We start from the raw sequence: 144179 nt of genomic DNA, 5'->3' as shown, positions 1-144179 counted from the left end.
ACTAGTACTCCATCCGTCAATTTATAAGTTGTGCTGCCAGTGTTTGGGGCCGGCGCACGTTCACGCACGTTTGTGTGCATGCGGTTGCGCCGGGCTCGACGCGATGATGCAGTTACCCGCTGCAAAAACTGCCATGCGGGGGACGTGGCATTGACCATTGGGCGGCAACAGTCGGTCATCCTGGTGCCCAATAAAGGATGCAAAGAGGGATCCTACAGCAGCAAGGATCAACTTCTCTACCGATAGCTCATCTAGCAGAACTCCCAAGTTAAGTGTGCTGAGGCTGGAGTAGTCATCAGATGGGTGACCAGATGGGAAGTGGCCTCGATGTTAAATTAACTGATGTGATGGGTCAATGTAAACATTTAATTGTGTTGAATGTATATAGTGCTCCATAATATTAGTTGAATTAACCTCGAGGTCCTTGTTTTGTAATTTTTTACATTTTTTTGTTTTTTGTACACATGTTGATTGGCTTGAACAAGGTCTATCTCTTTACTTTTTGATAATTTTTGTTTTTTGAACACATGTTGATTGGCTTGAATGAAGGTCTATCCCGTTACTTTACGACATGTTTCCAAAACATGGACCTCGAGGTTAATTCAACTAATAGGACGGAGCACTATATACATTCAACGCAATTAAATGCTTTCCAAAAAAGTGATATCATTTCTGTGAAACTTATAAGTCATGTATGTCAAATTAACCTATGTGTACTTGTTCTCGAATTAACCTCCGGGCCTTTTTGCCGTGTATCACACACATCTTCTTAAGTTGAACCGTTTATCTTCTCTTCCCTAATCGAAAATAGTTCATTCGACTGAACCGTATGCCGTATATCACACAGACCTTGATCTGGCTGACCGTTTCTGTTGCTTTCCCTAATAGCAAACAGTTCATCAGAGCGAACTGTATGCCGTATATCGCACACACATTGATATGGCTGCCTGTATCTGTTGTTCTATCTAATCGCAAACAGTTCGTCTGGATCAACCGTATGCCCTGCATCGCACACGCAACTAAAATCTGAACCGTGTTTGATGGCTCCGCCATCGCAAATGTTTTGCACCTTTTTGACAGGTTTTTTACACCACCGTTTGCGATTATTGCATCGCACACAGTTTCGTCGAAGGGTCTCTGATCGTAGTGTCGCGTTAGCAGCAACCTGCAGTAGTGAAAGTCCACACTTTGTTCTCATACATGGATCCTATCTCAGATTTCATGGCCTCAAGCCATTTACCGGAATCTGGGCTCATCATCGCTTCTTCATAGTTCGTAGGTTCGTCATGGTCTAGTAACATGACTTCCAGAACAGGATTACCGTACCACTCTAGTGCGGAACGTGCTCTGGTTGACCTACGAGGTTCGGTAGTAACTTGATCTGAAGTTCCATGATCATCATCATTAACTTCCTCTCTAGTTGGTGTAGGCATCACGGGAATGGTTTTCTGTGATGAGCTACTTTCCAATTCGAGAGAATGTACAGTTACCTCATCAAGTTCTACTTTCCTCCCACTCACTTCTTTCGAGAGAAACTCCTTCTCTAGAAAGTTTCCATTCTTGGAAACAAATATCTTGCCTTCGGATTTGTGGTAGAAGGTGTACCCAATTGTTTCCTTAGGGTATCCTATGAAGACACACTTCTCCGATTTGGGTTCAAGCTTATCAGGCTGAAGCTTTTTCACATAAGCATCGCAACCCCAAACTTTAAGAAACGACAGCTTAGGTTTCTTGCCAAGCCACAGTTCATACGGTGTCATCTCAACGGATTTAGACAGTGCCCTATTTAACGTGAATGCAGCTGTCTATAATGCATAATTCCAAAACGATAGTGGTAAATCGGTAAGAGACATCATAGATCGCACCATATCTAATAATGTACGGTTACGATGTTCGGACACACCATTATGTTGTGGTATTCCACGTGGCGTGAGTTGTGAAACTATTCCACATTGTTTTAAATGAAGGCCAAACTCGTAACTCAAATATTCGCCTCCGCGGTTAGATCGTAGAAACTTTATTTTCTTGTTACGATGATTCTCCACTTCACTCTGAAATTCTTTGAGCTTTTCAAATGTTTCCGATTTGTGTTTTATCAAGTAGATATACCCATATCTGCTTAAACCATCTGTGAAGGTTAGAAAATAACAATGCCCGTCGCGAGCTTCAACACTCATTAGACTGCATACATTGGTATGTATTATTTCCAATAAGTCATTAGCTTGCTCCATTGTTTTGGAGAACGGAGTTTTAGTCATCTTGCCCATGAGGCATGGTTCGCAAGTATCAAATGATTCATAATCTAGTGATTCCGAAAGTCCATCTGCATGGAGTTCCTTCATGCGTTTTACACCAATATGACTTAAACGGCAGTGCCACAAATATGCTGCACTATCATTATCAACTTTGCATCTTTTGGCATCAATATTATGAATATGTGTATCACCACAATCGAGATTCAACAAAAATAGACCACTCTTCAAGGGTGCATGACCATAAAAGATATTATTCATATAAATAGAACAACCATTATTCTCTGATTTAAATGAATAACCGTCTCTCAAACAAGATCCAGATAGAATGTTCATGCTCAAAGCTGGCACCAACTAACAATTATTCGGGTCTAAAACTAATCCCGAAGGTAGATGTAGAGGTAGCGTGCCGATGGCGATCACATCGACCTTGGAACCATTCCCGATGCGCATTGTCACCTTGTCCTTAGTCAATCTTCGTTTAAACCGTAGCCCCTGTTTTGAGTTACAGATATGAGCAACCGAACCAGTATCAAATACCCAGGCGCTACTACGAGCATTAGTAAGGTACACATCAATAACATTTATATCCAATATACCTTTGTTCACTTTGCCATGCTTCTTATCCGCCAAATACTTGGGGTAGTTCCGCTTCCAGCGACCAATCCCTTTGCAGTAGAAGCACTCCGTTTCAGGCTTAGGTCCAGATTTGGGCTTCTTCCTTGGAGTGGCAACTTGCTTGCCATTCTTCTTGAAGTTCCCCTTCTTTCCTTTGCCCTTTTTATGGAAACAAGTGGTCTTGTTAACCATCAACACTTGATGCTCCTTCTTGATTTCTACCTCCGCAGCTTTGAGCATTGCGAAGAGCTTGGGAATTGTCTTTTCCATCCCTTGCATATTATAGTTCATCACGAATCCTTTGTAGCTCGGTGGCAGTGATTGGAGAACTCTATCAATAACACTATCATCTGGAAGATTAACTCCCAGCTGAGTCAAGTGATTACCATACCCAGACATTTTGAGTATGTGTTCACTGACAAAGCTATTCTCCTCCATCTTGCAGCTATAGGACTTGTTGGAGACTTCATATCTCTCAACTCAGGCATTTGCTTGAAATATTAACTTCAATTCCTGGAACATCTCATATGGTCCATGATGTTCAAAACATCTTTGAAGTCCTGATTCTAAGTCGTAACGCATGGCACACTGAACTATTGAGTAGTCAACAGATCGAGCTTGCCAGACGTTCAAAAAATCAGCATCTGCTCCTGCAGTAGGCCTTTCACCTAGCGGTGCATCAAGGACACAATTCTTCTGTGCAGCAATGAGGATAATCCTCAAGTTACGGACCCAGTCCGTGTACTTGCTACCATCATCTTTCAACTTAGCTTTCTCTAGGAACGCATTAAAATTCAAGGGAACGGTAGCACGGGCAATTGATCTATAACATAGATATGCAAAAACTATCAGGACCAAGTTCATGATAAATTAAGTTCAATTAATCATATTACTTAAGAACTCCCACTTAGATTGACATACCTCAAGTCATCTAAATGATACGTGACCCAAATCAACTAAACCATGTCCGATCATCACGTGAGATGGAGTAGTCATCAATGGTGAACATCTCTATGTTGATCATATCTACTATATGATACACGTTCGACCTTTTGGTCTCCAGTGTTCCGAGGCCATGTATGTACATGCCAGGCTCGTCAAGTTTAACTCGAGTATTCCGCATGTGCAAAACTGTCTTGCATCCGTTGAATTTGAACATAGAGTCTATCACACCCGATCATCACGTGGTGTCTCAACACGACGAACTGTCGCAACGGTGCCTACTCAGGGAGAACAATTATACCTTGAAATTTTAGTTAAGGGATCATTTTATAATCCTATCGCCGTACTAAGAAAAATAAGATGTAAATAAGAATAAAAGTAACGCGCCTTACCTGTTAGTAACGTAAGGCCTTCCAGAGCCTATCTAACACAGACATACACGCGGATGAGGACACAGAAATAAATGGACGTCGATCCGGTACTGAAATTGCATAGCAAAACATGCAATATGTTCATACTTGATGAAACGCACATCATCCAATTCATGATTTAAGAACAAGAGAACAAGATATTGACTTTTTTTAATCTGTAACTACATTTTCACATTTCTTTTTTGATCTCATGACTTTTTATGCGATCAGAAAAACGTATGAGATCAGAAAGATAGGCGGACGACTTGACCATAAGGTCGGATGTTTCCGTGAGCACTAAGCAGCGGATCTCCCCTTTTGGGGGGAAAGCTGGTTAAACAAAACTAGGGATAGCTAGCAGGTATTTTCTAAAGGTTCAAAAAGAAGGTATTTCAAAAGGCTTTGGCAAAGGAGGTTCACCTTGCTTGCTTTCCTTGTCCTCCGTTCATCGATATCCTATACTGGATACCTTTACCTTTTCCGAGTGGAGGCAGTAGGCTATTCTCTTTCTTAGCTTTATACGCCGAAACATGCCATTGTGTAGGCTCGTAGGCGTAATTCGTATTCGTATTTGTTATTGGCGTACGTAATTTCCTTACTACGTCTATCGCTCGTAGGAATATCTCTAAATAGGAATCATAGTCCTCGTATGTACATCTTTCGTATTGTGATAAAGCACCTATTGAAGGAAATATGCCCTAGAGGCAATAATAAAGTATTATATATTTCCTTATATCATGATAAATGTTTATTATTCATGCTAGAATTGTATTAACCGGAAACATAATACATGTGTGAATACATAGACAAACAGAGTGTCACTAGTATGCCTCTACTTGACTAGCTCGTTAATCAAAGATGGTTATGTTTCCTAGCCATAGACATGAGTTGTCATTTGATTAACGGGATCACCTCATTAGGAGAATGACGTGATTGACATGACCCATTCCGTTAGCTTAGCACCCGATCGTTTAGTATGTTGCTATTGCTTTCTTCATGACTTATACATGTTCCTATGACTATGAGATTATGCAACTCCCGTTTACCGGAGGAACACTTTGTGTGCTACCAAACGACACAACGTAACTGGGTGATTATAAAGGTGCTCTACAGGTGTCTCCAAAGGTACTTGTTGGGTTGGCGTATTTCGAGATTAGGATTTGTCACTCCGATTGTCGGAGAGGTATCTCTGGGCCCACTCGGTAATGCACATCACTGTAAGCCTTGCAAGCATTGTGACTAATGAGTTAGTTGCGGGATGATGTATTACTGAACGAGTAAAGAGACTTGCCGGTAACGAGATTGAACTAGGTATCGAGATACCGACGATCGAATCTCGGGCAAGTAACATACCAATGACAAAGGGAACAACGTATGTTGTTATGCGGTCTGACCGATAAAGATCTTCGTAGAATATGTGGGAGCCAATATGGGCATCCAGGTCCCGCTATTGGTTATTGACCGGAGAGGTGTCTCGGTCATGTCTACATAGTTCTCGAACCCAAAGGGTCCGCACGCTTAAAGTTACGATGACAGTTTTATTATGAGTTTATGTATGTTGATGTACCGAAGGAGTTCGGAGTCCCGGATGAGATCGGGGACATGACGAGGAGTCTCGAAATGGTCGAGACGTAAAGATCGATATATTGGACGACTATATTCGGACTTCGGAAAGGTTCCGAGTGATTCGGGTATTTTTCGGAGTACCGGAGAGTTACGGGAATACGTATTGGGCCTTATTGGGCCATACGGGAAAGAAGGAAAAGGGCCTCAAGGGTGGCCGCACCCTTCCCCTTGGTCTGGTCCGAATTGGACTAGGGAAGGGGGGCGCTCCCTTCCTTCCTTCTCTTTTTCCCTTCCTCTTTTCCTATTCCATATGGGAGGTGGAATCCTACTAGGACTAGGGAGTCCTAGTAGGACTCCACACTTGGTGCGCCCCCTCCTAGGGCCGGCCTCCTCCTCCCTTGCTCCTTTATATACGGGGGCAGGGGGGCACCTCTCTAAACACTTTGATATACGATATTTTAGCCGTGTGCGGTGCCCCCCTCCACCAGATTACACCTCGATAATACCATCGCGGAGCTTAGGCGAAGCCCTGCGTCGGTGGAACATCATCATCGTCACCACGCCGTCGTGCTGACGAAACTCTCCCTCAACACTCGGCTGGATCGGAGTTCGAGGGACGTCATCGAGCTGAACGTGTGTAGAACTTCGGAGGTGCCGTACGTTCGGTACTTGATCGGTCGGATCGTGAAGACGTACGACTACATCAACCGCGTTGTGATAACGCTTCCGCTGTCGGTCTACGAGGGTACGTGGACAACACTCTCCCCTCTCGTTGCTATGCTTCACCATGATCTTGCGTGTGCGTAGGAATTTTTTTGAAATTACTACGTTCCCCAACAGTGGTATCAGAGCCTGGTTTTATGCGTTGATGCTATGCATGAGTAGAACACAAGTGAGTTGTGGGCGATATAAGTCATACTGCTTACCAGCATGTCATACTTTGGTTCAGCGGTATTCTGAGATGAAGCGGCCCGGACCGACATTACGCGTACGCTTACGCGAGACTGGTTTCACCGTTCGGAGCACTCGTTGCTTAAAGGTGACTGGCGGGTGTCTGTCTCTCTCACTTTAGTTGAACCGAGTGTGGCTACGCCCGGTCCTTGCGAAGGTTAAAACAGCACCAACTTGACAAACTATCGTTGTGGTTTTGATGCGTAGGTAAGAACGGTTCTTGCTAAGCCCGTAGCAGCCACGTAAAACTTGCAACAACAAAGTAGAGGACGTCTAACTTGTTTTTGCAGGGCATGTTGTGATGTGATATGGTCAAGACATGATGTGATATAATGTGTTGTATGAGATGATCATGTTTTGTAACCGAGTTATCGGCAACTGGCAGGAGCCATATGGTTGTCGCTTTATTGTATGAGATGCAATCGCCATGTAATAGTTTTACTTTATCACTAAGCGGTAGCGATAGTCGTAAAAGCAATAAGTTGGCGAGACGACAACGATGCTACGATGGAGATCAAGGTGTCGCGCCGGTGACGATGGTGATCATCACGGTGCTTCGGAGATGGAGATCACAAGCACGGTGCTTCGGAGATGGAGATCACAAGCACAAGATGATGATGGCCATATCATATCACTTATATTGATTGCATGTGATGTTAATCCTTTATGCATCTTATCTTGCTTTGATTGACGGTAGCATTATAAGATGATCTCTCACTAAAATTTCAGGATAAAAGTGTTCTCCCTGAGTATGCACCGTTGCAAAAGTTCTTCGTGCTGAGACACCACGTGTTAATCGGGTGTGATAGGCTCTACGTTCAAATACAACGGGTGCAAAACAGTTGCACACGCGGAATACTCAGGTTAAACTTGACGAGCCTAGCATATACAGATATGGCCTCGGAACACAGAGACCGAAAGGTCGAGCGTGAATCATATAGTAGATATGATCAACATAGTGATGTTCACCATTGAAACTACTCCATCTCACGTGTTAATCGGACATGGTTTAGTTGCTTTGGATCACGTAATCACTTAGATGATTAGAGGGATGTCTATCTAAGTGGGAGTTCTTAAGTAATATGATTAATTGAACTTAAATTTATCATGAACTTAGTCCTGATAGTATTTTGCAAATTATGTTGTAGATCAATAGCTCTCGTTGTTGCTTCCCTGTGTTTATTTTTGATATGTTCCTAGAGAAAAATTATGTTGAAAGATGTTAGTAGCAAAGATGCAGATTGGATCCGTGATCTGAGGATTATACTCATTGCTGCACAGAAAAAATTATGTCCTTGATGCACCGCTAGGTGACAGACCTATTGCAGGAGCAGATGCAGACGTTATGAACGTTTGGCTAGCTCAATATGATGACTACTTGATAGTTTAGTGCACCATGCTTAACGGCTTAGAATCGGGACTTCAAAGACGTTTTGAACGTCATGGACCATATAAGATGTTCCAGGAGTTGAAGTTAATATTTCAAGCAAATACCCGAGTTGAGAGATATGAAGTCTCCAACAAGTTCTATAGCTAAAAGATGGAGGAGAATCGCTCAACTAGTGAGCATGTGCTCAGATTGTCTGGGTACTACAATCGCTTGAATCAAGTGGGAGTTAATCTTCCAGATAAAATAGTGATTGACAGAATTCTCTAGTCACCATCACCAAGTTAGTAGAACTTCGTGATGAACTATAGTATGCAAGGGATGACGAAAGTAATTCCCGAGCTCTTCGTGATGCTAAAATCGACGAAGGTAGAAATCAAGAAAAACATCAAGTGTTGATGGTTGACGAGACCACTTCAAGTGTTGATGGTTGACAAGACCACTAGTTTCAAGAAAAGGGCAAAGGGAAGAAGGGGAACTTCAAAAGAACGGCAAGCAAGTTGCTACTCAAGTGAAGAAGCCCAAGTCTGTACCTAAGCCTGAGACTAAGTGCTTCTACTGCAAAGGGACTGGTCACTGGAAGCGGAACTACCCCAACTATTTGGTGGATAAGAAGGATGGCAAAGTGAACAAAGGTATATTGGATATACATGTTATTGATGTGTACTTTACTAGTGTTTATAGCAACCCCTCGGTAATTGATACTGGTTCAGTTGCTAAGAGTAGTAACTCGAAACGGGAGTTGCAGAATAAACAGAGACTAGTAAAAGTGAACAAAGGTATATTTGATATACAGATTATTGATGTGTACTTTACTAGTGTTTATAGCAACCCCTCAGTATTTGATACTGGTTCAGTTGCTAAAGCGTAGTAACTCGAAAACGGGAGTAGCAGAATAAACAGAGACTAGTAAAAGGCGAGGTGACGATGTGTGTTGGAAGTAGTTCCAAGATTGATATGATCATCATCGCACACTGCCTATACTTTTGGGATTAGTGTTGAAACTAAATAAGTGTTATTTGGTGTTTGCGTTGAGCATGAATATGATTTGATCATGTTTATTGCAATACGGTTATTCATTTAAGTTAGAGAACAATTGTTGTTCTGTTTACATGAATAAAAACCTTTTATGGTCACACACACCAACGAAAATGGTTTGTTGGATCTCGATCGTAGTGATACACATATTCATAATATTGAAGCCAAAAGATGCAAAGTTAATAATGATAGTGCAACTTATTTGTGTCACTGCCGTTTAGGTCATATTGGTGTAAAGCGCATGAAGAAACTCCATACTAATGGGATTTTGGAATCACCTGATTATGAATCACTTGATGCTTGCGAACCGTGCCTCATGGGCAAGATGACTGAAACGCCGTTCTCCGGAACTATGGAGAGAGCAACAGATTTGTTGGAAATCATACATACAGATGTATGTGGTCCGATGAATATTGAGGCTCGTAGCAGGTATCATTATTTTCTGAGCTTCACAGCTGATTTGAGCAGATATGGGTATATCTACTTGATGAAACATAAGTCTGAAACATTTGAAAAGTTCAAAGAATTTCAGAGTGAAGTGGAAAATCATCGTGACAAGAAAATAAAGTTTCTATAATCTGATCGTAGAGAAGAGTATTTGAGTTACGAGTTTGGCCTTCAGTTAAAACAATGTGAAATAGTTTCACTACTCACGCCACCTGGAACACCACAGCATAATGGTGTGTCCGAACGTGATAACCGTACTTTATTGGATATAGTGCAATCTATGATGTCTCTTACCAATTTACCACTATCGTTTTGGGGTTATGCATTAGAGACAGCTACATTCACGTTAAATAGGGCACCATCAAAATCCGCTGAGACGACGCCTTATGAACTGTGGTTTGGCAAGAAACCAAAGTTGTCGTTTCTTAAAGTTTGGGGTTGCGATGCTTATGTGAAAAAGTTTCATCCTGATAAGCTCAAACCCAAATCGGAGAAATGTGTCTTCATAGGATACCCAAAGGAGACAGTTGGGTACACCTTCTATCACAGATCCGAAGGCAAGACATTCGTTGCTTAGTATGGATCCTTTCTAGAGAAGGAGTTTCTCTCGAAAGAAGTGAGTGGGAGGAAAGTAGAACTTGATGAGGTAACTGTACCTGCTCCCTTATTGGAAAGTAGTTCATCACAAGAAACGGTTCCTGTGACGTCTATACCAATGAGTGAGGAAGTTAATGATGATGATCATGAAACTTCAGATCAAGTTGTTACTAAACCTTGTAGGTCAACCAGAGTAAGATCCGCACCAGAGTGGTACGGTAATCCTGTTCTGGAGGTTATGTTACTAGACCATGACAAACCTACAAACTATGAAGAAGCGATGGTGAGCCCAGATTCCGCAAAATGGCTTGAGACCATGAAATCTGAGATGAGATCCATGTATGAGAACAAAGTATGGACTTTGGTTGACTTGCCCGATGATCGGCAAGCAATTGAGAATAAATGGATCGTCAAGAGGAAGACGGATGCTGATAGTAGTATCACTATCTACAAAGCTAGAATTGTCGCAAAAAGGTTTTCGACAAGTTCAAGATGTTGACTACGATGAGAGTTTCTCACTCGTATCTATGCTGAAGTCTGTCTGAATCATGTTAGCAATTGCCGCATTTTATGAAATATGGCAAATGGATAAACAAAAATGCATTCCTTAATGGATTTATTAAAGAAGAGTTGTATATGATGCAACCAGGAGGTTTTGTCAATAATAAAGGTGCTAACAAAATATGCAAGCTCCAGCGATCCATCTATGGACTGGTGCAAGCATCTCGGAGTTGGAATATACACTTTGATAAGTTGATCAAAGGATATAGTTTTATACAGACTTGCGGTGAAGCCTGTATTTACAAGAAAGTGAGTGGGAGCACTACAGCGTTTCTGATAAGTATATGTGAATGACATATTGTTGATCGAAAATAATGTAGAATTATTCTGTAAAGCATAAAGGAGTGTTTTGAAATGAGTTTTTCAAAGAAAGACCTCGGTGAAGCTGCTTACATATTGAGCATCAAGATCTATAGAGATAGATGAAGACGCTTGATGAGTTTTTCAATGAGTACATACCTTAACAAGATTTTGAAGTAGTTCAAAATAGAACAGTCAAAGAAAGAGTTCTTGCCTGTGTTACAAGGTGTGAAATTGAGTAAAGACTCAAAGCCCGACCACGGCAAAAGATAGAAAGAGAATGAAAGTCATTCCCTATGCCTTGACCATAGGTTCTATAAAGTATGCCATGCTGTGTACCAGATCTATTGTATACCCTACACTGATTTTGGCAAAGGAGTACAATAGTGATCTAGGAGTAGATCACTTGACAGCGGTCAAAATTGTCCTTAGTGGAATAAGGATATGTTTCTCGATTATGGAAGTGACAAAAGGTTCGTCGTAAAGGGTTACGTCGATGCAAGTTTTGACACTAATCTAGATGACTCTAAGTCTCGGTCTAGATACATATTGGAAGTGGGAGCAATTAGCTAAGAGTAGCTCCGTGCAGAGCATTGTAAACATAGAAATTTCCAAAATACTTACGGATCTGAATGTGACAGACCCGTTGACTAAAATTATCTCACAAACAAAACATGATCACACCTTAGTACTCTTTGGGTGTTAATCACATAGCGATGTGAACTAGATTATTGACTCTAGTAAACCCTTTGAATGTTGGTCACATAGAGATGTGAACTATGGGTGTTAATCACATGGTAATGTGAATTATTGATGTTAAATCACATGGCGATGTGAACTAGATTATTGACTCTAGTGCAAGTGGGAGACTGAAGGAAATATGCCCTAGAGGCAATAATAAAGTATTATATATTTCCTTATATCATGATAAATGTTTATTATTCATGCTAGAATTGTATTAACCGGAAACATAATACATGTGTGAATACATAGACAAACAGAGTGTCACTAGTATGCCTCTACTTGACTAGCTCGTTAATCAAAGATGGTTATGTTTCCTAGCCATAGACATGAGTTGTCATTTGATTAACGGGGTCACCTCATTAGGAGAATGACGTGATTGACATGACCCATTCCGTTAGCTTAGCACCCGATCGTTTAGTATGTTGCTATTGCTTTCTTCATGACTTATACATGTTCCTATGACTATGAGATTATGCAACTCCCGTTTACCGGAGGAACACTTTGTGTGCTACCAAACGTCACAACGTAACTGGGTGATTATAAAGGTGCTCTACAGGTGTCTCCAAAGGTACTTGTTGGGTTGGCGTATTTCGAGATTAGGATTTGTCACTCCGATTGTCGGAGAGGTATCTCTGGGCCCACTCGGTAATGCACATCACTGTAAGCCTTGCAAGCATTGTGACTAATGAGTTAGTTGCGGGATGATGTATTACTGAACGAGTAAAGAGACTTGCCGGTAACGAGATTGAACTAGGTATCGAGATACCGACGATCGAATCTCGGGCAAGTAACATACCGATGACAAAGGGAACAACGTATGTTGTTATGCGGTCTGACCGATAAAGATCTTCGTAGAATATGTGGGAGCCAATATGGGCATCCAGGTCCCGCTATTGGTTATTGACCGGAGAGGTGTCTCGGTCATGTCTACATAGTTCTCGAACCCAAAGGGTCCGCACGCTTAAAGTTACGATGACAGTTTTATTATGAGTTTATGTATGTTGATGTACCGAAGGAGTTCGGAGTCCCGGATGAGATCGGGGACATGACGAGGAGTCTCGAAATGGTCGAGACGTAAAGATCGATATATTGGACGACTATATTCGGACTTCGGAAAGGTTCCGAGTGATTCGGGTATTTTTCGGAGTACCGGAGAGTTACGGGAATACGTATTGGGCCTTATTGGGCCATACGGGAAAGAAGGAAAAGGGCCTCAAGGGTGGCCGCACCCTTCCCCTTGGTCTGGTCCGAATTGGACTAGGGAAGGGGGGCGCTCCCTTCCTTCCTTCTCTTTTTCCCTTCCTCTTTTCCTATTCCATATGGGAGGTGGAATCCTACTAGGACTAGGGAGTCCTAGTAGGACTCCACACTTGGTGCGCCCCCTCCTAGGGCCGGCCTCCTCCTCCCTTGCTCCTTTATATACGGGGGCAGGGGGGCATCTCTCTAAACACTTTGATATACGATATTTTAGCCGTGTGCGGTGCCCCCCTCCACCAGATTACACCTCGATAATACCGTCGCGGAGCTTAGGCGAAGCCCTGCGTCGGTGGAACATCATCATCGTCACCACGCCGTCGTGCTGACGAAACTCTCCCTCAACACTCGGCTGGATCGGAGTTCAAGGGACGTCATCGAGCTGAACGTGTGTAGAACTTCGGAGGTGCCGTACGTTCGGTACTTGATCGGTCGGATCGTGAAGACGTACGACTACATCAACCGCGTTGTGATAACGCTTCCGCTGTCGGTCTACGAGGGTACGTGGACACCACTCTCCCCTCTCGTTGCTATGCTTCACCATGATCTTGCGTGTGCGTAGGATTTTTTTTGAAATTACTACGTTCCCCAACACCTATGCCGCTAGAAATAGTAGCGCCTTAAAGAAGGCGTTCCAGGTACTTTTCCCCTGGTTTGTATCAGAGTTGACCACTGATAATACGAAAAATGAAACATTTGGTGTGTTTTAATTCATTCTCAATATTGTTTCCCCTTGTGCTCCGAGGGAAATAAAGGGGAAATCACTGATTCATTTGGAGCTATTTTCTAACTGACTCATTGACAAGAGAGATTGGATGCGATGCGCCAGTCACTCGTACTACAGCGGACAAAGGTCACCGGCAAACGACTGTTCCACAATGGAACCTGACACTACTGTTTGCCCTAAGGGCTGACCCACCTTTTCAGAGAAACAGACACATGACATCACTATATTACGCATTTTTGAGATAAGAAAGTGGAGAATGCACTCTTCCCTTTTTTTTACATTTTAAACTCATGTCCATGGTCTGTTTTATTCCCAATTGTTGCCCGTGTGAAAAGAAAGAAGAGAAATTGGGCCATGTTTCCCGAGAGAGACTGCCTTCTCTCAGGCCAGTAGTCTTATACTTATAGTCGACTGCTCTATGATGATCTGACCTCTTTCCTGGGCTCTGCTTGCTCGTCTACGCTCCGACCAATTCAGTCAAAATCGAAAAAACGATGTTTCCTTGAAAAAGTCTAAGAAATAGTAGTAGTAGTAGTCAAAAAGTACACTTTTTCCATATATTTCGATTTATAGGTATCCCTATCTTTATCTCTATCCACAGAGATACCTATCTATATAGAGAGAGATTTTTCTTAAAATTGATCTAGACTATCCTCTGTCCGGATAGATATGTCCCTATGAGCGACTAGGCCGATCTTTTTTTATATGTTTTGGCCACGTCCATTTCCGCTCCGAAGAGGAAGGTTTGGATCTTTCAATCTTATGTTGTGAGGGATGTGAGAGGTTGGAAAAAGCGGTAGGCGTAAGCGAGGCGGTTGGCCTTCGCCTAGTGCCTAGGCGGTGCCTAAGCGACCTAGGCGCGGCCTAGGCGGTAATATAGTTTTTACTCATAGTGTATTTGTGATTATTGTATGTGTGTTGATATTAGTTTAGGGCATATAAATAAGTTAATTACCGTATACTACCATTGTTATATAACCAGTTTGGCATATCAATGTAGTATGTGGCATGATTTCTTGTTTGGGTAGGCAATTCCTTGCTTGCCCTGCCTAGACCTCCATTTATGCCCTAGGCGAGGCGTTTGGCCATTGCCTAGTGCCTAGGCGTGCCTAAGCGCCTCCTAGGCACTGCCTTTTCCAATAGAGGATGTGACCTATGTTAGGTCCATAAGATGCCACAGCTTTTAGTGTTCTATGATTCACCTCCGAATAATGAGTAGGTAGTTCGATCCTTTTGATTCTTATCTTCCTAGTAAACGGGGATCCAGAGCAATAGGTCGAATTACTATATAAAGAAGACTTTTCTACAAAAGGACTTATTGTTCGAGTAGGAAGATTTTGGTTTTTCTCCTTCCCTATTTTCAATAAGAAGAAGTATTTGAAATGAAACAAATTCCTCTTCATTCTGTTGTGCTCAGCAAAGAAACTGCCTAAGCATACTTTTGTGGATCCAAACTTCTTTGTTCTTTCAAAGTCTTCTTCTTGCATATAAGAACGCAACTTTTGCAATTCCTTGGATTTAAGTAATAATCAGCAACCCCTCTGAGTTGTGAGTAAGCGGAACCATTCTTTTTTTGTTCTTCTCCAGATTCTGGCCGGTAGGAATTTGCCTCTTCTTTTTCCAACTGATATGGACGATAGGAATTTGCCTATGATTTTTCTAGCTGATATGTCGATATAGAAAGATCTCCTTATTTCAAAACCGCGGGTTCTCGCGTCATTTTGTTTAAAAGATACTGTGGGAAACTTTCAAATGAGTAATGGTTACTAGTCCATTATGCAAACAAACCCTTTGATGACTTATCGGCTGCCTTGCTTGAGGAAGAGTGTCACTAAAATGGAGACGAACCGGAATCACGTCCGATCTTGTTTCTTGATTGAGTAAAAAAGGGATATATGAAGTTCGTTCTCTTCCTCTGTGCATCTCCCTTATGGGTAAATCCCCATAATAAAGAGACAACTTTGGTGTATTTTGTGATTTGATGTTACTGTTTAGATTTTCTCTCTGAGAAAGATTTCTTTTAATGGATCTCCTCTTGTTCCTCAATCTTCGGAGAATACGGCGTTGGATTAGAGAAAGTTCTCTGTTCCGAACATTTCCTGGAAGTAGACGACACGTTTTCAATCTTAATGCTGGCATGGCATATTTCGTTGAATCAGTCTTTTTCGCCACATCGCGTATAAAGGGAATCGAACCCAACTCTTCCACGAACCCCCCACGAATGGCCCTCCCTTAATTCAATGAACTATGAGAATTCCTTTTTTCCTTTTTTTCTTTTCAGTTCTCATAAGTTCTTGATATACTAACAGAAACTCAATACTTGACCGACTGCGTCACAGTGCTCAGGTAAAGTGGCAGTGGTTGAAAGCGAGCGTAAACGTCAGTGTTTTCTGTTTGTTATGATAGTAGTGGTGAAAGAAAATCCAATTCAAATATCTCAATGTAAAAGGAAAATCGTTTCACTTTGAAAGGAAAGTAGCTATATGATATCGAAATCACTATATCTACGATATTCATTGCACCATGATTGAAGGACAATGAGGGGCAGGTTATATTCCCTTTCTTCTGATTGATTGAGGAATCGCTGATAATGACACCACGTCTGGAGCATCTACTGCTATTGCAAGGCCCCACTCAATCTATCTCCCATTCACTTAACAATTTCTCCGGTTCTCGCCGACTATTATTTGTCATTCCCAAATCCATTCTTGTCTAAGCTGCTCATGGTACTACTTTTTTATTTTGCGTTATTTTATTAGGCGGAAGATCAGGAAAGTTAGGTAGTATCTAATATGTCCACGAACTAAGTATAATCTCCCAAACCCACCTTAATCCATTTTATATAGAATCTGTCTCCTTCCGTAATCCATTCCTCCATCCCACACTCTTATTATAGTTATGAGTGAATCTGAATCCTCAAAAAAAATATCGAAGACAAAGAGAAGACATCAGGGAGCGGAGAGAGAAGAGAGCGGTTGTTGGAACAGCAAGCCCTACTTCCTTCACTCTGAATTGGCACCAAACAAAAACAAAACTAGACTGCCCGAACAACAAGTCCTGCCCCTTCCTCCCAGATCTGCATGTTGAACAAACAAATACACTCCCCCTCATCCGATAAAAATGAGTATTATTTCTCAGCTGGCAACAAAGAAACGCCTAGCAGAAGAAAGTAGTTATTCTTGCATCTCTGCTACTAGGAAAGTAAGTCATTGACAAAGGACCCAACCCTTCTGAATTCGCTGAGCGAGACCTAAGACCGGAATGAACAGTAGTCGAAACCCTGATCCCATCGTGTCTGCCAGCTATGCAATGGCTCTACTGGAGATTCTGTAGGGAGAGCAGTCGCTAACCTTTCCTTCGGTCAATCATGAGAAATTTGCGAATCGAATCCGTTGTCATTAGAGTGGTCAACTATATACGCTAATTATTCAAACAGATGCTCTCCGGTGGAAATGAACCACGAGAGACTAAGCCCTGCCGATAGCAGTAGAAGCGTTAGCCACAGAGTGACTTTTTAATTGACACCCACTAATCGTCAGTTTCTACTTCCAAGTTGACTGGAACAGGTACCACATTTACCATAGGATATGCTTATCTGATGAGGTCCCTAGAGTCATCTCTGCCACTTGGAATTGCTTATGAGCTGTTCTTAAATGCTCTTCAAAGTACTCAAGCTTCAAACTCCTTGCTAACCGATAAAAGGAATCAAGCTTAAAGGACTATATGACTAGCTCTTCCACATCCTCGCCACCATTCATAAGGCTTTCAAGGAATATTGAGATATCTACAGAAAAGAGAAACACACATTCTCAGTTGGTCCACTATTAGCGAGGCCTAAAGTCTTCACTTCATCAGTCTAGGAATAACACTAAAGTAGCACCCCTCACTACATTCTTGTTCACTGAACATAGATCTCTAAAGAACAGTGCACTGGTACACGATATGATCTGTCGTCATGACCCATGAACTGAGCTTCTCACTAATCGAAATGGTCCTCTCAGCATGTTTCAAGGGAAGCAAGAGATTGTTTTCTCAGGATATTAGTCACCCAATCTTCCCAATAGTATTCCTTAACTCATGAATTGATACACTTGTTCATTCTCTTTCTATTTCCACTGGTTTCTTTTGTTCACTTGCAATGCGGAATTTGAATCCATTTTACTCCACTTATCTCTCTTTTCTTCCTGATGAGGGTGATGTACTCCGGGTACCTGATCATCATGACTGGAATTCAAGAGGATTCCTTGAGTACTTGTTACTTCGAGGTCAAATGGTGCGATGGTATTCATCCAAAATAGGAAACTGGTAGCGACTTGCATTTTATGGACTCTTCCTTCCTGTAGGAATAGGGGAGAGTGGTAACGTGAGCCACCTTTCCTTTATACATCAGTAATAACACATGCAAGTTCCTAGGGTCTATATAGCTAGTCAAGGATCATAAAACAATTAGCAAATCATCAGTGGACTCCAAATAGCTATTTCATTGAATAGTACACGTGATTAGGCGGGGACATGATTCAAACCTGCAGTCTTCAGGTCATGAGCCTGATGAGTTGACCAATTCCTCTACCCCGCTTTAGTCTAAACCTTTCATTAACATACAGAAAATAGAGTTTGATGCCTGGCGGATACTTGACATGTTCCCCTCGGGATACCTTCTTCTTACATAAGCATCTGTCTATGAGGTTGACATAACAGATCTAGCTAATGATACAGGAACCGTTGGCCAGATGAAAGGAAGCAGGCAAGTCGATTGATCAAGGAGAAAACCTTGATCTTTCCTTTACCCCTAGATTTTGGATTATCCGGAAGGAGCACGAGGAGATTTGGCACATCAGCACGCATTCCTACTACTTGTTAAAACAAACTGCTATCATGGCGAAGCTCTACTAAGCTATATCAATAGGCTCCGCTCCTTTCCTGGACTGGACTGAAACTAATAGGCTGCTTCCTCGTCTGTACTTCAACTAGGAGGTTGTTGATATCACTCTAGATTCTCGAAAGGATATTGGATTGATTTCAAATCAAGGAAACTATCGAAATCGGGTAGTGAACCTATTGTTCCTTATTCTTTTGTCCTCCTCGGCTCTAGTTGAACAATGCACACACCCCTCTTTAGCTGCACATAATAAGGTGATCCGTGAGGCGGCTAGCTATTAGTTAGTGCGATGTGAAGTGAAGTGAGAGATCTCTTTACTCTAGTAGACCAGATGAAATAGCTGCAATGACTAATGTTTGATTGGGAAGACAGAATACATACGTTGACGTGCCCAGTCGAGCTACTGTAAGGTAGTATAGTTAAGGAAAGGAAACCGGCTATTCCCCTCACGCTAAGGGTGTGATTCCTTACTCTCGCCAAGATTCATCTTTCTCCCCAAGATGGGTTTAAGCTTTCTATCTGTCCTTTCAGATCTGAACAATAAATAATATAATAGTAGGGCCATTGATTTATGGGATAACCCGACCAAAGCATAACGATAGGATTCCTAGCAAAAGGCAGGGCAAGTGAGTTCTACACGATATTCGATAATGAAATGAGCCTTCCTCCTTCCTGGAACCTCTCGATCCGAGGCCTCGGCACCCGAGTAAGTTATCAAACCTGTTCTGTTTGCTTGTTTCCCGTAATCCGTAACAGAGGCCTTTGCTGGCACTTCTCATCTCACCTAGCGCGATGCGAAGTTCAGTAGCAGACCAGAAACAAATATCGACTTCTACTCTCCAAAGCAGACCAGAAACTAGTATCGACTTATCCTCGGGGGGAAGAAGTCTTCATTGGGCCCATTGTCAAATAACTCTGAGGAAAAGGCTGCACTGAACTAGAAACCACTAGGTTCGCCATGCCCGGGAGGACTTGATCTTCTTGATTCAGCAAATCAACGCATCCCACTATTTGAAAGAAAAGAAGGAACACAACCTTTCTCTTCTCCAGAACTGGACGGGGAGAGTAGTATCCTACACTAACCAATTAGAAGCAAGAGCTATGGGCATACTTAACTAGAACTCCCTCTTACTTAACTTCACTAACCAGCCCTAACTTAATGGAACTTACCTTAGTACACTATTTCTATTATACAGAGCAAGAGAAAGAAAACGATCATCTTATCTTATCAATCCTAAGCAGGAAAGTCCTGTTAGTGAGTGGTAAAACAATAGATCTGACTAAACTAGTCCTCGTAGATTCAAGTAGTGGATCGGTACAATGGTTGTCTTCTCCTTTTGTCCATAACAGGTCCAAAACTCAAGACTTTGTGCACCCACCATTCACTAAATTAAGGAAGAGAAGCGGGTTGTGAAGCTCCTACTTTGAAGGGGCTATTCTGCCCTGACTTTTTGTCACTCATACATGAAGTCAGTAGTGAAACGGGTTCCCCTACCGTAATCTTTCACTAGCCCCAATGGATACGCACATTCGATAGAATCATAGTTTCCCCTACTTTCAATTGCTAATCGATGATGAAGCTCTTTCCCCTTTCTTCGACCTCCTTCCTGATATCCCTTAACTAATACTTGCCCACCTCCTCTCATTGAGCACTGTCTTCAGCAAAAGCAGGTTTCTAGTTTGTTTTGTTTGCGGACAAGAAGGGAGAAGTGAACTACTGACTAAACCAGAACTCATACTAGCCCATTCCTTCCCAGAACTGCACCGACTACAAGATGTATGAACCTATCGATCCACTTGTAGGGCGGAGATTGTATTTCTCTTTCGAGAGTTCAAAGCTCCAAGTGCTAGAATCAATGGATGCATGCCCAGCTCCACATACAGATGCAAACACTACAAAAAAATACACTTCCGTGTTGATACGTGTTTGTCACAGTAGGTCACGTTTTCTGTCATGCATGTACATCCATGACAATTTTATGACAGAATCAAGATAGTCATACCTGTGCTGTCGTAGAAGTGTTCCATGACATTACCAAAATTATCATCACGGAAGTGTCCACTTCCATGACGATAAATCGCGCGTCACAGAAGTGCTTTCGTCAAGGGTGACCGACACGTGGCATCCACCGTAACGGAACACCGTTAAGCTATCGGGTCCGGTTTTGGATCCGATAACCCGTTAACAGCCTGGACCAATGGGGATTTTCCACGTGTAAAATTCTGATTGGCTGACGGAAACACGTGTCAGCTCCGCGTTGGCATAGGTGTCACTCATCCAATGGGCGAGATGTGCCTATGATATGTTGACACGTGAACCGGCCCAAAAGTGGCCCATAAAGTTTAAATGGGCCGGCCCAACTAAAGGCCCGCAAGATTTTGCGGACCATAATGGGCCGGCCCAGCTAAAGGCCCACGAGATTTTGCGGACCATAATGGGCTGGCCCAGCTAAAGGCCCACAAGATTTGCGGGCCATAATGGGCCGGCCCAGGTAAAGGCCCACAAGATTTTTGCAGGCCATAATGGGCCAGCCCAAGTGAAGGCCCACAAGATTTTTGTGGACCATAATGGGCTGGCCCAGCTAAAGGCCCATGAGATTTTGCCGACATTAATGGGCTGGCGCAGCTGTAGGCCCACAAGATTTTGCCGACATTAATGGGCTGGCCCAGCTGTAGGCCCACAAGATTTTGAGGACCCTAGTAGGCCGGCCCATTAACTGGCTGCCATGTTTTGGGCCAAATGCCGACCCATATTTGATCCGGTCCATTAATGGCCTGCCCCGTTCCGGGCCTAACAATGGCCCATATGAGATCCGACCGTTAAAAGCCTACCACATTCTGGGCCAAATTACGGCCCATATCAGGTCCGGCCCTTTAAGAGGCTTTGGGCTAAATTATCAACTGGACGCTATGCTTTTGGGCCCACTTGCTAAAGGCCCATTTAGTAATTCGGCCTAATATTAGTTTCGGCCTGTTAAGGGCCTGTTTAACATTTAGGCCCTATATTAATTTCGGCCTGTTAAAAGCCCGTCATATAGTTGGGCCTAACTACGGCCCGGTTTGCATCCGGCCTGCTCGCAGCTGATAATCTGATTGGGCCAAACAAGGGCCGAGACAATTTTGGCCTATTAAAAGCCCGTGTTTGATTGGCACAATCATGGGCCGGGGTCCATTTCGGGCTTCTGCCGGCCCGTGAGCTGTTTGGCATGTTTCAGGCCCAACCTACTTCTCAGCCTCCTAAAAGCCCATTGAGTTTTCTTGCGAAAAGAGGGCCGGCGGTTTACTCGTCCTATTAAAGGCCCGACTCTACTAGTGGGCCAGTTTACATTTAGGCCTTCTAACGGACCAAGATGACGGGGCCCATGATGCGGATCATACATTGTGATTGCATGACGGCCCGATTATGTACCATAATTTTACGGTTTGGTCGGTTTACTGCGAAGACAGGATATATATACAGTAAAATAACTGCAGCATCGTGAATAAGAAAAAACCTAGACTATACAATAAAGTAATTACGACATATTACATCCACTGGGCATCAAAGTTCGCCACTATGATAATAAAGCACAAGCAGACAGCAGATTACATACACGGAGCATCAAAGATCGCCACCGGTGCAACTAAACACGCCGACAAAACCGACAGCACTTCAATAGAGTTTAAGAAAGGTTAGCCCTGCTGGGGAGCTGCAGCGCAAGCAGCTGAGCAAGCTGATGAGACTGCGCTTGTTTAACACTTATATCCTCCTCACTCGGAAAGATAAACAAGCAGACAGATGACAGGTTTTGCACATAAAAGTATCAGTGCTGACAATTCATCACATTTCTTACTGACGAATAAAGTGACACAGTTTAAAATTGCATTAACACAATATGGTATTGTTCAGGTCAAGACATGGCAGGAAATGACATTGTGAAGGAGTTGGCAGCTTCACGACACCACTCGATTACAGATCAAGAACTCATAAGTATCAATGGTTAGTGTGCTGTCAATTTATCCCATTTCAGATTGGCAAATAAAGAGACGGTTTAAATAATAGTAGAATGATATGACATTGTTCATAGTTAAGACATTGCAGAATATGACATTGTGCTATAGTGGGTAGGTTCACCACACCACTGGATTACGGATCAAGAACAGAAGCATACATGCAGTGCAAAAGAAGATCACTTGCTCTGTATAGTTTAGTTTACATGGTATGAAGAAGGAACTTGGTTGTACAACTGAAAACTTAAATTGAGAAGGACAAACTTTTGTTTATGAACTACATAATAAAATTTAAACATGCAATTTAATGCAAACACCAAAAATAAACAGCTGTTGCAGTGATGCCTAACCAAATATACACAACAAAGTTTGAAGGCTTGAGAAGGACAAACTTACATTATTGGTGAAGGCAGGCTCTATAAAGCCCTTGTCCATGCTGATGGGGGGGGGGGCTCAAGAAGTTTACCACATAATCTTCTTCATAAGCATTGCCTTTATTCTACATTTTGTTAAGAGTAAATATAGATGTGACAATATAAGAAAAAATGGAGAATATTTAAGATAAGATGAAGAGTGATGCTACATAACCAAGTAGCTATAAATGTAAGTGCAGCGATACAGGCAAAAGGTACAGCCAAGAGCAATGCAGAGCTAAATTTCTTCAGTACCATCGGTGTTATCCAACCTTATGGTAAGAGCAAATATAGATCTTATGTGTAGAAAATGGAGGGCAAAGGAAAATAAGCTGCAGAGTGATGGTAGATGAACAACTACCTGTCAATATAAGTACACTGATAAAGGACAACAGGTACTTACAAGAACAATGCAGAGCTAAAAAAATTCATTGGCATTGGATATATTCTACACTAATGTAACCATTCATACAGATCAGATAATTTGGAGCGAACAATTGATAAGCAAGCTATCATGCATACTACTGTCACATAATGAACCAGGTATGTATGCAAGTACAGTGATTCAAGACAACTGGTACTAACAAGAGCAAAGCAGCGGGCAACATATTTGCGATATCCCGTCGTTCTTTTCAAACCGGAATTCTTTTTCGAGCAGATTTCCTGCAAAAAAGATCCGTAAGGCACATGCGGAAAAGTAGAAGTTCAAATTGTCATGCGATATCATAGACAGTACCTCATCCTCGGAACGAGACCAGTGCATAACAAGGTTTTTCCATTCAATGTCTTCTAAATTTAGCATAGGAGACTTCACCAGAAATTCATTTATAGACTTGCCATCAAAGTGTGATTTCCTCAGATAACACCAATACTGCTGCAATGCTTCCTTGAAAAGCGCAAGCAAGCTTTGCTCGTCATGACTATCCAGATTGACCCTCGCCTACTTACAACAATGTAATGTAAATCATTGATGTGTTCAATTAGCAGAAAACAGGAAAATAATCACCATGAATAATAGCACTTACACGTAAGTGGGACAGGAAGATGTGAAAATGGTGTTTGTCTTCACTATAATCTTCCCATGATGGGAATATATGCACGTAGTCCCTAACAACATTGAAAGCATTGTATTTTAATATGGGAATAACTAGAATGGGGTTCCAATCTGCATGAATTGGCCGTCTCTGCAGTTGGGATAGGTCTTCGGCCGGTGGACTTGCTGTACTTTTTGCTGGAGTGGGATTTTTCTGTGGTACGGCTGGTGCTATGGCAACTGAAATCGGCATACCTTTTGCTGGAGTGCAGGTCCTGTGTGGTGCGGCTAGTGGTGTGGTCAGTGAAGTATGGGTACAGTCTGCTGGAGTCAGTCCTACATTTTGTGTCATTGGTTGTACAGCCAATATAAGTGGGGTGCTGTGTGATTTCTCCGGCACAACCACGTTTTTCAAGGACTTTGCTGGTGCTCCTTCAGGTTCGGCAATCACCCTCTTCCTTTTTGATGTCTGATGCACAAGAACAACATTTGAGTGGAAAAACATGGTATGATGACAAATGGAATATGTATTGATAATGGATGGGCATGGCATCTCGACATATATGATGAGTAAACTAAGCAGATAGCGGTGCAACAAAGTAGAAGAAATGCAAGACAACATATGCAAGATACGCGCAATCAATAAAACCTTGCCAAATTAGAACAGGCACCTTGATGGGTGAACAGGACAGGCCATCTGCCTTTGACTCCTCGAGGTTAGAATAGTCATTAGGATCATATTCTGAACAAGAATCAACAGGTGGGGAGCGTATGAGTTTCATTGCATCTAGAATGGCACTCAATGCCTTGGTGCTAATTTTGTAAGTCATTGCGGTGTTTAGCTTCAAGAGTGGACTGCTGCTAGTGTGACACAAAGCAGCTACACAGGTCATAGTGCAGATATAACGGGAAAACCGTAAGCATCAGAGTAAAATTAGCAAAGTGGAACTTGCTGGAATATATGTGCTAGTATTGCCGGTATGACTAGAAAGGCTTCGGATACTAGCTCTCTTCAACTGAAGGTGCGGTACTGTTAATATCAGTGTAACTCTCAAAGGCGACACAGCTTCCCGCATTTCCTTGCTATTCTTATAGGATTCAAGTGGGCAGGCCACTACAAATCCTATTCCCATGTTTACAAAATCCTACGAATCAAAGAGGCCCGACGAGTTCAAAGTGTCCATACCAACCGACCGTATAAACCTCTACACTGCAAATATCCCTACTCATCTTCACTACAAGGAACATACTGTACTACTATCATACTCCATCCGTTCCAAAATATAAGTCTTGGTAGAGATTTCCACTATGGATCACATACAGATGTATCCAGATACATTTTAGAGTGTATATTCACTCATTTTGCTCCATATGTAGTCCATGGTGGAATCTATACAAAGACTTGTATTTAGGAACAGAGAGAGTACTTATTAAAGAAGAACGGAAGAGGAACATGCTAAAGAAGAGCAAGCAGATTTTGGATTATAAAATGTTCGTTGTGCAGTGCCCACACATGATGAACCAGAGCGCATTAAGAAAGCAACTCACTGCTGTCTCTCTATATGTGGTGCACGTGCTTTTTCGAAAGTAAAGTAGGAACATTAGCTGACCTATTAAATGTTATTTGTTTTAGTAATATCAGCATCATATCAGATTCGTACTTGAGCAACAAGTTTGGAATTATGAGTGGCACGTTGTTTAGCTTGATGGATTCAGGAGCAGTGCTAAGAAGGTAGGATGATGGTACTGAATATAAAGGCATGTCTGCATGCAAGTCGCGTGACTTTTGTCATTTGGGTCAGTCGACCATTTCTAGCGGTTGGATTAAGATCCTACGTCTCCTAACCCTTCTTCTTCCTCGTCTCTGATTCTTCCCATACAGAACACCGCACGGGCCGCCGGCCGGACCATCGGCTCCCACCGCCTATGTTCCTCCGCCACCCCCACCCCCCACCCCGCCCCCACCCGCGTCGAGTTTTCTTCGTTCGGCAAGGCCCCACCACCGCCCCCACAACCAAAGTCCCCACCCGAGCCCCTTCGTTCGCACCAGCGAACTCCGGCGAGCTCTGAAAAATCGACTGACCCAATTTTGAAATTTAGTCTACTATGATTTAACTAGTGTGGAATATAAAAGGCGAAAACCATAAGCATTGGGAGTATAGTGTTGAGCGTGCCATGGAGGATCTGAAGGTGCACGCCGACAAAGGCAACTTTGCAACCAATGTTTGCTTTCAACTAGCAAGTAAGTGATGGACAAGAAATCAGAGTAAAGGAGTGGCGATCTATTTTCTTGCTGCGATAAATAAGTTGAGCAGATACGAAAGAGTACCGCCTCTGGTGCGGCACCGTGTATGCATCTGCTGAGAATTTGACGGTGCTGCGGTAGCGATGGCTGTCAGCGGCGTGGAAGCAGATCTAGGAGGGTAGATGGTGGCGGCGGGGCGCGGTGGACGAGATGGTCATAGGAGTGGCGCCGGCAAGGTGGACGACGGCGGGGATGAAGCGAGAGGACGGGATGCAAGGATCCCGGTCTGAAGCCGTGGATGAGAGAGGTCGATCTCTTGTAATGGACGGCGGCGCCGGGGTATCAGCTCCGGCATGGTGGAGGAGGACGGCGGTGGATGGGGTGGCAGATGGAGGAGGCTGGGGTGGAGAGGGTGTTTTGGCGCCCACGGAGTACGAATGGGGAAATGGAGGTGGAGAGGAAGGGGGAACCATGTCTTCAGGGCGCGCTTGTCTCAAATGCGATGAAATTTACAAACTTAGCCCCCGTTTCAAATTTCCTACATCACAACAATATTAGTCGGTTGGGGATAGGACGGTAATCTCGCATACACCGAATATTTGCCGACAAGAGTTTGTTTTTGGCGCCCACCGTGTATGAATCTGGGTGAGAGGCGGTTATGTCACGTTTGAGTGAAATTACAAACCTACCCCTATCGAAACCTATAGAAATCGAGCAGATAGGCTTTGCGTGGCAGGGATAGGCAGTAGTAATTTCCATCTCGCAGATTTTGGTTTTGGGCGGTTACTGCGACTTTCCCCGCTTCGTTCAAATTTTGCAGAGTGCACGTTTACCGTGCCAACTCAATTCGAATCCCGTTTGTATTCTATTTTTTTCGGGCGGGATCCATTTTTGATTGGAATAAAATTCTATATACATCATTTTTTTATATATACTTTCAAAAGCACAACAAAGAATTCTGCTCCTTTATATGTATAATATGATTTACAAATACAATGATCTCAAAATCATAAGGTTGAATTCAAAAAATTAAACCAAATTATGTTCTACTAAAATGTATGGATCAGTAATATCTACATATTAAATAACATAGATGCGCATGAATTCATATGAGTATGCATGTTTGATAGATCAATTTTGGTTCGAGTATGGATTACATGTATCATCATCTCGAATTCAAATATTTGAATCCCTTTTATGTTCACTCCTTTCATGCCCATCTCTCTCGCATGCATGCTCCTTCATGTAGCTATCACTCTCTTTTCTCTAGCTCACCCGCACACTCACTTCATGTTTCTCCTATCCTCGCAAACATGGTCTCTCGACGTCTCCCTTGAGAAGTGTCACACTCTCCCTATCATTATACATTACACGGTTTTCATTATCTCTCACGTCTCTACCGTTCTCTCGTATCACTAGGTACCTAAGCTTTCTTTTTCACCGCCACATACACAGTCTCCACTCATCTTTCACTTTGTCTTTCTCTCTATGGGATTCTCTCACACACCCTATATGTCTCTAGATATGAATCATACCACTAAAATTACTCTCTCTCTCCTGTAGACACAACATTTGTTGTGGTCTCCTTTTCGTCTCCATCCCAGACTGGCATTATTCATTTGTTTACCGATCAGACAAACTCCCCCTCTCTCTCTCTCACACACACACACAACTCCTGCTTCCACTCCCCTTCCCGACTACCATCTCTCTCTCTCTCTTACACACAAAACTCTCGCTTTCGCACCCCCGACTCGTATTTCTCTCACAAACATTTATCGACTAGCCTCTAGATAGGTTTATACATCCGCACACTCGTGTTTCCACTATCGCATACATGTCCCTCTCCCGCTCCTTGTATCTATGTAGATTTTTCTTCCCTTCTTGAGACACGCCCTCTCGATCGTGCACACACACACTATCGCCTCATTTTAAGCTGATACCTCTCGCACACACACTCTTTGTGTCTTGTCACACATGCACTCCGTCCTCCTCCTCTCTCCCTCTCTCTCTCACACACATGGGTTTTTTGCAACAACTAGCAAGATGCCCATGCGTTGCACGGAACATCAAGATGCATTTGTATGAGTAGTTTATCTTGTGGGAGAAAAGGATGAACAAGGGAAGGCCTTATTTGCAAGTGTGGAGAGGGGTGTGGGTATCTTTTTGCAAAATTGCCATAGTTTCCTTCCTATCCGTCAGATATAGATTGGACGACCTATATTGCAGGATGGCAGGCACACGATCATCAACGACTATGCTTTTTATAAGAGTAGGGATAAAAAACAGAGTTGGTGATGATGGTGGGCCTGCCATCCTGCAATATAGGTCGTCCGATTTATATCTGACGGATAGGAACGAAACTATGGCAATTTACCCGCAATCCTCTCCACATTTGCAGATAAGGCCTTCCCTCGTTCATCCTTTTCTCCCACAAAATCTTGATGTTCCGTGCAATGCACGGGCATCTTGCTAGTAAGAGTAGAAATTAGACATATACCACTTCTCGAATCTTGAAACCAACAACATTCCTCCCTTATCTCATCAAAACCGCCAAAGGAATATATTTTGAGTGAAACATAACAATTTTTAGTGATATACGTATTTCAAAACTAGACTTTTTTTTCTATCAAATCGGTGAATATGTATTAATCTACTCAGATCGTGTGGCAACGCATTGGCACATTGCTAGTAGTTATTATAATATTTTGGACACTAGACAAACGGTGGAGTACATATACGAAGAGAAGAGGCGCATGCACGCAGTCGGTCTCTCGCTGTCTCGCGCACACGAGTGTTATGTAAAGGCAACGTTAACAAATAAACCCTAAAACCCTATGTGCACGATTGCTGCATTCGCGGGTACCGGGTACGTGGTGGAGCGCACCTTTGTAGGAATAGTCAGCTCGCGTGATAATTTGATCCGTAGGAGTTGATGGTCGGGATGACAGGTGAACGACTTGGAGGCGGTGGCTCGCCAGTTGCCACAGATCGAGTAGCCACGTTTAAAATATCATTTTTTAGCGGGGTTAAGAGTTCCGAATTTCAATGGCGCGTTATAAGTACTAAGTAGTTTTTAGAACGATTGGTATGGAGCAAAAATGGAATTCATAGTACTACGTACCTCCTTGGCGTATGGTTGTATGGGTTTATGTTGCGAGATGTTGAACCTGGTAGTTCTAGGGCAAATACTATGTTTAGATTTAGATGTTGGTTTTCAGTAATGAAAATCGGAAGGGGGAAACCCTTCTTTGATTTAAAAAAAACTACTACCTCCGTTCTGGTTTACTAGTCCCCATCGTATTTTGGGTCAAAGTTTGTCCACGAATTTTACTTGTAAAATGTGAATGGAAAACGAGATTTTGTTATACGCAAACAAAAAAGGACTGGAGGGAGTGATTGCTCTAACACGGACGTGACCTCTCATAGCGCAGGCATTGAACTGGCGCGCCGGCCAAGAGGGCCCCACTCGCTGCAGGCCCGACTGAACACGCCTCCTCGCCGCATGCAACCGGCTTCAAACTGCCCCGCCTGCCTTCATTGAATCCGCGCGTGTGCCGGCAACACGTCCTTCCGCGAGCCGGCCGGCATTTTAGAACACAAAAAATGACCAAAATATAATTAATTATGCATGGTCTTGACTTGTTGTGCTTGCACTGGTAGCAGGAACTAGAGGTTTTTCTTTATTCATAACTCTCCTCGATTTTTTTTGGCTTTGAAGTGAATCATGGTTGTGGACATTATGTATGAATGTGGAGATATCTGTGAACATGAGTTTGATGTGGAAGTTGAACTTGGAATGTCGGGCTTGCGCGTGAACTATACCATGTCCAATGCTTCATCTGTTATTGTTTGGAAAGTAATTGTTGTTATTACATGACCCAAAAAATATATTTTGTGCCACATCAGTAGATGCACGGACATCACAACAGGCATGCTGACTGGATAAACATTTGAACCTAGCTACTATGAAGGAAATTTTGTATTGACAACAGTTTTAGATAGCAGGAGATGCCTAGCCTGCTCTGCCTCTGCTAGCTTATTTCTAGCTTCTTCCATCTCTTCTTTGGCATGGGTGAAGAGATCATCTGATTGCTCTTTTCGCTTCTTCAGGAACTCAGCTACATTCTCAAGGGCTGCTGCACGCTTTCTTTCAGTGTTTACTAGAGCCACGAGGACACAAACAGCTGACGACTCCATCTGGCTTGTGTGTAATCCAGCATCATCTGGGAATTTGCACCTTGTGTCTAATCCAGCATCATTAGGGAACCGGAACCTTGTGTGTAATCCAGCCTCATTCTGGAAACATGATCTCGAGGTTGACCATACTTCCCTCCTCGCAGGAACTGCATCCTGACATGAAGTTACTTCTTTTTTAGATAATTACTCAGAGCAACCCAGATCCATTTAGTAGAAGCCAGATAAGCATAACTGGGAGAAGTGAATTCAAAAGGAAAATAAAATAAAAATAGACTACAAGGTGAGAACACCCACTTCCTACATCAAGCTAAAAACAAAAGCATTAGGACGATTAAGACTCTTCTTATGACACATTGAAGAACACGAGGCTTAAGAGAAACAGAAACTACAACATATACACATCGAAGAACACGAGGCTAAACAAAAGTAATTGAAAGGGTGTTACTTACCAAAGCTCGTTTTACAGGTTCGGTGCAGCTCCTCTTTAACTTGCCACGCTCCTTGAAGATGTCCCCAATATCCCGTGTTTGGTCTTCATTGCTCCTCTGCATGTTCGCACTCGTGGTTTTAAAATCTCAACATGGCAAGAAAAATATAATACTAGTAATACTCGCGCATCTTGTGGGCAACATTAAAGCACTCGTCTGCCATGTTAGAGCATCTCCAACAGAATCGCAATGCGCGGTGCTTTAAAAAAGCATTTACAGTGCTGAGATCGAGAAGTAGAGATAGAGAGTAGAGGATAGTTCTCAGCATAGATAGATAAAAAATAGATTATTCAACTACTCCTCGTCGTCCGACTCCTCCTCGGTGATGTCCTCCTCCGACGTCTGACTGTAGGCCTGAAGATACCGATCGTCATCGGATTCCCAGGGCGACGCTGCTCCTAGGCTCATGTTGAATTGAGCGTACGCTTTTCCCCTACGCTTGTCCTCGCGATAGGAGGCTTGCTCCGCCCTCCTCTTATCCCTCTCCGCCCTCCTTTACTCGTAGAACTCGCGCTCGTTGATGATGTCCTGCGGGAAGCGTTGGCGCCACAGCGCCATGGCTTCCTCGTCCATCTCGGGATGCCGAGACGGTGCTCCCGCCTCTGGTTGTCGCGACGATCCTCGTCGGTGATAAGCCGCGGCAGAGGCGCGAGCTCCTGTGCCCGCTCCCGCGTCGGCACGTTGGGGAAGTTCATTGTTCTATGAGGCCACCGGAGGCGCCATGCCACCGTGTCGTACGCGCGGGCGGCCTCGTTGGCGGTGTTGAAATTGCCGAGGCTGAGACGCATCCCACGGAATCGGATCTCGGCGGAGAAGCCGCCGAAGGGGCGCGTGCGGACGCCGCGGTATCCCCAAGTTTCCCGGCGACGCGTCGGCATGGTGGCGCGGCGGCGGCGAGGCGAGAAAGAGCGGGGAGAGAGCGGTGGCGAGGCACAGAGCGGGGAGAGAGTGGTGGCAAGGCACAGAGCGGTGGGAGGGCGTTGGATTTTATAAAGCGCGCCAGACGCCGCGCGCCAAAACTAGCGCACGCCCGGCCGCTTTTTCCCGCGCACGCGCAATCCTTTCCCGACGTCTCTACTATCTCTACTCTCTTCTTTACTGTTATATTTATTTTATATTTAATATTTATATCTACTTCTCTACTCTCTATTTTTCTCTCTACTTTTTACCTACTCTTATAAAAAACAGAGTTGGTGATGATGGTGTTCCTGCCATCCTGCAATATGGGCCATCCAATTTATATCCGACAGATAGGAAGGAAACTGTGGCAATTTTGCAAAAAGATACCCACACCCCTCTCTGCATTTGAAAATAAGGAATTCCCTCGTTCATCCTTTTCTCCCACAAGATAAACTACTCATACAAATGCATCTTGATGCGTGCAACGCATGGGCATCTTGCTACTTCTAAAAAACTATCCATCATTTGCCACACTACTGGTTGCAGATGAAATACCTACCCAAGCACAGCGCGATACAGGAGCGACGCACAATTACAAGCTGATATTCTGTTGGACAATGGAGGCTATAACCAATTACTTTTACGGGAACAATAGCACCCAGGAAATTTTAAGGGTAGGTATGAACAAAATTGGAACTGCACATGTACTGCTAAGTGATTCAATACACACATTACCAATCGAGGAGGAGAACGATGGTCGCGGCGGCCTCTGTGAGTCATGGTCGGCAACGGGAGTCAGTTCATTGTCCACGACGGTGGCGCTTCTGCGCTTGGCGTCGGCTTCCGGGAAGCAGATCCGAGACCTTGGAAGACGGTGCCGGGGAAGAGGCTCCGTGTACGACAACGACGGTGGACCGGCTCTAGTCCGGCGTACGAGGTCATCGATGAGGCAGATGCGCTGCGGTGGACGAGTGCGCCGATGTAGAAGGGGAGGAGCACGAAGGCTGCGGTGCCGTGATGAAGTCTATTTTGCGGTTGGGATAGAAAATCGGGAGTATTCAGGTGTACTGCTGCTACCTCTTGAGCACTGCGTTGGTTTTCCCTTGAAGAGGAAAGGGTGATGCAGTAAAGTAGCGTAAGTATTTCCCTCAGTTTTTGAGAACCAAGGTATCAATCCAGTAGGAGATCATGCTCAAGTCCCACGCACCTACACAGACAAATAAGAACCTCGCAACCAACGCGATAAAGGGGTTGTCAATCCCTTCACGGTGACTTACGAGAGTGAGATCTGATAGATATGATAAGATAATATTTTTGGTATTTTTATGATAAAGAGTAAAAGTAAAGATTGCAAAAATAAACGGTATCAGAAATAACTAAGTGTTGGAAGATTAATATGATGGAAAATAGACCACGGGGCCATAGGTTTCGCTAGTGGCTTCTCTCAAGAGCATAAGTATTATGGTGGGTGAACGAATTACTGTCGAGCAATTGATAGAATTGAGAATAGTTATGAGAATATCTAGGTATGATCATGTATATAGGCATCACGTCCGTGACAAGTAGACCGAAACAATTCTGCATCTACTACTATTACTCCACACATCGACTGCTATCCAGCATGCATCTAGAGTATTAAGTTCATAAGAACAAAGTAATGCTTTAAGTAATATGACATGATGTAGAGGGATAAACTCATACAATATGATATAAACCCCATATTTTTATCCTCGATGGCAACAATACAATACATGTCGTTTCCCCTACTGTCACTGGGATCGAGCACCGCAAGATTGAACCCAAAGCTAAGCACTTCTCCCATTGCAAGAAAGATTAATCTAGTAGGCCAAACCAAACTGATAATTCGAAGAGACTTGCAAAGATAACCAATCATACATAAAAGAATTCAGAGGAGATTCAAATATTGTTTATAGATTATCTTGATCATAAACCCACAATTCATCGCATCTCGACAAACACACCACAAAAGAAGATTACATCGAATAGATCTCCAAGAAGATCAAGGAGAACTTTGTATTGAGATCCAAAGAGAGAGAAGAAGCCATCTAGCTAATAACTATGGACCTGAAGGTCTGAGGTAAACTACTCACACATCATCGGAGAGGCTATGGTGTTGATGTAGAAGCCCTCCGTGATCAATGCCCCCTCCGACGGAGCGCCGGAAAAGGCCCCAAGATGGGATCTCACGGGTACAGAAGGTTGCGGCGGTGGAAATAGGGTTTTGGCTCTCCTGCTGATGTTTTGGGGGTACATAGGTATATATAGGAGGAAGAAGTACGTCGGTGGAGCAACGTGGGCCCCATGAGGGTGGAGGGCGCGCCTGGGGAGGGGGGGGTAGGCGCGCCCCCTGCCTCGTGCTCTCCTCGTTGATTGCTTTACGTGGACTCCAAGTCACCTGGATGACGTTTGTTCCGAAAATCACGTTCCCGAAGGTTTCATTCCGTTTGGACTCCGTTTGATATTCCTTTTCTGCGAAACACTGAAATAGGCAAAAAATAGCAATTTGGGCTGGGTCTCCGGTTAATAGGTTAGTCCCAAAAATAATATAAAAGTGTATAATAAAGCCCATTAAACATCAAAAATAGAATATAATATAGCATGGAACAATAAAAAATTATAGATACGTTGGAGATGTATCAAGCATCCCCAAACTTAATTCCTGCTCGTCCTCGAGTAGGTAAATGATAAAAACAGAATTTTTGATGTGGAATGCTACTTAGCATAATTTTCAATGTAATTCTCTTAATTGTGATATTAATATTCAGATCTGAAAGATTCAAGACAAAAGTTTAATAGTGACATAAAAATAATAATACTTCAAGCATAATAACTAAGCAATTATGTCTTCTCAAAATAACATGGCCAAAGAAAGTTATCCCTACAAAGTCATATAGTCTGGCTATGCTCTATCTTCATCACACAAAGTATTTAATCATGCACAACCCCGATGACAAGCCAAGCAATTGTTTCATACTTTTGGTGTTCTCAAACTTTTTCAATCTTCACGCAATACATGAGCGTGAGCCATGGACATAGCACTTTATGTGGAATAGAATAGTGGTTGTGGAGAAGACAAAAGGAGAAGATAGTCTCACATCGACTAGGCGTATTAACGGGCTATGGAGATGCCCATCAATAGATATCAATGTGAGTGAGTAGGGATTGCCATGCAACGGATGCACTAGAGCTATAAGTATATGAAAGCTCAGCAAAAGAAACTAAGTGGGTGTGCATCTAACTTGCTTGCTCACGAAGACCTAGGGCATTTTGAGGAATCCCATCATTGGAATATACAAGCCAAGTTCTATAATGAAAATTTCCCACTAGTATATGAAAGTGATATCATAGGAGACTCTCTATCATGAAGATCATGGTGCTACCTTGAAGCACAAGTGTGGTAAAAAGGATAGTAGCATTGTCCCTTCTCTCTTTTTCTCTCATTTTTTTATTTCGGCCTTTTCTCCCTTTTTATGGCCTCTTTTTATTTATTTATTTATTTTTCATCCGGAGTCTCATCCTGACTTGTGGGGGAATCATAGTCTCCATCATCCTTTCCTCACTTGGGACAATGCTCTAATAGTGATGATCATCACACTTCTATTTACTTTACAACTCAAGAATTACAACTCAAAACTTAGAACATAATATGACTCTATGTGAATGCCTCCGGCAGTGTACCGGGATATGCAATGAATCAAGAGTGACATGTATGAAAGAATTATGAACGGTGGCTTTGCCACAAATACGATGTCAACTACATGATCATGCAAAGCAATATGACAATGATGGAGCGTGTCATAGTAAACGAAACGGTGGTAAGTCGCATGGCAATATATCTCGGAATGGCTATGGAAATGCCATGATAGGTAGGTATGGTGGCTGTTTTGAGGAAGGTATATGGGGGGTGTATGATACCGGCGAGAAGTGCGCGGTATTAGAGAGGCTAGCAATGGTGGAAGGAAGAGAGTGCGTATAATCCATGGACTCAACATTAGTCATAAGAACTCATATACTTGTTGCAAAAATCTACAAGTTATCAAAGCAAAGTATTACGCGCATAAGGAAGACAATCAATAAATAAATCATGCTCCGACTTCATCACATAACGGTTCACCATACGTGCATGCTACGGGAATAACAAACTTTAACACAAGTATTTCTCAAATTCACAACTACTCAACTAGCATGACTCTAATATCACCATCTTCATATCTCAAAACAGTTATCAAGCATCAAACTTCTCATAGTATTCAACACACTCATAAGATTTTTTTTACTAATCTTGGATGCCTATCATAATTAAAGCAAATTACCTTGCTGTTTTGTAGGACTCTCAAAATAATATAAGTGAAGCATGAGAGAACAGTAGTTTCTATAAAACAAATCCACCACCGTGCTCTAAAAGATATGAGTGAAGCACTAGAGCAAAAACTATATAGCTCAAAAGATATAAGTGAAGCACATAGAGTATTCTAATAAATTACGAATCATGTGTGTCTCTCTCAAAAGGTGTGTACAGCAAGGATGATTGTGGTAAACTAAAAAGCAAAGACTCAAATCATACAAGACGCTCCAAGCAAAACACATATCATGTGGTGAATAAAAATATAGCTCCAAGTAAAGTTACCGATGGACGAAGACGAAAGAGGGGATGCCTTCCGGGGCATCCCCAAGCTTTGGCTTTTTGGTGTCCTTAGATTATCTTGGGGTGCCATGGGCATACCCAAGCTTAGGCTCTTTCCACTCCTTGTTCCATAATCCATCAAATCTTTTACCGAAAACTTGAAAACTTCACAACACAAAACTTAACAGAAAATCTCGTGAGCTCCGTTAGCGAAAGAAAACAAAACACCACTTCAAGGTACTGTAATGAACTCATTCTTTATTTATATTGGTGTTAAACCTACTGTATTCCAACTTCTCTATGGTTTATAAACTCTTTTACTATCCATAGATTCATCAAAATAAGCAAACAACACACGAAAACCAGAATCTGTCAAAAACAGAACAGTCTGTAGTAATCTGTAACTAACGCAAACTTCTGGAACTCAGAAAATCTACCAAAATAGGAAGACCTAGAAAATTTGTTTATTGATCTACTGCAATTGGAATCAGTATTTTATCACGTTCTGGTGATTTTTAACAATTGTTTTCGTGAACAGAAAGTTTCTGGAATTTTCAGCAAGATCAAATAACTATCATCCAAGAAGATCCTATAGGTTTAACATGGCACAAACACTAACTAAAACATAAAAACAAATATAACCAGAGGCTAGATAAAAAATTTATTCCTAAACAGAAGCAAAAAGCAAAAAAACTAAAATAAAATTGGGTTGCCTCCCAACAAGCGCTATCGTTTAACGCCCTTAGCTAGGCATAAAAGCAAGGATAGATCTAGGTATTGCCATCTTTGGTAGGCAATCCATAAGTGGCTCTCGTAATAGATTCATAAGGTAATTTTATTTTCTTTCTAGGAAAGTGTTCCATGCCTTTCCTTAACGGAAATTGGAATCTAATATTCCCTTCCTTCATATCAATAATTGCACCAATAGTTCTAAGGAAAGGTCTACCAAGAATAATAGGACATGAAAGATTGCAATCTATATCAAGAACAATGAAATCTACGGGCACATAGTTCCTATTTGCAACAATAAGAACATCATTAATTCTTCCCATAGGTTTCTTAATAGTGGAATCCGCAAGGTGCAAGTTTAAAGAACAATCATCAAATTCACGGAAACCTAGCAAATCATACAAAGTTTTTGGAATCATGGAAACACTAGCACCCAAATCACACAAAGCATAGCATTCATGATCTTTAATTTTAATTTTAATAGTAGGTTTCCCACTCATCATAAAGCTTTCTAGGGATAGAAACTTCCAACTCAAGTTTTTCTTCATAAGATTGCATCAAAGCATCAACGATATGTTTAGTAAAAGCTTTATTTTGGCTATAAGCATGAGGAGAATTTAGCACGGATTGCAACAAGGAAATACAATCGATCAAAGAGCAGTTATCATAATTAAATTCCTTGAAGTCCAAAATAGTGGGTTCATTAATATATAAAGTTTTGATCTCTTCAATCCCACTTTTAACAATTTTCGCATCAAGATCTAAAAACTCCGAATTTTTGGGACGCCTTCTAGGTAAAGGTAATTCATCTCCAGTCCCATCATTATCAAGATTCATATTGCAAAACAAAGATTTAATAGGAGACACATCAATAACTTTTAGATCTTCATCTTTATTTTCATAGAAACTAGAAGAACATGCTTTCACAAAGCAATCTTTCTTAGCACGCATCCTAGTGGTTCTTTCTTTGCACTCATCAATGGAAATTCTCATGGCTTTGAGAGACTCATTGATATCATGCTTAGGTGGAATAGATCTAAGTTTCAAAGAATCAACATCAAGAGAAATTCTATCAACGTTTCTAGCCAATTCATCAACCTTAAGCAATTTTTCTTCAAGCAAAGCATTGAAATTCTTTTGCGAATTCATAAACTCCTTAACACTAGTCTCAAATTCAGAGGGCATATTATTAAAATTTCCATAAGAATTGTTGTAGGAATTACCATAATTATTAGAGGAATTACTAGGGAACGGCCTAGGATTAAAGTTTCCTCTATACGCGTTGTTACCAAAATTATTCCTACCAACGAACTTCACATCCATAGATTCATTTGTAGGGGAACGCAGCAGAAAACAAAAATTTTCCGACCTACGCACCAGCCCAGGACCACTATGGAGACTGCATACATGGTTTGATCTTTTTCGTTACCGACTCGTAGCGCAGCGGGAAGTAGAGTCGATGACGATCGGCGGTGCAGATCCCCGCAGCTAGGATTTACAACCTCCCAAGCGCGAGGATGTATACCCTCATCTGCTCCTCAGACAGCCCTCCGGGAGGCGGTCGAACAGCCCCCCGGACGGTGTCGCGGACAGCCCTTCGGGAGGACCTTCGAAACTCGAACGGTCACTCGGACAGCCCTTCGGGAGGACCTTCGAAACTCGGACGGTCACACGGACAGCCCTTCGGGAGGCACTCACGAACTAAGACCGAAACTACGATCTCTCTACAGAGTTGCACACATACGGTGTCATCTATCCGGCAGGGCTTCGCCGTCCAGAACTAGTTCCTGCCGGAACCCAGACAGCCTTACGGCTCTACGAAACTCTTTTCGTGGGAGGGAGAGAAGAAGCCAGATAATGCATGGCATGTGTATGAGAGCAAGGGATGAGTGTGGAGGGCTGCCCCTCCACCTCTATTTATAGGAAATCCCAAGGGGGTAGGGTAGTTTCACAAAAAACCCAAAATGCACATGAATGAAGTCCTTCCACAAGGACCTAGGAGTGAAACCAAGGAACAAGAGGGTCCCCAAGGGGGGATACCCCATGTGGCCGGCCACACCCTCATGAGGGGCCCAAAAAATGGCTCCTATCCATCCATGTCATCCCCAAGATCTTTTGGAGCAAAGCCCCAAAAAGGTGGCTTTCCATAAAGTAAGCATAAAGCTGATTTTCACTATTCACGACGACATTTTTCAGCGTCTGATCGAACTGAAAATATTTATGTGGGCTAAGAACATTTCCAGTACCCACTAAAATGATTTTCAACGCGTTCCGAAACAATTCCGGTTTTAGTGATTTTCATCTGCGAAACGCATCTGATGTGGCTCCGGCAGCTCCAGAACATTTCCGGTTTTTATCTCAGAAAATTCCAAAAAGCTTCCAGAATGATTCTGGCATCCTCCAAGAATTATCAGGCATGTGCCGAAACCAATTTGACTTAATGGTGTATCCCGAAACAACTTTTCGGTATCATCGAAACTTATCCGATGACCTCTCTCTGCGGTACGATTCCGCTGTCCGAAACTTTTCGGTGTCCGAAACTTTTTCGGTGATTTTCTCTCAGACTCCCTGTCTAGTATTCAGCAGATAGATGACCCTTAAGCGTGTGACCCTATAGGTTCGGTGAAGTATAGACATGACCCGGAACCCCTTCCGATCAATGATCAACATCGAAGCCGTGGACACCCATATTGACCCCTATACCCACACGAATAAATATTCGAGTGAACCTCCAGTTGCCGTGGCTATTCCTGTTGCTTCGCGATATGTTACAAATACCCGAGGTGAGACATGTTGGCATTCCCGTGGATCAACAACTTTTCCACTATGCTAGTTACCTCGTTACCGGTATTGTTCTCTTTTCTCGTTATCGTGTTCCGGCATCCCCGTGATCAAATCACAAAGTGTCTGGCCAGACGATGATGGATACCATAACACCGAGAGGGCCCAGAGATATCTCTCCATCGTCGGAGGAGCAAATCCCAATCTTGAGCTATCAAGTTACTTGACACACTTTTCCATGAACCCGTAAGCCGCCGTAATAGCCACCCATTTACGGATGACGTTTAACAAACCCCAAAGTTCATGAAGCAAGCATGAAGAAACTCGATACTCTCATGGTCTAAGGAATCATGCAAACGTTAACCATCTCTTTGTTATGTACCAATAAACTTGTGACGAATGAATCTCATAGCATAACATCATGCCGGGTCGATTCAACACAAATGTTCTCTTAACATTATGCCCTCAAGGTTGCTGACATAGACATGCCCATGATCAGGAAAACATAACCATCATGCAACACTTGAGCTAGTCTTAGAGGCCAGACTAGGAATACATTTTACCGTTTATTATTCCACACGTGCATATGAGTCTTCCTCCGAGCCTCGTGGTTATTGCAGACTCGAGAACCATAGCAGTTATAGCATGGAACATAAACATAATTATGAACACGGAGATAAATAATATCATTTATTATTGCCTCTAGGGCATATCTCCTACAGACTCCCACTTGCACTAGAGTCAATAATCTAGTTAATGCTAATGCACTTTACACCTGTGGCACACCGGTGTAAATATGCTTCGCTTGTGGTATAGCCTGATGTCCAACGGATCCGACGACTTCAGTTCCGTGTGTATCTTTGCATGTCCTCGCGTTTTCACGTTTTCACAAAATTCATATTTTGTGTGGACTTGGCTTTGTATGTATGTGAATCACAGGTCGAACCTGGATTCCTCAGACTGAGTTATGGAGCAACTACCTGCAGTAGTGTCCCATTGTCAAAAGCCATCTTGGAACTATACTAAGTTCATGAATGAACTATATGATTCAACATCTTCTTTGTCGCTTCTAAAGCGTCAACATACTTAGCCCTTGTTATAGAATTCGCCACAATAACTAGTTTGAACAAATTCCAACTAACTGTGCCACCACATTGTGTGTTACACAAAACCCTTAACTTAAATCGAAAATCGCACGGTGAAAAGATGAAGACTATCGATGTAACATTTTACAACGAACTCTTCATGATCTCCGCTTGCAAGAAAACATATCATCAGTACTTACTCTAGTACTCAATGACATCTTTCACTGTTGTCCCACGATCAGTACTTTGATCACTTTAGTATCCATACTCGCAACACCATGGGAGTATCGGACATATCTGGTTGTTTTACATACCATGGAATACATGATTAATCCAAACACAAAAGTGTGTGGAATCTGCATCATGTATTTTACTCATCAGTGTTTTGGGACACCGAGTCTTGCAAAAACTCTTTCCATGTGACTTTGGCAAGAATCACTCCTTGGCGTTTTAAATGCTAAAAGGTTTTAGCATCTTGTCAATATGTATTCATTGCTTAGCCCCATTAGGTAAATCTATCTCCATAGATCATCATGCCTAATATTGAGGCTATTTAGCCTAAGCACTTCATCGAAAAACTATTTCAAATGAAGTCCTAATTTGTGTCAAGAAATTTATTTCCAATTACCAATGTGCCAAGCACATAAGGTTTTTAGAAATATAATTACGCTCCCACTTACTTTCTTGAATTACAAGCATCTTCGTTACCCATTGATAAAGTCAAAACCCCTTTGACCATTTCATCAAAACCCGAAGATTCTAACTCCATTTTGCTCTCTTCTGTCCATTGCTGGAACTCTGAAGTTTGCATACCTACTAGCATCCTCTGGATCGACAAATTACTTTGGACTGTATCATATACAAGTCCTAGCTTTCATTTCCATCAGATGGAAATCCTTTTATCATCCATGTTTCATATCTCATGATTGAAATATGTATTAATTTCTAGTTCAACCCGAACCGACTTTAAGCATCGCTACGATGAAAACAACCTCATCGTAGTCAACTCTTGAACTTGTTATTCCAACAAGTCGAGCTTTATGGATAAAACATTTTATCCGTATCAGTTTTAAGTTCCATAAATATTCTTTAGACTCTAAGTCTTCCGAAAGGTGTATCAAGGTTTTAATCTTGAATCACTTATATGGAAACTAACTCGGGTTGTATTGGCATTTAGCCAATTCTGGAGTCAGGGCCCATCAACGCTTCCTTGTGTATCGTAGGTATAATGTTGTCTAACAACAATATCTCGTTTGCGCACCTGAGAGGTTTGCACGAGCCTTGCCTACGTGGTTCAGCTGCAAGTTCGACCGAAGTTCATACATTTTATTGTAGAGACTTCCGTATCAGTCGCGGTAGGAAACTCTGGAATTACTTCCAAGGTCTCTTTCCTTTGATCTGATGACGTAGATACTGTTTATCTCGTCGAGTTGCACTATTCTCCCACTCACCTTTTTGAAAGAACCATTCTCTTTAAAAGCACACCGTTTCGCGGCAAAACTATTTGCCTCGGTATAGTGAGGGAGGAATACCCAACATTTTGGTATAACCTACAAAGTAGCACTTGTCTGATTTGGAATAGGTTTGTAACCTTTTACACAAGCCCCATATTCCAAATGTTAAGAAAACATATAACATGGTTGGGCGTACCATACCATGGCTTCATTTCAACAGACTCGATGTAGCTCTTTTCAGTGTAAAAGCCGCAGTCTCTAAAGCATCACTTTAAAAGGGATAATGGCAAATTTATTTATGTCATCTTTCACCTTACCATGTCATAAATGGTTTGATTACATCTCCACAGACTTTCCACTTGCAGTGGTGTTCCGGGAGGTGCAAGTTATGAAACCCCTTTCACAACTCATCAGACATTCGCTAAACATGTAACTCAAATATTCCTTTGTGCAATCAAATTGCAGAAACATAATTTTCTTGTTACAATAACTTCTACTTCATTTTTGAAAACCTTTCGAATGATTTCAAAAGATCCAGACTTCCGTCTCATCAAGTAAATATCCATATATCTACTTGAGTCATTTCTGAAGATAAATAAATCCACCACTAACAACACTTATCGGACTACACACATCAAATGTATGATCACTAATAAGTTTGTTGTTCGTTCCTTATTGCCTATGAACGGTATTTTAGTCACTTCACATTTCGGAGGAAAGTTGCAAGTGTCAGATGATTCAAAATCAAAAAGACTTCAAAATCCATCATAATGGAATTTTCCATGCGGGTTTCTCCAATGTGACCAAATGTAGTGCCACACTTGTGTGGTATTCTTTTAGTCTTGCGACATTTAGCGTTAGTGTTATGGATGTATCATATTGCCCTCAATATTCATAACATACGTCCCATCATGGATGGAAGCATGGCCCTTCATGTTATTCATAATACTTAACAACAATTGTTGTTTTTATGAACAACTCTTTTGCAACAAACATTGTGCAATGGGCTAGAGTGTATGAAACTCTAAAATGAATTATGAAAGTAAACCCAGAGGTATTGTATTATTATCAATATTCATAACATACATCTCATTCATAATGAAAGTATGGCCCTTGTGTTATTCATAACATCGAACATAAAAGGTTCTCTTATGAACAACCTTCTTGCAAGATACCTTATGCAATGGGCTAGAGTTTGTAAAACTCTAAATGAATTATTAAAATAAATACAGACGGCAATACACCGATGGAAGGTATAGTAACATTTACTATGTTCCCTGTGTATACCTTAACCTCATTTCTGGCTAGTCTTTTTAGGCCACAATAGCTCTTACAGTGATTCGCAATTGAATGCAATCGAGCGGGTATCTTTGTGATTAACTCACAATACCCAAGAATTAGTGATTAACATGTTTAACCATAATTCCCAAGAACTATATCTTTGACCAGCCTACTATACAACAAAAACTTGTATGACATTCATACATGAGCTGGATATTCCAGTCATCTTTCTTTCTGCCTTTTTACTTCTAACAGTTTAACTTTTAGTATTTCTCCTACTCGCAAAAGAAGCACCCAACTTAAGAGTGGCGTTAGCCCCGGACTTCCTAGGCGTGTAAGTCATACTAACACCCTTTGGACACTTCCTTTCTCTTTAAGTTGTTGTTTTATTCACCTTTCATTATATGACAGGCGTTCTTCTGGATCCCTTTCCCAACATTCAAATGCATAGTAAACACTTTTACTAATACTTGCAAACAAACATTGCTTTGTTTGTATCTGAAAATAATTTTCAGTTCCATGAATATCATATAACTATCCCAACTTTCGAAGTTTGGGTTTCATGGAAGCAAACATATTGCACTTGACTGAAACGGAATTATAGCTTTTGGATCGAAGGACGAGAGTCACATGATCCATAGCTTTAGCGGGAGGATACGGAAAGCATGCGATAGGACAAAGTACTTCTCGGCACTTTTGAGGACAATCCTCATATTACGTTACCAATCGTAAAGTTTTAACCAGATATTTAACAGTTATTCAATTTTAATAGGGAAGGTGGAAACGCGAGCCATTATTCTACAACTATTTTGCAAGAAACACTTAGACAGTGTTCATAATTAATTGCACTGAGAATTAAACATGTTAATTCAACAGTACGCTCCCACTCAAATCAATATCTCTCACAATTAATTTTGAGTGATACAAGATCCAGACTTCAATTCATCGCCATAGAATCATCATCTCATAACGGGAATTTTAATCGGTAGGCCAACTTGCCGATCACATCTCTATGTGACTCTTGCTCATCTTTCGATGCGTGTGTTCCGAGCTCAGGACGATCCTGCCATGAACGTCAAGACAACCAAGTGATCTTGCTGCGAGGTCTGACCTCACCCGCCTCACACTTCTCTAATCGTTCGTACCCATGCATCCATGGCGCACCCCGAAAAGATAGGTGCCGTGACGGTGCTACACTTGGGAGAACACTAACTACTTGATATTTTAAGTGAGAGATCACCCTAATAAAAGCGACTACCGCGCAATCAAGAAGGGTGCATCATAAGGGATAAACATCTCAGGCAATTCATAATAGCATGATATGGTATAGCCCTTTCTGACGGAGAAGTATTTTATTTCTTCGTCTTCGGCATTCGCGTCGGTGTTCACCTTCGCGAAGATTGCCACCACCTTGTCGATGCACCAGATAATATTGCTATCTCTATAGCTAACAAAATAATGCATTACAACAAGGTTGACACGCAGGTCATTAAAGTGCAATCATATGGCTCCAGCCATCATGCCGAATCATGACACGCAGGTCATGTTAATCAAATTACATCATATAGTCATCTCATACATAATCGAATTAGTATGAGCACTGCTATACCACATCACATGCACATCCTGCAAAACCAAGTTAGACGCCTCTAATAGGTTTATGCAAAATTTTATTTTACGTGGCTTCTAAGGTTTTGACTTAAACCGCAGCTACCAACGTTTTATCATCAAGTATGATTATTCAAGTTGCTACATTAACATCTCGGGGTGTATGAAACACGGGATAATTAAATCTCGAGCCCCATACTAAACTTCGTCATACGCATGACCCCCGTGCAGATAATATCTGCAATGCCCTTTCATCTGCGAATTTCATCTTTCTTTTGACTACGGCAGAACCCAAAGAACTGATAGCACTTCCATGGTCAATCAGGATCACGGATTGCCAGAACTTTGTCAAATTCCACCATGCTGTCTCGAGATTGAGCAAACGCAAATTCTAGGGAAGCAACAAGAACGTTGGGTAACAGATTTCATCTGTCACCCGCATAAATAATTTTCAGCAATAGATCTCATCTACTACCTAATTATATTATGCAATACCCATACATCTCCATGTATTCTAGATCGAAACCTGCATCTACGCATAGCATGGCTCTTGATGCCACTGTAGGGAACGCAGCAGAAAACAAAAAATTTCCGACCTACGCACCAGCCTAGGACCACTATGGAGACTGCATACATGGTTTGATCTTTTTCGTTACCGACTCGTAGCGCAGCGGGAAGTAGAGTCGATGACGATCGGCGGTGCAGATCCCCGCAGCTAGGATTTACAACCTCCCAACCGCGAGGATGTATGCCCTCATCTGCTCCTCGGACAGCCCTCCGGGAGGCGGTCGAACAACCCCCCCGGACGGTGTCGCGGACAGCCCTTCGGGAGGACCTTCGAAACTCGAACGGTCACTCGGACAGCCCTTCGGGAGGACCTTCGAAACTCGGACGGTCACACGGACAGCCCTTCGGGAGGCACTCACGAACTAAGACCGAAACTACGATCTCTCTACAGAGTTGCACACATACGGTGTCATCTATCCAGCAGGGCTTCGCCGTCCAGAACTAGTTCCTGCCGGAACCCAGACAGCCTTACGGCTCTACGAAACTCTTTTCGTGGGAGGGAGAGAAGAAGCCAGATAATGCATGGCATGTGTATGAGAGCAAGGGATGAGTGTGGAGGGCTGCCCCTCCACCTCTATTTATAGGAAATCCCAAGGGGGTAGGGTAGTTTCACAAAAAACCCAAAATGCACATGAATGAAGTCCTTCCACAAGGACCTAGGAGTGAAACCAAGGAACAAGAGGGTCCCCAAGGGGGGATACCCCATGTGGCCGGCCACACCCCCATGAGGGGCCCAAAAAATGGCTCCTATCCATCCATGTCATCCCCAAGATCTTTTGGAGCAAAGCCCCAAAAGGTGGCTTTCCATAAAGTAACCATAAAGCTGATTTTCACTATTCACGACCACATTTTTCAGCGTCTGATCGAACTGAAAATATTTATGTGGGCTAAGAACATTTCCAGTACCCACTAAAATGATTTTCAACGCGTTCCGAAACAATTCCGGTTTTAGTGATTTTCATCTGCGAAACGCATCTGAAGTGGCTCCGGCAGCTCCGGAACATTTCCGGTTTTTATCTTAGAAAATTCCAAAAAGCTTCCAGAATGATTCTGGCATCCTCCAAGAATTATCAGGCATGTGCCGAAACCAATTTGACTTAATGGTGTATCCCGAAACAACTTTTCGGTATCATCGAAACTTATCCGATGACCTCTCTCTGCGGTACGATTCCGCTGTCCGAAACTTTTCGGTGTCCGAAACTTTTTCGGTGATTTTCTCTCAGACTCCCTGTCTAGTATTCAGCAGATAGATGACCCTTAAGCGTGTGACCCTATAGGTTCGGTGAAGTATAGACATGACCCGGAACCCCTTCCGATCAATGATCAACATCGAAGCCGTGGACACCCATATTGACCCCTATACCCACACGAATAAATATTCGAGTGAACCTCCAGTTGCCGTGGCTATTCCTGTTGCTTCGCGATATGTTACAAATACCCGAGGTGAGACATGTTGGCATTCCCGTGGATCAACAACTTTTCCACTATGCTAGTTACCTCGTTACCGGTATTGTTCTCTTTTCTCGTTATCGTGTTCCGGCATCCCCGTGATCAAATCACAAAGTGTCTGGCCAGACGATGATGGATACCATAACACCGAGAGGGCCCAGAGATATCTCTCCATCGTCGGAGGAGCAAATCCCAATCTTGAGCTATCAAGTTACTTGACACACTTTTCCATGAACCCGTAAGCCGCCGTAATAGCCACCCATTTACGGATGACGTTTAACAAACCCCAAAGTTCATGAAGCAAGCATGAAGAAACTCGATACTCTCATGGTCTAAGGAATCATGCAAACGTTAACCATCTCTTTGTTATGTACCAATAAACTTGTGACGAATGAATCTCATAGCATAACATCATGCCGGGTCGATTCAACACAAATGTTCTCTTAACATTATGCCCTCAAGGTTGCTGACATAGACATGCCCATGATCAGGAAAACATAACCATCATGCAACACTTGAGCTAGTCTTAGAGGCCAGACTAGGAATACATTTTACCGTTTATTATTCCACACGTGCATATGAGTCTTCCTCCGAGCCTCGTGGTTATTGCAGACTCGAGAACCATAGCAGTTATAGCATGGAACATAAACATAATTATGAACACGGAGATAAATAATATCATTTATTATTGCCTCTAGGGCATATCTCCTACATCATTATTATTCTCAATCAAAGTAGACAAAGGCATATCATTAGGATCAGAAGAAACACTTTTAGTAGCAAATAATTTCATAAGTTCACCCATCTTTCTACTTAAAACATTAATTTCTTCTATCACATGCACTTTTTTATTAGTAGATCTTTTGGTGTGCCATTGAGAATAATTAACCATAATATTATCTAGGAGTTTGGTAGCTTCTCCTAAAGTGATTTCCATAAAAGTGCCTCCCGCGGACAAATCTAAAAGATTTCTAGAAGCAATATTCAATCCGGCATAAAATTTTAGTATAATCATCCAAAGATTCAAACCATGTGTAGGGCAATTACGTATCATTAATTTCATCCTCTCCCAAGCTTGTGCAACATGTTCATGATCAAGTTGCTTAAAATTCATAATATCATTTCTAAGAGAGATGATCTTAGCGGGAGGAAAATACTTAGAGATAAAAGCATCTTTGCACTTATTCCAAGAATCAATACTATTTTTAGGCAAAGACGAAAACCAAGCTTTAGCACGATCTCTAAGCGAAAAAGGAAATAGCTTCAATTTAACAATATCATTGTCCACATCTTTCTTCTTTTGCATATCACACAAATCAATGAAGCTATTCAGATGGGTAGCGGCATCTTCACTAGTAAGGCCGGCGAATTGATCTTTCATAACAAGATTCAACAAAGCAGCATTAATTTCACAAGATTCAGCATCGGTAAGAGGAGCAATCGGAGTGCTAAGAAAATCATTGTTGTTGGTATTGGTAAAGTCACACAATTTAGTATTATCTTGAGCCATCGTGACAAGCAAGCAATCCAACACATGAGCAAACAAGAAGCAAGCGAAAAAGAGGCGAAAGGAAAAGAGAGGGCAAATAAAATGGCAAGGATGAAGTGGGGGAGAGGAAAACGAGAGGCAAATGGCAAATACTGTAATGCGAGGGATAAGAGCTTGTGATGGGTACTTGGTATGTCTTGACTTGTGCGTAGACTCCCCGGCAACGGCGCCAGAAATCCTTCTTGCTACCTCTTGAGCACTGCGTTGGTTTTCCCTTGAAGAGGAAAGGGTGATGCAGTAAAGTAGCGTAAGTATTTCCCTCAGTTTTTGGGAACCAAGGTATCAATCCAGTAGGAGATCACGCTCAAGTCCCACGCACCTACACAAACAAATAAGAACCTCGCAACCAACGCGATAAAGGGGTTGTCAATCCCTTCACGGTCACTTACGAGAGTGAGATCTGATAGATATGATAAGATAATATTTTTGGTATTTTTATGATAAAGAGTAAAAGTAAAGATTTCAAAAATAAACTGTGTCAAAAATAACTAAGTGTTGGAAGATTAATATGATGGAAAATAGACCCCGGGGCCATAGGTTTCGCTAGTGGCTTCTCTCAAGAGCATAAGTATTATGGTGGGTGAACGAATTACTGTCGAGCAATTGATAGAATTGAGCATAGTTATGAGAATATCTAGGTATGATCATGTATATAGGCATCACGTCCGCGACAAGTAGACCGAAACGATTCTGCATCTACTACTATTACTCCACACATCGACTGCTATCCAGCATGCATCTAGAGTATTAAGTTCATAAGAACAGAGTAATGCTTTAAGTAATATGATATGATGTAGAGGGATAAACTCATGCAATATGATATACACCCCATCTTTTTATCCTCGATGGCAACAATACAATACGTGTCGTTTCCCCTACTGTCACTGGGATCGAGCACCGCAAGATTGAACCCAAAGCTAAGCACTTCTCCCATTGCAAGAAAGATCAATCTAGTAGGCCAAACCAAACTGATAATTCGAAGAGACTGGCAAAGATAACCAATCATACATAAAAGAATTCAGAGGAGATTCAAATATTGTTCATAGATAATCTTGATCATAAATCCACAATTCATCGCATCTCGACAAACACACCGCAAAAGAAGATTACATCAAATAGATCTCCAAGAAGATCAAGGAGAACTTTGTATTGATATCCAAAGAGAGAGAAGAAGCCATCTAGCTAATAACTATGGACCCGAAGGTCTGAGGTAAACTACTCACACATCATCGGAGAGGCTATGGTGTTGATGTAGAAGCCCTCTGTGATCAATGCCCCCTTCGGCGGAGCGCCGGAAAAGGCCCCAAGATGGGATCTCACGGGTACAGAAGGTTGCGGCGGTGGAAATAGGGTTTTGGCTCTCCTGCTGATGTTTTGGGGGTACGTAGGTATATATAGGAGGAAGAAGTACGTCGGTGGAGCAACGTGGGCCCCACGAGGGTGGAGGGCGCGCCTGGGGGGCGGGGGTAGGCGTGCCCCCTGCCTCGTGCTCTCCTCGTTGATTGCTTTACGTGGACTCCAAGTCCTCTGGATCACGTTTGTTCCAAAAATCATGTTCCCGAAGGTTTCATTCCGTTTGGACTCCGTTTGATATTCCTTTTCTGCGAAACACTGAAATAGGCAAAAAAACAGCAATTTGGGCTGGGTCTCCGGTTAATAGGTTAGTCCCAAAAATAATATAAAAGTGTATAATAAATCCCATTAAACATCCAAAACAGAATATAATATAGCATGGAACAATCAAAAATTATAGATACGTTGGAGACGTATCAACTACTCTGGGTGCCGGGGTGGGGTTGGCCAGGTAGGGTGAACCCGAAGTTACGAAAACAGCCGCCTACCAACTATCATCCGTAGGCCTGTTCCGAAGGCTATGATGGTAACTTCCCACTGCTCGAATCAGGGTCGCGGGAGATTTTCCCGCCGACCTCAAAATTTTGTGACACTGAACTCCCCGTGTGGCGTGTTGGGTGATTCGGCTAAGCAACTAGCGAGTAGTACTAGTAAATTCTGCATATTAGGTTTGACCGCAGTCAAACTTCCTAAAGTTTGACCAAGTTTATAGAAAAATATAAATATTTACCGTAACAGATATGTATGTTGTGAAAGTACATTCAATAATGAATCTTATGGTATTTATTTGTTATTGTATATGTTAATATTTTTTTATAAACTTTCCGAGAGTTTACAAAACTTGACTTTGACCAATGCTAATATGCAGACTTAAATAAAAACGGAGGGCGTACACATTTGTTTTCTTAGTATGTAGTGAATTAATCATTTGTTGAAATTGTGAAATAAATATATTAGGCTACTGACTTCGAATGTAATGATCTATACAATTCAATAGTTACAATCATTGTCGAATTCCAAGATGTATCCGAGGTCTATAGTACTTCACAACATGCTCAAACTCGCATAATCCCAGTCAAATGACAATCAAAATGCATTTCATAGTTATTACTTTGTAGGATGCAACAAAACCAACAATAACTCTACATCAGCCATTATAAAAGCAACATTTTGAACATATCCCAATGTGTGAATGAAACATGCAGAGAGAGCTTGCGAAGATGGAGCAGATAGGGCGCGAAAGATTGTATGTATGTGGACGAGAGAGTAGGAGACAAACCTAACGAAACAGAGAGAGGGAGATAGAGAGAGAAAGAGAGAGGAAGAAGTTAGGTCTGTGAGAAAGATGGAGACATGTAATATACGCGAGATGCGTGTGCATCCGGATTCTATACACGTGGAAGGAGAAGAGACAACAGGTTTGATGAGAGAGTTGGAAAAACATGGACGAGAGGGGAAGGATCTCGTGGGTTGAGGGATTGATAAATTTGTGCGGGGGAGAGAGGGATTGGTAATTTTGTGCGAGAGAGAGAGGGTGGGGGAGGAGTTAGTCAGCCGTCGTCACATCAACCTGCTTCCAAATGGCCCCGCATTCTCTAGCGCAGTGTGGTCGCCGTCTTCGATCTCCTCGATGCCCTCTTTGAAGATTGAGGTGTTGTGCATGCTGGGGTGCAGAGAAGCACAAGCGAGAGTGGTCGCCATATAACGTTGGATGGGGATGAATTGTGTGCTCGGGGGACGGGGGTGTGTGTGCTGTGTGCTGTGTGTGTGTCAGATATTGAGAGAAAACAAACCTAAGGAGAGAAATGTGTGTGTATGTGACGGAAAGCTACTTGCTAAAGAGGGTATTCACGAAGAGATTGTGCGTGCGAGATAGAGAGCGATGTGCGAGCCTTGAGGTGGGCCGGGGCCGGGTGAGGGTGTCAAAATGTGCGCGTTGATGCATGTGTTACATGCGATCGTGCGAGGGACGGACGAATCGAGAGAGATGGTTGTTGTGTTACAGATGCTCCTCTCTCTCTCTCTCACACACACACAAGTAAAATAGAAGACCATTCTCTCATGTATACACAACGTATCGGCATCTGTCTATGTCTCACTCATGCATGATCATTTGCACATTCACACCTCTCTATGTCTCTATCACACGCACACCGTCTCCACATTGCCCTTCCGCCACAACACACATATGGACACATACACACGTTCTCTCTCAGTCACACACACAAAATCAGTACTAAAAAAACTAGGGCGCACCTAAAACGTCCAAATCAAAATAAACACGAACTGGAGCTAAATTCACATATATGGAAATATTGTAGCATCAAGAACTTTTCCTGGAAAAAAGGTTGAGTAATATTCGGGGATTGTTTTCACACACACAAAAAGGTTCGGTGGATGTCCTTCGAGCGCGACACGGTGACGCACCGTTCGATCGACCGCGCGGTCGCGGTTCACGCGCTTGCACACGATTCCGTATCGTGGTTGTGGTAACAAATAAAAAGCGCTGCCTAAGTCTAATGTTTACGTGTACTAGTACGATTTTCTTTTAAGTTTGACCAACCCTATATAAAACTAAACTAAGCTCCCATACGCGCACTCATCAATATGCCGCTGCCGTCGTTGCGCATGCCAGCGCCCGCCTGCTCCGGCCAACAATTTCTCGCCCATCACCGCCGTGTCGCCACCAAGCCGAAGGCTGCCCGCTCACGTCGTCTGCAGTCCCTCCTCGCGATGCCGCCGCGTTGCCAAGCACGCGAGCAGCTGGTGGAGCCACGTCTTTGCATGTAGCGTACGAAGAGGAGGACGAGCGCGTGCTCCAGCACGCCGACGAGGAGGAACTAGCATGTCATTGTCGTCTCCGGCCGCGCGGAGGAGGCGCGCATGGTGGCCATCGCGGCAGAAGCCGGTCGCGCGCGCGTCGAGCCTGCAAACCGGGTGCGGACGCGGAATCTACCTTCGAGACCTTGAATGCCACGTGGATCCCGCAATCTGAAGGAGCAATTTGGGTCAGTCGACTCTTGTGAGCCGTTTGATGCAACATGGATGGCTAGAAGGGCTTCTTCAACCTCCGAAATAGATGCACGGTTCATCTTCTCAGCCCGCCACACGCCTAACCGCCTGCCGCCGCCACCGCGCCCTCCCCTGAACCGCCTGCCACCGCCATGCTCCCCCCAGCCCCACCATCCGTTTAACCCCGGGCACGATCCATTTTTTTGGCGAACTGCATTCCACACCCAACACTCATAAGATAGATCATGGACACCTTGCCGTCTTCTTCCTTCACTCCGTCGAACTTCTTTCACAAATCGACTGACCCAAATTATACTACTAGTACGAACGTATTAACTACAGTAGGAACACGAAGATACGAGCAGTAGTACCAACTGCAAGAAGAACAGTAGTAAGACATAGTACTAGTACTACTGTACGTACTAAAGAGTTCAAATAACGAGAAAGAACATAAACATAGTTCTGCTGGGGCCTCAGCACAACACATCCTTGAAAATAAACTAAGCAACTAGTCCGCTTGACACTGCAGTAGAACCAGCATGAGCGACGACACTGCCACCTACTCGGAGTCCGAGTCCACGTCCTCGACTTCGTCCACGTCCCTCTTCCTCTTCCTCTTCCTCTTCGCCGACGCTTCTTTGCTTGAACCGGACACTGGGCTCTGCTTCTTCAGCCAACCCTTGTAGATATTTAAACAAAGGTAGGCATCCATTGCTGCGTACAGGATGTGATCTTCATCTAATGTCTTCGACTCCCATGCATGATGAAACTCGTGGTGAGGTTTCTTCAGTTTAGCGTACGAACGATCAATCATGGCTCCTGCCAGGGTCAGCATTGAAGGATGATCAAGGGAGGGCACCAGCCCTTCCTTCTGGAGGTCAAAGGGGTCGCCTACAACGAGGCCTCCGACCCAGGATTTCCTTGTCGTTCCTAAAGTCTACAGTAACGAATTTGACTCGGCCGCCCTTGAGGAAGTTCTTAAATTCCTCGCACTCAACGTCGGCATGGCATATGTGGTAGACCAAGCATAAGTCATGCACGCAAACCTGGATCATGGCGGGCTTCTTCTTCTCTGCCTCCATTAGTTTCTTCTCGCTTCCCAGGACTATGGTGTACTCAACATCAAGCCCAGCGACCCACTCATCATTTGAGTTTTCGAACATGCGTTTGAAGTGAGCAAGGCATTCTTTCACTGTTGCGGAAGAACGGGTGTAGATGATGTCGAACTCATCACCGGTGATGGTTCTGACGTTGTACTCACCGCCGATCATGGAGATTTGGGACGCCATGGATTTGGGAGGAGGGTTAGGATTAGTGGAACTGCCGTAATGTGAAAGGACGGGATGACTGGGAGTGAACTGTTGTGAGGTACTGTACTAGTAGAAGACGGGGACGAGTAGGGCGTGCGAACGGCATGGGGTTGCTGGCTTGCCCGGTGGATAAACGACTGCAAGCCCCCAAAGAGTTCTCGAGAACTATGCGGGACCCACTAGATGTCATGTCTACTAGACCCATATCGTAGGCCTGACGGTATAGCTTCTGCCTGTTCGCATGCCATGCTGGCTTGTGTGTAATTTCAATTAATTCCATCAACCGTTGTGCCTCCCACGACCTTCGGCCTGTTCGCACGCCATGCCGGCTTGTTTGCTATTCCCGTGTGCATGATACCAGCTAAGATACCACCATTATGGCCAGCCTTAACCATCGCATGCAATAATTTACTGCACCTTGAAATATGAACATGTGTGGGGCATGTATGTTTTTAATGACTTGAGACAATACCTAGCCCGGCATGCAAGATGAGACTTATTATGCACCGTTCCCCATACCTGCAGGAAGCCCGTTCGTCTCCAAATCTTTTCCTCTCCATGTGTGGAAACAATATGCCTGCCAGACTCTCCTTCTCCCTCCGGCGGTCCCACCACTCCACCCCGTGTGGAAAAAATCTGCATGCATGACTCTCCTCCCCCCGCGCTCGTCCAATCCGTTGTGACCAGCAATATTTCCACCCCTTCCCTCCCCCATAATTTACTCCAACAAATATGCCCACGTAGCTGTTACTCCCTCCTTTCCGGTTTATAGGGCTTATCTCAAAATTTTAGTTTTTCCATTTTATAAGGCTCAATTTGGTTGTTCCCCATCACATGATCAGATTCCAAGGTGCATTAAATCTTTGCATGTAAGTATTAAGAGAAAATTGACCAATGCATGTATTTTATGCATGCATGCATTGCAATTAATGCATTCGTAAACATAATTTTTTGAGGAAAACAAGAGCATTAATTGGGTACTTTCGCAAACTACAAAAAGTATTCCACCACTCACCATCTACTTCAGTTACTTAACTTCAGATGCATTGGGTCACTGACATATGGGCCCAATAGGGGTCTGGCCCACATGTCAGTGATGCAACTGGACCTGTAGTTAAGTCAGTGCAGCTCAGTCCATATCTTACGTAGGTGTGCCGTTGCTCGCTGTAAATACTGTGCCTCCCACGACATTCAGAAGAACGCTCACGTTCATCGCTATCTCCTCCCCCTCCCTCTCACGTTGACCACCATGGCATCGCCCCTCCCAAGCCCTAGGCGCCCCTCGCTGCATCACGCGGACGGTCACCCGTCGCCGTTCCGTTCCTCGCCGCCACTAGTCGAGGAGGACACGTCGGTGTTCCGCTCCTCGCCGTGATGCGTTGAGGTGGACGCGTCGGCATTCCGCTCCTCGCCGCGATGCGTTGAGGTGGACGCGTCGGCATTCCGCTCCTCGCCACCACTAGTCGAGGAGGATGCGTCGGTGTTCCGCTGCTCGCCGTGACGCGTCGAGGTGGACGCGTGGGCGTTCCCAATCTCGCCAGCACGCGCGTCGAAGGACGCGTCGGCTCCCCGCTACGAGGAGAAAGCTGCGCCGCCCATCGAGCCTCCCAGCCTTGAGGAGCTTTGGAAAGAAATGGATCTCGCCTTGTGGGAGGCTATGCCTCCAGTAGAGCGCACCAAAATAGAGGCAGAGAAGAAGGCTGAGGAAGAGAAGCGCACCGCGGGAAAGCTGCCTGGAAGGCCTATGTCGCGTCCGGGAGAGTCAGGCAATTGGCTCTTTGGCATAAGGCTCGTGCGAGGGCCGTGAGGGTGGCGCAAGACGCCCGTGCCAAAGCCCTGAGTGTAGTCGGGCCCAAGCGCCTCATCTACGCTTGGCAGTACGTGGACCGGGTGCACGCTTCCAGCGAGGAGGAGTACCTGTTGGCACCGGATCACCACACCGGTGAGATCGCGCTCGCCCGCCGGCAAGCCGCCAATCAGCACCTCGCGAGTTGCGAGGCTAAGGAAGAGGCATTGTGTCAGCGCGCTGGGAAACAGCCGCGCACCAGGGCACTCGTGGCGCGCCGCAAGCGCTCCTGCGAGCGCCGTGGCTTTTAGTAGGAGTATAATTTTTGTTTCGTAAGGCGATCTCATTAGTTTTGGGACGCAAATGATAAATCCTGAACGTTCAGGAATTATTAGCGTCCTTAATTAAGTATGTAAAAGGGAAAGTTTGGAAACTTGTGTATTCGTACGCATTTTGTAAGTACGTGCATATAGCACAAACTTTACTATATACTATCGCACTACACGTCTCTCTCTATATATGCTTGCAGACTGTGCTACTCCCTCCGTCCAGGTCAATAAGTCATCTTTGGTTGTGCACCGTGATAAAGAAAGAGGGAAGACTTATATACCTAGACGGAGGGAGTACTACTATTACTTATGTACGTGCAAATGCACGTTTTAACATTACGATGCTATTTTTGTAAAAGTAGAAAAACAGCACTAGTCAAGCTTGTGAAACGATTCAATGCAAAACGAATGCAAAAATGCTCGTTTGATTGTTTACTTTTAGCTTCCTTCTCTGTGGTTATTTCTCTATCGTACTTTGTACGGAGTATCTCACTGGTCGGAAAGGCATGCAAATTCCCAAACCGCTTCCTACACCCTGTATCGAATTTTTTGCCTAACAAGTTGTGCCGTGCAATTGGAATTCCAACTTGAGTACTACTACTAGTAGGAGTACCAGTGGCCAATTCTTTTAGGCTTCTAGATTAGTAATCCCATAACTATTACCTCCGTCCTGGTTTATTGGTCCCCATTGTAATCTGTGTCAAATTTTGATCATAAATTTAACTAATGAAATGTTAGTGAATGTCACATGCACTAACATTTTATCAGTTAAATCTTTGGTCAAAATTTAGCACAAATTACAATGGTGAGGAATAAACCAGGACGGAGGCACTACTGGTAGTAGTTTAGAAGCCCAAATAAATGAGTGAGGTGCCTTAATGTTACTCTCCACTATGACAAGTCTTATGGGAAAAGCTGGGGAAGCCGCCAAAAGAACTGGCCCTAGGAGTAGTAGCTAGGGATACTAGGAGTAGTAGCTACGGATCGAGTGTGCGAGATGAACCGGAGAAAGTAAATGCAGAGAGATGAAATGCAAAAAAGACAGAGGGATGTGATGGTTGCTTGTCCGTTTATTTTACCAGGCCACTTATTACTGGGAGTGGTTGGGTTTTGTGATATGACGGATTTATTGCCGCGCCACGAGCGGGGTGAGACTCCCATGCAGCGCCGCCCTCTACACTAGTACTACTACATCGGTCGTGGTTTATCCCCCATTGAATTTGACTGAAGATTTAACTGACAAAATGTTAGTGCATGTCAACAAAAACAATATCGTTGGATTCGTATTTGAACATAGTTTTCAATGATATAATTTTAGGTGACATGCATCATCATTTATCGTACTATATATAATGTTAGTTCAATTTTTGGTCGTACTAATCTATAGTAAGGTGCCCGTGCGTTGCACGGAAGAGTGAAATGCATTGATCGGGGAGTTGTTTATTTTGACAAAGGATGTGGGGGTCATCTCATGTGTAACGGGTATTGATAGGTTTGTTCGGATATTATTTCATCTCTAGATCTCACAAACATCTGGGTGAAGTAGATAAAAAAGTATCTTTTGCAAACAAAAGCGTTCAACAGTTCAACCTGCATCCAAAACTTGTGAAGAAATAACTCTTATTGTGCTTTGCAGGAAATGATCTTCGAGAATTAGTTTTTGAGTATCCATTGTTATACATGTTGGCTACAGATGACATGGTGTCGGTGTCAAAACCGGCGGATCTCGGGTAGGGGGTCCCGAACTATGCGTCTAAGGCGGATGGTAACAGGAGGCGGGGGACACGATGTTTACCCAGGTTCGGGCCCTCTCGATGGAGGTAATACCCTACTTCCTGCTTGATTGATCTTGATGATATGAGTATTACAAGAGTTGATCTACCACGAGATCGTAGAGGCTAAACCCTAGAAGCTAGCCTATAGTATGATTGTTGTCGTCCTACGGACTAAGCCCTCCGGTTTATATAGACACCGGAGGGGGCTAGGGTTACACAGAGTCGGTTACAAGGGAGGAGATCTACATATTCGTATTGCCAAGCTTGCCTTCCACGCCAAGGAGAGTCCCATCCGGACACGGGTCGAAGTCTTCAATCTTGTATCTTCATAGTCCAACAGTCGGGCCAAAGGATATAGTCTGGCTGTCCGAGGACCCCCTAATCCAGGACTCCCTCAGTAGCCCCTGAACCAGGCTTCAATGACGATGAGTCCGGCGCGCAGATTATCTTCGGCATTGCAAGGCGGGTACCTCCTCCAAATACTCCATAGAAGATTTAACACAAGGATAGTGTCCGGCTCTGCAAAACAAATTCCACATACCACCGTAGAGAGAATAACATTTCCACAAATCTAATCTGCTAACGCATTTTGCAGCATGACATCACACCACGGCCCGGTCATTATTCGAACCGTTTTTCACAACCAGCCACTACACATATCGCGAGGCGGTTTCCTTGGCACGTCTTGTCGAAGCAGAGATCGTGTCCCCTTATCACGGGATTCTCATCAATACGGGTGTGGGTAACCCAACTGCGCCATCAATTACGGCGCTTGGGGAATAAGCGATTTTACCAGGTAAGTGGGGAGGCGCGTCGCCTCTTCCGCCCTTATAAAGGGACAAGGATTCACCCTTTTTACCCACGCCTTCTTCCTCCTTGCTCATCCATTCTTGCGCACTCGAGCTCCAGCGCCCAAGTTCGCGTTTTTCTCCTCAAACCACTCCAAGCATGTCCGGAGCGGGAGGCAAGTGGATGGTCTCCTCCGTTACGGTGGAGAACATCACAAAGCTGCGGGGAGCCGGATACCTGGCCGCGGATATCGCGCACCGGCTGCCAGATGCGGGGCAAATTATCCCTACTCCAGAACCCCATGAGAGGGTGGTTTTCCTTACCCACTTCGTCCGCGGACTGGGATTTCCCCTCCACCCGTTTGTCCGCGGGCTCATGTTCTACTACGGGCTGGACTTTCACAATCTGGCCCCAAATTTCATCCTCAACATCTCGGCGTTTATCATCGTGTGCGAGGCCTTCCTCCTCATCCAACCACATTTCGGCCTATGGCTGAAGACCTTCAATGTTAAACCGAAGGTGGTGGTCGGCCAGCAAACGGAGTGCGGAGGCGCCATGGTGGGCAAAATGCCCAACGTCACCTGGCTCGAAGGCTCCTATGTGGAGACCATAAAGGGGTGGCAATCGGGGTGGTTCTACATCACCGAGTCGCGCGACACCAACTGGGTGGCGGCCCCCAAATTTCGATCCGGAATCCCCATGCGGCTCACCTCCTGGAAAGAGAAGGGCCTGTCCTGGGGTTCCCCGGTAGAGCTGACCGAACTCCAGACATGCATCAAAAACATGATGAGCAAGAAAATCAAGCTCGTCAACGTGGTCCAAGTCATGCTCTTCCGCCGGATCCTCCCGTGTCAAAGACGGGCATTCACCTTGTGGGAGTTCGACCCGGCCGAGCACCAGACGCTGCGAGAGCTCTTCGACACGACGCACAAGGACGTCTGGAAGGTGCTGTTCAAGGGCGCCGAGGTACCACCTCCCCTTATCGAGGACCGCGTACTCAGCGCAAAGCGCCCTGCGAATCCGGTAAGTCTTTTATATCTTATAAGATGTTCATTTCCCCAGTATAACTACGCGCGGGATCTAAGCCTGCACGCCGTTTAACAGGACTGGGTAGCGACAGCGGAGCGGATCGATTGTCTGGCTCCCCTGCCCGAAGATCCAGCAGATGCTCTCCTAACGGAGATGCTAGTTCTGGCGCCTTACGAGGTGCCGGTGAAGAAGGTCAAGAAGAAGGCCACAGGGACCCGAAAGGGTCTCCGGCGCAAGGTTATATTGGACTCATCGTCCGAAAACTCCGAGGCGCACTCCTCCCATGAAAACAAGGAGGAGGAAGAGGAAAGTTCTCCCCCCAGCCGGGGGAGACAAGAAAAGGAAGGCCGCCCCAACCGGGGAGGCCGAAGGGTCCAAGAAGGGAAGGACCCTCCTCCCGGACTGCTCCACGACGGCCGCCTACAACGACGACAAGTGGTTGCCCAGGGACAAGCCCCTGGCAAAGTCGTAAGTATCCGGATACCATAGTAATTCATGGTATGTTTTATTGCACTGCTTCTCATCACGCCGAACATGATTATGCAGTCCGTCCCGAGCCCATATCGACGTATCTTCATCGGATGGTTCTTTGGACCCGTCAGATATGAATAGCGATTCACTTTCGACCACCTCCACCCCTCGCCCTACGGACAACGTCGAGGTGTTGTATCAAAGGGCACCGAGCCGAGGGGAGGTAATCCTGGAGGCACCTCAAGGCGACGTTACGGACCCTGGGCGCAAGGGGAGCAAGACTCCCATAGGCTCCGAATTCGGCCCCCAGCCGAACACTGCGCCGGAACCTCCAGTGGTTCCGGACTCTGTCAGGCGACCCCCCGTTAAGAGGGGCAAGCCGCCTGTGCCGGTGGCCTCTGTCCATCCAGAGGCACCGGACAACTTGCTGGAAACGCTTCGGGGCGCTTCCATCAACGAAGAGCACCGCACTATCATGAGTGCGGTGATCGAGAAGGTTCAGTCCGCCAAAAGCGGACTAACTGAAGCCTGTGCCAGCCTCCTAATAGGCTTTCAGGTAAGTAATCAAATTATAGGAAAATATTACCGCATAGACAGTAGCCCCTGATGCTCTGTTTGGCGTTCGCGAAGAAAGGCCAAATAGAGGATCAAATAATGACCGCAGGAGTCTAATGAGAATATGTCTATGTGCATATGCAGGCTTCACTGCTAGCCGCTGCTGCATGTACTGCGGAGGTCGCCGCACTGAAGCGGGACCTTGAGCAGAGAACAAAGGTAAGTTATACCCCGTCTGTATGTTGATAAGAAAAAACAAGGGTGGTTGCTTAGATCATGGGATTGTCATGAATTTTGCTAGGGGCCACGACCGAAGTGGCGACCCTGAAGAAGGCGCTGTCCGAGGCCGAGGACAAGGCGGCCAAGGAGCGCATTGAGCGGGAAAAACAAGAGGCCCGGGTGGGCGAGGTGCAGCAAGAGCTCCAGGCTCTCGTCAAAAAACACGAGTCCTTTGAGCTTGACTCTAAGACGCGAGAGTCCGAGCTTGCGAAGGCCCTCGAAAGCGCACAACATGCCAAGGCCGAAGCCCAAAGGGCCCTCCTGGAAATTGAGGCGGTTAAGAAGATAGCGACGGGTAAGGCATTCAGTATGCAAAGCAAGCATGTGAAAGAAAATTTCCTTTTACTTACCCAAGTTCGGAGCTCTCCAGGAGCGTTCGCAGATCTACCCTGCAGTGTGTCAGATGCCGCGGAGTTCTACCGGGCCGAGGAGGGGAGCTCGACGGAGAAGTTGTTCTGGTCTCAGTGTACTAGGACCGAACACCCTATGCCCTTGAGCGACCAGCTGAAGCAACTGGTCGAGCTCCACAAGGCGGCCGAACAGGCCATGAAGGGTCTTATAGTCCGGATGTGGCCTGGCGATCCCCTGCCTGATAGCTACTTCGGCCTGGTGAGGCGGCTTGTGAATGCCTGCCCACGGCTTGACATCATAAAGCGGTCTGTCTGCATCGAGGGCGCGCGCAGGGCTTTTGCCCGAGCAAAGGTCCACTAGGCGAAGCTGGACGCCGAGAAGCTGGTGAAGGAGGGGCCGCTGGAAGGCAAGGAGCATCGCCACCCCGAAATGTATTATAACAGTGTCCTGAAGGGTTCTCGCCTTGTGGCGGAGGAATGTACTAAGGATGTAATATTCGAATGAATGTACTCATGTGATCCTGTAATATGAAACGAGTTCATTTGCGCTATGCAACGCTTGTGAATTTAAAATATTACCTTCTGTGCGGCCGTTTATAAAATCTGAGAGTTGGCCAGTCGTCGGCTTTTGCCCCCATGCAACTAGTACTGGGGTGTTCGGGATAAACATGAGCACTCTTTATCCCAATTTTGGGTCCTTCGAGGGAGGTGTTCAGCACAACGAACCAGGCAATCAGACTATAAGGCTTTATCACTCTCACTTAGCCATAGAAGTCTACAATTTTAAATTTTGGCGAAGCCCCTAGTATTCGGCAGGCCGAATTTGGGGCGCTATATACGCCTAAGTCGGGCAAGGCCGACTCCTCGCCCGAAGCGAAAAAAGTCTATAAGGACTTGAGACCCCTCGAACAGCGACCAGCTCTCGCCTTATCATGACAGTCAGTTTTCGGCTTTCTCTACTGAGGTGCTCGTCCGGAACAACCGGGACACAATCGCAGTAGTTCTCCCAGCGCTCCCTTAGCCGATATTGCGGAACGTAAGGTACCAAAACATGGGAGCCGGGCAAACCCAACTATTGACCCAAGACATGATTCGAAGTTGATGCATATAATGCTATAAGTTCGGGGTGCCGCACTGTCGAAAGTGTTCGGACTTCTCACGCCGTATTATGGGGTATACTGAAGCCCCTGCAGGCGTACTAGTCGTACCAAAATGCACGGGTGCAATTTCTCATAAATAAGCAAGAGAGAAAAAAAGAAAGGGTAATGCAATAATAGACTAACGCTACGCATTGATATTAAATGATATGTCGGAGCGTACTGATACAAGTAGTGCAAAAAGAAAAAAATAGGACTATTTGACATGTCCTATCCAAGGGCAAGCTGTGTATGGGTATTTAAAACAGGTATGTCGATCGTTATTAGAGACCACCTGGGGATTCCTTTGTACGTCTTAGCTTCTTGCCTCTTTGGTGTTTCCTTCCCGTAATGCGTCCAACAGTGAGACTACCGGAAAGGGCTTCCAGAGAGTAAGGTCCTGAAAGACAGAAAATGATAAAGGTATACATCCCCTAGGGCGGTTGAACCGCATTGTGGGACGTGTCCTGGCCGTGCCTCCGCCTATGCCCATGGTATTTTAAGTGCGTAATTATGTACGCGCGGCACAGGTTTCGTCGCTTGACCGGGACTAGGACGGAGGCCGAATTGCTAGGCGAGCTCTGAACGTGCCAGGCGATCCTGCTATAGGTTACTCCGGACTCGCTTGAAGGTGTTTGGGGTCTTTATCGCTGAATTGGCGGTTTGCCTTGAAAGGCTGTTTTGTTCTTCTGCTGCGAGGGCCGCAGTGTGCTCCTCCGTGTGGAGCGAGCGTTCTGTGTTTCCATTGACTTTTACAACCCCGCGAGGTCCTGGCATTTTGAGCTTGAGGTATGCATAATGCAGTACCGCATTGAATCTGGCAAATGCGGTTCGTCCGAGCAGTGTGTGATAGCCACTGCGGAACGGGACGATATCGAAGATTAACTCCTCGCTTTGGAAGTTGTCCGGAGATCCAAAGACCACTTCCAGTGTGATTGAGCCCGTGCAATGGGCCTCTACACCTGGGATGTCACCTTTAAAGGTGGTTTTAGTGGGTTTGATCCTCGAGGGGTCTATACCCATTTTACGCACTGTATCCTGATAGAGCAGGTTTAGGCTACTGCCGCCGTCCATAAGGACTCAAGTGAGGTGAAATCCGTCGATGATGGGGTCAAGGACCAATGCGGCAGATCCGCCATGACGGATACTAGTGGGGTGGCCTGCGATCGAAGGTGATCGGACAAGAGGACCATGGGTTGAACTTTGGGGCGACTGGCTCCATCGCATAGACGTTCCTTAGTGCACGCTTCCGTTCCCTCTTGGGAATGTGGGTTGCGTATATCATGTTCACCGTTTTCACTTGTGGAGGGAATCTCTTCTGTCCTCCTGTGTTCGGCGGCCGAGGCTCTTCCTCGTCGTCACTATGCAGCCCCTTGTCCTTGTTTTCGGCATTCAGCTTGTCGGCCTGCTTGAACACCCAGCATTCTCTGTTGGTGTGATTGGCTGGCTTATCGGGGGTACCGTGAATTTGACACGAGCGATCGAGTATGCGGTCCAAACTGGACGGGCCCAGATTGCTTCTTTTGAACGGCTTCTTCCGCTGCCCGGATTAAGAGCCGCTGAATCCGGCATTGACTGTCGTGTCTTCGACGTTGTCACCATTGTTGCAGTGCTTGTGTCTGTTACGACGTGGTCTGCCGTTAGTATCCTTTGTATCTGAAGTGCCATGACTTCTTGATGTGTTGTTGCTGCGAGCCAGCCAGCTGTCTTCGCCCGCGCAAAAGCGGGTCATGAGCGTCGTGAGGGCTGCCATAGACTTCGGCTTCTCCTGGCCGAGGTGCCGGGCGAGCCATTTGTCACGGATGTTATGCTTAAATGCCGCTAAGGCCTCTGCATCCGGACAGTCGACAATTTGGTTTTTCTTAGTTAGGAACCGGGTCCAGAATTGTGTGGCCGATTCCCCTGGCTGCTGAGTTATATGGCTCAAGTCATCAACATCCGGTGGTCGCACATAAGTGCCCTGGAAGTTGTCAAGGAATGCATCTTCCAAATCCTCCCACTGCCATTGGAGTCTGCTGGCAAGCTATTCAGCCAATGCCGAGCTGGTCCTTTGAGTTTTAGTGGGAGGTACTTGATGGCATGTAGATCATCACCGCGAGCCATGTGGATGTGGAGGAGGAAATCCTCGATCCATACCGCGGGATCTGTTGTACCATCATATGATTCAATGTTTTACGGGTTTAAAACCCTCTGGGAATTCGTGATCCATTACTTCATCAGTGAAGCATAGGGGGTGTGTGGCGCCTCTGTGCCGGGCTATATCACGACGTAGTTCATATGAGTCTTGTCTGCTGTATTCGGCCCGGCCGGATTTGCTTTTAGTATATCCGGCGTGACGGTCATCGTCCCGCGTTGGTGCGTGCCCCCGTGATCCGTAGATCGATCTTGCATGTTTTGCCTTGTTTTCCAATACATCTCGCAAGTCCTGCGTGTTGCCCCGGGCCTTGGTATTTTTGTTTGAGTGGCGGCGGGGTGCGGGCTGAACTTCGGGCTGATATGCCTCTCTGTCTCGGCCACGAGGTGGCCGATCTGCCGCATCATATGCTGGTGATGTAGGTTTTAATGCTTCCTCCTCGAGTCGAGGTAGCAACCTGCGCTTTGGGTAACTCTTGGTTGGGCGCTCGAGTTCGTATTCCTCGGCTGCCAGGACTTTAGTCCATCTATCCGCTAGCAGATCTTGATCAGCTCGAAGCTGTTGTTGCTTTTTCTTCAGGCTGTTTGCTGTGGCTATAAGCCGGTGCTTGAAGCGCTCCTGCTCGACGGGATCCTCAGGCATGACAAATTCTTCGTCGCCGAGGCTCACTTCGTCTTCGGAGAGAGGCATGTAATTGTCATCCTCTGATTCTCCGTTTGCTGCCTGTTCTGGAGGGCTAGCTTGTTCATCCTCCCGCTCGAGGTTTGGCTGGAGGGGATTATCATCGTCTTCGGCACTATCTGGAGCGTTATTGTCTCTTGTGCCGGTATCGCTGCTTTTACTATGGCGGGACTTAGAGCGGCACCGCCGACGTCGGTACTTGGGTTGCTTCTTGGAGGGATTATCCTCCGTTTTCTTATCGCCATCCCCTTCTTTGGGGGTGTCCACCATGTATATGTCATATGATGAGGTGGCAGTCCAGCGCCCTGTGGGCGGTGGTTCTTGTTCGTCTCCTGCATCGTCGTCCATACCGTCGATGTCTTCGGAGCCGAAGTCAAGCATGTCGGTTAAATCGTCGATAGTGGCTACTAAATGGGTGGTGGGTGGGGCGCGAATTTCTTCGTCGTCCGCATCCCATTCTAGCCGGACATAGTTCGGCCAAGGGTCTCCTGATAGGGAGAGAGACTTCAACGAGTTTAGCACGTCGCGAAAAGGCGAGTGCTGAAAGATATCCACGGAGGAAAACTCCATGATCGGTGCCCAATTGGATTTGATGGGCACGGACGCAGGCGGCTCGGAGTCCGCGGCCGGAGACGAATCCAACGGTTCGGCAACACGGGTCTCGTAGGAGGTGGAGTTAGTATTCGGCTCAATCGCCATCGAGTGTGTGGCCTCCGAGGCGGGGTCCATCCACCCGTCCTCAGATGGCGCAATTTGTTCCGGATTGAGGGCCAGAGTGATTGCAGGTGTGATCTCCCGAACACTGTTCGACGACAGAGCTAAATCATGCTCGTCGTGATTATGCAGCGCACCAAACATGGGCTCGAATCCGTTGAAGATCAAGTCCCCGTGGATGTCGGCAATATAGTTCAAGTTTCCAAACCTGACCTGATGGCCAGGGGCGTAGCTATTGATCTGCTCCAGATGGCCAAGCGAGTTGGCCCGCAGTACGAAGCTGCCGAATACGAAGATCTGTCCGGGGAGGAAAACCTCACCCTGGATCGCATCACTGCCAATGATCGAAGGAGCCATCAAGCCTTATGGTGACGGCACAGTGGAACTCTCAATGAAAGCACCAATGTCGGTGTCAAAACCGGCGGATCTCGGGTAGGGGGTCCCGAACTGTGCGTCTAAGGCGGATGGTAACAGGAGGTGGGGGACACGATGTTTACCCAGGTTCAGGCCCTCTCGATGGAGGAAATACCCTACTTCCTGCTTGATTGATCTTGATGATATGAGTATTACAAGAGTTGATCTACCACGAGATCGTAGAGGCTAAACCCTAGAAGCTAGCCTATGGTATGATTGTTGTCGTCCTACGGACTAAGCCCTCCGGTTTATATAGACACCGGAGGGGGCTGGGGTTACACAGAGTCGGTTACAAGGGAGGAGATATACATATCCGTATTGCCAAGATTGCCTTCCATGCCAAGGAGAGTCCCATCCGGACACGGGTCGAAGTCTTCAATCTTGTATCTTCATAGTCCAACAGTCCGACCAAAGGATATAGTCCGGCTGTCCGAGGACCCCCTAATCCAGGACTCCCTCACATGGCACTTTCTTATAGTCAATAGTTGGCTATACTATTTAAGTATTAACCATGCCCTTATACACCTAGACAGAGGGATTAAATCAGGATGACTTGGAAGGGGGCAGAGGATATGTAAGAAATGGTTCATCATAAGTCTTTCACCAGTACTGTAGTAAAAATTCATACATGGAAGATTCTAGACTAAACCATAAATGGATACACTTTTATTCATGCACGATACTCCAATAGAGCAAGATCATGCATGGAAGTCTCCACATGCTTAGACAGCGGATTACATTGAGCGAAGACTAATGACCAACATTTAACTTGATAATGCAGATGTCCAGGTGAACCTCCTTGGAGTCCCCGTGCACATTGTTGGGGGTCAAATAATACCGTGCGTCTTCCATGTCCACATCGGCGGGAAGGTCCCAGCTCGGCAGAGTCCAAGTCAGCTTGACGTAGCCAGTGTCACCGCCCACGTACCTCCGAGGGGTAGTAATAGTGAGCACGCACCCATACATCGGCCTCGTGTCAGTGTCAGCGTCAGCGGCATCGCCCCTGACACACACTATAGAGATGTGGCGGCGGCGTGCGCGGGCCTCGCCAGTGCCCACGATCAAGAGGAAGACGCTGTCCTCCTCCTTTGAGACAAGCAGGCGGCGCTGATCCTCCAGCGACTCCGGCATGGTGAACGGGTAGCACGTCTCGTACTTGATGTTCTTCGCCAAGGGCCAGTAGTGATCACCGCACGCCTGCGTCAGGTGATGCACGGTGTCCGCCGGCGAGCCCCAAAACGGCACCGGGCACTCATAGCAGTAGACGAAGGGCTCCTTGGAGGCATCGACCAGGCCGTCCATGAAACGGGAGTGGCTCTAGGGGACGTTCCGCCAGTTGAATATATGAGCAAGTTACTACGAGATTTACTACAAAATAAATCATGACGGCTATAACAGAGATTAAACCAATCATGCGGACTAGCATAGTAGATGAACAGATCAAATCTAGGACACAGACTAGAAACATGAATTCTACCATGATTTCGAACAGGAAGGACAGAAACACATACGGTGCAACGGGAGCAGCACCATTGGCGTTGAGGTTGTCGCCCATGTTGTTTAGGAAGAGGTTGCCGAGGTCGGGGAAGAAGTCGTCGTCGGCGAAGTCGTCGCTGCTAGCAGTCGCGAGAGTGCGCTCCCCAAATTTCAACAGCGCCCGCCGAATGGAGCGCGGGAGGGAGTGGCTGTAGGGGACGTTGCGGCCGCCGCATGGAGCACAGGAGTAGCCCACGAAGCAGTAGATGGTGCTCCTCCCTAGTCTCTATTCTTATCTCTATCTCTACTACTCTTCTTTGTTTTTTATAATATACTAGTTGTAGTTGTCAAATCGAATAGTACTGCGCCGTCCACTGCACGCCCGGCTGAACACGCCTCCTCGCCTCCATCAAACCCCTCCGTTAAACCCACATGCAAACCGAGAAACCTACTCCGGCCCGCGGGAGGAAATTTGTCGGTTGCCGTTGGAGAATAATAGAGTCACGTCCAATCCATTTGAGTTAATTGCGTGTATGATTCTCCCTCTATAAAAAGTTAATTGCATCCTTAATCTTGTATTCTAAGTACTCTATGGGTTCCACTGTCAGTACAGTGTACATGACTTGCAGGCTGGCTACAGATTCATACAGAAAGTTAAAAAGAAACAAATCCATGACTTGCAGGATTGGAGTTAGCACCGATGGCGGTTCGTAGTCGTTCCACGCTCGGGCATTGAAGTTTGTAACTATTTTAGATTAGAACATACTACTCCTCCGGTGCTAGTAGTAGAGCAGAGTCCTACTTCACTACTACTCTACTCAAGCAAGTTAGGGCATAGTAGCAGGTACTGTAGGGAGTACCAGTACTGTGGATCACTCAAGCAAGTTGTCTGACTTTGATATGACCCTACGCTGCGGGTATGTGTCTCGTAAGTCAAGTGGCGTGCTTTACTCATCATCACCTATCCACTTCCCGCAACACATATTCGCTTCTCCATCTTTGTCCGCTCTTCCATCCCCGCTAAGGCGCCTCCCCCCTCGTCCGAAACCCAAGCACTAAAAATTGCAGAACCGAGCAGCGTCCGCCGAAAGAGTGGCTGGAATTCGCTCCCCACAGAGGTAATCAAGCTCATTGTTTCGCGTGTGGACAATCTCAGTACCATGCCGCTCGCCGCGTGCTCGTCGGGGCTGTATCGTTTACTCAAAGCCCTCAGGCCGGAGCTTTTTAAGCCAGCTCCTTGCTTGCTGATGCTGCCTGATCTTCAGAAATGGAGTGTCACGCAGCATAACGATCATAGGGTGGCGAGCATCAACCCCCTTGACTGCGATCCGATCCCCGTCACCCTCAACTACATTAACGATATGTACTTGGTCGGCATGAACACATCTTGGATGGTGCTCGTCGACGGTCACGGCAGCTGGATGCTCGTGGAGGTCTACACCCGACAATTGACCCCCCTTCCTTCGATTAACACTGCACTGCTTTGGTATCGCGGCCCAGAATACTCGGAATCTTACAGTAGGCAACATGATACCAAGTTTGATTTGCTCAAGGTTGTAATCTGCCAAGTGCCCACAAGATCTGCAAATTATAAAGACTTCAGGCTAATTGCGTTCTTCAACCGCGGTCTCGCCTATCTGACAGGTCACTGCGATAAGTGGATAAATCTGCACGTCCATCGCAGGATCATACATCCTCCATGGTTCTCTGATGCCATTGAACACAAGGGCTTCATTTACGCTGTCGACTCCTTCTATGGCTGGACGTATTGCTCGCCTACTCCAGTCATCGCTACAAACGGCTGTTATAGCAGTATGTTACTTTCCTATGATATCATGATGGCTTGCTTATATTACTTTCAACATTTACTGAAAAAATATTCATGCTCATAACATGCTGTTCTTAAGATTGACTACATCATGAGCCCTTTTTTATTTGACTCCAACTTTTTTTGAGGGTTATTTGACTCCAACTTGATATGATGTTGTAGGCCGCCTGGTGTCCCTACCCTTCCTAATCCCAGAACCTTTCAAAGAAAAGCTGCATGGCAGTTGCAGGTGGTTCCTGGCTCGATCAGACGACGGCGAACGATTGATGATCGTCGCACGTACCGGACGTGTTGTTTCGCGGAATACAATCACAGTCACTGCAAGGTCTTTGAGCAAGATCCCAGTTTCTCTGGGCCTTCAGGAATTTTTGACTGGAGGTTGGTAAGTAGCCTTGGTACACGCTCTTTGTTTGTCAGACTGAATTATCCGATTAACCAGGAGATAACTGACGGCAAGGATCATGATGGCAGCGCGGTTTCGTTCATCAGGCAAAACTGTGTGTACACAGCGTACCATGCGTCTCTGCATGCACCATACCCTGATATGTGCCGCCTCGCTCTGCAGCCCAAAGTAGGAGAGAGGGTCGCAAGTATCAGACTTCGACCTGCTGGCTGGAGTTTCCCCCGTCAGGCACCCATCTGGTTCAAGCCGTCAGCCAATCTCCACAGCTTAATAAATAGTAACGTCTAACTGAGCCAGTTAGTTAGATGCGTACACTTGTGTAGTAGGATCTTTATTTAGTTTGATGCATACACTTATTCTTTTTTGGTAGCCCTTTTGTAATGATGGCTGATGTTTGGGTTGGAAGAGAGAGTTGCGTCTTCACTCTTCTGGCCTGCTTACTGCTTCTGTTGCACCCCCGGCCCTGGTTGCTGCTGCTGCTGTTTTCAATGTACAATCAGTAGTATATTTTGTCTGTTGGTTGAATAAATGTGTTGTTAGAACGACAAACACAATGTTTTGGAAGTCTTTGCACCGTTCTATCCTTTAGTGCCCCGTACCGTACGTAGGGCATACTATTTTTCATACCGAACACATTTTGCACTTGTTGATAACATGCAGCCCACTGATGAAGGCCCAATAGATAAGCCCATAATTAATTGGAAGGGAGGCTCTCACATGAATCCGGCCCAGGTACATGCTCATGGTCCCCTAAACATAAATAAGTAAGTAAGTAAATAAATAAATAAATAAAGCTAAATGCTCATGCACCAGTTCTTTAAATTCACGATTTAATAGGAGGATATTATTTCCTATGATAGTGTCGTTACATTCAGTCGATATTATTCTTCGGCAAAGATAGCGACCAGTCTTCTTTCTCGCAGCATTTTCTTCCTGCAACCAGCGGACCCATGCAAATCGTAGTCAACGTCGTAAATAGATCCGGTCCGTTTTTATTTTTCAATAAGAATGTCCAACCCAACCCAGCACATTGGCGACATCACTTTATCCTCCGCCTTGGTGCGCTCGCCGCGGCGCCGCCGTCCGGCCCTGTCAACATAGTTTTTTTCAAAACAGTCCCTGTCAACATAGTGAATCAGGAGAGGACTGTAGTTGTGAGTATGACAGTACGGACCCACCAGGTCCACTCCCGAACACAAGCAAGCGCCTCTTTTACTACTCAGATGAACCCCTCATTTTTTTACTCTAATCCACCCTGCTGATATCGGGGACCCACATCATTTTCAACGTATAGTCAATTAATGACAGAATTGCACAACTTTTTTTAGTAGTAATTCGGAGGAGCAGGCTATAAACTGGGTTGTGCGGTCTCTGTGGCCCGTCTAACAACATGACCAGCCCAGCAGTTTTTTCTTTGGGAAAATAGGTAGCCCAATATTTCTTTTTGAAGAATACCCAAGCTAGGCCTATTTGTTTTCTCCGACTTACTGGGATGCAAATCTTTCAAGACGAGGAGGGATGCATTCCGGTCTGGCCAAAGAGTATGGTCATTGTCTGTTAAAAGTAATATCAAAAGGGGTTGAAAATTCCAAAAAAATATAGCAAATGGGATATTAGTTTCTTTTTTTATTTTTGTTCTTCAATGATATCTTATACGTATTTCATTGGATTTAACATGACATAGTACTAATTTATTTTTAAATTTGTTTTAGTATGGCTACTAATTTTTGGATTAAGAATATTTTGTTCCCCAGCAAAAATTTGTGAATTTTCTAAATTTCCCACATATTTAGTTATTTTTTTAACCCTGGTACTAACCAGAAAATGGGCAGCAATTCTAAAAATGGAAAATGGGCTGCAATAAATTCCATATGAATTAGAAAATGAGTAAAACTTATAAAAATAATAGCAAATGGGCTGTACACGCCACAGATTTCGGGCTGACTTGTTTACGCAAGGCTTTGTCAGTCAACACACGATTCTAGCAGCAGTGACTGTTGGATGTCCATCCAACGGCCGACGTGCTTCTTCAATCTCTGATCTTCCTGCTCCAGCTGCCTAAACTAGTGCCGGCGGGACTGCCTGCTCCCTCCTCTTGTGGCCCGCTGTGATGCCGCGCAGGCTTCCCCGGCCCACCCTACTCCCTCCGCTGGCCTGGCCGCATGCAATCAACTGCCTCCTTATTACGCGAAAAAAATGATTCCTCCCACTAACATCTGGGGCGCACCGGTTGGGAGGCTGACCTGTGGGCCTACTAAGTTGACGCGTACGCAGGGCTTGTCAACTTAGTCAACAAACGATTCTAGCAGCAGTAACCGTTGGATTTGAATCGAATGTTCCTGCTGCTTCTTCAATCGCTGCTCTTCTTGCACTAGCCGCCCAAACCAGCGCCAGCGAGACTGCCTGCTCCTGCCTCCAGTGGCCGGTTGTGCTGCCGTTGAGGCCTCATCGCCCCTACTACTCCCACCGCTAGCCAGGCCCTGCGGCGACGACAGCCTCACACCGCAACCGAACCAGTGAACCCTCGTACTCCTCTCCGCGTGGGCATCCACTGCCGCGTCTTCCCCGGCTCCGCGTCGTCCCCTTCCTAGGCCTCGCCGTCGTCCACCGCCTTGGTGCTCTCGGCGCGGCGTGGTCAATGTGGTCAACGACCGACTTCCATCGAAAGAGTACTGTACGTGGAGAGGCTGACAGCTGGGTCCACGGCCACAACCCAGTTTTTTTGTGATTTGCCAAGTAAGTCGCTTTGTCAGGCCTGTTGGGCTGCAAATCTTTCAAGATGAGGAGAGCTTTCATTCGGCTGGCCGAGAAAATGGCCTGTCAGTAATGAGAAATGGCCTGTACATTTTTAAAACACATCAAACTGGCAATTTGTTTCAAATTTCTTTTTTTCATTTCGAGATTTTAAATTGCATTGATTTTTATGCGTGGACAATTTGTTGGATTTTATATTGATATATATTTATTTTTAAAATCAGTTTGAACATGACTCGAAATTTCGGGATTAAAAACAGTTCGGACCGCACCAAAATATGCAAAATTTCGTATAATTTTTTAACCGTGGCCACAATATGGGCTGTAATGCTAACAAAAAGAACATGTGCTAAAAAAAACCTTAAGAATTAGCAAATGGGCTGTAAATTATTAGAAATAATGGCAGATGGGGTGTATGATGTTTTCCACAGATTTGAGGCTTTCCTAAAAAAAGGTTGACGCACAAGCAGTGACTGTTGGATGTCCATCCAACGGCCGTGGTGCTTCTTCAATCTCTGCTCTTCCTGCTCCAGCCGCTCAAACAAGCGCCGGCGGGACTGCCTGCTCTCTCCTCCCCGCGGCCGGCTGTGCTGCCGCGCAGGCCTCACCGCCCCACCGTACAGTCGTACTCCCCTCCGCGTGGGAAACAACTGCCGAGTCTTCCCAGGCTCCGTGTCGTTCCCTTCCTAGGCCTCGCCATCGTCGACCGCCCTGGTGCTCTCGGCGCGGCCTGGTCAACGTGGTCAACGACCGATATGCATCTGAAGTGGACTGTACGTGGAGAGGCTGACAGGTGGGTGCATGGTCGCACGCATGGAAATGCCTCCTTATTACGCGCAAAATAATGATTTCTCCACCTGACATCTGGGACCCACCGAAAGGGCCTCTGTATTTCGCGAAAAAAAGTTACCACCGCTGACAGCTCAGGCCCACCAGCTATATCTTCGCACGTAAGGAAGTGCCTCCTTATTACGCACAAGAAAATGAATACTCCCCCTGCTAGCTGGGACCCAGTAAGTGGGAGGCTGACTTGTGGGCCTACTAAGTTGACGGGGATGGAGGGCTTTGTCAACTTAGTCAATATGCACGATTATAGCTCCAGTGACCGTACGATGTCCATCCAATGGCCGTAGTGCTTCTTCAACCTCTGGTCTTCTTCCTCCAGCCGCCCAAACCGGCGCCGGTCGTGCCTCGTGCTCTTGCCTCCCGTGGCCGGCTGCGATGCCGCGGAGGCCTCACCGCCCCTACTTCTCCCACTGCTGGCCAGGCCATCCCTCTACTCACCCACACCCCCTGTTATTCTGCGGCGACGGCAGCCTCACACCGCAGCCGAACTAGTGAACCCTCGTACTCCTCTCCGCGTGGGCATCCACCGCTGCGTCTTCCCTGGCTCCGCGCCGTCCCCTTCCTAGGCCTCACCGTCGTCCACCGCCTTTGTGCTCTCGGCGCGCCGTGGTCAATGTGGTCAACGACCGACTTCCATCAGAAGAGTACTGTACGTGGAGAGGCTGACAGTGTTGGGGAACGTAGTAATTTCAAAAAAAAATCCTACGCACACGCAAGATCATGGTGATGCATAGCAACGAGAGGGGAGAGTGTTGTCCACGTACCCTCGTAGACCGAAAGCGGAAGTGTTAACACAATGCGGTTGATGTAGTCGTACGTCTTCACGATCCGACCGATCAAGTACCGAACGTACGGCACCTCCGAGTTCAGCACACGTTCAGCTCGATGACGTCCCTCGAACTCCGATCCAGCCGAGTGTTGAGGGAGAGTTTCGTCAGCACGACGGCGTGGTGACAATGATGATGTTCTACCGACGCAGGGCTTCGCCTAAGCACCGCTACGATATTATCGAGGTGTAATATGGTGGAGGGGGGCACCGCACACGGCTAAAAGATCGTTGATCAATTGTGTGTCTAGAGGTGCCCCCTGCCCCCGTATATAAAGGAGCAAGGGGGGTTCGGCCGGCCAAGGGGAGAGGCGCGCTAGGAGGAGTCCTACTCCTACCGGGAGTAGGACTCCCCCCCTTTTCCATGTTGGACTAGGAGAGAGGGGGGGAAGAGGTGGAGGGGAGGAAGGAAAGGGGGGCGGCGCCCCCCTCTCCTTGTCCTATTTGGACTGGGGGGGGGAGGGGCGCGCGGCCCTGCCCTGGCCTCCTCTCCTCTCTTCCACCTAGGCCCACTAAGGCCCATTAAGTTACCGGGGGGTTCCGGTAACCTCCCGGTACTCCGGAAAAATCCCGATTTCACCCGGAACACTTCCGATATCCAAACATAGGCTTCCAATATATCAATCTTTATGTCTCGACCATTTCGAGACTCCTCGTCATGTCCGTGATCACATCCGGGACTCCGAACAACCTTCGGTACATCAAAACATATAAACTCATAATATAACTGTCATCGTAACGTTAAGCGTGTGGATCCTACGGGTTCGAGAACTATGTAGACATGACCGAGACACCTCTCCGGTCAATAACCAATAGCGGAACCTGGATGCTCATATTGGTTCCCACATATTCTACGAAGATCTTTATCGGTCAGACCGCATAACAACATACGTTGTTCCCTTTGTCATCGGTATGTTACTTGCCCGAGATTCGATCGTCGGTATCTCGATACCTAGTTCAATCTCGTTACCGGCAAGTCTCTTTACTCGTTCCGTAATACATCATCCCGCAACTAACTCATTAGTCACAATGCTTGCAAGGCTTATGGTGATGTGTATTACTGAGTGGGCCCAGAGATACCTCTCCGACAATCGGAGTGACAAATCCTAATCTCGAAATACGCCAACCCAACAAGTACCTTTGGAGACACCTATAGAGCACCTTTATAATCACCCAGTTACGTTGTGACGTTTGGTAGCACACAAAGTGTTCCTCCGGTAAACGGGAGTTGCATAATCTCATAGTCACAGGAACATGTATAAGTCATGAAGAAAGCAATAGCAACATACTAAACGATCGAGTGCTAAGCTAACGGAATGGGTCAAGTCAATCACATCATTCTCCTAATGATGTGATCCCATTAATCAAATGACAACTCATGTCTATGGCTAGGAAACATAACCATCTTTGATCAACGAGCTAGTCAAGTAGAGGCATACTAGTGACACTCTGTTTGTCTATGTATTCACACATGTATTATGTTTCCGGTTAATACAATTCTAGCATGAATAATAAACATTTATCATGATATAAGGAAATAAATAATAACTTTATTATTGCCTCTAGGGCATATTTCCTTCAGTCTCCCACTTGCACTAGAGTCAATAATCTAGTTCACATCGCCATGTGATTTAACATCAATAGTTCACATCACCATGTGATTAACATCCATAGTTCACATCGTCATGTGACCAACACCCAAAGGGTTTACTAGAGTCAGTAATCTAGTTCACATCGCTATGTGATTAACACCCAAAGAGTAATAAGGTGTGATCATGTTTTGCTTGTGAGATAATTTTAGTCAACAGGTCTGTCACATTCAGATCCGTAAGTATTTTGCAAATTTCTATGTCTACAATGCTCTGCACGGAGCTACTCTAGCTAATTGCTCCCACTTTCAATATGTATCTAGACCGAGACTTAGAGTCATCTAGATTAGTGTCAAAACTTGCATCGACGTAACCTTTTACGACGAACCTTTTGTCACTTCCACAATCGAGAAACATATCCTTATTCCACTAAGGATAATTTTGACCGCTGTCCAGTGATCTACTCCTAGATCACTATTGTACTCCCTTGCCAAAATCAGTGTAGGGTATACAATAGATCAGGTACACAACATGGCATACTTTATAGAACCTATGGTTGAGGCATAGGGAATGACTTTCATTCTCTTTCTATCTTCTGCCGTGGTCGGCTTTTGAGTCTTACTCAATTTCACACCTTGTAAGACAGGCAAGAAACTCTTTCTTTGACTGTTCCATTTTGAACCACTTCAAAATCTTGTTAAGGTATGTACTTATTGAAAAAACTTATCAAGCGTCTTGATATATCTCTATAGATCTTAATGCTTAATATGTAAGCAGCTTCAGCGAGGTCTTTCTTTGAAAAACTCCTTTCAAACACTCCTTTATGCTTTGCAGAATAATTCTACATTATTTCCGATCAACAATATGTCATTCACATATACTTATCAGAAATGCTGTAGTGCTCCCACTCACTTTCTTGTAAATACAGGCTTCACCGCAAGTTTGTATAAAACTATATCCTTTGATCAACTTATCAAAGCGTATATTCCAACTCCGAGATGCTTGCACCAGTCCACAGATGGATCGCTGGAGCTTGCATATTTTGTTAGCACCTTTAGGATTGACAAAACCTTCTGGTTGCATCATATACAACTCTTCTTTAATAAATCCATTAAGGAATGCAGTTTTGTTTATCCATTTGCCAGATTTCATAAAATGCGGCAATTGCTAACATGATTCAGACAGACTTAAGCATAGATACGAGTGAGAAACTCTCATCATAGTCAACACCTTAAACTTGTCGAAAACCTTTTGCGACAATTCTAGCTTTGTAGATAGTAACACTACTATCAGCGTCCGTCTTCCTCTTGAATATCCATTTAATCTCAATGGCTCGCCGATCATTGGGCAAGTCAATCAAAGTCCATACTTTGTTCTCATACATGGATCTCATCTCAGATTTCATGGCCCCAAGCCATTCTGCGGAATCTGGGCTCACCATCGCTTCTTCATAGTTCGTAGGTTCGTCATGGTCTAGTAACATAACCTCCAGAACAGGATTACCATACCACTCTGGTGCGGATCTTACTCTGGTTGACCTACGAGGTTCAGTAATAACTTGATCTGAAGTTCCATGATCATCATCATTAACTTCCTCACTAATTGGTATAGGCGTCACAGAAACTGGTTTCTGCGATGAACTACTTTCCAATAAGGGAGCAGGTACAATTACCTCTTCAAGTTCTAATTTCCTCCCACTCACTTCTTTCGAGAGAAACTCCTTCTCTAGAAAGGATCCATTCTTAGCAACGAATGTCTTGCCTTCGGATCTGTGATAGAAGGTGTACCCAACTGTCTCCTTTGGGTATCCTATGAAGACACATTTCTCCGATTTGGGTTTGAGCTTATCAAGATGAAACTTTTTCACATAAGCATTGCAACCCCAAACTTTAAGAAACGACAACTTTGGTTTCTTGCCAAACCACAGTTCATACGGTGTCATCTCAAACGGATTTAGATGGTGCCCTTTTTTACGTGAATGCAGCTGTCTCTAATGCATAACCCCAAAACTATAGTGGTAAATCGGTAAGAAACATCATAGATTGCACTATATCCAATAAAGTACGGTTATGACGTTCGGACACACCATTATGCTGTGGTGTTCCAGGTGGCACGAATTTGTGAAACTATTCCACATTGTTTTAATTGAAGACCAAACTCGTAACTCAAATATTTGTCTCCGTGATCAGATCGTAGAAACCTTATTTTCTTGTCACGATGATTTTCCACTTCACTCTGAAATTCTTTGAACTTTTCAAATGCTTCAGACTTATGTTTCATCAAGTAGATATACCCATATCTGCTCAAATCATCTGTGAAGGTCAGAAAATAACGATACCCGCCGTGAGCCTCAACACTCATCGGATCGCATACATCAGTATGTACTATTTCCAATAAGTCAGTTGCTCGCTCCATTGTTCCGGAGAACGGAGTCTTAGTCATCTTGCCCATAAGGCATGGTTCGCAAGCATCAAGTGATTCATAATCAAGTGATTCCAAAGCCCATCAGCATGGAGTTTCTTCATGCTTTTACACCAATATGACCTAAACGGCAGTGCCACAAATAAGTTGCACTATCATTATTAACTTTGCATCTTTTGGCTTCAATATTATGAATATGTGTATCACTACGATCGGGATCCAACAAACCATTTTATTGGGTGTATGACCATAGAAGGTTTTATTCATGTAAACAGAACAACAATTATTCTCTAATTTAAATGAATAAACGTATTGCAACAAACATGATCAAATCATATTCATGCTCAACGCAAACACCAAATAACACCTATTTAGTTTCAACACTAATCCCGAAAGTATAGGGAGTGTGCGATGATGATCATATTAATCTTGGAACTACTTCCAACACATCGTCACCTCGCCTTTTACTAGTCTCTGTTTATTCTGCAGCTACCGTTTCGAGTTACTACTCTTAGCAACTGAACCAGTATCAAATGCTGAGGGGTTGCTATAAACACTAGTAAAGTACACATCAATAACATGTATATCCAATATACCTTTGTTCACTTTGCCATCCTTCTTATCCACCAAATACTTGGGGTAGTTCCGCTTCCAGTGACCAGTCCCTTTGCAGTAGAAGCACTTAGTCTCAGGCTTAGGACCAGACTTAGGCTTCTTCACTTGAGCAGCAACTTGCTTGCCGTTCTTCTTGAAGTTCCCCTTCTTCCCTTTGCCCTTTTCTTTGAAACTAGTGGTCTCGTCAACCATCAACACTTGATGTTTTTCTTGATTTCTACCTTCGTCAATTTCAGCATCACGAAGAGCTTGGGAATTACCTTCGTCATCCCTTGCATCCTATAGTTCATCACGAAGTTCTACTGACTTGGTGATGGTGACTAGAGAATTCTGTCAATCACTATTTTATCTGGAAGATTAACTCCCACTTGATTCAAGCGATTGTAGTACCCAGACAATCTGAGCACATGCTCACTGCTTGAGCTATTCTCCTCCATCTTTTAGCTATAGAACTTGTTGAAGACTTCATATCTCTCAACTCAGGTATTTAATTGAAATATTAACTTCAACTCCTGGAACATCTCATATGGTCCATGACGTTCAAAACGTCTTTGAAGTCCCGATTCTAAGCCGTTAAGCATGGCGCACTAAACTATCAAGTAGTCATCATATTGAGCTAGCCAAACGTTCATAACGTCTGCATCTGCTCCTGCAATAGGTCTGTCACCTAGCGGTGCATCAAGGACATAATTCTTCTGTGCAGCAATGAGGATAATCCTCAGATCATGGATCCAATCCACATCATTGCTACTAACATCTTTCAACATAATTTTTCTCTAGGAACATATCAATATAAACATAGGGAAGCAACAACGCGAGCTATTGATCTACAACATAATTTGCAAAATACTATCAGGACTAAGTTCATGATAAATTTAAGTTCAATTAATCAAATTACTTAAGAACTCCCACTTAGATAGACATCCCTCTAATCCTCTAAGTGATCACGTGATCCATATCAACTAAACCATGTCCGATCATCACGTGAGATGGAGTAGTTTCAACGGTGAACATCACTACGTTGATCATATCTACTATATGATTCACGCTCGACCTTTCGGTCTCCGTGTTCCGAGGCCATATCTGCATATGCTAGGCTCGTCAAGTTTAACCTGAGTATTCCGCGTGTGCAACTGTTTTGCACCCGTTGTATTTGAACATAGAGCCTATCACACCCGATCATCACGTGGTGTCTTAGCACGAAGAACTTTCGCAACGGTGCATACTCAGGGAGAACACTTTTATCTTGAAATTTTAGTGAGAGATCATCTTATAATGCTACCGTCAATCAAAGCAAGATAAGATACATAAAAGATAAACATCACATGCAATCAATATAAGTGATATGATATGGCCATCATCATCTTGTGCTTGTGATCTCCATCTCCGAAGCACCGTCATGATCAGCATCGTCACCGGCGCGACACCTTGATCTCCATCGTAGCATCGTTGTTGTCTCGCCAACTATTGCTTTTACGACTATCGCTACCTCTTAGTGATAAAGTAAAACAATTACATGGCGATTGCATTTCATTCAATAAAGCGACAACCATATGGCTCCTGCCAATTGCCGATAACTCGGTTACAAAACATGATCATCTCATACAATAAAATATAGCATCATGTCTTGACCATATCACATCACAACATGCCCTGCAAAACAAGTTAGACGTCCTCTACTTTGTTGTTGCAAGTTTTACGTGGCTGCTACGGGCTTAGCAAGAACCGTTCTTACCTACGCATCAAAACCACAACGATAGTTTGTCAAGTTGGTGCTGTTTTAACCTTCGCAAGGACCAGGCTTAGCCACACTTGGTTCAACTAAAGTGAGAGAGACAGACACCCGCCAGTCACCTTTAAGCATCGAGTGCTCGCAACGGTGAAACCAGTCTCGCGTAAGCGTATGCGTAATGTCGGTCAGGGCCGCTTCATCTCACAATACCGCTAAACCAAAGTATGACATGCTGGTAAGCAGTATGACTTATATCGCCCACAACTCACTTGTGTTCTACTCGTGCATATAACATCAACGCATAAAACCAGGCTCGGATGCCACTATTGGGGAACGTAGTAATTTCAAAAAATGTCCTACGCACACGCAAGATCATGGTGATGCATAGCAACGAGAGGGGAGAGTGTTGTCCACGTACCCTCGTAGACCGAAAGCGGAAGCGTTAACACAACGCGGTTGATGTAGTCGTACATCTTCACGATCTGACCGATCAAGTACCGAACGTACGGCACCTCCGAGTTCAGCACACGTTCAGCTCGATGACGTCCCTCGAACTCCGATCCAGCCGAGTGTTGAGGGAGAGTTTCGTCAGCACGACAGCATGGTGACAATGATGATGTTCTACCGACGCAGGGCTTCGCCTAAGCACCGCTACGATATTATCGAGGTGTAATATGGTGGAGGGGGGCACCGCACATGGCTAAAAGATCGTTGATCAATTGTGTGTCTAGAGGTGCCCCCTGCCCCCGTATATAAAGGAGCAAGGGGGGTTCGGCCGGCCAAGGGGAGAGGCGCGCCAGGAGGAGTCCTACTCCTACCGGGAGTAGGACTCCCCCCCTTTTCCATGTTGGACTAGGAGAGAGAGGGGGAAGAGGTGGAGGGGAGGAAGGAAAGGGGGGCGCCGCCCCCCTCTCCTTGTCCTATTCGGACTGGGGGGGGGGAGCGGCGCGTGGCCCTGCCCAGGCCTCCTCTCCTCTCTTCCACCTAGGCCCACTAAGGCCCATTAAGTTACCGGGGGGTTCCGGTAACCTCCCGGTACTCCGAAAAAATCCCGATTTCACCCGGAACACTTCCGATATCCAAACATAGGCTTCCAATATATCAATCTTTATGTCTCGACCATTTCGAGACTCCTCGTCATGTCCGTGATCACATCCGGGACTCCGAACAACCTTCGGTACATCAAAACATATAAACTCATAATATAACTGTCATCGTAACGTTAAGCGTGTGGATCCTACGGGTTCGAGAACTATGTAGACATGACCGAGACACCTCTCCGGTCAATAACCAATAGCGGAACCTGGATGCTCATATTGGTTCCCACATATTCTATGAAGATCTTTATCGGTCAGACCGCATAACAACATACGTTGTTCCCTTTGTCATCGGTATGTTACTTGCCCGAGATTCGATCGTCGGTATCTCGATACCTAGTTCAATCTCGTTACCGGCAAGTCTCTTTACTCGTTCCATAATACATCATCCCGCAACTAACTCATTAGTCACAATGCTTGCAAGGCTTATGGTGATGTGTATTACTGAGTGGGCCCAGAGATACCTCTCCGACAATCGGAGTGACAAATCCTAATCTCGAAATACGCCAACCCAACAAGTACCTTTGGAGACACCTGTAGAGCACCTTTATAATCACCCAGTTACGTTGTGACGTTTGGTAGCACACAAAGTGTTCCTCCGGTAAACGGGAGTTGCATAATCTCATAGTCACAGGAACATGTATAAGTCATGAAGAAAGCAATAGCAACATACTAAACGATCGAGTGCTAAGCTAACGGAATGGGTCAAGTCAATCACATCATTCTCCTAATGATGTGATCCCGTTAATCAAATGACAACTCATGTCTATGGCTAGGAAACATAACCATCTTTGATCAACGAGCTAGTCAAGTAGAGGCATACTAGTGACACTCTGTTTGTCTATGTATTCACACATGTATTATGTTTCCGGTTAATACAATTCTAGCATGAATAATAAACATTTATCATGATATAAGGAAATAAATAATAACTTTATTATTGCCTGTAGGGCACATTTCCTTCAGACAGCTGGGTCCACGGCCGCAGCAAGGAAGTGCCTCCTTATTACGCGCAAAATAATTATTCCTCCACCTGACAGCGGGGACCCACCGGACGGGCCACTGTATTTCGCGAAAAAAACATTTCCCCCTGACTGCTTTGACCCACCAGCTACATCTTCGCATGCAAGGAAGTGCGTCCGGGCAAAAAAAAACGATTCGCCCCCCTGACTGCTGGGACCCACCAGCTACTTCTTCGCAGGCAAGGAAGTGCTTGACAGTCGGGACCCACCTGGTCGAAGCGTACGTAGCGTTGTCATTCTGGTCGCGAACGTGTACGTACATACTGGTCGATGTAGAGGCACGCACGTGTCGTAGTAGAGGCGCGCACGTAGCATGTACACGTACGTACAGCGGCCAGTGTGCAAGAAAGAAAATATGGCCACGTACGTACATATGGGCAGGGTCTCGAACGCCTACTCGCGCATACGTACGGCCAGGGCTCATGTACATGGCTGGGTCGGAATGGAGAAACAGCATCGTTGTCGTGTTCATGGGGAGCCAACCGGCTGGGTCGGAACGGAATGTGTCGTTGTGTTCATCGGGAGGGCTTGGACGGAACAGCCGATGGAAATGAGGCCTGGCGTACCGCAGAACGAAGGAAACGGCCTTGTGTTCGACCGGCCACGTTCGAAACAGGATCCTGTTCATCGGGAGGGGTCTGGCGTACCGCAAAACAGAGGAAACGGACCTCCTACGGTCGAAACGGTCCTGTTGATCGGGAGGGGTGTGGCGTACCGCAAAACGGAGGAAACGGACTTGTGTTGGAGCGCTGCGGTCGAAAAGGGGGTCCTGTTCATCGGGAGGGGTGTGGCGTACCGCAAAACGGGACTCCACGGGATACTGTTCATCTCCACCGTCGACCCCCTCCAGCCTCCACGGGCTACTGTTCATCCACCGTCGACCTCCTCCAGCCTCCACCTGCGACTGATCATCGACGGGCTCCTGTTCATCCAGCCTCCACCGCGCGCTACTCCACCGGCTACTGTTCAACCAACCCTCTCCATGGGCTCCTATTCAACCATCCCTCCACGGGCTACTGTTCATCCAGCCCTCCATGGGGTGGTCCTGTTCATCCTGCCCTCCACGGGGTCCTGTTCATCCAGCCCCAACCGGCTCGATCGATCGGGGTCCTGTTCATCCAGAGGTAACACCATGGGGTCCTGTTTATCCATCCCCACCAGGAACTGTTCATCCAAACCCCCCCAGCAACGCTCACTGTTCATCCAGAGGCAGCATCGATCGGCTTCAGTTAGTAGCAGTAGCGAAGGAATCGCTCGATCGGGTTCAGTTAACAGCCATCGATCGATCGCTCGGGTTCAGTAACGCGTAGCCTGCAGTGCAATCGCTCGGGTTCAGTTGGAGCCCAACGCTCCGCTCGGGTTCAGTTAGAGCCCAACGCCTCGCACCCACGCGCGTGCGTGTACGAGAGAAACGCGCATCGCTCGGCCCCGACCACCCACGATAACCGAGAACACCCCGATATTTTCCTCGCTCTCGCTTCTACCATGCTTTTTTCTGTCATGGACGGCCCAAAGAATGTCATGCAGCTGCGTCTCCGGCCCGCCCAGGACGAAACGCCCATTTTCTGTCATGATTTTTTGTCATAGAAGTAGGACCCCACCACATCTATGATGATACCGGGTTTTGTCACAATTATCGTCATAGAAGTGTCATAAGTATGACAGAAAAAAAATCGTTCGGCCCAAAATGTCACAGATGTGTCTTTTATTTGTAGTGAAAGCCTCCAGACGGTGCTGATTCGGGAAGTAGTTGCGGTCACGTTTTCTTCTGGTGGATGGTATCGATCAGCGTTTGAAGGAAGCTCTGTTTTCCTATTAGCATTAGTCAGCTTTCGAGTCCTTCAAGCGAGTGCCGCAGGGAAAGGAAGAGTATTTCATCATGGCCATTTATTAGGACTACTTGGATAAGTTAGGACATTTCTCTAAGGCCAGCTATTGAGTTAGTCGGTTCATAGATTGTCATAAAATATGGGTGTAGGAAGCCTGGACTCTGATTACCGATTATGAAAGCGAGGACTCTTTTTCTCTCTCCCCATTAACGGAAAACTATCTTAACCTCCTTCAGCAAGTTCGTTATCTACAAGTAAGTTAGAGAATTCCTGTTGTCAAGCTAGTTATCTTATACAAGACTTTTCTATAAGGCCTGCAAGCAGGTTCAGGTGGAAGCAGGAAAGTAACACCACCTGGTTTTCTCACGGGGATGCCCGTTCCTTTCTATTCTATATTTGGCCGGGAGCGAGCGAGCGAGCGTCTGCCGCTCCCCCTCCTCCCCCTATTTATAGCCTCGTGCGACGAAGCCGAGGAGGCGAGGCGTGGGGGGCGTGTGATTAACTGCGCCCACTCCCCCACGTCCCGCGATTATTGCGCCCTAACGGCATGCGGAAACTGCCGTTGGAAGGCGAATGGCCCGTTTTGGGCCACAGAAGATCCACACCTAGGCCTAGGCGTGGAAGTGGTGGGCCCCGGCAGCATCGATCGGGTTCAGTTAGCAGCAGTAGCGAAGGAATCACTCGATCGGGTTCAGTTAGAAGCAGTAGCGAAGGAATCGCTCGATCGGGTTCAGTTAACAGCCATCGATCGATCGCTCGGGTTCAGTAACGCGTAGCCTGCAGTGCAATCGCTCGGGTTCAGTTAGAGCCCAACACCTCGCACCCACGCGCGTGCGTGTACAAGAGAAACGCGCATCGCTCGGCCCCGACCACCCACCGTAACCGAGAACACCCGATATTTTCCTCACCCTCGCTTCTACCACGGTTTTTTCTGTCATGGACGGCCCAAAGAATGTCATGCAGCTGCGTCTCCGGCCCGCCCAGGACGAAAAGCCCATTTTCTGTCATGATTTTTTGTCATAGAAGTAGGACCCCACCACATCTATGATGATACCGGGTTTTGTCACAATTATCGTCATAGAAGTGTCATAAGTATGACAGAAAAAAATTCGTTCGGCCCAAAATGTCACGGTTGTGTCTTTTTTTTTGTAGTGAAAGCCTCCAGACGGTGCTGATTCGGGAAGTAGTTGCGGTCACGTTTTCTTCTGGTGGATGGTATCGATCAGCGTTTGAAGGAAGCTCTGTTTTCCTATTAACATTAGTCAGCTTTCAAGTCCTTCAAGCGAGTGCCGCTGGGAAAGGAAGAGTATTTCATCATGGCCATTTATTAGGACCACTTGGATAAGTTAGGACATTTCTCTAAGGCCAGCTGTTGAGTTAGTCGGTTCATAGATTGTCGTAAAATATGGGTGTAGGAAGCCTGGACTCTGATTACCGATTATGAAAGCAAGGACTCTTTTTCTCTCTCCCCATTAACGGAAAACTATCTTAACCTCCTTCAGCAAGTTCGTTATCTAGAAGTAAGTTAGAGAATTCCTGTTGTCAAGCTAGTTATCTTATACAAGACTTTTCTATAAGGCCTGCAAGCAGGTTCAGGTGGAAGCAGGAAAGTAACACCACCTGGTTTTCTCACGGGGATGCCCCTTCCTTTCTATTCTATATTTGGCCAGGAGCCTTCTTTTACGAATAAGCCATTCTATACCTTTCATCTCCCTGAGTCACAATTGGTGGTAAATCTACGGTTTATGGTTCACATATTTGCCATTTGGAAGATTATTTCCTTTTTATCAGCTTTTCTACATGTCGAGAGATAGAAGTCAACCATAGCCATAGCACAGAAAGAGAAATGAAAATGCCCATTGTACAGAATGCAATTCCACTCCTAAATAGTAACCCTTGTTTGTGGCTTTTGAGTCACAATGAAAAGGAAGAAAGAAGACTTTTCTAAGCGGCATCATCCTGATTCAAGCTATTGATCAACCTTCACTTTCACTTCCCTAAGGGCGTTCGAAGAACCCAATCAAGGGTACTTCTCTCTAGCTTACAGAAATAATCACTTAGGCTGACGATGAGAAGTTTCGCCCCATGGCGAGTAAGATGTTTTCCAGTCCATGGGAATGAAAGACATAGATAGCGAGCGGGCTACCCACTCTAAACCCACGCCAATCCTTACCATTGGTAACTCTAATTACAAGCCTAATTTGGAACAGAATACCGGTATTTTCTTTTGATTCAAGCACACGAGTCCGATCTCTGGTTAGTTAGATCCATGCATCGAAGATGGGAGCTAGCCAGGAACTAGATATGGTATTATCTTTACTGTGCGCGATAGCTTAGTAAACTCTTTCCTGATCTGTTCTATTGGGCTCACTTCTGCTTATTCGCGTAGAGAGGCATATTTCATACGATTTGGCTTTGGTTAGTACTTTTTTAGGGCAAGAGTAGGATTCAAGGAAGGAAGTGTTTGCCTTTCACCTGCTGATTGATTCTTATCTAAAACGATTATGCTTGGTCCTATGTAAATAAATGTCACATGCTATGTTTTTCTATGGCCTAGAAACGGCTTTATCCACCTGTTGTACGGAATGCCTCAACGCATGTGTCTACCCACTCTTTTGTGTAATATGCTGGAACTCTCTCTCACCTCGAAATGCCATTTATAGATAGTTAGAATGTGCTTGCTGATATCGAAACACTCCTGGGGACGCCTGACCAACTTGAGATGCTCTTGTAGAAAGAACTCCATTTTGATCTAATCACCGGAACAACAGCTTTAGGGCAGTATCCCACAGCTGGCTAATAAATATGCCTTTGTAGTCATTATGAGCGCTATCTTGGCGTACCATTAAAGGAAGTCGGTGGGCACCGTAAGTAGTAATCGAGAACTTGATGAACATACCAACCAGTATGTGAATCTGTAAGTGGAGGTTTTTTAGGCTATATCTAGCTTTCCCTGCCTGATGAGCCTAGTCTTTCCATGATTTCAGTTCAGAAGGACTATCTGAATGCTATATACCAATCTCAATCCTCCAGCTAATAACCTATCACACACAGTGTGATATCTCCCTTTTCTCCATCTGCAGAAACTCCCTTCCCTATGTGACTTCAGCTTTCACCGGATGCGGAATTCTCGTTTTGTCCTTGGCTTATTCTTTCTCATGTCTCTATAGGTATTCTTGTCTCTCTGCTCTGTTGAGCCTTGTTGCCATTTCTTATTTCCGGCTATGTGCCCAGCCCACCCGATCCTATTGACAACTGATGTCTGACCGAAAGGGAAAGATTGGGGAGAATACCTTGAGCTTGCCTTTTCCTTGGATACTCAATGGATTTCCCACGGCATTAAGGATTTCCTATTTCCCCGAGTCAATCTTCCAGTTCCGGTTCAATGAAGACTATGCTTACTTTCCTTTCTCTTAACGGTCTGTGTTCTATCATGGACCTGTATTCCGTTCCTCGAATCGAGACTTTCTTTTGGTATGATTTTGATACGAGTTTTCTATCAAAACTCAATGCCATCAATCACTATCCCCGGGGATAGAATCCAGCTCCCAGCGTACCTGATAACTACGCTCATATACGTCAATTCATGGAAGATGCTCAGGGGAACAAATCCATATAGGAAACCCCTCTAGGGGAAGGGACAACTGGTTAGTTTGTGTTAACATATCAAGGGATACCAATCATTGGAAGGTATGGTGGGGGAAAAGCAACCTATTGTATTTTCCTTACTCCAGTGGGCTTAACTAGAGCTGTTTACTTAGCTTGATCTTTGTGCTCTCGACATAGGTAGGATGTATCTCAGGATTATCCATGGTATGCTTCCATTGTTGCACCTTAGTCCGGTATAGTACAAGGCGATCCATGCTATTCATGAGTTGATAAGCTCCATTCCATCGATAGGGATCAACCCAGCTGCATAGCTTTAAGATCCTAAGCTACACCACAGCTAAATCAACCAACGTCAGGGATTGTAGCTCAAGATCAGGAAAGCGTTTCGTTCCCTCCCGCCTGCTGGCTAGAGTTATACCATCCACTCAGCTGCTGACTGTCAAGTAGCCTAAAACCCTCTATCGCGTCTGTTTGTTTGCCATTGTACGAAAGTCTATCAATTCAAGAATTTGCAAATCCCTTGGGTTCTTTGCCGAGGTTAGCCTAGCATTGGAAGCCCTGGTGGATAGCCTTGCTTTGAAGATGAGGATTATGATGTAACCACTACAAACAATATGGTAGCAACCACTTTCCATTTCACCAGAAAATTACAGTACTGCTTTAACATTCTTTAAAGAGAATTTGGAGAACCAACCCTTTCCCCAGATACGAATAAAGGAGACTGCTTTCTGTATAATTGTGCTTATGCAGCTAGAAACCCATTTTCTGTTTCTGTCATTTTCCCAAATGCTCACAACATGTAGTAACAACAACAAACTTGGTTGGTATTATATGCAGAGATTACCTCATCAGCTAGATGCCTCAGCTAGTGCTTATCAGCTAATAAGCTACTTCGAAAAGACCAGATACTGGAGAACATGGTGGAGGAAGCAGCAAGTGATTTCTTCAAGATGGCACTCTTCATTGTTGCAGCTGGATCCAATGACATATTTTGGAGTATCTTTCGCCTTCAGTACCGTTCTTTGGACGAGAGAAGCCTTATCCTTTAGACTTTCTGGACATGTTGGTGTTGGTTTCCAATCTATCATTTTATCAGAAGGTTCCACCAATTTATCACTACTGTAGTTTAGTGTCGCTTGCTCTTGTTTGCTGCAGACCTCTATTTTCTTTCCATCGATTAAGAGGCTAAATGAACAGGGTGCTCGAAAGTTTGTTGTGTCCGACGTCGGGCAACTTGGTTGTATACCGTACGTTCGTGCTCTAGAGATATGTACGGTATCGTGACGGAGATCATTCTCCACTACCGTCAATACGGTACGCTTATCTTCCTCGCTGCTTCCCGCAAATGATGTGCTTCAGACTTCTGAACACGAAATGGCAATACTTGGAATCCAATTCTTGCTTTGTATTAACACCTCTGGACGTTACCTGAGCTGACTATGCATATAAAGAACCCCAGTGGTAAATGAAACTTTTGTTCATTGACTACATTGCCTAGTTTTGATAATGCGCAGGACCCGTGCAGCCGCGGCTGCTTCCCTCCGTTGCTCTGCTTTGGCGCAGCCAAACTCCTGACTCTTCCTCGTCAATTTCATTGCCTTAATGGCAGCAGTCTTATCCCTTTCTTCGATAAATGGAGCCATGTGACAGCACAGGTAGCCGCATAGTTTCATTCCCTGGATGGCTAATGCTTATAACTGATTAGATACCATAAGTTATGGTAGTGCTTGCTCGGAAAATTCTATCGGTTCAGCAGTGTCCTTAGTAGGAGCGGAAGGGATGTAGTGAGGAGCCGAAACCTACCGTTACGGAACGATGGAAAAAGCCGAAACCTAGGGTATTCCCTGATCTGAACTTCAATAACAACCATTGCCTTACGTACCATTGGCTGCGAAGGAAGGTGCCGTTTGACGCAAGTAGATCTAGCTGATTGACTCGTTCATAGTCGAAAACTAATGCATCGAACCCTTTGCCGATCAAAATATTAAGAACCGTCCTCCTTTTACCGGATACCCTTGCCGAAGAAGGGCTGTAAATATCTCGTACGTATGTTTCCTAGGATCTACTACATGAAAATGAAAAAGTGTTAGCTTGAGTTCTTTCGCGATAGGCCCTTGCAAGAAAATGCTTTGAAGATGAGGATTCGATGGGGATGACATTATCGCCATACGCTATTGGATTTCTCCTGGGCTTTTGTCGGAGTAAATGACCACGGGTAGCCTAACCGACTCCCCCTGGCTCTTCAAGAAATTATCGGGCCGATCGAGCCTTCAAGCACCCAAAGCACAGGGCCGCCTTCCCCTGGCCGGCTATCTCACAGGCCGACTACTGGAAGGCGACCCAGCCCTAAAAACCCTCCCGAAGAGAGCTACAAGATGGCCGGCTCCAAGAAGCCGGCTACAAGAGGACCGACTCCCAGAAGCCGGCCACAAGAAGACCGGCTCCTGGCAAGCGGCCAAGATCGCACCCTCAAGGGCTGCACCCACATAACGGTGACGAGACGGGGCGTGGCTGCAGTACAGCCTGCCACCCCCGAATCCCGGAGCACGCGTGACCATAGTGCGCCGTACGGGTCGGCCATCCCCGTCCGGCGCAGCACTGTTGCCATGTTGACCATGACGCCACCCACGACAGACTGCCAGTACGGCCCGCGGGCGGCGGGCCCCTTTAGCCAGAGAGACGCTCGAAGGCAGCCAAGCCTCCCCCAGTCGGCCTGGGGCATAGCCGTCTCCCAATAGCCGGCTGCCCCACTCCCTTGAAGTATGTGCATCATTAAGGAGACAAGACGAGGTAAGGCTATAGTGAGAGCCCGCCAGGCGGCGGCACTGTAGCCATGCTTACCTCGGCAAAGCCCTCGTCATCAGGGGCGAGGCTACAGTAACCAACCGTCGACAAGACCCCCACGCGGTGGGGCCGGCCTGTCAGCCAAGAGGCCGGCAGCCGGCGGGACCCACCAGTCGGCGGGCCCCAGCGGCCGACGGAGAAGCCGGCGGTTACAGACACTGACGGCCTGGACCCGCATCCAGCCGGATTACCATTGTACCCCTGGGGGGTAGGCCTATATAAACCCCCTAGGGCACTCATGCAAAGGATTGATCTCTTAAAGTTTTAGACTCCACATAGAGAGAAGAGGAGAGCTAGCCTTGCCCTTCTTCTTCCTCCAGCCAAACAGCTCAAGGAGCCACTTGTAGCCACTTGTGTTGATCTAGTGATCATGCGGAGACCCCGCAGAGCAGGACTAGGGGTGTTATCTCCACGGAGAGCCCCGAACCTGGGTAAGATTCACCGGCGTGCATGCCTTCGCCTCCGTTTCCAGGCACCGGCGATGTCTTACTAGCTCCCACAATGATAAGCCACCCGTTGGCATATGTCGGACCTACCACCCGACATTTGGCGCCCACTGTGGGGCCAGGTGCACCGTCGTCCGGAGACCTGTTCTGGACGGGAACCCTTTTCCTTCCCAGCGGGCGTAGCCAGCCCGGCACGCCCGATGGCGCTGCAAGGCGTCAATGATGCCTGCGCAGCGAGCTGCCTCGCCGATATTCTTGGCGAGGCTCGCATCTCCGACGAGCCTGCGTCCGACGCGGGCACAGACTGCCCCGAGAGCCGCCTCGTCAGCCTCCTCGACCAGCTTCACGTCTCCAGCGAGCTTGCTGTGGACTTGGAGTCGGTCGGCTCCACCGACCCGATGCTTGTCGACTCCGACACAGCATCGCTTGACGCCTTCCCCACCAACATGGTGATCATCGACGACCCTCTTCCTCAAGCCGACAGTGGCAGCAGCGCTATCACTGAGGTGCTGGTCATCAGCCACGGCGCCGCCTCGGGCGAGAACGCCCACGACGCCCTACAAGCGGCGCTACACGACTTGTCCGCCCCCATCCCGGCCGACGCCGAGGCACTGGAGGCACGCCGCCTCGCCCTCATCGCGGAGGGCCAGAAGATAGCATCCATGAGACACCTCACTGAGGCTCACCAGCGCGAAGTCGACCGCGCCGCCTTTGGTACGCCGCCTCCTGGCGGGCCGAGCCGAGCCGGCATCGTCAAGAAGCGCGGCGCGGCCATCGCCAGCCTGCTGGGAGCAGATGGCCCAGTCTACGCCACGCCACTCGAGAACCTGCGTGCCACTCAGGCGGCCGTAGACGAGCTGAACGGGCTTGGGGGGCCGACAAGCTCCCTTACATGACTAGACGCATCCAGCAGCTGATCGACGCGGCCGCAGAGCGGCATGAAGCCAGCGCCCATGCTGAAAGTCCTCCCCCATGCCGAGAGCATGGCGCGGCATCCCGGACGCCGACTGCAGATGGTGCCCGCGTGAGAAAAGACAAGGAGCCGGCCGCTAGCCGCAGTCGGACTCGGCTTACCATCGAGCGCGACGCAGAAGGCCGCCTCGTGGGGAGAGATATCCCACCCCGCCGCCTGTTACGCATCCGAATCTCGGCGGCTGACTAGGCCACTGCGAAGGAGTCGGCGAGAATGACGCCCGCCACCGGATCGACCGCCTAGCGCGATCCCTGGCGCTAGAAGAAGAAGATGATGTCGGCCCGCCTTGCTTTGGCCCTCGCATCCACGACGAGCCCTTCCCCAAAGGGTTCTCACTCCCAAGAGACACGCCAAAATACAACGGCTCCGTGAAGCCGGAAGACTGGTTGATCGATTACTCCACCGCAGTCTGCATAGCGAACGGCAACAGGCGCGTCGCCGTGAAGTACGTCCCGCTCATGCTTCAAGGCACAGCACACACTTGGTTGAACAGCCTCAAGCCCTACAACATCAACAACTGGCTAGACTTCACGGACGTCTTCATCCGCAATTTCACCAGCACGTACAAGCGGCCTCCCAAGCCTCGCCAGCTCTCCTTGTGCATCCAAGGGCCCAGCGAATCAACTCGTGACTACCTCACGCGTTAGGCCGAGCTCCGCAACTCCTGCGAAGGGGTGCATGAGGTTCAAGCCATAGAGTACTTCACCGCCGGGTGCCGAGAGGGCACCCTCCTCAAGCACCGGCTCCTCTTCGACGAGCCGACTACCCTCGACGAGCTGCTGATCATAGCAGACAAGTACGCCATGGCCGACTCTTCAATGAAGACCGAGCTTTGAGTGGATGCCTCTGGAAAGGTGCTCGCTCCGGCTCCCAAGACGCCGGCTGGTGACTCCAATCGACGCCCTTACCAGAACGACAACAAGCGCAAGGCCCCTATGCCGCCTTCCACCAGTCGGCAAGTAGCCACAGTCGAAGACGAACAGCCTGAAGAGCGGCCCATGCCCAAGAGGCAGAAGGGCGGTAGGCCGGCTTGGCAGCCGGCTTTCTCTTACGAGAAAACCCTTGATGCCCCCTGCAAGTTCCACAGCGGCGCGAAGCCGTCCAACCACACGACCCGGAAGTGTCATTGGCTCACGCGGATCTCCAAAGGCGAAGGGCTGGTGCCGCCTCCACCTGCTGGCTAGCCGCCTCCAGCCCCTCAGCAGCCGGCTGCCCGACCCGCAGTCGGAGCCATTCAAGACGAGTTCCTGGACGAGCACGCCGCCTACGTCGTCTTTACAAGCCAAACTGAAGACAGGCGCAGTCGGCGCCGACAACACCAAGAAGTCAACGCGGTCGCCTCCAACAACCCAGAGTTTATGCATTGGTCTAAGAAGCCTATCAGCTGGAGCCGGGACGATCACCCAGAGGTGATGCCATCTCCCGGTTCTTATGCGTTGGTGTTAGACGCCACCCTTGCGACAAAAAGGCGAGCTGCACGTTTCTCCCGTGTACTGATTGACGGTGGGAGCAGCATCAACATACTGTACCGCGACACCATGGAGAAGCTGAACATCAAGACAAAGCAACTCATGCCAAGCCGGACTGTGTTCCATGGCATCGTACCCGGCCTGTCCTGTTCATCAATCGGCAAGATCAAGATGGATGTTCTCTTCGGAGACAAGGATCACTTCCGCCGAGAGGCAATCTGGTTTGAAGTGGTGGATCTAGAGAGCCCTTACCACGCGTTGCTTGGCCGACCTGCCCTGGTCAAGTTCATGGCTGTGCCTCACTACTCCTACCTCAAGATGAAGATGCCAAGTTCGAAGGGGATCATCACCATAGCCGGAGACTACAAGAAATCCTCTGAGTGTGCTGCAGCCAGCAGCCGGCTGGCCGAGTCCCTCGTGATTGCTGAAGAAAAAAAGATGCTGGACCGAGTCGTAGCCATGGCCGGCAAGCAGCCGGCCCTGTCCCCTGACCCCAAGGAATATGATGCTCAAGGCTCCTTCCAGCCGGCCAAGGAAACAAAGAAGATACCTCTGGACCCAGTGAACCCAGAGAGGTTTGCCGTCATTGGAGCAAACCTGGACAGCAAATAGGAAGGCGAGCTCGTCGATTTCCTCCATGAGAATCGGGACATCTTTGCATGGTCCCCAAAGGACATGCCGGGTGTTCCGAAGGATTTCGCCGAGCACAAGCTACACGTCCGAGCAGACGCAAAACCAGTCAAAAAACCTCTCCGCCGACTGGCGGAGGAAAAGAGAAGGATTGTGGGAGAAGAGATAGCCCGGCTTCTGGCAGCCGGCTTCATTATGGAGGTGTTTTTTCCAGAATGGCTTGCCAACCCGGTCCTGGTGTTGAAGAAAAATAAATGGCGCATGTGTATAGATTATACCAGCCTCAACAAAGCCTGCCCCAAAGATCCGTTTGCCTTACCTCGAATCGATCAAGTGATAGACTCCACAGCCGGATGCGAGCTGTTGAGTTTCTTGGATGCTTACTCAGGCTACCATCAGATCAAGTTGGATCCAGCCGACCGCCTGAAGACCGCCTTCATCACACCATTCGGAGCTTTCTGCTACCTGACTATGACATTCGGCTTGAGAAACGCCGGTGCCACTTTTCAGCGTTGCATGCAGAAATGCCTCCTCAAGCAACTTGGCAGAAATGCCCACGTCTATGTAGACGATATTGTGGTGAAGACGGAGAAGCGCGGCACCCTGCTGGAAGACCTCAAAGAAAGATTTGACAACTTGCGCCGGTTTCATATCAACCTCAACCCTGAGAAATGCGTGTTCGGAGTACCAGCCGGCCAGCTTCTAGGCTTCTTGGTCTCCGAACGCGGCATCGAGTGCAACCCAGTGAAGATCAAGGCCATAGAGAGAATGGAGATTCCTACCAAGCTACGAGACGTCCAAAAGTTTACCGGGTGCCTGGCCTCCCTGAACCGCTTCATCAGCCGGCTAGGAGAGAAGGCTCTCCCCCTGTACCGACTCATGAAAAAGTCCACCCACTTTGAGTGGAACGACCAAGCAGACCAAGCTTTTCACGAGTTGAAGAAGATGCTGACCACGCCACCTGTCTTGGCGGCGCCGACTGAGAAAGAGCCCATGCTCCTTTACATTGCCGCGACTAGCCGAGTGGTCAGCACAGTTATTGTGGTCCAACGCCCAGAAGAAGGCCGGGCTCAGTTAGTCCAGAGGCCGGTGTATTATTTGAGTGAAGTACTGTCCACCTCAAAGCAAAACTACCCGCACTACCAGAAGATGTGCTATGGTGTATACTTTGCCGCCAAGAAGCTGAAGCCCTACTTTCAAGAGCATCCCATCACGGTCGTATGTACTGCCCCGCTTGCCAAGATCATAGGCAGCCGGGATGCATCCGGCCAGGTGGCTAAGTGGGCCATTGCGCTGGCTCCTTACATGATCTTCTACCAGCCTCGCACCGCCATCAAGTCCCAAGCATTGGCCGACTTCCTTGTCGACTGGGCCGAGACCCAGTACCTACCGCCGGCTCCCGACTCCACTCATTGGTGGATGCACTTCGATGGATCCAAGATGCGCACCGGCTTGGGAGCCGGCATCGTCCTCACCTCTCCCAAGGGCGAAAAACTTAGATACACATTGCAAATTCATTTTGCCGCCTCCAACAACGTGGCCGAATACGAGGCGCTCATACATGGGCTCCGGTTAGCCAAAGAGCTCGGCATCCGCCGGATCCTGTGCTATGGCAACTCGGATTTGGTAGTCCAACAATCATCCGGCGACTGGGACGCCAAGGACGCAAACATGGCGAGCTACCGATTCCTTGTTCAGCAAATCAGCGGATACTTTGAAGGATACGAGTTCCTCCACGTGCCACGGGCCGACAACGAGCAAGCAGATGCCCTGGCACGAATCGGCTCCACCCGACAAGCTATACCAACCGGCGTCTCTCTCCAACGCCTCCTCAAACCGTCTCCAGAATCAGACTCCATCTTCGTACCGCCTGCCCCTGATGCAGTCGGATCCGACTTGGGGAACCCAGCAGGCGGCTCGGGGACTTCGACAGGCGGCCTGGGGACTGCCGAAGTCGCACCCGACTCGGGGACTTCACAACTCGGCCCGGGGACTGCAGCAGTCGGCCCGGGGACTGCAACGACACAACAGGCGGTGGCCGACTCCAACTCTTCACCACCCAACCTAGCCACCCTGGTCGCAGTAGCCGTATTGGCAATAGAAGAAGTCACAGCTCCATCATGGGCCCAACCCATCCTCAACTTCTTGGTAAACACAGAGCTGCCGACTGACGAGATCTCGGCAAGACAAGTTCAACGCCGAGCCGGAGCATACACAATAATAAACAGAGAACTCGTTAGGCGCAACGTCACTGGAGTCTTCCGGCGCTGCGTCGAGCCAGAGAAGGGCATAACAATCCTCAAGGACATCCACGAAGGCGAATGCGGCCACCATGCGGCCTCAAGATCACTTGTCGCCAAAGCTTTCCGCCATGGGTTCTTCTGGCCGACTACTTTGGAAGACGCCAAGGAATTAGTCAAATGCTGCAAAGGGTGCCAAGTCTTCAGCTCCAAGCAACACCTGCCGGCTTCTGCACTCAAGACCATCCCCCTCACCTGGCCCTTTGCCGTTTGGGGATTGGACAAGGTGGGCCCATTCAAGACTGCGCGCGGCGGCATGACACATCTGCTTGTCGCCGTGGACAAATTCACCAAGTGGATTGAAGCGAAGCCAATCAAGAAGCTGAATGGGCCGACTGCCGTGACATTCATCGCAGATATCACCACCCGGTATGGCGTACCACACAGCATCATCACCGACAATGGCACGAATTTTGCCAAAGGAGCACTGGCACGTTTCTGCGCGACACAGGGCATCCGACTGGACTTAGCGTCCATTGCCCACCCGCAGTCAAACGGCCAAGTCGAGCGAGCAAACGGCCTCATCCTCTCCGGAATCAAACCCCGACTAGTCGTACCACTGGAGTGTTCGACCGGCTGCTGGCTCGACGAGCTGCCGGCCGTCCTCTGGAGTCTGCGTACTACCCCGAACAAGTCAACCGGCTTCACCCCTTTCTTCCTTGTATATGTTGCCGAGGCTGTCATCCCAACTGACATTGAGTTCGACTCACCTCGGGTCACCATGTACACGGAGGCGGAGGCCAAGGAAGCGCGAGAAGATGGCATTGACCTGCTGGAAGAGGGCCGGCTGTTAGCACTCAGCCGGTCCGCCATCTACCAGCAGGGTTTGCGCCGTTACCACAGCCGGAAGGTCAAGCCAAGATCCTTCCAAGAAGGCGATCTCGTGCTCCGGCTGATCCAGTGAACAGCCGGCCAGCACAAGCTCTCGGCCCCTTGGGAAGGCCCCTTCATCATCAGCAAGGCTCTAGGCAACGACTCTTACTACCTGATCGACGCACAGAAGCCGAAGGCACGCAAGAGTGATGATTCCGGCAAGGAGTCGGAACGACCATGGAACGCCAATCTCCTCCGAAGATTTTACAGTTAAAAGCAGTATGTACCACGCTACCTTTTGTATTAAGTACAAGACAACGGGGCCCCCGAGGAGCACTCGGGGACTACCATCTTTTATCTATGTATGACGAGTGTCATACCTATGAATGTATTATTACATTTGTTTTTCTGTCCGGCACCGGGTTCGACCAGTCGGCCCGGGGACTTGCCGCCTTGAGTTATATTAAAGTTCTACCTGCAGTCAGACAAGTAGTGTGCCAACACCCAAGCCCTCTCTTGTTGAAAGTCGCAGCTCGAAGAATCGACTGTCCGACTGGCAAGAGTCAAAGGCAGGAAAGGATGCCCACACGAAAAACGGCTAAGGACTAACGAACTTATATAACACAAGCCGACCTCCCACCCCGCCAACCGGCTGTTAGAACAGCCGGCTGGCCGGCTTCCCATTCACCTTGCTACAATCCAAGAAAGCTAGAGTACTTACCATCCCAAACGGCCAAACCCTTCCCCAGCCACAGACTGCAGAGCAGCTGTCCGGCTGGGAAGGCGGCGACCAAGGGAGGGCGGCAAAGGAAACATCCAAAAGGATGAAAAGCAAATACAATCAGAAGCCAAGCACATGCATGATTATATTTACACAAAAGGCCTTTGAAAGGCCGGCATTCAACATAGTTTGAATACACCCCCAGTGGGTGGAACTGCGCAAACTTAACAAATACTGTTCAAAGAGTAGTAAACAGGAAAGCAAAGGCGACAAATCAGGCTAAAGGTGCAACAGGCAAGCCAGGCAGGTCAGTGGAGACGGCAGTGCTGGCTGGAGGAGTGGCCGGCTGGCGAGTCTCGGCTTGATCATCACCGGCTGCAGGCGGCGCGCTCGCACGCGCCTCTTTGCTGGAGGCACGATCAAGCTGAGGCTGGCCGGTTGCTCCACCGTCTGGCATGGCGTCTTCACCATCCTCTCCCTCTTGCTCTTCGCCCTCGTCGCTGGAGTCGATCTCCTCCGCCGAGTCCTCACCAACTGCCGGGTTCAGCCCAAACCACTCCTCCGGCTGAGCAATGCCATCATCATCCACCTCAGGGGCAAAGGCACTGGTGTCGGTGTAGTCAGCGATCGCCGAGGCGCGCTGGATGATAGCCGGCCGCACCGCCTCCAGCTCCTCGTCGGCCTCCTGCCGCCAGGTGGCCAGCTGGTCCAAATTCAGCTCAGGATACCAAGCTTTGACGAACTCTAGCGCCCGCCTGGCACCTCACCGAGCTGCAGAAGCTTTCCAGGCCTCGAAGCGGCCAACCGCTACCTCCAGCCAGTCGGCAGTCCGACTGAGGGTACAGGGAACCACCTCGCCGGGCCAGAGGGCGGCCAGCACTTGCTCCCCAATGCGCTGAAGATGACGGAGCATGCGGTGAGCCGGCTGGAGGCGGGCTTGGATCGCCAGAAGCTGCTCTTCAAGCGACCGGCGAGCATCCAGCGCGATCTCAGCACCAGCATGCCTTTGCGCCTCGCGGTGGGCCTCGACGACTTGGTTGGCGGCAACGGAGTAACCAGGGAAGTACTCTGCGCAAGTAAGAAAGGAAGAGAAAAAACACAAAGTCAGAAAATGGACCAAATGGCAGGCGGCAAGCAAAGGAACGAAGAAGAAGAAGGCCTACAGTCAACCAAATCTTCGATCTGGCCATAGCCGTTGATCAGCGATTGCCTTGCCTCAGCCCAGCCCGCCGCCTCGGTCTCGTATTCGGCTTGGAGGGCGGCCTCGCTGTCCTGCGCCGCCTTCAGGGCCGCCTTATGGCTCTCCTCCTGGTCGGCCAGCTTCTTGACCAAGCGATCACGCTCCTGAGCCAAGGCGTTGCACTCGGCTTCCTTGGCGCGAAGGGCGGTCTGGGCCCCACCCAACTGCTCCCTCAGGTCGGCATTGGCCTCTGCAGATATGGCAAAGAAGAAAAAAGTAATAAGAAAGAAGTCGCCAGGAAAGATCCGGCCTGACTGCTCAGCAGTCGGCCCGAATCTCGGGGACTACACCCAGTGGGTGTGCTGACGCGCCCCCATGTGAGATAAAAGATGAAGCACTTACTCCGGCTCTCAGTCAGATCAGTGGTCTTTTGGTTCAGCTCCCGGACCTGGGAGTTGAAGGTAGCCGCGCGGAGGTTGTGATAGTCCTGCAAAAAGGACAGGGGAGCGAATAAGAACAAGATAGCAATCGAAGTCTACTAAGAAGTTCCAAGCCGCCTGCTCAGCAGCCGACTCGGAACTCGGGGACTACACCTAGTGGGTGCACTAACGCGCCCCCACGGAAGAAATCAAGAACAAGAAACAAAAAGCAGGAAGACTCACCCGAATGGCCGTCCGTGTCGCGAGGAACTCTTGATTATACTGCCTCAGCACGGCGACCTGGGATTAAAGCCGGTTCCGGACTTCTTGCGCCGCCATGTTCAGCACGGCCGTCCCACCACCCGGCGTCCACCCCGAGCTGGCACTGGCCGTCTCCAGATCCTGGGCCGATGAGCTAGAGCCCGCGGCCTTCTGCGGGTCCGGCGCCGAAGTTGCCTTCCCCGCGCGCTGGCGCGATGGCGACCGGACCACAAGGTCTGCCCTCGCAGCCGGCTCGCCCCCAGTCGGTTGCACGAGCGGCACGCTAGGCCAGCTGCCTTGGTCCGCCCCAGTTGGCGATGGCGGTGCCGCCTCCCTCTCCCGGACGACGACGTCATCCTCCTCCCTCTCCATCCCCAGCTGGTCGCCACCGGCTTCCTTCGGCGGGGGCTCCGGGATCTCGGGCGCCACAGTGCGCAGGGGGACGACAAGCAGGGCCTCCGCCGCCCTCTCTGCGGCTGCAGCCTCCGCCTGGGCCTTGGCCGCCGCGTCGGCTTGTGCCGCCACCGACTCCTCCGCCATCTCCTGCGCCGCCTTCGCAGTGGCCGCCCTCAGCTCCTCCGCCTCCCGCTCCTTCCGCGCCTCCCCCGCATTCCGCTCTGTCGCCGCTTGAAGCTCGGCATGGGGATCCACGCGGCGGGTGCTTGTGGATCCTCCCGCCGCTCCAACCACGGAGGAGGCAGCGGTCCGCTCAAGAGAAAGCGGAGCCCTGTTTGATGAATCAAGACAAGGACTCAGAAGAATATCAACAAAAAAGAAGAAGGAATACGCGAGAGAATTGACACTTACGCCGAAACCTTTTGTGGCTGCTTCACCACCATGCGGAAGTGGGCCGCCTTCGCGGCTGCCTCGTCCCACTTGGTCGCCGCCGCCGCGCTCTTGGGCCTCTTCGGCCGACTGCCGAATAGGCTCGGCGCTGCTGCGCGCCGCCTCGGACAGCCGAGGCGGCAGATGAACCCGCGCCATGATCGGACGCCGGCTGGCGGCGCGCGACGACTTCCGCCTCGTCATCATCCGGCCAGTCATCGAAGCTAGCTCCCAGCCCGGAGCCGCCTGCCTTGCCGCCTCCCCCCACGGTGTTGTCGTCCAGGGCGGCCGCCCCCAAGTCGAGGTCGTCCAAGTTGTGTGTCGCCCAGTCAGGGAGATATTGGCGCTCCACCCCCCGCTGCCTCAGCTGCCGGTCGAAGGAGGGGGCTCTGCCAAGACAAACCGACTGGTCAGAGTCGGCCAAGAGAAACTTGGTGACAAAAGTAAATAAGAGAAGAAAAAGAAATCTTACCATAGGCGGGGGATTGGCACGGGAGTACGGCTCCTTGCCAAACTGCCACTCGTCGGTGAGCTTGCAGTTCGCGAGGTAGTTCACCATGAGAGCTACCTCGGCATGAGGCATCGCCTTGGTGCACATCTGACTCGGATCGAGTTGGCCGCTCATTTGACAAATCATATGAGGGCGACCTTGGAGCGGGAGCACCTGGCGCACCATGAAGGCGGCCAGCAGGTCGGGCCCGGTCAGGCCCTCCAACTGGACCATTACCCGGAGTCGCGCGACAGCGGCGGCTCCAGCAGGCGACAACGTTCTGGCCCGATAGGACCACTGGGGCCACCTCCCAGCCGGCGGGCCGGCTACATAAGCTGGCAAGTTGATGAAGTCGCCTTGCGGAGCGACGTTCTTCACATAGAAGTAGGATTTCTGCCAGAGCTTCACCGACTGGATCAGCGTGATGGGAGGAAAAGGATTGTCAGCTACCGGCCTCCGCACCGCGATGAAGGCGCCGCTCTGAGCCGGCATGCCCTGCATGGCGGTGCCGAGCTTGGACTGGAAGAATTCCCCCCCAGAGCTCGAGGGTGGGAAGGACGCCAAGGAAGCCCTCGCACAAAGTGACGAAGGCAGACAACAGCACCACCGTGTTTGGAGTGAGGTGGTGCGGCTGGAGCTGGTAGAATTCGAGGAAGGAACGAAAGAAGCTGCTCGCAGGCAGGCCAAGGCCGCGCAGGAAGTGCGAGCGAAGGATTACCCGCTCGCCCTCCTCCGGTGCTGGCGAGATCTCCCTCTCCGGTGCAAGACGGACCCGCACATGGTCCCTTCCAGGCAACCGCCGCGTCTTGCGGAGGAAGTCGATGTGGTCCGCGTGGACGTTGGAGCCGTCCCAGTCTCCGCCGCGCAACATGAGGGCAAGAAGCTGATGAGAAGGGCGCGGCGACGGCGAAACCACGGCCCCGCGGTGGCGAAGCTGCGGGGTGGTGCTATGACTAGAGGGACGGCGCGGTGGCGAGGGGCTGCAGCGTCTGCCGCTCCCCCTCCTCCCCCTATTTATAGCCTCGTGCGGCGAAGCCGAGGAGGCGAGGCGTGGGGGGCGTGTGATTAACTGCGCCCACTCCCCCACGTCCCGCGATTATTGCGCCCTAACGGCGTGCGGAAACTGCCGTTGGAAGGCGAATGGCCCGTTTTGGGCCACAGAAGATCCACACCTAGGCCTAGGCGTGGAAGTGGTGGGCCCCGGCAGCATCGATTGGCTTCAGTTAGCAGCAGTAGCGAAGGAATCACTCGATCGGGTTCAGTTAGCAGCAGTAGCGAAGGAATCGCTTGATCGGGTTCAGTTAACAGCCATCGATCGATCGCTCGGGTTCAGTAACGCGTAGCCTGCAGTGCAATCGCTTGGGTTCAGTTAGAGCCCAACGCCTCGCACCCACGCGCGTGCGTGTACAAGAGAAACGCGCATCGCTCGGCCCCGACCACCCACCGTAACCGAGAACACCTGATATTTTCCTCACCCTCGCTTCTACCACGGTTTTTTCTGTCATGGACGGCCCAAAGAATGTCATGCAGCTGCGTCTCCGGCCCGCCTAGGACGAAAAGCCCATTTTCTGTCATGATTTTTTGTCATAGAAGTAGGACCCCACCACATCTATGATGATACCGGGTTTTGTCACAATTATCGTCATAGAAGTGTCATAAGTATGACAGAAAAAAATTCGTTCGGCCCAAAATGTCACGGATGTGTCTTTTTTTTGTAGTGAAAGCCTCCAGACGGTGCTGATTCGGGAAGTAGTTGCGGTCACGTTTTCTTCTGGTGGATGGTATCGATCAGCGTTTGAAGGAAGCTCTGTTTTCCTATTAGCATTAGTCAGCTTTCGAGTCCTTCAAGCAAGTGCCGCTGGGAAAGGAAGAGTATTTCATCATGGCCATTTATTAGGACCACTTGGATAAGTTAGGACATTTCTCTAAGGCCAGCTGTTGAGTTAGTCGGTTCATAGATTGTCGTAAAATATGGGTGTAGGAAGCCTGGACTCTGATTACCGATTATGAAAGCGAGGACTCTTTTTCTCTCTCCCCATTAACAAAAAACTATCTTAACCTCCTTCAGCAAGTTCGTTATCTAGAAGTAAGTTAGAGAATTCCTGTTGTGAAGCTAGTTATCTTATACAAGACTTTTCTATAAGGCCTGCAAGCAGGTTCAGGTGGAAGCAGGAAAGTAACACCACCTGGTTTTCTCACGGGGATGCCCCTTCCTTTCTATTCTATATTTGGCTGGGAGCCTTCTTTTACGAATAAGCCATTCTATACCTTTCATCTCCCTGAGTCACAATTGGTGGTAAATCTATGGTTTATGGTTCACATATTTGCCATTTGGAAGATTATTTCCTTTTTATCAGCTTTTCTACATGTCGAGAGATAGAAGTCAACCATAGCCATAGCACAGAAAGAGAAATGAAAATGCCCATTGTACAGAATGCAATTCCACTCCTAAATAGTAACCCTTGTTTGTGGCTTTTGAGTCACAATGAAAAGGAAGAAAGAAGACTTTTCTAAGCGGCATCATCCTGATTCAAGCTATTGATCAACCTTCACTTTCACTTCCCTAAGGGCGTTCGAAGAACCCAATCAAGGGTACTTCTCTCTAGCTTACAGAAATAATCACTTAGGCTGACGATGAGAAGTTTCGCCCCATGGCGAGTAAGATGTTTTCCAGTCCATGGGAATGAAAGACATAGATAGCGAGCGGGCTACCCACTCTAAACCCACGCCAATCCTTACCATTGGTAACTCTAATTACAAGCCTAATTTGGAACAGAATACCGGTATTTTCTTTTGATTCAAGCACACGAGTCCGATCTCTGGTTAGTTAGATCCATGCATCGAAGATGGGAGCTAGCCAGGAACTAGATATGGTATTATCTTTACTGTGCGCGATAGCTTAGTAAACTCTTTCCTGATCTGTTCTATTGGGCTCACTTCTGCTTATTCGCGTAGAGAGGCATATTTCATACGATTTGGCTTTGGTTAGTACTTTTTTAGGGCAAGAGTAGGATTCAAGGAAGGAAGTGTTTGCCTTTCACCTGCTGATTGATTCTTATCTAAAACGATTATGCTTGGTCCTATGTAAATAAATGTCACATGCTATGTTTTTCTATGGCCTAGAAACGGCTTTATCCACCTGTTGTACGGAATGCCTCAACGCATGTGTCTACCCACTCTTTTGTGTAATATGCTGGAACTCTCTCTCACCTCGAAATGCCATTTATAGATAGTTAGAATGTGCTTGCTGATATCGAAACACTCCTGGGGACGCCTGACCAACTTGAGATGCTCTTGTAGAAAGAACTCCATTTTGATCTAATCACCGGAACAACAGCTTTAGGGCAGTATCCCACAGCTGGCTAATAAATATGCCTTTGTAGTCATTATGAGCGCTATCTTGGCGTACCATTAAAGGAAGTCGGTGGGCACCGTAAGTAGTAATCGAGAACTTGATGAACATACCAACCAGTATGTGAATCTGTAAGTGGAGGTTTTTTAGGCTATATCTAGCTTTCCCTGCCTGATGAGCCTAGTCTTTCCATGATTTCAGTTCAGAAGGACTATCTGAATGCTATATACCAATCTCAATCCTCCAGCTAATAACCTATCACACACAGTGTGATATCTCCCTTTTCTCCATCTGCAGAAACTCCCTTCCCTATGTGACTTCAGCTTTCACCGGATGCGGAATTCTCGTTTTGTCCTTGGCTTATTCTTTCTCATGTCTCTATAGGTATTCTTGTCTCTCTGCTCTGTTGAGCCTTGTTGCCATTTCTTATTTCCGGCTATGTGCCCAGCCCACCCGATCCTATTGACAACTGATGTCTGACCGAAAGGGAAAGATTGGGGAGAATACCTTGAGCTTGCCTTTTCCTTGGATACTCAATGGATTTCCCACGGCATTAAGGATTTCCTATTTCCCCGAGTCAATCTTCCAGTTCCGGTTCAATGAAGACTATGCTTACTTTCCTTTCTCTTAACGGTCTGTGTTCTATCATGGACCTGTATTCCGTTCCTCGAATCGAGACTTTCTTTTGGTATGATTTTGATACGAGTTTTCTATCAAAACTCAATGCCATCAATCACTATCCCCGGGGATAGAATCCAGCTCCCAGCGTACCTGATAACTACGCTCATATACGTCAATTCATGGAAGATGCTCAGGGGAACGAATCCATATAGGAAACCCCTCTAGGGGAAGGGACAACTGGTTAGTTTGTGTTAACATATCAAGGGATACCAATCATTGGAAGGTATGGTGGGGGAAAAGCAACCTATTGTATTTTCCTTACTCCAGTGGGCTTAACTAGAGCTGTTTACTTAGCTTGATCTTTGTGCTCTCGACATAGGTAGGATGTATCTCAGGATTATCCATGGTATGCTTCCATTGTTGCACCTTAGTCCGGTATAGTACAAGGCGATCCATGCTATTCATGAGTTGATAAGCTCCATTCCATCGATAGGGATCAACCCAGCTGCATAGCTTTAAGATCCTAAGCTACACCACAGCTAAATCAACCAACGTCAGGGATTGTAGCTCAAGATCAGGAAAGCGTTTCGTTCCCTCCCGCCTGCTGGCTAGAGTTATACCATCCACTCAGCTGCTGACTGTCAAGTAGCCTAAAACCCTCTATCGCGTCTGTTTGTTTGCCATTGTACGAAAGTCTATCAATTCAAGAATTTGCAAATCCCTTGGGTTCTTTGCCGAGGTTAGCCTAGCATTGGAAGCCCTGGTGGATAGCCTTGCTTTGAAGATGAGGATTATGATGTAATCACTACAAACAATATGGTAGCAACCACTTTCCATTTCACCAGAAAATTACAGTACTGCTTTAACATTCTTTAAAGAGAATTTGGAGAACCAACCCTTTCCCCAGATACGAATAAAGGAGACTGCTTTCTGTATAATTGTGCTTATGCAGCTAGAAACCCATTTTCTGTTTCTGTCATTTTCCCAAATGCTCGCAACATGTAGTAACAACAACAAACTTGGTTGGTATTATATGCAGAGATTACCTCATTAGCTAGATGCCTCAGCTAGTGCTTATCAGCTAATAAGCTACTTCGAAAAGACCAGATACTAGAGAACATGGTGGAGGAAGCAGCAAGTGATTTCTTCAAGATGGCACTCTTCATTGTTGCAGCTGGATCCAATGACATATTTTGGAGTATCTTTCGCCTTCAGTACCGTTCTTTGGACGAGAGAAGCCTTATCCTTTAGACTTTCTGGACATGTTGGTGTTGGTTTCCAATCTATCATTTTATCAGAAGGTTCCGCCAATTTATCACTACTGTAGTTTAGTGTCGCTTGCTCTTGTTTGCTGCAGACCTCTATTTTCTTTCCATCGATTAAGAGGCTAAATGAACAGGGTGCTCGAAAGTTTGTTGTGTCCGACGTCGGGCAACTCGGTTGTATACCGTACGTTCGTGCTCTGGAGATATGTACGATATCGTGACGGAGATCATTCTCCACTACCGTCAATACGGTACGCTTATCATCCTCACTGCTTCCCGCAAATGATGTGCTTCAGACTTCTGAACACGAAATGGCAATACTTGGAATCCAATTCTTGCTTTGTATTAACACCTCTGGACGTTACCTGAGCTGACTATGCATATGAAGAACCCCAGTGGTAAATGAAACTTTTGTTCATTTACTACATTGCCTAGTTTTGATAATGCACAGGACCCGTGCAGCCGCGGCTGCTTCCCTCCGTTGCTCTGCTTTGGCGCAGCTAAACTCCTGACTCTTCCTCGTCAATTTCATTGCCTTAATGGCAGCAGTCTTATCCCTTTCTTCGATAAATGGAGCCGTGTGACAGCACAGGTAGCCGCATAGTTTCATTCCCTGGATGGCTAATGCTTATAACTGATCAGATACCATAAGTTATGGTAGTGCTTGCTCGGAAAATTCTATCGGTTCAGTAGTGTCCTTAGTAGGAGCGGAAGGGATGTAGCGAGGAGCCGAAACCTACCGTTACGGAACCATGGAAAAAGCCGAAACCTAGGGTATTCCCTAATCTGAACTTCAATAACAACCATTGCCTTACGTACCATTGGCTGGGAAAGGAAGGTGCCGTTTGCCGCAAGTAGATCTAGCTGATTGACTCGTTCATAGTCGAAAACTAATGCATTGAACCCTTTGCCGATCAAAAGATTAGGAACCGTCCTCCTTTTACCGGATACCCTTGCCGAAGAAGGGCTGTAAATATAACGTACGTATGTTTCCTAGGATCTACTACATGAAAATGAAAAAGTATTAGCTTGAGTTCTTTCGCGATAGGCCCTTGCAAGAAAATGCTTTGAAGATGAGGATTCGATGGGGATGACATTATCGCCATACGCTATTGGATTTCTCCTGGGCTTTTGTCGGAGTAAATGACCACGGGTAGCCTAACCGACTCCCCCTGGCTCTTCAAGAAATTATCGGGCCGATCGAGCCTTCAAGCACCCAAAGCACAGGGCCGCCTTCCACTGGCCAGCTATCTCACAGGCCGACTACTAGAAGGCGACCCGGCCCTAAAAACCCTCCCGAAGAGAGCTACAAGATGGCCGGCTCCAAGAAGCCGGCTACAAGAGGACCGACTCCCAGAAGCCGGCCACAAGAAGACCGGCTCCCGGCAAGCGGCCAAGATCGCACCCTCAAGGGCTGCACCCACATAACGGTAACGAGACGGGGCGTGGCTGCAGTACAGCCTGCCACCCCGGAATCCCGGAGCACGCGTGGCCACAGTGCGCCATACGGGTCGGCCATCCCCCGTCCGACGCAGCACTGTTGCCATGTTGACCATGACGCCACCCACGACAGACTGTCAGTACGGGCCGCGGGCGGCGGGCCCCTTCAGCCAGAGAGACGCTCGAAGGTGGCCAAGCCTCCCCCAGTCGGCCTGGGGTGTAGCCGGCTCCCAATAGCCGGCTGCCCCACTCCCTCGAAGTATGTGCATCATTAAGGAGACAAGACGAGGTAAGGCTATAGTGAGAGCCCGCCAGGCGGCGGCACTGTAGCCATGCTTACCTCGGCAAAGCCCTCGTCATCAGGGGCGAGGCTACAGTAACCAACCGCCAACAAGACCCCCAGGCGGTGGGGCCGGCCTGTCGTCCAAGAGGCCGGCAGCCGGCGGGACCCACCAGTCGGTGGGCCCCAGCGGCCGGCGGAGAAGCCGGCGGTTACAGACACTGACGGCCTGGACCCGCATCCAGCCGGATTACCATTGTACCCCTGGGGGGTAGGCCTATATAAACCCCCTAGGGCACCCATGCAAAGGGTTGATCTCTTAAAGTTTTAGACACCACATAGAGAGAAGAGGAGAGCTAGCCTTGCCCTTCTTCTTCCTCCAGCCAAACAGCTCAAGGAGCCACTTGTGTTGATCTAGTGATCATGCGGAGACCCCGCAGAGCAGGACTAGGGGTGTTATCTCCACGGAGAGCCCCGAACCTGGGTAAGATTCGCTGGCGTGCATGCCTTCGCCTTATCCCGTTTCCAGGCACCGGCGATGTCTTACTGGCTCCCACAATGATAAGCCACCCGTTGGCATATGTCGCACCTACCACCCGACAGCTTTGCCTTTGCCGAAACTGTTACATGTACATCCTTTGCCGTAGAACTTATCTTCTTAGAAAACGGAGGATATTACATTTGATTTTGTTAGAGGAGGTAGGAAGCCGAGCATTGGGAACTAGCCGTTATAGGGTTTCAAAAAAGGGTTGATAACTCCCTTTGCTTTGTCAATTAAGAAAAATAGAATGTGCTTACCTTCGTGATATTCCCTTTTCTTTGATCCTTTCAGTTTTGAACTGCGCTTTGCCCGTACTGGGTCTTGAAACTTCGCTTCAATCTCTCTGTAGGAATGAAGGTTCTTGTCATGCAATTTCTCGTATGATAATGAATCGAGTTTCGAAACACGGTTGTTGTAGGGAGTTATTTCTTTCTTAAAGGAAGGCTCTCTGCTCCATTGGGTGACGATTCAATGGTTCTATTCATCCTATTCCTAGGTCGATCCGTTAACTTGGGTTTTGTTTACTAGTTGGTTAGGTCAACTTGTGGCATAACTGTATTGGACGCGATACGGTGAACGAGTCCCTTTTTGCTTTCCGATACTTTCTTGAAGGAATAGCATCTGAGTACAATAGTGTAGAGTTCCCCGCACTAAACATTGCAAAGAGTCTAAAAGAGGTGACAGATCTATAAAGAACTAAGGAAGAAGCCATTTGTAGCACTAAGAGGAAGATGTCTCACAACCAGCCTACGGATAATAGATGCCGATATAGGAATGAAGCATGCATAAACTCGTAAGTCAATAGTGAATTTGGTTGCATCGAAGGCGGATAAATTCAATAATGAGGGCCGCCCGTAGATGATAGCAATTCGTCTTCACTAAGAGCTAACGACTAGAAATCTAGCAAATAGGACGCTTTGTCAATTGAATTAGTAAGTTATCCTGGTCTAGAGGGTGTTCTTCCTCCCCACTCTAGAGGCTAAACCAGTTAGAAAAGCGTCACCCGGGAGTTTCGCAGTAGTAGATGACGTTCCTGGTACTAGTAGTCCATAGAACTAAGATTTGCATGCATGGTGGGTAACAGCATTGTATCTATCTTTTGAAGTCTGCAAATACGTATCCCAAAGTTATATATTCTGCTTCTTAAGGGCTGGGTGTCAAAGTCCTCAGTAGGTGGTTTGGTCCTTCAAATGCCTATTTGTTGTAGTAGTCCCCAAAGGCGGAGCTTTATTAGTTGTAGGTGGACGAACCTTAAGTCCTTTCCTTTCTCTAACGCTAATACCGCGGCCTGTCATGATTGCTGTCAAAATGAAGGCCATACTGTAGTCATAAGATTGCATGTCGTGTCATTATTCTGTATCGTGTACAGATTCTCATATGTGGTGTCATTCCAGTACAGCTAATCCGTGAACAGCTAACCATCGTACTGTCGAAATGGGATAGGTTCGATCTATGGTCATGGAAGGCCTCCTAAAAAGATCTACTAAATTCATCGAGTTGTTCCAAAGAATGAAAGCGCCCAGTTATTAAGAAAATCCCTTGTCGGCTTTCCGTGAAATATTCGTTTGGCCGAGGACTTCCATAGCTGTTCCTATTTCAACTAGGTAGGCCTTCGGTATTCATGCTTCCTTCTATCAAGAGCATTGTGGCAGTATGAAATCCTTCCTCAACCTTGTTTATAATTTTCACCGGGCATATCCGATTTTTGGACACTTGCTGCATCCCTTCTCTTGCTGCATTAGCTTAACCGTTCACTTCTTTCCATTGCTTCAACGCTTGTTTCAAGCAATAGTCAAGAGTTACTAAAGTAGTTTGTACTATTCAAAGCTATAATCAGTGACTAATATGCACACAACAATAAAGACTATTGTTTTTTCTAGTGAGAAGTCGAGTACTGTTTTTACACAGCTATAGCGTCTGAGAATTTTACAGAAAAGCAAGGTTCAAAGTAGGTCGACGTTCCTTCTTCTTTCCAAGCTTCTGGTGGTATCTATACCTTTCGAGACCAAGCCCTGCTACAATTCATTGCTGGAAGAGACTGCTAGATTTCTTTTTCATAGTTCGCTTCAGGGTTGTAGATAATGCTCTATAAAAGAGCGCCAGCGTACGTGCTCGAAAGCGTTAGTCAACTAGCTACTTGTCCTTGCTTTTCTCTAGTGTGCCCCTTCATTCAATCTCTAACTCAATGTCTACCCACATACCTTTCCTTTCTGAATCAGGAATAGCCGACTCAGGGTAAATGCTTTTCCCAGCTCAAAGGCAATGACTAGTAGATTCGGGGGTACCTAGAAAGCGAACAAATGTTCCCACGGTCAGGATTGTTGACTGAACAGCCCTTTCTCTGATTCCCCTTGCCGACTTTGAACGAACTCATGCTTGAATGAGAACAAGCGATTTGCGACTTTGGTCCATGAATTATAAGATCATGAACAACCGATTATGCAACATCTCTCTTAGCTTATAGAAAGAGCGGAAATACTAGAACCGATATTGCGACATCTAATCCAAACAGCGTATCAGCGACAACCCTATTCTTTCTTTCCTTCCTTGCTTATTTATTCTATTATTCAGCTTGCTGTTGCAAATAAGTAAATTAGTTTGAAGTTCTCTCATATGCATTTACATTTCATTTAGTGTTGAATATCCAAGAAAAATGAAGGCTGGCAACGCGCCCTCCCTTCTGCTACCAATCAAAGCGTGGAACTAAATCTCCTATTTTTCCAAGTGAAAGCCGGGCTGACGAATAACCAACCCGCAATGAATAAGGAAGGTATAGTAATGCTATGAATAACCCAGTATCGAATACTGGTAATAATATAAGCAGAAGAGCGTTCTCCCGTGCTTCCAGACATGCTGAGCTCTACCAATTTTTGTACATTCAAAAAGGGGAATTGATTCCTTCTCTAGATAGGGTGGGAAAACTAGACTATATAAGAGTTGATACATAAACACACATATAGTAAGTATTTTCATCTTCCTACGAGACTGTTCTTTTCGCTGGAGAAAGAGAACACTTCTTTTCACAGGATTCCTGTAAGAATCAATAGGGTCCGCGTATTGGTTACCAGCTATCGGAACACAGTATACGCCTTTGTCTCGCTTTCCTTCAAAAGTTCTTCATTATCCTTTAGCTACTAACCCCTTTCGGTCTGCTTTTGGTAACGAACTTATGAATAGTCTTTGCTTGAGCAACTTCTTTTGTGGACAACCTTTCTTAAAGTGGTCTCTCTCTTCTTTTCACAGGCAGAGGTACCAACCTATCTTTCTAAGGAAGACGGATGGTAGGGCTAGTCACCCGCCGCTCTCTTACTCGTTACTCGCTTTTTGGTTGTCCATCTTTTGTACTCTTAGGTAGGTCTTCTTGAACTTGGGTTGGGGAGAACAATCTTTAGGAGGACTTACTTTCCGAACGAACAGTGTGAGTGCAGTGGCTAACAAAAACACTATTTACTATCTTCTGCTGGTACCGGCCTACTCTTCATTGATACAGGCTTCTGCACTTTTTCATGAAGACAAGCAAGAGCTATCATCTGTCTTGGAATTATACCATGAAGAAAGAGGATCTAAGAGCTAAGAAATATTTTGCAGCAGTTAATGAGCTGACAGAGCAAATAGGAAGGTACACAGAGATTAAAGACATTCATGTTATTACAAAAGTATGTTTCCAATACTGGGAGAATGATTATGCTGGTATGAAGAACCTCATGTCTTTGGTTGCCAGTATTAGCAGGATAGCCGTGCGTATTCAGCAGCCAGTTATATTGTCCAATAAATACTGGGTTACAAGCCAAGACTATTTTGTCAAGGATCCTGTCAGAGTAACATTGTGGTATAAGCCAATTACCCCGGAGTATTTGCCTTTCTTTACCTATTTTATTATAGATTTATTGCTTTCACATGCCATGATATTTCTTCCTTTCTTATCGATTACGGCTAGAAAGAGAGGTTGGTGTGGTCCATACATCACTATCATAGATCCACTATGTACTGGTAACGTTAGCCTATTCGTAAATCCTCAGTACTGTACGTACTCGAGAGAAGTTGCTCCCTTCCATGACAAAGACTAGTTAAGTTTCACTATCTCCTTTCTCAACTCACTATATCCCAGCTGCACAAGAGTAGTCAATAAAATCATAAAAGTAAGAAGGAAGCAAAGCAAAGGATCGGATGTGGCGGGATACAAAGTGCACCACTAAGCCAATATGAATGTATACATACGAACCCACACCAATACTAGTAGTAGGGGGTGTTGAACTCAATTAAAGGTTAGGGCTCGGTTTCCGGTTGACTTTTCGAATCCTATCCTCTATTTATGGTTAAACCAATTAAATAGGAGTATCCACCCAACTTTCATATGCTGTAGTTCCTATACGCTAACGGGTTCATCTTTGCCCTGCTTCCTTGGCATTGAGGCTCACACCTCTCCTTAGTCAAATCTAGTTGTAGTAAAGTATAGAGATTTGAAAGTAGCTGGATGCCAAGAGCACTCTTATTCCTCGGCAAAGGGTTCGCATCTTTATCCATCAATACGAGACGAGCTATTCCTACGAACTATGAGAAATAAATACGAGATATGGATATATAGAGCCTGGATTCCCCTTTTGACAGCTTAAATAGCGGCTAAGCACATTTGGATTTAGCGGGTAGCGATTTGGCAGCTCCTATCCTAAAGATAAGAATATGACGGATCCCACAAGGCAACACAGTGTCCATCGCACCAGGGACCAAAAGGCAAAGTGGTAGTTCAGAGCGGAAGGGGCGGCCCCACCTTCTCTTCTAATTGAAATCCGTTGTGCATGCCCATCCTCCTTCTGTTTATCGCTTTGTGGGTGAGCCTCGTGCTTCTTCTTTGCAAGGTGATCCTCCATTGACCACTCCCGATCAGTAAGCGGTACTCCCAAAAGGAAAGGGGGAACGGTTCTCTCCTCGGGCTCCTCCACGCCAATATGAATTTAAGCAACGGCCCCCTCTATCCTTGAGAACATTCTTTGCCTAGCTCATCTACAGGAAACAGATAGTCTTTCCCATCACTCTAATCTTTACTTACCTACCTTGGCTTAACTCATTAACCCTCACGACAGGGTTCTCTATAACTCCTTATTCTGGCCTTCATTCTTCACTTATTTCTACTCTCCCACGAAGGCATGTCCCTGTCAACTAGAAAGGTAGTAAGCAAGTACTAAAACAGAACAGAAATCCATTTGCTTAACATATGCCTACGTTACAAACATTAAGGGAAAGGTAAGGTTGATTCATTTGCTTTTTCATTCATATGAATGCATAGGAACTTAGCTTAGAAAGAGGAACTTGCACGGTAGCTTCGGCCTCCCAGACCCAAATTAAGTTACCAACACGGAATAACATTTTAAACCTGACTTCCTATTTGTCATTGGAAAGAATGGAAGAGCATTGTATTCCTCCTAGGAAATAATACAACAGGTCAAAATAAGAACGGAGAAGACTCGTTGATACGGAGCTGGTCCATTTTACAAGCGATCCCCTATTCTGCATCCCGAAGATCATATGGCCCAGAGCCAGAGCGATCATTACAGATATATAGGGACAACAAGAATCGGTAAATACCGGGGATACCTTACGAAACATTTCCTAGATCTTGAGTTAGGCGTAGCTACTTCCTCCCCCCATGTTCTCCTGATTCCCCATCCTGCCGCTGAAGCTAAACCAGTATTAGTTGATGGCGAGCATAGTAGAAGTGGCTTTATCGTAAAAAAAGCAACCGGCTTTCGAGTAAAAAATAAATTATAGAAGCACTTGAGCATGGTTTCAGCCTACAGCCGGAGGGAATGTTTTTCAAGATCGACCCTGGGCATTCGTAGAGGGGAAAGACAGCCATGCGATAAGCGAGGGAGAGGTCTGTCTTCCCAAAGTAGCCATTCAAGGAGACAAGTTCTACCATTGTACCTTGACCTGTGGAACTGGAGAAGCTCCTTTATTGCTATAGTTCTTGTTGAACCTTTTCTAAAGTCAACAATTTCTGCAATCAGGGAGGAGGCATCGCCTTACTAGCTATACCTTAAACCTCATCAAGAAAGTAAGCCCAACGAAACCGCAATCCCAATCAAATAAAAGATCAGATGGGATGATCCCTGAGATCGATGGCTGTTGATTTTCTAGTTTTTTAGCTGACTCGGGACCTTCCATAGAAAACCGAGTACGAGCAACGGTCGGGTCTGCTGCCCCTTCCTTCTCAGTGTACAGCTGCAGATTGGATAAATGGTTTATCTTCGAATGTATGCTACAAGAAATGGGCTGAACCGATCTACAGGGAATGCAATAGCGAAAAGAATTCCACTCTATCTCATATTTTTGTATCCTTTTCAAGGGCCAACCCTGGGCCAAGGTGAGCGCATCCGTATGGGCCTATTGCTCTTGACCTCTTCATTTGTGCAGGCACAAATATGAACTGGTCTAAGTTTGTTCTTGACGATCCCCACAAGCTTCTCTTATCTACTTGAATGCAAATCATAAAAGAGGAAGTCGCAATGCATTTTATTTTTAGAAAGAATAAAAGACACGTGGATGGTATCGATCAAGAGACATGGCTAAAGGATGGAAGTGAATTAGAATCAGACGATCGTCGAACGAATTCACAATAAATGGAAGATCTATGTGCAACGTATTTCGTATAAAAAGTAAAGTAGGTGATTTCACCGAGAGGCCTATTGAACTAGCTCCCATGCATGGATCTGCATTGTGTGCTTTCGCCGGGGTGAGAGTGAAAAAGAAATGTACCAAGAGTTCCGTATGAATTAGGTTTGCCTTTCCAAAGAAATGAGATAAGGAGCAGTAAGGCCTCGCAGAGCGTCAACACCGAGACATTGTAGAGCAATGTCTTGCAACTATGTACAAAGCCTCCATTCCCCTGGGTGTCGTGTTTGAAAGCACAGTCTTTGTCATAAACCGATTACCCTCCGCTCCAAGTGGCTCTACCAAGGATCCCACAAAGTTCCCGAAACCAAGTTTCTCAGAAAAGGCCTGGTATCCATCTACTCACAATAATTTGAATGTAGAACTGAAGAAGCACAATTTCCTTCTTCGAGAGGAATCCAACCGAAGAGAAGCGAGCATCATAATAGCTTGATAAAAAGATATTTAGTATAAGAGGACGTTCGCATCAATTATCACGCCTCTGACTGCTGAGGACGAGGTTCGGATTAATGATATTGTGAAAGGTGTCATTAAACCGGGTCTGCCTCTGTTAGTTACGAGGTATATGCCATGGATCTTATCTATTCCCCTTAAACAAGGGATAACGTGGGTTCCGACCTGGAACCTGGACCCCCAATTAGAGTGTGTTGGTTCGGGTTAATGATATTGTGAAAGTTGTCATTAAACCTGGTCTGCCTCTGTTAGTTACGAGGTATATGCCATGGATCTTATCTATTCCCCTTAAACAAGGGATGATGTGGGTTCCAACCTGGAATCTGGACCCCCTATTAGAGTGTGTTTAAAGAGATTGGAGGAACTCTTCCTTGGTCTCCATATCCAAAGATATTGGTAATTAGAGCTTCAAGTGTTCGGTTCTACTCTCCGTTTTATTCATAGTAAGGGAGAGCAGTTCAGTCCACTTGCTCTTTGGCCGCATCGGTTGAGGTTTGCTCTGTTCAGTTCAGTTGAAGAAGAGATGGTATCTTGCTTGTTTCAATTATCTGGGCTCACCATCAATAGATACTGGTTTCTCTTTCGCTTTGTCCCAATTGACCCACTTATCTTACAAAGGGCAAAGCCACTAACAAATACTTATAGAGGGATTGTACCAACCTTAACTAGGGAGATAAAGGCCCTGCTCAATGTAAAAAAAGGATCTGGAAAAGAAGATAGGAATGGGGCACCAAGGAAGGATTGTAGGTAGGGATGCCCTTAGATCCGTTCTCAATAGCTCGTGATAAGGCAAGAAAGCGAGTAGATACCCTTCCCTCACATTAAAGCATCGATCTAGTCCTCTTTTAGATATGAATTTCCCGTTGGAAATCAAGGTACATACTCCAAAAATCCCTGGTTTTTGCCTTCGGTTAGCAACTCGTCTAAGTTTAAGATCGTATTCCATCTTCGTAAGGACATAGAAAGGGGTTTCGGTAGTGACTGTCCTATCAATAGACCGAATGGTCATCAGTTGCCCTCACGGCCTAACGCCGTTTTTGAGCTCCATCACATGCTTAAGAAGGACTTGCCGCAGAGCCAAGGCCTATTTATGAGCCAGACCTAGAAGATCACTGCTTTCGTGCTGGTCATTCTAATCACAATGAGAACTTCTCCCAAAGAGGGTTCTTATTTCATTTCAGTAAGTAGTCGATTGAATCGGTTTCTAACCTAAGGAATGTGTTATTATAACCAAATATATCATCCAAGAGCCAATCTCTTTTTAATTAAGTATCATTAATAGACCGCTTGCTTACGAGCTTGGTAGCCGCCTTGGAGCCGAGGCAGACGGAGGAACCTCTCGAACCTGGAATCCACTTTCCACTTGTCCTCCATATGTTCGGGTCTGCTGTTTGACTAGTATCTAATGCTATTCCTTACTTCGACCAGACGGACACTTTCGCATTACGCAGTGAGATCACCTACTCCTCTCGAGGTTGGCATTTTCGAGTTCATATTTCGTAGGTCACCATAAAAATTCCTACCTTTCAAATTAGCATATTTTTAGAAACATATCAAACTTTCATCCCGCATTATCTGTGCAAAATTTTATCATTGTTTAACTACTTCCTCAAACCATTCAATGTGCTATCTCCATCCTCTCATTCATCTCTATACCAGAACAATTAATTAGGCCCAGCCCTTCTATCATCGGCCTTGTTGAACTAATTACTTTCGTCTTTGTGCCACCTCAAAGAAGACATTTGATCATGGGCTTTTTTGTGATGAGGCTTGTCGGTGTACAAAAGTAGGGGCTCCCCTTTTTACCCCTCTACTTGTGCACGGGCAGTAAGAGTCGCACACTTAGCAGGGCAGAGGAGGGAAGCCAAAGGTACAAGACGAGCAAAGCAACCCCAAGACCAGATACACAAAGAGCAAGAGGGCGAGGTGGACTCCCCCAGCGAGACCCTTGCTGGGGCGGCCTCCGAGGCCCCGGCAAGAGCCTTGCCAGGGCAACTTGCCTAACGCCAGCAGAGCGCGCCACCATTGAGCCCAAAGGTTCCAACACCATCAACCACATTGGAACCAAGGCTCGGGAGGCACCTCCATGGTGGCATGCAGATCTTTGTGAAGATCATAAGCACACAAGATTAGATGAGGACCAGAAGACGACGGATCTTGCCGAGGAAATCCACGAGACCCCCGGCAAGATCCTTGCCGGGGATGCGCGATGCCACGGCAAGACCCTTGCCGAGGCCCCGGCAAGACCCTTGCCGAGGCCCCGGCAAGATCCTTGCCAGGGATGCGCGATGCCACGGCAAGACCCTTGCCGGGGCCCCGGCAAGACACTTGTCGAGGACACCTGCGGGGCCACAGCTAGGTCCACGTCTGCCAAGACTCCACCGCCATTCCCATACAGCTGCCAGCCCAACCAGCTGGGCAGGCACCTGCGCGGCGACGCGCGGCCTCCACGCCAACTCAGCAAGCACCTACGTGGTGGCATGCAGATCTTCGTGAAGACTCTGCCACCGCGCCAGCCCAGCAGCCAGCCAACGTGGCGGTACAATGCCTTGTTGACCTGGACGCGTGTCGGAGCGAGGCGGAGCGACGACGGACGGGACGGGCCTCGTTGCCATCCCCAATAAAGCAACGGGACACCTAAGGAGCGCATTTAATGCGCCTTGTGCCGTAATGACAGGCGATAAGCTTGTACACTGTATACCTTTCCACCTCCTGTGTGCCACTGTGGCAACCCCTTTCGTCTATAAAAGGAGGCCCGAGGCGTACTGGAGAAGGATTCGGATCTTTTGGACTACGCACGCACCGCAGCTAGTTCGAGTGCTCAAGAACATTAAAATATACACCAAAGCAAGACTAGGGTATTACGCATCCTTGCGGCCCGAACCTGGGTAAACGATCTTTGTGCTGGCTACCAGACCAGCTCTTTGCACAACCCCGCGCCCGTCAACCGTAGAAGGGATTCCAGTGATTCCAGGTAGGGGGCGCAATTGTGAAAATCCGGTCTAGCAGTTAGTTTAGCAGTTCTTCATTGCCATGGCTCCCAAGAAGAGGACGATCATGGCGATCGGTTCATCGGGAGCCAAACGGCCCGTACCAATGCGTGCGAGTGGTGGGACGGTCACGGACGGAAGCCGAGGCACGACCTGCGAACACCCACATCGCTCTGGCAGTCAAAGCCTGGCGAGCGGCGTCGTTCGTGCGCGAGACGACGGGCCGCACGCCGCCAAATCCAAAGACGGAGCCGGGCCCCCCGCAGGCGGCGCGGCGACTTCCAAGACGCCTACGCCGGCGCCCATGATGTGCTCTTCCCAGGTTGTGCGCGACGAGCAGTGTCACCACGCTGGTGACCCCGGGCGCCGCCGTGGGAAGAGTCCTGTGCCTCATTTGCGGGACGTAGAAGGCCAGCATGCACGCCGAGGTGCTGGCGAAAATGGCGCGCAGCCGCAAGGCCGTGATAGAGCTCCTTCTAACATGGTTAGAAGTCGGAGCGCGTCACGGTCCATGCAGCTTTCGCCGCCACCCACGCCAGCAGAAGCGTTGGCGCGCGCGCAGTTGCTCCTCGACTTTCCTCCTGCTGCAGAAAAGCTCGACGAGTGGAGAGCCACCATCCGGAGCCTCGTCGGCGTTGCCAACAAAGATGAGCCGCGACCAGTGGGGCCCTCTGGCCGGCACTCCGTCGAGCCACCGCATGCCAGTGGTGGAAGGACCGGAGGTGCTGCGGCCACGGTGCACTCTCCTCCCCCACGCCAGCCACCGCGGCTGTCGGTCCGTCGTGATGACGCTTGTGAAAACATTTCCATAGCATCGTCCGACCCACGGACCCACCGCGATCAGCGCCATGTTCTTCAGGAGCGAGCCTATGAAGACACTCGAACCACCATCGAGCGCCGGCGCGAAGCACGCCACCAGTCAGATAGGCGGGCAGGGCCCACTATGGACCACCCAGCACCGGGAGGCTCTGGCGGCCTACCCTACGAGGTGGGTTGCCCAGCCTTTACCCGTGAGCTGCGGCAGTTCCAGTGGCCCTCCCACCGCACATTCAAGCCCGACGTTGGTGAGAAGTACAATGGCAAGACCCACCCGTCGGAGTTCCTCAGCATCTACACCATCGCGACGCAAGCTGCTAGAGCTCGCGACGACAATGTGCTTGCCAATTACTTCCCGTTGACACTTAAACCCAATGTCATGTCATGGTTGATGCACTTGCCGGCGGATTCCATTTCTTCTTGGTCGGAATTGTGTCATGAGTTCGTTGGCGCCTTCACTGGAGGCCACCAAGCTCATGGCCAGGCAAGCGATTTGCATATCATCCCCCAGAAGGATGGTGAAAACCTACGCCAGTACATACACAGGTTGAGCCGGGTGTAGTACAACATCCCAGATGTTCATCCCGCCGCCGTGATCAGCGCATTCCATCAGAATGTGCGCAACTGCAAGATGCGTGAAGAGCTGGCGATGAACAAGGTCAAAGATGTGGCCGAACTTTATGTTTTGGCCGATAGGTGTGCTCGAGCTGAAGAGGGAAGGAAGTACCCCGGCAAGGACGCCGGTGCGGAAACCGACTCCACAGACGAAGACACAGCCGCCCCGACGAAGAAGGGCCGGCGCCGCAACAGGAAGCGCAAGGGCAAGACCGTGCTTGCCGTCAAGGGATCCGAGGACACCAGCGCTGCCAAAAAGACCAAGGCAGACGACCCCGTCAAGGAAATTGCCGGGTGCGCCACTTGCCGGGCCTTGGCGGCTGCCGACAAGCCAGGAGGCTCCGACAAGCAGTACTGCAAGATCCACCGCACCAAGGGCCACGACCTACAGAATTGCCGACAAGTTGAGCTGCTTGCTGAGAAGCAAAAAAGCTGAGTATGAGAGGTGGGACAAGGAGAAGGTTCAGGATGGTGCCGAAGGATCCGGCAAGAAGCGTGGCGGCCAAGGAGGTCGCTGCGGCAAGGATAACCAGCAAGAGAGGCCCGCCCGGGGCTGCGACAAGAAGCAGGAAGACGACGGTCATGATGAGGACGACGAGTCCGGCGAGCATGAGTTCCAAAAAGCTACGGAGGCCATGTGCGTCGATGGTGGCGCCTCGCTGCACACCTCTCACCGCCAGCTCAAGCATTGGGCGCGTGAGATCACATCAGCGGAACCATCATTCGATGCTCAAAAGCCACTGAAGTGGTCTAGCACGCCTATCATTTTTGACACCGAGGACCACCCTGATCGCACAACTGCGGTTGGGTGTTTGCCGTTGTTGGTTTTGCCAACAACACGCAACCTCAAGGTGACAAAAATGCTAGTTGACGGCGGGGCCGGTCTGAACTTGATCTCGCCTGTTGTGATCAAAAGGCTGCAGATTCCTAATGGAGACCTCGAAGAGACGGGCACATTTCAAGGGGTCAACTCGGGAAGGAGTCAGCCGAAGGGTAAGGTCACGCTGCGCGTGACGTTTGGAGGTGAGTTGAACTATAGGACAGAGAGGATTGTTTTCGATGTAGCCAAGATCCCCTTGCCCTACAACGGGATCCTCGGCCGCCCAACACTAGCCAAGTTCATGGCGGCCTCACATTACGCCTACAACATGCTGAAGATGCCTGGGCCGATGACCATCATCACCGTCCCCTCCGACAAGAAGGATGCGCTGATCTGCGCTGACCAACTCTATCGGGAGGCAGTTGCAGTGACTGCCGCCAAGGCACCTGCTCCTGCCGCCGAAGCCCCGAGAGGGAAGAAGACCGGCAAGACCTCTCGCGCCCACTCCGACAAGTGTACCTCTTCGGAGTGTTGTGCTCCCATCGAGGATGTGCGAGAGAGCTCCACCGGCAAGAGCAAGAAATCCAGAGCTGCACCACCAGAGACCAAGAAGGTGTCCGTCAAGGAGGATGGCACGGGAGGGGCTTTCACCATAAGCTCCTCCCTTGACAGCAAATAGGAAGGCGCGCTCGTCACCTTCCTGCGGGCGAATGTTGATGTGCTTGCATGGCAAGCATCTGACATCCCCGACGTTCCCAGGGAGGTGATTGAGCACCATCTTGCTGTCTGTCCTCATGCGCGACCCGTCAAGTAGAAGGTCAGGAAGCAAGCTTTGGAACGGCAGGAGTTCATCATGGAGGAGATCAGGAAGTTAGAAGCGGCAGGCTTCGTGAGGGGAGTACTTCATCCGACGTGGTTGGCCAATCCGGTGGTGGTGCTCAAGGCAAATGGGAAGTGGAGGCTGTGTATTGATAAGGCTTGTCCGAAGGACCCTTTCCCGTACCGCGCATTGACCAAATTGTTGACTCCACGGCCGGGTGCGACTTGTTATCGTTCCTTGACGCCTACTCAGGATACCACCAGATCTTCATGACTAAAGAAGATGAAGAGAAGACAACATTCATCACCCCATGTGGTATGTATTGTTTTTTATGAATGCCTTTCGGGTTGAAGAGTGTTGGCTCAATGTTTGCAAGAGCAGTCCAAATTGGTTTTGAGCCCCAGCTACATAGAAATATGGAAGCTTATATGGATGACATAGTGGTCAAAACCAAGGACAGGGCAACACTCGTACAAGGTTTAGAAGAGACGTTTGCAAATTTGCGCAAGATCAACCTCAAGCTGAACCCTGAGAAGTGTGTCTTTGGCATTCCGTCCGGCAAACTTCTCGGGTTCTTTGTGTCACAGCGTGGGATCGAGGCGAATCAAGACAAGATCAAGGCCATTGAGCAGATTGAGGCACCTAGGCGGATCAAGGATGTACGTCGGCTCGCTGGCTGCGTTGCCGCCATGAGCAGATTCATCTCCAAGTCTGCTGAACGTGCCCTTCCCTTTTTCAAAATCTCGAAAAAGGCGGGCCCAATGGAATGGACCCCAGAGGCCGAAGCAGCCCTGCAGGATTTGAAGAAGTACCTCTCCTCTATGCCAATACTGGTTGCGCCTAAACCACAAGAACCGTTGCTGCTATATCTAGCGGCAACGAACCAAGTGGTCAGCGCCGCGCTAGTGGCACAGGGAGAGGTCAACGAAGATGCAGTGGCAACGGCAGGGCTGGCGGATGGCAAACCAGAGATCCCCCCGGCAGGGCCTGGTGCCGGTAAGGCAAGGCCCCTGGCAGAGTCTGACGCCGGCGAAGCTAAAGCGACGCAACCAAATGAAATAGTGCAGAAGAAGAAGATGATGCAGCACTCGGTTTACTTTGTCAGCTCCCTCTTGCAGGGGGCTAGGTCAAGGTACTCCGGTGTGCAGAAATTGCTCTTCGGCCTCCTTATGGCCTCGAGGAAGCTGCGTCATTACTTCCAAGCACACGAAATCACCGTCGTCACCCGCTTCCCGTTGCAAAGGACATTGCATAACCCAGACGCAACCAGGAGGATTGTGGAATGGGCTTTGGAACTGTCGAGCTTTGGTTTGAAGTTTGAAAGCACTTCGACAATTTAGAGTAGAATCTTGGCGGAGTTCATTGCGGCATGGACCTCAACGCCCGACGAAGAGATTCAGGAGACCGCTCTCCCCGGCAAGGAAACAAGTCGCGACTGGATTATGTACTTTGACGGGGCTTTCTCACTCCAAGGCGCCGGTGCTGGTGTGATGCTTGTCGCACCCACCGGAGAGCACCTCAAGTATGTAATCCAGATGCACTTTCCCAGGGAGATGTCAACAAACAACACTGCTGAATACGAGGGGTTGCATGCCGGTCTCAGGATCGCGGCAGACCTAGGAATCAAGAAGATCATCGTCAGGGGTGATTCACAGCTTGTCGGCAAGCAAGTTAACAAAGATTATCAAAGCCCATTGATGGAGGCCTACGTAAATGAAGTGAGGAAGCTGGAAGAGCGTTTTGACGGTATACAAGCGGAGCATGTTCCCCGAGTGGAGAACGGCATCGCCGACTACTTGTCGAAACGCGCTGCCTTCAATTTGCCAGTGGAACCAGGTACTTTTGTGCTTCGATTAACTCAACCATCCGTTGAACCATCGATAGGGCAAAACAACGGAGGAAATCAGGCCCCGACAAGTACTTTCCCGCCGAGCTCCCAGGAGCCGCCGGCAAAGATGTTGTCGTGGACACTGAGCCTGCCATGGGGCAACAGACTCTGGTAGGGCGTCAAGCCCTGGCCATAGAGATAGTCGCTCCCATGGCAGAGGAAATGTCTTTAGCCCTTGTCATCGAGCCTCAGGCTACGGCATGGGCACAACATACCGTATGATTCCTCCAAACAGGGGAACTTCCTGAGGAGCAGGAAGAGGCGGAGAAAGTAGCCTGTCGATCTGCCATGTATCAGTTCGTCGACGACGTTCTGTACAGAAAAAGGCCGAACGGTGTGAAATTGAAGTGCATTCCCCGGGAGGAAGGACTGGAGCTGTTGGCAGAGATCCACAGAGGCATATGTGGCTCCCACATAGGGTCAATGGCCCTTGCCGGCAAGGTATTCCGGCAAGGTTTCTTCTGGCCCACTGCCCTCCCGGATGCAACGACCTTAGTAACCAAGTGTGAAGCATGCCAGTTCCATTCAAATAAGCTTCGTCAACCAGCTCAACCTCTCCAGACAATCCCTCTTTCCTGGCCATTCTTGGTCTGGGGGCTCGACATACTGGGCCCCTTTCCCCGTGTTGTCGGGGGCTTTGAGTACTTGTACATCGCAATCGACAAGTTCACAAAGTGGCCGGAGGTGGAGGCAGTGAGAAAGGTGACAGCACAGTCGGCCGTCAAATTCTTCAAGGGACTAGTCTGCCATTTTGGTGTGCCAAATAGAGTCATCACCGACAACGGCACGCAGTTCACGAGCCGCGCCTTCATGCAGTACATCCAGGACCTCGGCAGCAAGGTCTGTTTTGCTTCTGTTGCACACCCATGAAGCAATGGCCAGGCTGAGAGGGTGAATGCTGAAGTATTGCGAGGCCTCCGGACAAGAAGTTTTGACAGGCTACACAAGTGCGGATGGCGCTGGATTGATGAATTTCCAGCGGTTCTTTGGTCAATCAGAACGACACCAAATCGAGCCACCGGCCAGACACCTTTCTCCCTCGTTTATGGGGCAGAAGCAGTTCTCCCCACGGAACTCATGTACGGGTCACCTCGAGTGCTCGCTTATGATGAGCTTGAGCAAGAGCAGTTGCGGCAAGATGACGCAACGCTCCTTGAGGAAGATCGTCTTCGGGCGGCTGTGCGAGCAGCACGCTACCAGCAAGCCTTGCGCCGCTACCATAGCCGCAAGGTTCATGCCCGAAGCTTTGAGGAAGGCGACCGTGTTCTTCGGCACGTTCAGTCGGCCAAGAATTCCAACAAGTTGATGCCAAAGTGGGAAGGCCCTTATCGGGTAATACGAGTCACCAGGCCCGGCGCAGTTCGCCTGGAGACCGAAGATGGTATTCAAGTGAGCAACTCCTGGAACATCGAACATCTTCGCAAGTTTTACCCATAAGGCGCGGTTGCCGGGCTCCCCGGCAAACCACCTTTTGTGCAAGACTTCCCGGCAAGGCATGTAACCCTTTGTACAAAGCCAGGCGCAGACCCTGAGCATAAATAAATGAAGCGCTGGCGCCCTAAGTTTTATCATGCATGCTAGCTCGAGTCTCTCTCTGTGTTAGGGTTGATAGTGCTTGGCGGCGACTAACCCTTAGCATAGAGGTCGAGTATGCATCTCTCTATTCCTTCCCGTCCTTTTTGTTCGCAGGGTGCATGGACATTTTCTGCTGAGCTATTTTGGAAGAAAGAGAACATGCCGACGCCCCAATCCCGACAAGCCAAGGTTGCCGGGGGCTGCGACATCAGATAAGTCTTTTTCCGCCACTCTGTGCCTCCGTATGAAACTTGAACGTACGAGACTTCACTCGTTCTCATACCATCTTGCTCCCTCTGTCCCATGTCCGAAAACCTTACTCCGGGCCGGAACTTGGTTGTAGTGCGATGGGAAGGGGACGAGCGAAGGGCCTAATCCTACTCGGCCCCTACCTCCGCCAAGGGCGTGAGTGTAGCCGAGCTATAGAGCAGGAAGACGGCAAGGCCTGTTGCTGGTGTGGCCCTTTCCCACGCGCGAACAAAACCCGGCAAATGCCCTTCTCCTCATTAATATGTTGCTAACAAGTACAATTCGTACGGAATGCATACATGAGCAAGGGGGTTACGAGATTTAAATCTTACAAAGGCCCGTAGGCTTAAAAACTAAAAGGAGATAAGATGCCCGTAATCCCTTTCTTGTCCCTCTCCTCAGGAAACAGAACAAGATGGCGGATGGGCAAAAGGAGTGCCTAGGCGAGGTACGAGCAGCAGAAGACGCCAAGAGAACATATCGGTGATCGTCCGGAAGGAGGCCGGTGATGACGGTGCCGGAGGAAGAGCCGAAAGACGAGGCAGCGGCCAGGCAATACGCGACGAACGCGTCAAGGCCATCATACTCCATGTTGGCCCTCCACACGCCTTCTTCGTCTTCCCCGTCCCTCCAACGCCAGCCGCCCAAGGCGATGACCCCGAGAAGTTCAAGGAGCTGGTGATGCAGATGATGGTGCTGCCGGCGTCGCCTAGGAACGGTGTGCCCGACGCCTAGTCGGACCTGTCATCCTCCGGCCCGCTACCCTCGTCGTCGCTGTCGCTGTCCTCCTCGTCACTCTCGCCCAAAGAGGAGCTTTTGCCATCAATCAAGCTCTCCGCACAGCACCCTAGCCTGTGTCCCGAGCGCCCGAAGACCTTGACGGAGAGCAAATCGCTCTCCGCTAGCTTGAAGCACAGGACGTGCCCATCCATCAAGCAATGGGCGCGTGCAAAGGTTTTCCAGCCCCGGCAAAGGAGCATCACTTGAGGGGCGGGGAACCCTGTGTTCACCCACTTGTCGCCATGGCAACACCCCTTTATGTGAAGCCTCAGCCGTGGTGGCTGGTCGATCTCCAGCACCCTCGCGAACGCCCGGGGAAGACGAAGGCGGCGGCGCAATGGCCCATGCAGCTGCAGGATAAACTCAAGCGCCGAGTCCCCGACGTGACCACTCGGCGAAGCAGGAGGAGTTGGCAGGGGAGATGGCGACGGAGACGGAGACGATGCAGGCATCCCCCTTCCACACCCACCTCTGCTTCGGCCGCCTCTGCCTCGACCGCCTCGCCGACCGCAGCCCCATCCAGCGGCCCCACCTCGAGCATGGCCTTCACCCTGGGCATCTAGCTCTTCCTTGACCGCCGCAACTGTCTAGCGGGAGGAGGACCTGGTCGCCTCCGCAGAAGAATGGCCGCAGCCACACCCTCTCGCCATGACCGTGGGTGGGGATGGAGACAAAGGGGAGACGCAGGGAGATGCTCTTCCTCCTACCCCTGAGTTCCCTTTTTATAGTTGGGAAGGGGAGGCCGAAAGACTAGCTCTACGCCCCTGAAGAGCCCGCTCGAATCCGGCTCATTAAAGTGGTAGCAGGCAAGGCCATCGACCGCCCTCTCCGCCCAATCAAAGGCACGTGAGTATCGGCCCCCGCGCGCCTTCCCATATTCCATGCGTATGTCACCTACCCCGCGCCGTGCATGCGGCGTACGTGGCGTAAGGAGCAGGCATAGTGGGAAACGTGGAACGACGGTTCCAAGGCGGAGAGAGTAAATGAGAGGCGGCTCTGCCGTTTCGAGGGAACACGCAAGCCGCCTCTTTACTGTTCACCACGGATGACGCAAGCATGCTGTGGTCATTCCGCGCACGATCCCCACGTCACGCATTCAACACGGGTCATGGGGAAGCGCGACGAGCGAGGGAATTGCCGCAGTAAAACTCCGCCCCGCGTGCCCGCGCACCGTTCTGGGCCCGGCCCAACAACGCGTTGCGCTTATGTGTGGCCCAGGCCCGGGGGCTCCTGTCGGTGTACAATAGTAGGGGCTCCCCTTTTTACCCCTCTACTTGTGCACGGGCAGTCAGAGGCGCACCTGCGGCCACACTTAGCAGGGCAGAGGAGGGAAACCAAAGGTACAAGACGGGCAAAGCAACGCCAAGACCAGAGACACAAAGAGCAAGAGGGCGAGGTAGACTCCCCCAGCAAGACCCTTGCCGGGGCGGCCTTCGCGGCCCCGGCAAGAGCCTTGCCGGGGAAACTTGCCCAACGCCAGCAGAGCCCGCCACCCTTGAGCCCAAGGGTTCCAACACCATCAACCACATTGGAACCAAGGCCCGGGAGGCACCTCCATGGTGGCATGCAGATCTTTGTGAAGATCATAGGCACACAAGATCAGATGAGGACCAGAAGACGACGATCCTCGGCAAGATCCTTGCCGAGGAAATCCACAAGACCCCCGGCAAGATCCTTGCTGGGGACGACCGCGATGCCACGGCAAGACCCTTGCTGGGGCCCCGGCAAGACCCTTGCCGAGGACACCTGCGGGGCCATAGCCAGGGCCACGTCTGCCAAGACTCCATCGCTGTTCCCATACAGCTGCCAGCCCAACCAGCTGGGCAGGCACCTGCGCGGCGATGCGCGGCCTCCAGGCCAACTCAGCAAGCACCTACGTGGTGGCATGCAGATCTTCGTGAAGACTCTGCCACCGCGCCAGCCCAACAGCCAGCCAACGTGGTGCTACAATGCCTCGTTGGCTTGGACGCGTGTCGAAGCGAGGCGGAGCAGCGATGGACAGGACGGGCCTCGTTGCCGTCCCCCATAAAGCAACGGGACACCTAAGGAGCGCATTTAATGCGCCTTGTCCCGTAATGACAGGTGATAAGCTTGTACACTATATACCTTTCCACCTCCTGTGTGCCACTGTGGCAACCCCTTTCGTCTATAAAAGGAGGCTCGAGGCGTACTGGAGAAGGATTCGGATCTTTTGGACTACGCACGCACCGCAGCTAGTTCGAGAGCTCAAGAACACTCAAATATACACCAAAGCAGGACTAGGGTATTACGCATCCTTGCGGCCCGAACCTGGGTAAACGATCTTTGTGCTGGCTACCAGACCCGCTCTTTGCACAACCCCGCGCCCGTCAACCGTAGAAGGGATTCCAGTGATCCCATAGGTGTCGTTTCCCCCGACAAGGCTTGTTTGAACTATGCTTTTTCTCCTTTCTACACCCCTCTTGACACAAGTTTCGCACATCAAGTTCTCTTATTAGAAACTCCCTATAGATATACTTCTTACTGACTGATTATGGCTTCCCTGACTAGAGAAGGAAATGTCGGGGGGAAATAGAGATGATAGGACCACCTGAATGCTGGAGATGAGTGCTCGTCGTATTCCCTCGGGGAAAGCGGAGGCCCTCGTGGAAAGACCAAAGAAAATGAAAAGCACAACCGCCTCTACCTAGAGCAAAGAAGCTTTGCCAGTCTTATCACCGGATTCACCATAATCAGCTTTAAGGTCCAGACTCTCAAATCGGATATCTCTTTCGTTCACAAGAATTGCATATTATGTATGATTGGTGATTTGAAATTCTTTCTATTTACTATGTTGATGGAATTCATGAACGAGTAGATCAAAGAAAAGAAAGCAAAGCATTCATTCCTAAACTAAAGAACTAATCTACTGAGCTAGCCTCCCGGTATGCGACAATGCTTGAACAAGACCGTTGACCTTTACCAAGCTAGTTTCCTGTAGTTGACCAATACAGTTCGACTGATTGAGACAGCAGGGCGGATGTGACCGATGGATTTGAAGAAGGAACTCATTTTTTACTGATTCAGACCGTTTACCAGAAGAGCGGTATGGTTCATAAGAGGTACTCATAATACAGATATCGTTTAACGAATTGCCCGATCGATTACCAATTCAGTAAGCCTACCTATACCTCCTTAGGTTCCATCCTACCTGCTCAACCCGCGGACCCAGTACATCAGCCCTTGACCCCTGGTCCTGATCCACTAACTCCAGCACCTTCTACTTCCACTGATCCTACAGCATCAACCCCCATTTCATCAACTCAATCCACTCATCCTATGATTACTCGCACACGGGATAATACTCGCAAGCCTCGCGCCTTTCCCAATCACGTTGTCAACATGGCTACCTTTCATCCTTGGCCTCTTGAATCCTCACCAACTGAGCCCACGTGTTCCTCTATGGCCAATAAATGTTCTATTTGGCGTTCAGTTATTTGCATAAAGTTAATGCTTGTAGAATAGTGTTGATTACAAAAAAAGTATATGAACAATTTACTATACAAGCAAATCTTTGCTTGTTGTCATCGCAAGCAAGTAGGTAACGCAGATTTCAATTTGCAGTAAATATAATAAATCTACGAGGCGAAGATATAGGAGGTATGAAACAAACATAATGTCAGTACATGTCAAGCACACTCAAGGATAGATAATTTAGCATTCCATCACAACATAAACTAAAAACAAATGAAGAATCTCGCTAATAAATAAGTAAAAACGACGCTCGTCAACCACAGTTTGCTATGATCGTGCCAGCGGCATCACCGATCGGTTGCGCGGATGTGGTCACAACAGGCAGTAAAAACCTTATTATAGCAGTTAGAGTAGTGGTTTAATACATGTATGTCCACATTAAACAATGATCAAAAATAATTATACATTCGAGATATGTCAGCAAGATGGCATACCTTATTTTGCATTCTGTTCTGTCTAGAACATAAGATGAAACATATGTCATGTTAATAAAAATGTGTTAAAAAAGTAACCAGTGGAAAAGCATAACAAAGTAGGTAAGTTTATGTGTCAAAAAACATACATACCGCGGAGGATCTCCTTCCAAGCTTGCAGCTGGAGCGACCAGCTGAGATGTTGGTATGGGGAGCCACGGAGGATGCTCTTTGACCGATAGCTACATGATGACCCACAAGTATAGGGGATCTATCGTAGTCCTTTTGATAAGTAAGAGTGTCGAACCCAACGAGGAGCAGAAGGAAATGATAAGCGGTTTTCAGCAAGGTATTCTCTGCAAGCACTGAAATTATAGGTAACAGATAGTTTTGTGATAGGATAATTTGTAACTAGCAACAAGTAACAAAAGTAAATAAAGTGCAGCAAGGTGGCCCAATCCTTTTTGTAGCAAAGGACAAGCCTGGACAAACTCTTATATGGAGAAAAGCGCTCCCGAGGACACATGGGAATTATCGTCAAGCTAGTTTTCATCACGTTCATATGATTCGCGTTCGGTACTTTGATAATTTGATATGTGGGTGGACCGGTGCTTGGGTACTGTCCTTACTTGGACAAGCATCCCACTTATGATTAACCCCTATTGCAAGCATCCGCAACTACAAAAGAAGTATTAAGGTAAACCTAACCATAGCATGAAACATGTGGATCCAAATCAGCCCCTTACGAAGCAACGCATAAACTAGGGTTTAAGCTTCTGTCACTCTAGCAACCCATCATCTACTTATTACTTCCCAATGCCTTCCTCTAGGCCCAAATAATGGTGAAGTGTCATGTAGTCAACATTCACATAACACCACTAGAGGAGAGACAACATACATCTCATCAAAATATCAAACGAATACCAAATTCACATGACTACTAATAGCAAGACTTCTCCCATGTCCTCAGGAACAAACGTAACTACTCACAAAACATATTCATGTTCATAATCAGAGGAGTATTATTATGCATATAGGATCTAAACATATGATCTTCCACCAAATAAACCAACTAGCATCAACTACAAGGAGTAATCAACACTACTAGCAACCTACAGGTACCAATCCCAGACTTAGAGACAAGAATTGGATACAAGAGATGAACTAGGGTTTGAGAGGAGATGGTGCTGGTGAAGATGTTGGTGGAGATTGCCCTCTCCCGATGAGAGGAGCGTTGGTGATGACGATGGCGATGATTTCCCCCTCCCGGAGGGAAGTGTCCCCGGCAGAACAGCTCCGCCGGAGCCCTAGATTGGTTCTGCCAAGGTTCCGCCTCGTGGCGGCGGAGTCTCGTCCCGAAAGCTTGCTTCTGATTTTTCTTCCGACGAAAGACTTCATATAGCAAAAAGATGGGCACCGGAGGGCCAACAGGGGGCCCACGAGGCAGGGGGCGCGCCCAGGGGGTAGGGCGCTCCCCCACCCTCGTGGCCAGGGTTTGGGCCCTCTCAGGTATTTCTTCCGCTCAGTATTTTTTATTATTTCCAAAAATAACTTTCGTGGAGTTTCAGGACTTTTGGAGTTGTGCAGAATAGGTCTCTAATATTTGCTCCTTTTCCAGCCCAGAATTCCAGCTGCCGGCATTCTCCCTCCTTATGTAAACCTTGTAAAATAAGAGAGAATAGGCATAAGTATTGTGACATAATGTGTAATAATAGCCCATAATGCAATAAATATCAATATAAAAGCATGATGCAAAATGGACGTATCAACTCCCCCAAGCTTAGACCTCGCTTGTCCTCAAGCGAAAGCCGATAACGATAAATATGTCCACATGTTTAGAGGTAGAGGTGTCGATAAAATAAAATACGGACATGAGGGCATCATGATCATTCTTATAACAACAACATATATGGATATTGTCATATGATTTCTTATGCTCAAGTAATAATCTATCCACAATGTCAAGTATGAATCAGAAACTTTATTGAAAACTAACAAACTATAATCTCAGTCACTGAAGCAATTGCAATTTATCATAACATCAGAAAGAGTCTATGTCAGAGCCTTTTAGCAAGCCCACATACTCAACTATCATTTAGTCTTTCATAATTGCTAACACTCACGCAATACTTGTGGTTACGGAGTTTTAATCGGACACAGAGAAAGATAGGGGCTTATAGTTTCGCCTCCCAACCTTTTACCTCAAGGGTAATGTCAACAATAATAATTCATGCTAACTTACATCCAATTAGATATATATATCAGGATATTTCCAACATACTGTGCTTGCCAAAGGATAAAATGTAAAAAGGAAAGGTGAAGATCACCATGACTCTTGCATAAGGTAGAAGATAATAAAAGATAGGCCCTTCGCAGAGGGAAGCAGAGGTTGCCATGCACTTTCAAGGTTGGATGCACAAAATCTTAATGCGAAAGAACGTCACTTTATATTGCCACTTGTGATATGAACCTTTATTATGCAGTCCGTCGCTTTTATTTCTTCCACATCACAAGATCGTATAAAGCTTATTTCCTCCACACCAATCAATCATACATATTTAGAGAGCAATTTTTATTGCTTGCACCGATGACAACTTACTTGAAGGATCTTACTCAATCCATAGGTAGATATGGTGGACTCTCATGGCAAAACTGGTTTTAGGGGTATTTGGAAGCACAAGTAGTATCTCTACTTGGTGCAAAGAATTTGGCTAGCATGAGGGGGAAAGGCAAGCTCAACATGTTGGGTGATCCATGACAATATACTTTATCTCAGATATAAGAAAACATAACCCATTACGTTGTCTTCCTTGTCCAACATCAACTCTTTAGCATGTCATATTTTAATGAGTGCTCCCAATCATAAAAGATGTCCAAGATAGTATATTTATATGTGAAACCTCTCTTTCTTTATTACTTCCTATTAATTGCAACGATGACCAAAGCTATGTTTGTCAACTCTCAACAACTTTTAATCATCATACTCTTTCTATGTGAAGTCATTACTCTCCATAAAATCAATATGATCTCTTTGTTTCTTTTTGTTCTTTCTCTTTTCTTTTATTCACTCAAAATCATAGCAAGACAATCAAGCCCTTGACTCAACACTAATCTTTATTATATAGCTCACGGACTCGATTACATAGAGGGATCATAAAGCAAAACTCAAAATTAGATCATGCCAAAAACTTTATTCTACTAGATCAAGATATTACTAAAAGGATCGAACTAAGAAAAATAGTAAAGATAGGAGATGTGATGGTGATACGATACCGGGGCATCTACCCCAAGCTTGGCAGTTGCCAAGGGGAGTGCCCATACCCATGTGATTATATCTTCCTTTTCGGTGATGGTGTAATATTCTTGGCGATGATGCCCCTCTGGATACGATTCTCCTCCTCGAGCTTATTGACTTGCTGCTTGAGGTCCATTATTTCCTTACGAAGCTTTCCTGTAACGGCTAAAGCTCCTTGCACCCAAGGGTGTTGCATAGCTGCGGGAGAACAAGTGACACTCTTCTTCATATTTTCATAAGAAGGAAATCTAACATTGGAAGGGATAACCGAGTTTGGAATAGCTGAGCTCTGTAGTTCCCCCATTGTGAATCCATCTCGGAAGCGAGAAGTGACTTCTTGATCCTCCTCCATGGCATCTATCCTCTTCAAACCAGCCTCCATCTCTTCCTCCGTTGCTGGCCCAAAGTGGTCGGCATCGCTGTTTGTCCTTGATCTCGATGCCGAATGAGACACCCGGCTCTTCCCGATTGACTCTTGAGAAGACATGTTGCTCTAATCTGCAGCAGCAATAGCTTGAAACACGAACAGAGGATAATTACGTGATACAGGAGTCAAAACCTCCGGGAGATTATATAATGAATTTTTACCGACCAAAATACGTATCGTGCAAGAAAACGGAGTCCGGAGAGCGCACGAGGTGCCCACGAGGCAGGGGGGCGCGCCCAGGGGGTAGGGCGCGCCCTCCGCCCTCGTGGAGCCCTCGTGTGCTTCCCGGACTGCTTCTTATTTTTCTATTTTTCTAAATATTCCAAAATGGAGAAAAATTGCCATTAGAACTGTTTTGGAGTCGGTTTACTTACCGTACCGCATACCTATTCCTTTTCGGAGTCTGAAACATTCCGGAAAGTGTCCCTTATGTATTCCTTCGGGGTTACGGTTTCAATAACATTGGTTTCAACATTTATGGGATTACCTGAGATATAATGTTTAATTCTTAGACCGTTCACCACCTTTGGATTTGTGCCTTCGAAGTTGTTGATTTTTATGGCATCGGAACGATAGACCTCCTCGATAATGTAAGGGCCTTCCCATTTAGAGAGAAGTTTTCCTGCAAAAAATCTTAAACGAGAGTTGTATAGCAATACATAATCACCTACATTAAACTCACACTTTTGTATCGTTTTGTCATGCCATCTTTTAACTTTTTCTTTAAACAATTTGGCATTCTCATAAGCTTGGGTTCTCCATTCATCAAGTGAGCTAATGTCAAATAACCTCTTCTCACCAGCAAGTTTGAAATCATAATTGAGCTCTTTAATAGCCCAATAAGCCTTATGTTCTTGTTCGAGAGGTAAGTGACATGCTTTACCATAAACCATTTTATACGGAAACATACCCATAGGATTTTTATATGCAGTTCTGTAGGCCCATAATGCATCACCAAGTTTCTTGGACCAATTCTTTCTAGATCTATTAACAATCTTTTGCAAAATTAATTTGAGCTCTCTATTACTCAATTCTACTTGACCACTAGACTGTGGGTGATAAGGAGATGCAATTCTATGATTAACATCATACTTAGCAAGCATTTTACGAAAAGCACCATGAATAAAATGTGAACCACCATCAGTCATTAAATATCTAGGGACTCCAAACCTCGAAAAAATAACTTCTTTAAGCATTTCAATAGATGTGTTATGATCAGCACTACTAGTTGGAATAGCTTCTACCCACTTAGTAACGTAATCAACAGCAACTAAAATATGTGTATATCCATTAGAGGCAGGAAAAGGTCCCATATAATCAAAGCCCCAAACATCAAATGGTTCAATAACAAGTGAATAATTCATAGGCATTTCTTGGCGTCTACTAATATTACCAATTCTTTGACATTCATCACAAGATAAAACAAACTTACGGGCATCCTTGAAGAGAGTAGGCCAATAAAAACCGGATTGCAATACCTTATGTGCAGTTCTATCTCCAGCATGGTGTCCTCCATAAGCCTCGGAATGACACTTGCGTAGGATCTGTTCCTGTTCATGCTCAGGTACACAACGTCTAATAACACCATCTACTCCTTCTTTATAAAGATGTGGGTCATCCCAAAAGTAATGTCTCAAATCATAGAAAAACTTTTTCTTTTGCTGGTATGTGAAACTAGGTGGTATAAATTTAGCAACGATGTAATTAGCATAATCAGCATACCATGGAGCAGTACGAGAAGCATTTATGACATTTAATTGCTCATCAGGAAAGCTATCATTAATAGGTAGTGGGTCATCAAGAACATTATTTAACCTAGACAAGTTATCTGCAATGGGGTTCTCAGCTCCCTTTCTACCAATAATATGCAAATCAAATTCTTGTAGCAAGAGAACCCATCTAATAAGTCTAGGTTTAGCATCTTTCTTTTCCATAAGATATTTAATAGCAACATGATCAGTGTGAATAGTTACTTTAGAATCAACAATATAAGGTCTGAACTTATCACAAGCAAATACAACTGCTAAGAATTCTTTTTCAGTAGTAGCATAATTTCTCTGGGCATTGTCTAGAGTTTTACTAGCATATTGAATAACATTTAATTTCTTATCAACTCTTTTCCCTAGAACAGCACCTACAGCATAATCACTAGCATCACACATAATTGCAAAGGGTAAATTCCAATCAGGTGGCTGAACAATAGGTGCAGAGATCAATGCTTTCTTAAGTATTTCAAATGCTTCTACACAATCATCATCAAAGACAAATCGTATATCCTTTTGTAATAAATTAGTCAGAGGTCGAGAAATTTTTGAGAAGTCCTTAATGAACCTCCTATAAAAACCGGCGTGACCAAGGAAACTTCTTATACCTTTGATGTCCTTGGGACATGGCATCTTTTCAATAGCATCAACCTGGCTTTATCAACTTCAATACCTCTTTCAGAAACTTTATGCCCCAAGACAATACCTTCATTAACCATAAAGTGGCACTTCTCCCAATTCAAGACAAGGTTAGTTTCTTCACATCTCTACAAAACTCAATCAAGGTTGCTCAAGCAATCATCAAAAGAGGATCCATAGACGGAGAAATCATCCATGAAAACCTCACAAATCTTTTCACAAAAGTCAGAGAATATAGCCATCATGCATCTTTGAAAGGTAGCAGGTGCATTACATAAACCAAAAGGCATACGTCTATAAGCAAAAGTACCGAAAGGGCAAGTAAAAGTGGTCATTGATTGATCATCGGCTGACACAGGTATTTGAGAGAAACCAGAATAACCATCTAGAAAGCAAAAATGTGTATGTTTGGATAATCTTTCTAGCATTTGATCAATAAAAGGTAAGGGGTAATGATCCTTTTTAGTAGCCTTATTTAATTTGTGCAAATCAATTACCATCCTATAACCTGTAATAATTCTTTGCGGGATCAATTCATCTTTATCATTAGGAACAACGGTAATACCTCCCTTTTTAGGGACACAATGGACAGGACTTACCCACTGACTATCAGCAATGGGATAAATAATACCTTCCTCAAGAAGCTTCAGTATTTCCTTTCTTACCACTTCTTTCATCTTAGGATTCAGCCGGCGTTGGTGATCACGAACTGGTTTGGCATCTTTCTCCAAATTTATTTTGTGTTGACATAGAGTGGGACTAATGCCCTTAAGATCATCAAGAGTATATCCAATAGCAGGCCGGTGCTTCTTCAGAGTTTTCAATAATAACAGGGTATATCTTTCTTCTTCATGCTCTGAAAGATTAGCACTAATAATAACAGGATATATCTTTTGCTCATCAAGCTAAGCATATTTAAGAGTATCAGGTAACGGTTTAAGCTCAAACACAGGATCGCCCTTGGGTGTAGGAGGATCCCCTAGGATTTCAACAGGCAAATTGTGCTTCAGGATAGGTTCTTGTTTAAAGAATACTTCATCTATTTCCCTTCTTTCATTCATAAACATATCATTTTCATGGTCTAGCAAATATTGTTCTAAAGGATCACTAGGAGGTACGGCAATAGAAGCAAGGCCAATAATTTCATCTTTACTAGGCAATTCCTCTTCACGGTGTTGTCTATGAAATTTAGAAAAATTAAACTCATGAGACATATCACCCAAACCAATAGTAACAACATCCTTTTCGCAATCTATCTTAGCATTAACAGTGTTCAAGAAGGGTCTACCAAATATAATGGGACAAAAGCTATCTTGTGGGGAACCAAGAACAAGAAAATCAGCAGGATATTTAGTTTTCCCACACAAGACTTCAACATCTCTAACAATTCCCATGGGTGAAATAGTATCTCTATTGGCAAGTTTAATTGTGACATCAATATCTTCTAACTCAGTAGGTGCAATATCATGCATAATTTCTTTGTATAAGTCGATAGGTATTGCACTAGCACTAGCACCCAAATCACATAAGCCATGATAACAATGATCTCCTATTTTAACAGAAATAACAGGCATGCCTACCACAGGTCTATGTTTATCTTTAGCACAAGGTTTAGCAATTCTAGCAGTCTCACTACAGAAATGAATAACATACCCATCAATATTATCAGACAAGAGATCTTTAACAGTAGCAATATTAGGTTCAACTTTAACTTGCTCAGGAGGTGTATAGGTTCTAATATTGCTTTTATGAACCATAGTTGAAGCTTTAGCATGATCTTTTATCCTAACAGGGAATGGTGGTTTCTCAACATAAGCAGTAGGAACAATAGGATCATTATAAGTGATAGTATTTTCTTCAACTTTAATAGGTGCAGCTACTTTCACTTCTATGGGAGGATGATATTTAAACCACTTCTCCTTAGGGAGATCAATATGAGCAGCAAAAGATTCACAGAAAGAAGCTACTATCTCAGAGTCAAGTCCATATTTAGTGCTAAATTTACGGAAAACATCGGTATCCATAAAAGATTTAACACAATCAAACTTAGGTGTCATACCTGACTCCTTACCTTGGTCGATATCCCAATCTTCAGAGTTGCGTTTAATTCTTTCCAATAAATCCCATTTGAATTCAATAGTCTTCATCATAAAAGAGCCAGCACAAGAAGTATCGAGCATGGTCGGATTGTTATCAGAAAGCCGAGCATAGAAATTTTGAATAATTATTTCTCTTGGAAGCTCATGATTGGGGCATGAATATAACATTGATTTAAGCCTCCCCAAGCTTGAGCGATGCTTTCTCCTTCGCGAGGCCAAAAATTATATATATAATTGCGATCACGATGAACAAGATGCATAGGATAAAACTTCTGATGAAATTCCAATTTCAATCGTTTGTAGTTCCATGATCCCATATCATCACATAGCCTATACCATGTCAATGCATCTCCCTTCAAAGATAAAGGGAAGACCTTCTTCTTAATAACATCATCGGGCACACCTGCAAGCCTAAATAATCCACAAACTTCATCCACATATATTAGGTGCTCATCAGGATGCACTATTCCGTCTCCTGCAAAAGGATTAGCCAGCAGTTTTTCTAACATACTCGAAGGAATTTCAAAGTAGACATTTTCATTTTTAGTAGGTTCAGTAGGTTGAGGAGAAACTCTTTGCTCTAATGGTCGGGGTGAAGAATACCCCGAAGAAGCCCCTCAGAGGATTACTTTCCATAGTAACAAGTGACAGTAAATTTCAGCACACTATATAAATTTTTTCCTTACCAAGTTCCACCTACCAAAGGCGCTTCACTCCCCGGCAACGGCGCCAGAAAAGAGTCTTGATGACCCACAAGTATAGGGTATCTATCGTAGTCCTTTAGATAAGTAAGAGTGTCGAACCCAACAAGGAGCAGAAGGAAATGATAAGCGGTTTTTAGCAAGGTATTCTCTGCAAGCACTGAAATTATAGGTAACAGATAGTTTTGTGATAGGATAATTTGTAACGAGCAACAAGTAACAAAAGTAAATAAAGTGCAGCAAGGTGGCCCAATCCTTTTTGTAGCAAAGGACAAGCCTGGACAAACTCTTATATGGAGAAAAGCGCTCCCGAGGACACATGGGAATTATCGTCAAGCTAGTTTTCATCACGTTCATATGATTCGTGTTCGGTACTTTGATAATTTGATATGTGGGTGGACCGGTGCTTGGGTACTGTCCTTACTTGGACAAGCATCCCACTTATGATTAACCCCTATTGCAAGCATCCGCAACTACAAAAGAAGTATTAAGGTAAACCTAACCATAGCATGAAACATGTGGATCCAAATCAGCCCCTTACGAAGCAACGCATAAACTAGGGTTTAAGCTTCTGTCACTCTAGCAACCCATCATCTACTTATTACTTCCCAATGCCTTCCTCTAGGCCCAAATAATGGTGAAGTGTCATGTAGTCGACATTCACATAACACCACTAGAGGAGAGACAACATACATCTCATCAAAATATCGAACGAATACCAAATTCACATGACTACTAATAGCAAGACTTCTCCCATGTCCTCAGGAACAAACGTAACTACTCACAAAGCATATTCATGTTCATAATCAGAGGAGTATTATTATGCATATAGGATCTGAACGTATGATCTTCCACCAAATAAACCAACTAGCATCAACTACAAGGAGTAATCAACACTACTAGTAACCTACAGGTACCAATCCCAGACTTAGAGACAAGAATTGGATACAAGAGATGAACTAGGGTTTGAGAGGAGATGGTGCTGGTGAAGATGTTGATGGAGATTGCCCTCTCCCGATGAGAGGAGCGTTGGTGATGACGATGGCGATGATTTCCCCCTGCCGGAGGGAAGTGTCCCCGGCAGAACAGCTCTGTCGGAGCCCTAGATTGGTTCCGCCAAGGTTCCGCCTCGTGGTGGCGGAGTCTCGTCCTGAAAGCTTGCTTCTGATTTTTCTTCGGACGAAAGACTTCATATAGCAGAAGATGGGCACCGGAGGGCCAATAGGGGGCCCACGAGGCAGGGGGCGTGCCCGGGGGGTAGGGCGCGGCCCCCCCTCGTGGCCAGGGTGTGGGCCCCCTCAGGTATTTCTTCTGCTCAGTATTTTTTATTATTTCCAAAAATAACTTTCGTGGAGTTTCAGGACTTTTGGAGTTGTGCAGAATAGGTCTCTAATGTTTGCTCCTTTTCCAGCCCAGAATTCCAGCTGCTGGCATTCTCCCTCCTTATGTAAACCTTGTAAAATAAGAGAGAATAGGCATAAGTATTGTGACATAATGTGTAATAACAGCCCATAATGCAATAAATATCAATATAAAAGCATGATGCAAAATGGACGTATCACTACATAAACGCATATTACATCTTTCCCTTTCCTTTTTTCTGCTAGCGAGCATACCTCGCGTGTCACGAGCCGGGATTGAACCAGCGCTTTCCGGATTTTCGTCCGGATAGATACCTATCTGATCGCGACTTTGATTTTGCAGTTCCAGAAGAGAGGCAACCTCTATCTCTTTCGCTACATCTGTGGGCCGGTAGGCCGGCCAACTAACTCTTCAAATGAATCCCTTTATCTTTATAATGAAAAAGAGAATGATGATGATGGCTACCATTCATTCCTCCTCTTGATTTTCATTTTGTTCTAGTTCGGGTGGGATCTTATCAAGCTCATCCTGAAAATTAAGCTTGATAAGATCAAATATAACTCTTCTTTGCCCTTCAGTGTCATACGTCTGATTGACGAAATCAATTAACCCATCGTCTGTTGAATGAAAGTTCTCCGAGATCTCTCGGATACACTTGTTTTTGACAACATCAGCATCTCCAACGTAGGCACATAATTGATCATAGAGCGGGGAAGTGGAATCATTCCTTTTGAAATTCTCGAATTGCTCGTCAATTCCAAAATCCTTTATGGATTCAGCATATTGCCTAATATCTTCCTGATCCTGAGCCGGTCGGTTCAAGTCAATAGTTAAAGGAGGCACATCGCTCCCACCCCTTTGGTTAACGCTCTCACTATCACTATCAGATGATAGCATTAGATTAACATGTGGGGCTTTGTACGTTTCCTGCCCCGAACGGGAAGGACTTTCAAGCCCCTTGTGCCCATGGTCCCACATCGCTCCTGCCCCCAGAGGGCCGGTACCATTTATTCAATCAGCGTGGCACCATATATCAAAACATATTGTAAAAGTGACAGAATCACTTCAAGTAGTGCTTTCCTAACCTGATCTGTCACGATCAAGGAGGGAGCTACTACTAAAGCAGCTATCACAATGATAACTATGAAAAGTCCCCCCCACTGAAAAACAAGAATCAGATGATAGATCAAGTCTTACCGAAATTGGATTTCCTTTTCATGCCATATGTCTCTTAGACTTTACTTTTCCCCCCTCTGCCCTTTCAAAAGTGGTTACTCCTGATCCGAAGCACCCCTTTTCCATTCATAGAGAGATCCAATCGTCAAAATCAATAAAAAGGCCATCATGGACCAAGAGAACGAGATATTGACTTTTTTTAACTGTAACTACATTCTCACATTTCTTTTTTGATCTCATGACTTTTTAGGCGATCGGAAAACGAATGAGATCAGAAAGGCCATCATTGGGGCAAACAATGCAATAGCTTCGGTGAGAGCAAAGCCCAAAATGGCATAACCAAATGATTGTTTGGCCAATGATGGATTTCGTGCCACGGAATGAATCAAAGAAAAGAGGACGTTACCAATACCGACAGCAGCTTCGGCTAAAGCAATTGTAGCAGCTCCGACACCTATTGATTTAGCACCTTCTAACATCTCGAGTCGAGAAAACACTATTCTTGTCACATTTTTCCTTCGCTGTTCTTTCTTGGATTTCTTGTTGATGATTCAAAGTACTTGGGCCTGCACCTTCATAATTTTCCAATATTGGGTTATGCAGACCACTAATTTGATACATATTATCACAATTTGCAAGGCTTGTCACATATTCAAGAAAATGAGCTGTGGATTGAAAATCATCAGGTATAGGTAATCATCAGGTATAGGTATAGGTATAGGTATAGGTAGGGGGTCCACAACCCTTGTGAGGTTGGGTGGGGTATCCTGAACTACTGGAGCAGCTCCCCCTTGTGGCTGGGGTAGACTCTCAGCAGCTTGGTTTACGCATGGCACGAAAATCTATCTTTAATAATTATGTGCAAAAAGTCCAAAATATCCTATTGGGGTTCAGTTGGCGAGAAAAGCCTTCTTCCTACATCTGCGAGTAAGGGGAAACCTTTTTTATTAATTCACACATAAGGCAAAGTGCTTTCTTTTAAAGAAGCATCTGGTCCATCTTTCTTTCGTTAGTTA

The 144179-nt window shown here is 46.7% G+C and overlaps 1 protein-coding gene across 1 annotated transcript in view; it reads right to left on the bottom strand.

Moving 5' to 3' along the window:
- Window positions 1-144141: 144141 nt before the first annotated feature.
- Window positions 144142-144179, bottom strand: part of LOC123074548 (ATP synthase subunit alpha, mitochondrial-like) — a 1756-nt gene continuing 1718 nt past the window's right edge. The window contains exon 1 of the mRNA XM_044497352.1: window positions 144142-144179. This exon is cut by the window's right edge and continues 1718 nt beyond it. Within this exon, the coding sequence (XP_044353287.1) occupies window positions 144142-144179 (38 nt within the window).

Source organism: Triticum aestivum, chromosome 3D (genome assembly GCF_018294505.1).
Source record: "Triticum aestivum cultivar Chinese Spring chromosome 3D, IWGSC CS RefSeq v2.1, whole genome shotgun sequence".
In the NCBI taxonomy this organism is placed as follows: domain Eukaryota; kingdom Viridiplantae; phylum Streptophyta; class Magnoliopsida; order Poales; family Poaceae; genus Triticum; species Triticum aestivum.
This window is presented reverse-complemented; position numbering and strand designations above follow the sequence as displayed.